The sequence below is a fragment of the Camelus ferus genome, chromosome 13 (assembly GCF_009834535.1).
Source record: "Camelus ferus isolate YT-003-E chromosome 13, BCGSAC_Cfer_1.0, whole genome shotgun sequence".
Taxonomy (NCBI): Eukaryota; Metazoa; Chordata; class Mammalia; order Artiodactyla; family Camelidae; genus Camelus; species Camelus ferus.
Genome location: NC_045708.1, coordinates 38,287,292 through 38,429,113, shown reverse-complemented (window position 1 = coordinate 38,429,113; position 141,822 = coordinate 38,287,292). Strand labels below are relative to the sequence as shown.

Here is a 141,822-nt window from a genome sequence, read left to right as displayed (position 1 = left end):
CCTCTTCCTATAAGGACACCAGTCGTTTTGGATTAGAGTCACTCCAGTGACCTCATTTTACCGTAATTACCTCTTTAATGACCCTATCACCAATACAGTCCATATTCTGAGGTCCTGGGAGTTAGAACTTCAACATACGAATTTTGAAGGGACAAAATTCAGCCTATAACAATTGTACTTATGTTTTTTTTTTAAGAATCCTTATCTTTTAATGCTTTATTCTGAAATTTTAATGTATTAAATGTTACACTAACTGCAGTTTGCTTTTAAATAATCCAGTTTGTGGGGGTAGGTGACAGTGGAGGTAAAAATGAAACAAACTTGGCCATGAGCAGATAATGCACATAGGAGTTAATTATCCTGTTCTCTTTACTCGTATATAGATTTGAAATTCATCTGTAACAAAACGTTTTGTAAAAAAACACTCAGCTTCGGTGGCTTCCCCTCATTCACTGAGTAAACTCCAAATTCTAGGCCTGGGGCTCTTTCATTCCACCTGTCTGCTTCCTCCTGCCCTGCTTTTCAACCTACACCTTCCACCAAACTCCTTGCAGTTCCCCAGATGTAACAGGCTGGTCCACATCTTTCTACCTTTGTTCCTGTTCTTCCCTTTGGCTGTGTTGCCCTTCCCCTACTTTTCTTCTCCTCCAGGGTCCCCTTCTCCAAGAAATCTTCCCTGATTTCCAGGCTGGGAAGGTTCCCTCCTTTGTGACTCCTCACCCCTGTGTTCGCTGGTGCTGATCCACCTATGTTGTCACTGTCAGTTTCTTTCCTTACTCTTCTCCTCCTCCTCTCCCTGGCCCCATCCACTCCCCAGCCTCATCCACACGCGTGCACATCACCTCCCCCCACCTGCCCTGCATGCATATGAACTCCTTGAGGACAGGGACTCATCTGATCACGTTTCTGGGGCCTGGTGAAGTGAGCTTAGCCAAGGGGAGCGGGGATGATTGGGAGGCACAGGTATTCATGTGGGGGTTGTTTTTCTATCTTGCGATAGAAAGGTTTTACTGAAGCCCAGGGGCAGCCACTGAGTGCTCGGGGTGACTTTTAAGGAGCACAGGTGTATACAGGAGGGAAAAGTCTGCTCCTTGCCTTTTCCCCAGGGACAGGGAGATTCTGGCCTGGTGCCGAGGCCTGGTGACATTGGAACCCTGTTTGTCTGGAGCTGGTTCTTTCAGACAAATGTGGAGAGATTTCTGAGCCCATCCTTTGGTCCTTGGGACCCTCTCACAGCCTGATGGCCCCTTGTACAGTTGAGGAAACTGAAGTTTGGCAAAGAAGTATCCTGCCCACTGTCTAGCTGTGTGCCCTTGGGCAGAGACCTTAGCCTCTCTGAGCTTGAATGTTACCCTAGTCAAGATGGATGATAATGCCTGCCCTGAAAGCCTCTGACATGTGCCTGCTCACGATGACTGTTCCTCTCCCCAAAGGGAATTGAAAGACCCATCATAGATCAATGTTCTTGGCCTGCCACTCCCCTCATTAGCTGCATAGACTGGGGTAAGTCCCTTCTCACTGCCAGCTTCAGTGTTCCTGTCTGCCAAGTGGGCATGCCTTGGGGACTTGCTGGTCACTGTCTTCCCTTCTGTAACTCAGTCCTGGGACCTAGGCAGTGTGAGGCGTCCAAGCAAGAGATGACAGACCCAAGGGCTTCTGGCTCTGCTCCCACCTGAAGCAGTGGGGGTGCTGACTGCTGGAAGTGAGATTTCTGCAGACCCTTGGGCCAAGGGCCAGGAGTTAGTTGGCAGGGCAAGCTCTGCAGAAACAGGTCCGTGATTATCTCCTTTGGGCATTCCTGGAAAACCTAAGTCTGGTTCCATGGCCTTTGAGCAGCTGAGCCGGTTCCTGCTTGTTGCAGCCCAGAGTGGAGGCTCCTGCCTGCTCCTGGCCTTCCCCAGGGTCTCCAGGCTGCCCCTGTCCAGAGCTCCCCTGGCCAAGATGATGGAGGCAGAACTCCCACCTGTTTGCTGCCTACTCGGGGGCCCTGCTAGGACCTCAGTTCCACCAGGCTCTGTGTCCACCATGTCTAGTCCTCCTCTACCTCTTTGCTCAGGCAGCTCTGCTCACAGCTGGCAGCTACCCTTGTCCTTGTCTGAAGAGAGTGGTGTTAAGCTTTGAAAGACAGCTCCTGCGTCTCTCCTCCACCACCTCTAGGAAGCCTCCCCTGACTACCTGAGCCCACAATGAGTTCTCTTTCCTCTGAATTTCTTCTGTGTCTCAATCACTAGATAGTAAGTGCCATGAAATGGGGAAAAGACCTGGCTCAGCTTGGGGTCCCAGTTCTCCTGGGAGGCAGTTTGGGCCAGAATTGGGTTTAAATGCACCTTAGCCACTTCTAAGAGTTTTGACCTCTCTAAGCCTCAGTTTCTCACCTGCACAATGGGAATAATATCAATTATCTGTTTCAGACTGACTGCGTGGAAGGAGTTGTACTTCTTAAACTCCTCGAATTAAAGCCAGCACTTATCAGCAAAGATTAGAGTCTGGAGCCAGGAGCCTGGCCCTGGATCTTAATCTGTTAATCCTCACCCCTGTCACTGAGTTTCATGTCTGCTCTCTGTGAAATCCCTTTATTACCTTAATCTTCCTTAGTCCTCACCTTTTTCCCAGAGAGGAAGGGGCCATCCCGCCCCACTGTGTGGAACCAGAGAGGGAGGGAGGCCTGGTGTAGGGTTCTGAGTGAGTGTGGAGGGAAGTGCTGGGTCTGGGGGCTCTCCCTGCTGGGTCCCAGGGACGCCAGAGTGGGAGGGGACTTCCAAGCCCTACCCCCAAATGTCCTAGCCAGAAGAAATGTACTCAGTCACTTACAAATACCCATAGGCCTGTGCAGGGAGCTGGGGATTCTGGGGTAGACCCGTTAGGAAGCTCACAGACTAGAGGTGATGGCCCCCACCTTCCGGTACCACTGAGGGACACCCGGCTGCAATCTCAAGGAACCCCTGACCCACCTGGAGCTGAGGAAAGCTTCCCTCTGAGGAAGGTGGGCGCTGGGGCTGAGACCTATGAGGAAGCAGGTCACCAGGTGGAGGGAGAGGACTAACAGCACTGAGCAGCACCGAACTGGGCTGGGTTGGCAGATTTCCCGCAGTCTGTGCACTCTTTGTGATATTAGCGGTCATCAATGACACTGACCAGACCCATCAGTTCATTAGGGCTTGCAGAATGGAGATACTCTGATTCTATTATCCCATGATCATTTTTCAGCTGGAATATTTCTATAAAGAGAAACTTCCTTTTACCAACTATTAGATTACCTTGAGGAACAGTCACCACAGGTGACTAAGCAGGGGTGTGATAGGATCAAATTTGCCTTTTTGGAAAGAAAATCTTGAAAAGACGAAATAGCCCAGAATAAACAAAGGACATTGTTAAAGATCTGTTCTCCAAAACCACCATACTCTAAAGGTTTTACAGGTGGTTTCTTTTAAGTCTTTAAGGAACAGATCAGTGCAATGCTAAGCAAACTGTTCTAGGGCAGAGAGGAAGGAAAGCTTCCCATTGTAACCATGAAGACTGTTTAACATGAATAACATAATACAGCAAAGCACAACCCAGAAAACAATAAATCAGTCTCACATAAATACTGGGGGAGTGACTATCCTAAGAAAAACAATAGTTATGAGTGATGGTTCATTTATTTGTCAACTTGACTGGGCCACAGGGTGCTGAGATATTTGGTCAAGCATTATTCTGAGTGATTCTGAATGAGATTAACATTTGAATCAGTAGACTGAGTAAAGCAGATTGCTCTCCCTTGTGTGGATGGGTCTTAGACAATCTACTGAGAGCCTGAATAGAACAAGGGGCTCAGGAAGGGGGAAGTCTTTGCTGGACTGTGAGTTGGGACACTGATATCCTCCTGCCTTCAGACTTGGACCAGAACTGGACCTTACACCATCAGCTCTCCTATTCTCAGGTCTTTGGACTCAGACTACACCATCTGCTTTTCTGGTTCTGGACTTCTCTGCCTCTGCAAATGCATGAACCAATTCCTTATAATAAATCTGTCTGTTGGTCTGTCTCACTCTTTCTGCACACATACACAACCCTATTGGTTCTGTTTCTCTGGAGAACCCTGGCTAATCAGGAATATCGAGAATCCAGAAGCACATTAAGAAAATAGCACTAATCTTTGCATGATTCAATTTTAGAAAACCTCCTACTGTAGATTAATATCAATAATGTAATATTACGTGTCATTAATAGATCAAAAGAGGAAGAAAATTGTTATTTTTTGTATAGATGTTGAAAAAGCATTTGCTAAAATTCAATGTTAATTCCTGATTTTTAAGAACTTCTTGATAAAAATAGATGGATACTTTGTAATAGCATCATATACATCAGGGCAAAATGCATCAGTATCTCTAACAATAAACGACTTGAAGCATTCCCAATAAATTCATGAGCAAGACAAAGATGTGCTAAAATAATAATATTTATAAAAATATAATAATTATTACAAATAAGATAATTTAGTAAGATAACTGGGTACAAAATTAAAATGTAAAATGTAGTAACTTTTCTATACATGAACAATGAGTTATAAAAGATAATTAAAGGAAAAATCCTATTTATGAAAATCGCAAAAAAGACAAAATATATTAGATAAAATATCTAGCAAAACATTTAATAAAAAAAATGCGAGATCTATATGAAAAAATTTAAATGCTACTGAACACCTAAAACAAAACAGGAATAAATGGAAAGAGATAATTTTTTCTTGTATAGGAAAATAGCAAAAAGAAATCAGTTTTCCCTGCATTAATATATACATTTAGAATGATTTCAGTAAAAATAAAAATAGGGTTCTTAGAGTGTATATTAATTAGTGTAGGCTAATTGCTTTAACAAACAAACCCTGAGTATATAATGGCTAGAACAAGATGGATGTTTATTTCTAGCTGACATAAAGCCCAAAATAGATGTTCCTGATTGGTGGGCATCTATGTGTGCGTCTTTCTCAATCAGACTTCTATTTTCAACACATGGTTTCCAAGGTTACTGAGCTCATCTGCCTGAAGCTGGCAGAGGAATATGAATGATTAAGCATGGGATGTTTTTGTAAGCCAGTCCCAGAAGTAATGCACATCACTTTCATTCACATTCCATTGGCTAGAACTCCATCACATAACCACATTTAATTATAAGAAAAGCTATGCTGTGTAGTCTGAGTGCTCGAGAAACAGAGGAACTGGGTTTGAAGCACTCTTTCTCATGGGAAAATTGACAGATTCTAAAGATTACATGAAAAACATACAAGAAAAGCTGGGGAACATTATAAATAATTTTTGACAACTTAGGTGCAATGGACAAAGTCCTTAAAAATGTAACTCTAGCAAAACTGACAAAAGAAGAAATAGAAAACCTAAATAGCCCATATCCATTTTTAAAATGAAATTTGTAATAAAAATCCTTCTGACAATGAAAAATACAGGCCCAGATGGGCTTCACTGGTTAATTTTATCAAACATTTAAGGAAGAAATAATACCAATTCTATGCAAACTCTTTCAGGAAATAGATCTTTTAAAAATCAGAAATGAATGTTGAATTTATCATCAATGAAGAAATTGTATGTGCACTTCCCAACTTGTTTTATGAAACCAGCATAATCCTAATATGAAAGCCTGATAAAGATACTAGAAGAAAAGAAAACACAGACAAATGAATATATATGTAAAAATCCTTAACAAAATATTACTGAATAGAATCCAACAATATATTAAAAGAATAACATATCATGACCAAGTGAGATTTATTCCAGGAATGCAAGGTTAGTTTAACATACAGAAATTGATTGTCATTCACCATATTAACAGAATAAAGGAGAAAACTCGCATGACCATTCCAACAGATGTAGAAAAATTGTATGACAAAATTCAAAAATCTATTCATGATAAAAACTGTCAGCAAACTAGGGAACTTCCTCAACATGATAGTGGACATCTTTTAAAAAAATCTATAGCTAACATCATACTTAATGGTGAAACAGTAAGTTTTTCCTAAGTTCAGAAATGAGATGCGAATGTCCACTCTCACCACTTTTATTTGATATTGGACTAGAAGTTTTAGATAGTGAAATAAAATAAGAAAAAGAAAGAAAATGTATAACGATTGGAAAGGAATAAGTTAAACTGTTGGAATTCGCAGATGATACATTGTTTACATAGAAAGCCCTATGGAATCTATAAAGAATTTCTGGACTAATAAGTAAATTTATCAAGGTTGCAGGAGATTAAGTGAGTTTATAAAAATCAGTTTTATATTTATACATTAGCACAAAAAATTAGAAAATGAAACAAAAAATACCACCTGCATTGTCATAAAAATTCAAATACTAGGAATATACCTAATAAAATATGTGTAAACCTGTATCTAAAAACTACAGAATATGGCTAAGAGAATTTAAAGAAGAACTGAATAAATGGAGAGATGCGCCCTGGATTAGAAGACCTGATATAATTAAGTTGTTCATTCTCCCCAAATTGACCCCTAGATTCAGCACAGTCGCTATCAGAGTCACAGTAGGCTATTATGCAGAAGTTGACAAACTGTTTCTAAACCTCATATGAGAATTTGAATCTAGAAAAGCCAAAGCAATCTTTAAAATGAAGAACAAGGTTGAAGAATTAACAGTGGCTGGCTTCAAGACTTACTTTAAAGGTATAGTAATTAAGACAATGTGGTTTCAGTGTAAGAATAGACAAATAGATTGAAGAAACAGAATAGAAAACCCAGAAGGCGACCTCACATATACGGTCATTTGAGTTTCCACCAAGGCACCAAAACAATTCATTGGAGAAGGAACTTCTTTCTAACACAGGGAACAACTGGATGTACATAACAGAAAATATTAAACCCAGCATTTATCCCATGTCATACACAAACATTAATTTGATATGGACCATAGACCTAAATGAAAATGCCAAAACCATAAAGCTTCTAGGAGAAAACATAGGAGAGTATTTTGGGGGACTTTAGAGGTAAGCAAAGATTTCTTGAATAGAACATAAAGTAACTATAAGATTAAGATTGATAAATTAGACTTGGAAATTAAAAGCTTCTGCCATCAAAGACATCATTGAGGAAATGAATAGGCAAGCCACAGATTGGTAGAAAATTCTTACATAACATGCATGCACATCTGACAAAGGATTGGTATCTAGGATATGTAAAGAACTCCTACAGGTCAATAATAAAAAGGACAAACAACCTAACTTTAAAACAAGCAAAGGATTTGAACAGATACTTCACAAAAGGAGATATGCAAATGGCCCAAAAGCAAATGAAGACATGTTTGACACTGTCAGTCATCATGGAAATACAAATTAAATCACAGTAAGATACAACTACACCCCCTCTGGAAGAGTTAAAATTAAAAAAAAAAAAATGACAACACCAAACTTAGAAAGGTTGTGGAGTAACTGGAAATCTCATACATTGTTAGTGGGGATGTAGTATGTAACTAACCATTTTTTAAAAAAAGTTTGGTAGCTTCTTATAAAACTAAACATACAGCTACCTTCTGACTTAGCAATTCCACCCAAGAGAAGCAAAAAAATATATTCACAAAAGATTTCTATAAGAATGTTCATAAGAGCTCTATTCACAGTGGTCCCAAACTGGAAACAGCCCAGGAGTCTATGGACACGAGACTGGCTAAACAAACTGTGGAATATTCACATAATGGGATGTTGTGCAGCAATCAAAAGGATGAAACAATTGATACAACTTGGATGAATTTTAAAAGCATTTTGCTGAGTGAAAGGAGCCTTATCTAAGCACATGCATACTTCTATGGGTGTAATTCCATTCATATGAAATTTTAGAACAAGCAAAACAAGTCTAAGAAGAAAAAACTTCAAGCTTCTGCCTCTGGGATGGTGGGGGTGGAGGTTGACTGGGAAGGGGCATGAGGGAATCTCTGGATGATAGAAATGTTCTCTCTTGTTTTGAGTGGTAGTTATACATTGTCTACGACAGCCAAAATTTAGGGAACTGAACACTTAAGATCTATGTATTTTATTATATGTAAATTGTATCCCCAAAAAATCACGAAAAGAATAGCTGGCAAGATGATAAAAAAGAATGCAGAATTAGTCACAAACACATAAACTTTAATTTGATATAGAAGTCATTTCAAATGAGTGGGTAAAAATTGATTACTTAATAAGTGATATTGTGGTAACTGGTAAAAAGTAGGTTGGAACCACATACCACTGTTTACACCAATATTAATTTTGGATGAATCTAAGATTTAAAGGTAAACAAATGAAACCATGAAAGTACTGAAGCAAACATGGATAATTATTTCATGGTTCTGAGTTTGAGGAAGGGAAAGACTTTCTCAAAATAATTCAAACCCAGAAGCCATAGAAGAAAATATGAATATGAGTAAAATTGAACATGTCTGATCAGAGGGACATATCACAAATAAAATGGAAAGAAAATGAATAAGCTATCATATACATATGAGAGACCAGATGTCAATTTTTTTTTAAACATCAATAATCCAAAAGAAAAATGGCCACAGGACATGGGCAGATGGTTCACAGAAAGTATATACAAGTGACTTCTAAATGTACAAAAAGATGTCCATGCCCAGTTGCAGTAAGAGAAATGCCAGCAAAAAGTACATCAAGTTACCATTTCCCCTATTAAGTGTCATAAACCAAAATTTGTGACAATGTGCTGTATTGGTGACAGCACAGGGCAGCAAGCACTCTCATGCAGTGTTGATGGGAGGATAAATTGCTACAGTTCTCTAGAAGACAACCTAGAGATATCTATCAAATATAAAACTGCATATACCCTGTGACCCAGACATTCAACTTCTAGAAATTAATTCAACAGATACATTTCCACATGTCCAGAAAGATGAACGACAGAGATATCCAGTGCTGCCTTGTTCACAGTGGCAAATAATGGCCATCAAGAGGAGGCTGGTTAAATAAATGACTGTGTCTGGATAGAATGGGATTCCATGACGCTGCTGGAAGTAGATCAATGTGGTCCCTTAGAGCATGGACTCTGGAGCCCAAATGCCTGCGTCCTAACACCAGCTCTGCCACTTACTGGCTGTGGGACTGACCTTGGGCCAGTTACCTAATCTAACCTCTCTGTGCTTCAGCTTTCTTATCTCTGAAATGGGATTAGTAGCAGTAATAATAATGTCACCTACTTCAAAATGTTGTGCTGAGCAATAAATGAGTTTAAAAAAAAAACTGGCCTTAAGGCATTTAGACCAGTGCATGGCACATGGTAAATGTACCATCTATGGGTAGGCTAGAATTATTACCAATATGAAACAATCTCCAAAATATGTGAAGTACGAAAAGAAAGATGTGGCTCCAATTGTATAAAACTGGGGTGTGCAGGGGCGTTAGTTCTACATATTTCTGCTTGCATAGCATAAAATATCTCTAGACAGAGGCACTAGAAACTCGAGGTTGCATGTCGGGGTGGGTGATGGGGGTAGGAGACTGTTCTCACTAAGTAACTTTTATACTTTTTAAATCTATTTTTTTTTTTACAAAGTACATGTATTAGCTATTCCAAAATTTTAAAATTAAAAAATATATATTTTGAAAAGAAAGTCCCTTGAAGTGGTGGAACTGTTCCATGTCCTGATTATGGGGATGGTTATACAAATCCATACATGTGCACATCAAAAGATAAAAGGTAATTTTTCTGTATGATAATTTAAAAAATTAAAATTAAAAAATGAATGTCCTTTTGGATCCCCCACCCCTATGCACAATACAGAGCAAGACTGATCCTCTGGAGGCCAGAGAGAAGCTGATAACATTTTAGGGGGAAAGAAATTCTTAGTGCCAGGGAAGGACCATCAGCTGTGGGGACAGAAAGGAGCGAATTCAGAAGTCTATAGGGAAAAAGCTTGTGCTCCATTCTTTCATGAAACACATCCAGACTTAGTACATACTGTCTGCTGGTCATTGTGCACACTCTCGTCATAACAATCCCAAAGGACTGTAGTTATCTTTTGTCATCCCAATTTTCCAGATGAAGTTAAAGTGACTTGCCCCAGGTATAAGTGGTACCAGGCCTGACTCCAAAACCAGTACTTTTTTTTGGTGCAAAGCCTCCTTTCCCCTAGTAAATTAGATCCAGGGGAGTATGGGAAGGCTTCACAGAGGAGGTGACATTTGAACTAGGGCCTTGAAGTTTATCTAGGGTTCTATCCCACACAAGTCCAAGTGCTGTCATTCACAAGGTAGTCTCTGTGACTGGCTCCTCCTGCAGTTATGCAGGGCACAGCCTGCACAGTCATGGGCAGCGACTCTGAGTTCTTCACACAAAGATGGAGATGATGCACCAGTTAGATTTTTACTGTGCAACAAATCACCTCCCAAATTTGGCAGTTGGTTTAAAACAATAAGCATTTACAGGTCAGCTGGCTAGTTCTTCTGATCTCAGGCAGGCTTATTCCTGCACCTGAGTCAGCTGCTGAAACAGCTATAGGGTGGCCAACCATCCTGGTTTGCTTGGGATTGTCCCAGTTATAGCACTGAAAGACCCACATCCCAGGTGGCCCCTCAATCCTGGACAAACTGGAACAGCTGCTCACCCTGGTAGATTGGAGCTGTTGGGTCTAGGTGGGCCTGGGTGAGGATGGCTGGGGTCTCTCCCTGTGGTGTTATCCATGCTCCAGCAGGCTAGCCCAGGTTGTTCTCATGGCAGCAGTGATGGGGGTCCAAGAGAGCGAGTGGACATGTGCAAGTCCTCTTAAGGCAGAGGCTAAGAACTGGCCCATCATCACTTCTGCCACATCTGGTGATCAAAGCAAGTCATGCAGCCAGGGGTAGGAAAATAGCCTCCCACTCTTTATGGGAGGGGCGCACTTTAAGGTACATGGGTATGGGGACAAGGGTGGAACACTAGGGCCAATTTCATAGTCAATCTGTCACAAAAGGCAAGTCCTGACTCAAGTGCAGCAGTAAGCCCAGCTGATCTGTAAATGGTTATTGTTTTAAACTGGCTACTGAATTGAGGTGGTTTGTTACACAGCAAAATCTAAGTGATACACCTCTATGTCAAGAAGTCTATTTGGGGAGTGGCAGGGAGTTCAGTGTGGCTGGAGCATGGTGGGCTGTCAGAGGTGGGAGAGAGACAGGAATGGCTGGGTCTGTGTGTTTCCTCATCTCCTGGACTGGCAGGATGAGGACAACAGGAGAGGGACCACAATTCCCTCATACAGATGAGAAAGACTGGGGCCCAGAGAGGGCAGGCATGCACCCAAGGCCACATAGCAGTCAGCATAGGTAGGGACTGGAACCAGGGCTTTCCCTGATGGGCCCAGGGAGGCTGTTGGAGGAAGGGGGAGCTTAATAGTACTTCTGTAACCTCTTACTTAAGACCAGGAGTCCATCAAGTATTCATAAATGAACGGGCAGGGTTGACTTGACGGAGATGGGTAGGTGTTGAAATCACTGAAACTCCCATGGCACCTACAATTCTGCAGGATTTTGTTTATTTATTCTTTCAATTTGAATGATTTGTTTTTTCCTCCAAATATTCCCCGGGGCTCCCTCTATATCATTAGTAGCAAATGGATTTGCAGGTGTTTAATTAGACTGGAAAATTATAGACAGCCGGAAACCTTGACCACGATTCCCCCACCTCCTGGGGAGGCCCCTCAGGCCAGAAAATTAGGTCAGTTCTGGGGAAAGGGCCTTCCTGTTGATGAACTGGCCATCCAGGCCCCAGTAAATCCACTGACCTGCCACTAACTTATTGTGTGGCTTGGGACTAGCTGCTCCCCTCTCTGAGCCTCAGGCTCCTGGTCTGTACCTCAAATGGGGTGGGTGAGGGGAGAAGCACTGTGGTGGGATTTGAGACAGCAAAGAGGCCTGGCAGTGGCAGGACAAACCATGAACTATGCTGAGGACATTACAGCCCCCAGAGCGGCTGTGAGGAGCGGGGTGGGCTGGTGGAGCAGGGGGGAGATGGGAGAGGCTCTGTCCTCTCTTGGAAGGGACAGAGGATATTCTGCTTTGACCAGCAAGCCTACTGTGTGCCTGACTTCCCTAGTCTGCACGGACCCACTTCAGCTTCTCTGCATTCCTGGAGGCGGCCTTCACTACTGCGATGGACAGAGGAAAGCGACTCTGGAGTATCACACAGTACGTGTGAATGAAGCACGGGCGGTCTGACCCCACCTCCCAGCTCTTTCCACAAATCTCCTGAAGGTCTAGAGCCACCGTCCTACCTCCACCTGCCCAGGACTGAACTGGATATGCTGTGTCTGCCCTGCAGACACATCCCTCTGCTCCACCAACTGCATCAGGTGAGCACCCTCGCCTCAGGTTTCTGGTTCCTTCAGCCCCTGGGAAGCAGCAGCAGGAGCTCAAGAAGACAGAAGAGGTGCCTTACATCTGTTAACTCCTCAGAGCCTCAGGACAACCTGATGAGGTAGTAGGTACTGTTATTATCTCAATTTTTAAATGGAGATACTGAGGCAGGTTATGGAACTGGTTCAAGGCCACAGGCTAGAGCCACGCAGAGGGACTCAGGCTCCTAAGCCTGCACTTTTAACAGCTGTGCTGTTACTGAGGACAAAGGAAACAAATTTGTCCCCCAGCCCCCTCCCTGCTGGGCCAGGTTGCACTCTCCCAGAGCCTCAGACCTCGATGGACTGAGCAGGGCACTATTGCTAGTCCCAGGGTGCTTCACCACTCCTGAACCTGCCATTAGACTCAGCGAGATTATGACACTGAAGGGACCCTGGCAGAGACCCACTCCCCTGGCAACAAGCCTGCCCCAAAGAGCTCTGTGCTCTGTCACCCATAATTCCTCCTCTCCCCTCTCCTGGCCCCCAAGGTCTTCCCCTGTGGACACAGTTGATCGGGGTTGGGAGGAAAGCAGGCTGATCAAACTGGTTCCCACCCATCAGTCCCGTCAAATCTCCAGAGCCAGTATTTAATATTTCCCTTTAATCAGCTTTCCTGTAAAAATGCTGAAAAAATTGAATCTGAGTTTTTAAAATAAATTTTTAATTTTAGAATAGTTTTAGATTCACTGAAATATTGTGAAGGTAGTTCAGAAAGCAACTGACTCTCCTCTTAAACTTTATTTTAAAAGGAAACTTTTCATTATTCCTGAGAATAAAACCAGCATGACTTGCCTAAAGTAGACTTTAATCTTAAAAATGAACCATGAAAACAAAACAATGTTATTAAATTTTAAAAATTAAAATAAAAAATTAACAGCCCAATGGAAGTACTACTAAATCTGATGGACTTATTAAATGCATTTTGTGCAGAATTGGCTGGGATCTGTGTGTGTGTGTATCTGTGGGCAAAACAGGAGGCAGGACGTGAAGCCCTCCCCAGTGCAGGCCCAACTCCAGACACCAAACAGTTGTCCACTGTGACCACGTCAGCGCCCTGCCTAGAGTCTTCTGAGGTGCGAGCATTTATGGAACGTGGCCTCGGGTGGGGCACCTTTCCGATGCCTTACATCTATTAACTCACCAGAGCCTCAGGACAACCTGATGAGGCAGTGGGTACTATTATTATCTCAGTTTTTAGATGAGACACTGAGGCAGGTTAAGGAACTTGTTGAAGGCCACAGACTAGAGCCACGCAGAAGCAGTCAGTTTCCTAAGCCTGCGCTTGTAACCACTGTGCTGTTACTGAGAACAAAGGAAACAGATCCTTTCCCCATCCCACTGCGAGTACCCTGGACCACTGCAGCAGCAGCAGTGACCTCACCTCTGTTCTTCTTCGGGTCCATTCTCCTCCCTGCAGCCACGTGGAGCTTGGCCAGGCCCTTGCTCAGCTCGCACAGTGACCCCCACTAATCCTCAGTTTTATTCTCACCCCACCAACCTTGCACTCTGAAATTCCTCCATGACATAGAAGAGGTGAAAGACTAGAAAATGAACACCTTATATCCTTCTCCAAGATTGAACAATTACTGACATTCTCTACATGTGTGTGCTCTTCTGTTTTGAATTGAAACAAACTTTTCTCCTTGAGTCCTTGGCAATAATAGAGGTTTGATGTGCTTGTTATTTCTCTTCTAAATATGTTTTAAAATAAATACACTACTGTGAAAAGAAGATGTTTGTCCATGTACCTCCTAAAATCACCCTGTGCATCCCTTCTGCTCTGACTGCCACACACTGGGGAAACCAGGTCCTAAAGTGGGAGGGCTCTCCATGGATCTCCATGGTTATTTTCAGCAAGGATGCCACCCAAACTTGCCAGCTTCCTCTGGTAGCAGGGCTGGGGGCTGTGTGGGGAGATTCTGTGGGGTCTGGGTAGGGAAGGCAGGGGCACTCTAGGGATCTTCTACCCAGGCTGGGATGGAGGCTGTGGGGAGGGAGTTGGGGCAGCACAGACATGGCTTTGCACTGGCTGTTCCCTGTGCCTGGACACTCTTCCCACGTATTTGGAGGCACCCTCCCTCCATTTAAGTGGGTGTCTGCTCAGATGTCCCTCTCAGAGAGGCCAGCTGACCACCCAGATACAGTGCCCCCACCCTGCTTAACCTGCCTCATTTTTCTTTGAATACTTCAAACCATGACACTGCTTTCTACTCCAGCCTGTCAGCTCCACGCGGGCAGGGACACACATCTCTCTCTACTTAGCACTACAGCCCTGTGCCTGGCACAGGGCCTGCCACTAGCAGGTGCTAAATAAATGATTGTTGAATGAGCAGATGAATGAATGAATCAGTGGCCTGGGGTTCAGATTCAGACTCTGGTGCCATCACTGGGGACAATCCAGCCTCTGCTTGCATGCCCTCTGTGATGGGGATCTCAGTCCCTATATTCCTGAAAGATGACCACATTTGAAGAGTTTCTTTCTAGACTTTTCCCACAGATACGATGTTTTATGTCATTCCCAAAACTGAGACTTATGCTTGTTTCCAACAGTAATGTAACTCCCTGAGGAAATAAGGGGGTTTGTGCCTCCTAAGGACTCAGGGAGGGCAAGGACTCTCTGCTTTTCTCCTGATCCCCATTATACATATTTCTGAGCAAAAGCCCAGTTCCCCATCAGGCTCTGGGTCTGTGGGATCCTTCCTACCCCCACAGTTTGCTCCTCCCTCTCCCTTTCCTGCTGGTGGACAGATGGGAACATTGTCCTCTCTCCTGGGAGGCCTTGTTGACAAAATCCTGAGCTGGAGCGGGCAGTGGAAAGTGCTCCAGCTGGGACGCAGAAGGCCTGGGTTCTCTACCACAGGTTCGCTATGGAACCGTGGGCCTTGCCTTCCATACCTGTAGAATGGGGACAGCGGGCTTGTTCTGAACCCAAGGATAAAAAACTGTTCTAGGTCAGATTTCCAAGCCCCAGGGGCCTTCTGCAAATAGCAACTGAACCACCCCATCCCCGGAGGCCTCAGGCACAAATTAGCAGCACAGAAGCACCACGAGGCCCGTTCTACCTAAGCACACAGGCAGAATTGCGGCGGAGGAAGCCAGCGAGCGGCCCCTGCAGCGGCCTAATTCTGAGCCCTCATGGTGATGCATGAGACTAATTAACTTAATAAATAAAGTCAGAGTGGGCTGTGGCAATTTGGGCGCAAACTGCACTCCTTGGCCAACTTGGCTTGCAGGGCTGGCAGGGTTGCCCCTTGGAAGGCCCAGCCTGGTGTCCGCCATGTCCATCTAACCCCCCACAGGCCATGCAAAGTCTGGGCTCCAGGCCTTTGCTCAGGCCATGTTCCTGCCAGACGTGCTCTCCCTGACCGGCTCAGTCCCACAGTTCCTGACCCAGAAGAACAGGGGTTGGTGGGGGTGAGGTGCCTGGGCCAGTAGTCTTGGTTCAAGGCCCAGTCTTGGGGAGAGGGTTGCCCGCTGCCTGGCATCCAATGGGTCAGGAGTGAATTAACTCCCAGGCTCCATCAGGAATCCCTCCTATTGGGACTCTCACATCCTGTGTAGTAAGCACCTGTCCTTCAAGGTCAGCATCAGGACACCTTCTCCAAGAGGCCCTGCTAGAATGGCTCAGATTCAGCCCCCTAAAAACTCCCAGGCACACACAGGCTTCTCCCAAGGTAGGAAGGTCCTGGGCTGGGCCCAGTGAGATCATCCTGGCCACCCTGTGTAATATGCCTGCATCCTCCTCGCCTCAGCACTTCCAGTCCCCAGTCTCTGCTTTGTTCTCTGAGCATCATCCTTATTGCCATCTGATGCATTTCCATTTGCTTATATGTTTATTTTCTTGGTCTCCCACTAGAATATAAGGTCTCTGAGGAGGAGGGTTTTGTCCTTTTTGTTTGTTTTTATATCTCTGTGCCTAAGCAGTGCCTGTGAGCAGTAGCCTCAAATATTTGTTAAACCAAGAATGAATAAAAGGAGGGGTGTCGCAGTATATGCAGAGGCTAGGAGGTGTGAAAGGGCCTGGGAGGTAAGCAGGCACCACAGAATGCGGGATTCCTAGAATGCGGTCTTGAGGTGAGGTGGGAAAAGGCAGTAAGGCTGAAGCTGAGACAGGTCTTGAATGCCAGGCCGAGGGCTAGAGCGGGTGGGAGCTCTGGCAGGATGCTAGGTGGAGAAGAAACAGGGTCACATCATCTGGGTTTAGAAAGACCCTTCTGGCTGGATGGGAGGAAGGACTGCAGGGGGAAGGGTGGGATCAGAGAGGACAGTGAGGAGGCCATAAAATTAGTCAGGCCAGGGAGGGCGGGCACTTGGCCCAGGCTGGACATTTGGGGGTGACTCCAGATCGGACTCAGAGGGTGAGCAGGAGGCCTGGGCCAGGCAGGGACTGACTGGCAGTGGGGAGCGGGAGGGATGGACATCCTCTGGGACCAGCTCTTCCTGGCCAGCCCCTAGGTCCAGTCAGTCAGCCTGGAAAGTCTCTCCCCACAGGTTGCCCCATGAGGGGTAGGGAGCTGGAGGACACTTTCAGTCCCAGTGGCGTTTTTCAGCTGGCCGATCCCCACTGGAGGGTTCACGAACTAAGTCCACTCCACCAACTCTACCTGTTCCAGACCTGCTGAGGGGGATACAGACTCCTGGGTCTGAATTCCAGCTCTTACCGCAACTGTGTGACCTTGGGCAGGCTCCCTCACATCTCTGGACCTCAGTTTCTTGGAGGGCTTGAACATTCCAAGGGCAGGACACAGGCTGTACTGTAGTTTCTTTTAATCAAATTAGTTGCCAGCATTTAAAAGATAAAAGATCAGGAAGTTTCCCACAAAAAATCAGATCTGGGCTCACTGGGTTCCCACCTTGCAGGGTAATAATCCACTAGGTTGAGTCACATTCTCCTGTCCTTTTAGGCTCTGTCGCTCCTGGAAGCCGGTGGGTCTTCTACCCCTGAGTCACATTGGGAGCCCACAGCCTCTTGCCTCAGGGTCCCCAGAGCTCCTGGCCCAGGTCTGATCATGGATGTGTGCTGGGTTGATGAGCGAATGGATGAACAGTAAAAATGATAACAATAATGACTGTTCCCTGTCCTCTGCTTTCCCAGAGGAGCATGAGGAGGTCCTGGCATTTTATAAACTTTGAAGTTCCAAGAAGAATAACAAATACGTATGTGGCAATGACCAGGTGCCCAGCCAGTCCACAGCAATCTTCTTCCTTATCTCACTTGTCCCTCACCATGGCCCTGTGACGTGGGACCTTCTCCATCCTGGGGACGAAGGGGTAGCAGGAACAGTATGCTGCTTACAGGGCTGGTGGGAGAATTAACTGGACTAATGAAGGTAAAGTGCCTGGAAAAGAACCTGGTGTGCAGCAGGTGCTCAGTCAACTGACTGTCGACTCGCAAGCCAGGCACTTTCACAGCAGTGATCTCGAGTGGTGAACATATGAACCCCTAAGCTGGGAGAGGTTAAGACTTGTCCCAGGTCACAGGGAGAGTGGCTTGGAGAGGATTTTTGGATGGGGAGACATGTGACTTCTTACAATGGGGGCTGCCACCATGAAGCTGGTTCTGAGTGGGATGGGTTCAGGAGAGGGTCTCTGGGTAGGGGAGGTGGGAGAGCAGAGGGCTGGGGACCTGGTTTGGTCCTCTGGGCTTCCTCCCTCCCCTCCCAGGTTTGCAGCTGGTGTCTGGAGGCTGCGACCCTGCAGCCTGAACCCAGTGCCCTCCATCCCACTGACCCACCCACAGGCCCCAATTCTCGCCTTTCAGATGGGGAAAACAAGGCCAAGTGAGAGGCAGCCTAGCAGGATTGGGGTGCCTGGGTTTCAGGTCATCCCAGCTCTGTCACTTATTGGCTCTGTGAGCCTGGCCAAGCCTCTTAACCTCTCTGAATCTCATTTGCTCATCTTTTATAACTTGTTAAAAGTGTTTGCCCTGCACCAGGCACCAGGCTCAGAGTTTTGAGTGCATCCTTCCATTTCCTCCTGATGAAGTCTTGTTTCATGGCTGCAGAGACCAAACCTCAATCTTTCCCCAGGTCACACAGCTGGGGGTTTCAGCAGGCATCAATGCTCCTATTATCGTCTCCCTGTTAGAGATCAGGAAACTGAGGCACAGGGAGGTTAAGTAACATGCCTGAGGCCACAAACTAGTGCGTGGGAGAGTCAGGATTTGAATTCAAGCCTCCTAGCTCCAGAGTCCTTGCCTTTTCCTACTACCCTATGAACACAGAGCGCATGCAGGATGGCACGTGCTGGTCTCCAAACCCACATGAGCTCCTCTCATAGTCGCCATCATTAGCATGTCAGCAGCAGAGCCAGTATGAGGATGCAGGTCCCAGGGATTCTTGTCCCAGACTCGGCCACACCCCCACCACTCCAGCCCTACCCCGGGTTCTAGTTGGGTACACAGGCCATAACCACCGGGACAGAGAATCAACAGTGTGAGAACAATGCTGGAGCTGCACTGTCCATCTCCCTAGAAACCTGAGGCAGGGCTGGCCCAGCTGATGCACGGAGGAAGGAGGTGTTTCTCTCCTGTTCTCCCCCCTCACCCAGGCCTCCCCCCGATCACCCAGGCCTCCCCCAGCTCCATCCTCACCCAGCCTAGACCTAGGACCCTGCAGCACATCCTGGGACCTGGGAGCTGGGACCATACTCTGCTTTCTCCTCTCCTGTATCCCACCCCTCCAGGTCCCTTAGCCCTACCCCTGCAGCAGGAGCAAGGAGACCCCAGGATGAGGTGGGGTCTTTTTCCGGGTCTGGGGAGGCAGTGAGGTAGATTTTGCTGAGGTGCAGCCCAGCCTTTCTGCCTCTGGGAGGTCATCTTGACATACCAGGAGAGGGGCGCCAGGCCCGAAAGCCATGGACATCAAGCAAACAGTGGTTATCTGTCCTCCCAGCCCCATTTCTGGGCCCTAGCTGGCTATGACCCAGCTACCAGCTAGAGGCAGCTGCCCTGGCAGCTTCCTGTGGGATCCCAGTCTCCTGAAGCACCTGACTGGAGCGGGATAGCGTCTCAGGCTATCTTGGGCACTGCAAGGGAACGGCTGAAGCTGGCGCCGAGGGTTTAAGAGATTACAACAGGAAAAGCTGATAGCTGAGAGACCTTCATGCTAGGCTGAGTGCCTTTAAGAAGTAGGCAAGACAGCCAGGAACAGACAGAGCTCGGGTTTAGAGGAAGCAGGAAACGGCCCCAGGCCTGGGCCCCCAGGGTTGCTAGACTGTAACGAAATTTTCAAATATGTTCCCCATTTGTGTGAGGGGTGTTGGGTAGAGTGCTGCCAGCTTTGGGGCTCTAGGGCTCCGCCCTCCAGTAAAAGCACTCAGTGTGACCACAGGCTTGCCAGTCTTATCTCTTCTTCCTGGACCCACAGCAAGACTGCATTTCTCACCTAACTTGCCAAGGTGTCAAAGGCTGGTAACTGGGAGTGTGGACAGAAGTGAAGTACACTGTTTCCTGGCCCAGCTTTAATTCCCTAATGTGACACTCTTTGCTCTTTGCTTCCCACAGTGACAGCATATGGAAGTTACGTTATATATAGCAGCACTGTGAGAGGGAAGGGTCGAGGATCCCTGAGTCATCAGGTGGAGGAGAGATACTCAAGGGAGCCACTAACCCACATTATACATGTGAGAGAGAGTAATAAACATTCACTGTGCTACCCATTGAGATTTCAGGGTTTATTTGTCACCTCAGCAGAGCCCAGAATTGCATGGCTGATATATTCCTCTTTGATGGATTTTATATCTTTAGGTTGTACATAGAGTTTTATTGAAGAAAGAACTCTGGCAATAAAATCCCACATCCAAGATGTCCTCTCCCAGGGTCTTCCAGCTCCAGCGTCCGGAGAGTCTGTATTCACACAGCTGTGGGCAGTGGAGGTTAGGCGGCTTGAGCTTGGTCATGTACCCTGACTCTGTGACTTTGGGCAGGCTTCACACTTTTCTAAGCCTCGGTGTCCTCACCTAGAAAGTAGAGGCAAAGGTTCTTCACCCACAGGGCTGCTGTGAGGATCAACCAGGAACTGTAAACTGTAAAGGGGGGAGATTTGCTTCAGGGAATGTGCTGTCATTTTGTCATTATGCTCATCCCACCCACCACAGGCAAGGGCAGGGGAAAGAGACTTCAAGGCTTTATTTATAAGGGCGACTGGAATCTCATTCATTCGGCGGAGGGACTCACCAGCCCTGGGTGGGGTCCTGAGCCACAAGGCCAGGCTGTGCCGAGAGACCTTCCCTCTTTGCAGCTGTATCTCCAGTCTTGGAGGGGGTGCTGTCTGCCCAAATCACAGGGATGCTCATTGACAGGTTACTAGTTCCTGTTCCTGGCCCTTTATGATTCAATTAAATCTCATTGAGGCAGGTACTTTCCTCATCTTCCTTTTACAGAGTGGGAAGCTGGAGGCACAGAGAGACTGAGACGCTTGCCCAAGGTTACACAGGTAGGATGCAGGGCAATGCTGGGATCTGAACCCAGGGAGTCCTACAGCAGCGCCTGGACACAAGACCCCTGAGCTCTTCCCGTCTCTTAGCAAGTGTGTGCATTGGCGTGTGGGTGGTGGATGCAGGATGGAGGAGAGAAGGCTGTCAGGGGAGTGGGCTTCCAACACTAAGCAGAAGAGCAAAATCTCTCTGTTGCTTTGGCCCCTTCTGTCTCTCTGACTCTCTCTCCCCAGTTTCCTTCTTAACCTCATTTGATACCACTCTTCCTGGCTTCACAGTTCTCTTTGCCCCACTCTGATTCTTACAGTGTCTCCTTGCTGCCCTCAGGGTACAGGCAAGATCCTGAGCTTGGCATTCAAGGATCCCAGGAGGTGCCCTTTCCAGTCTTGCTTCCTGTTGCTGCGTGGCCCTGTTGTCTGGTGTCCTGTACTCTACTTGGGCTGAAATATGTACTGCCTTCCCCGAGCCCAGCCTGCTCTTTTCCAGCCCACGGCTCTCTCCACATTCTTGCTGCCCCAAGCATTCCCCCCACTTCTCCACCCAGCTCACTCAGCTTCAGGCAGCCCGCCCTGGGTCTCCAGGTTGGGCCATGTTCTGTCTGTGGTGCCACAGCCTGGGACTGTCTCTCTGCTATGATCCTCTGGGTTGTCACAGTCTCCCTCTCCCACTAGGGCAGGGCCTAGGCTGAGTCCCCAATGTTGCCCAGTGCAGGGCCTGACACAGACGGGACGTCAGTGACCCTGGATTGCAGGTGAGGTTTCAGGGACTCTGGAGGGTGACCCCACACAGTGTGACATGTGGAGAGGAGGGTAGGGTGGGACCGAGGTAGGGTGGGCAGTGAGGACTAGGGTATTGGGAGATCACAGTGGCCAGAGGGGGTCATCTGAGGCCCTGAGGGCAGATACCCAGACTGCTTCAGAAGGATGCCAGGGCCAAACCACAAACATCCATTAGACCATGGCCAGGCCACGGCCCTGGTATGAAAAATTACATATATTATGTAATAATAGATTTATACAAAAGAGACATATGTTGCATTTTTATAAGAAATAAACAGTCTAGTCATATACTTTATTACATAAACCAGGACTTTCTGAGGAAAAAAAGAGATTGCAAGGAATAATTATGTGGAACCACAGGTATAAATCAGACCTGTCCTGGGAACACTGGATGTATGGCACCCTGGGTATGGACCACAATAGTGAACACCTTTGAACCCAACTTAAACAGGAGAGCATGACTAATACTGTGGGCTTCTTCCTTATTCCATTCCCCTGCCTTCTTTACTAAAGTAACCACTATCTTGAATTTTATGTGAATCATTTCCTCAGTAAAAAAACAAAAACAGAACACACACAGAAAAACCTCCAAAAATCTGTATCACATCTGAATGAAAACCTGAAGAATATAGTGTATTTTTGCTTGTTTCTGAGCCATCTGAATGTTGGATTATGTTGTACGGAGTCTTCTGCAATAAGCTTTTCTCACTCAGCGTTGTTTCTGATTCCCCTGCACAGCCAGCAGCTGCTATGTTGGTCTCATTTCCACTGCTGTATAGGATTTTGTTATATGGAGATGGCATTATTTATTAAGTCATCTTCCTTTTAAGGACATTAGCTTGGTTTCCAGGTTTTTGCCATTATAAATGGCTCTACGATGAACATTCTTGTATAGGTCTCCTGGTGCTTGTCTGCATGAGTTTCTCTAGCGTTTACATTCAGTGATGAAATCACGAGTTCCAAAGTGGTTGCAGCAATTTTCACTGCATTGGGAGCAGAGGAGAATTCCTGTTGCTTCGTATCCTCACCAATACTTGTCACTGTCAGATTCCTTTTCTGCAGAAAAATCTCATTGTGATGTTAATTTGCTTTTTCCTGATTACCATATAGTTGAGCATATTTTCTTCAGGTTTATTTTCCATTCATAATTCCTCCGCAGTGAATGCTTGTTCATATCTTTTGCTATTTTTTTTAATTGAGTTGTCTTTGTCTCATTGATTTGTAAGAGTTCATTATGTATTCTGGGTAGTAATACTTTGTTCATTATTTGTACTGTAATATATTCTCCCATTTTGTGACTAGCGTCTTCAACAATCAGAAAAAAAATTAGCTTGGAGCAAGCAGAGACTATGCACGGTGATAAACACCTTAACAGAAACAACAGCAAAACATTGTTAACATCCTCAATGAAGTCAGAGAAAATATTGCATCCATGAAAAAAGAACAAGGTACTAAAGAAAAGGAACAGTCAGCTAACAAACAGGAGTTCTTGGAAATATAAAAGGAATAAGCAAAAAAAAAAAAAAAAAAGGACTCAAAAAACTCTATAGAAGATTGAAGAAATTTTCCAGAGTGGAGAACAAAAAGAGGTGAAAAAATATATAGGAAATGTAGAAGACCAGTCCAGGAGGGCTAATATTGGAATAATTAAGGAGATCCCGAAAAGAAAAAAACAGAAAATGGAGGTGAGGAGATTGTTACAGCAGTAGTTTTAGAAAATCTCCAAACTGAAGATGAGTTTCCAGAACACAAGGGCCCAGTGTGTGCCTTGCGCAATGAATGGAAACAGACTTCCTCTAAGACACACTGAGATCACAAGCACCTAAACGCTTCCAGAGAGAAAGAACAGGGTTCTATAAATGATTAGAAAACAAAATGCCATTGGACTTTCCAACAGAAACTAGAAGACAGTGGAGCGAGCCTTCAAGATTCAGAAGGAAAATTATTTCCAACTTAGAATTCTATGTACCTCATCAAACTATCAATTAAATGAGAGACACTTTTAGAAATGCAAGGTCTCAAAAATGTTACCTCAAATACCTCCTTTGAGAAAGCTATGAGCAGATGTTCCTCCAAATGAAGTAGTGAGTATAGGGAAGACATGGGATGTAGGAAGCAAGAGACTCATCACAGGAAAAAATTGCAGAGAAGCCTCCAGATGATGGGGAAGGGAGACCCACAATGAGAGCCTTGCCACTGACCAGTCCAGAGCAGAGAGTCAGAAATCTGCAGTGACTTCTCAGACAAGCAAGTTGGTAGAACACTTAATATGGGTGATTGTATTAAGAGGAGATTTACACAAATGTGGGAGAGTTTGGGAATAAAGGATGAATACAAGAAATGAAGCAAAAAATAAAACAATAAATTTTAAAAATCCATCACTAATTCCAGGAAAAAACAGTTATGCAGGAAAAAATGCTAATCATGGCATAATGTGAATAGCATTTATTTTGTTATGATCACATAAAAATCCTTTCAAGATATGACATCAAAGCACAGGCAACAAAAGAAAAAATAAACTACATCAAAAAATAAAAACTCTGTGTCAAAGGACACAATCAACAAAGTGAAAAGGCTACCCACAGAATGGGAGAAAATGTTTGCAAATCATGTACTGCGTAAGGGCTTACCATTCAGAATACATAAAGAGCTCCTACAACCTACCACCAACAAAAAAGCAGACAACCTAATTTAAAAATGGGCAAAGACTTGAACAGACATTTCTCCTAAGAAGATATACAAATGGCCAATAAGTACATGAAATGATGCTCAGCATCACTATGGAGGAAATGCAAATCAAACCACAATGAGATACCTCATACCTGTTAGGATAGCTACTATAAAAAACAAAACAAAACAGAAAATAACAAGTGTTTGCAAGGTTGTGAACCCTTGTGCACTGTTGGTGAGATGTAAAATGGTGCAACTACTACAGAAAATTGTATGGCAGTTCCTCAAAAAAATTAAAATTGGAATTACCATAGGCTCCAGCAATTCCATTTCTGGGTATACACCCCAAAGAGTTGAAAGTAGGGACTTGAAGAGATATTTGTACACCTGTGTTCATAGCAGCACTATTCCCAATAGCCAAGAAGTGGATGCAACCCCCACGTCCATTAGCAGATGAATGGATGAACAAAATGTGGAATATATGTGTAATGGAATATTATTCACCCTTAAAAAGGAAAGAAATTCCACAATATGCTACAACAGGGATGAACATGGAAGACATTGTACTAAGTGAAGTAAGTCAATCATAAAAGGGCAAATACTGCATAATTCCCCTTACATGAGGTACCTAGAGTAATTAAATTCATGGAGACAGGAAGTAGAATGTGGTTGCTGAGGGCTGAGGACAAAGGAGAGTGAGAAGTTATTTAATGGGTACAGTGTTTCAGTTTGCAAGACGAAAAGAGTTCTAGAGACGGGTGGTGGTGATGGTTATGCAACCGTGTGAATGTATTTAATGCCACTGAACTGTACACTTAAAAATGGTTAAGATGGTAAATTTTCTATTATGTATATCTTACCACAATTAAAAATAATTTAAAAAATTTAAAAACCTCTTTTAAAATGAAATAATCACAACCATTTTGGAAGGATGGGTGCGTATTTACTCAGAGAGTGAGTGTGGAGGTGTCTGTGTGTGTACGTGTCTAGGCGGGCAGGGGGAGGGCGGTGAGGGAGCTAAATCCTCGTCTTCAAGGTGAGGGGTCAAAAGATACTGCCTGAAATGGAAAGATCAGGAAATAGAAATAGGTGTGTTATTTAATGATAGGGAAATCAATACCAAAAGAATTAGCTAAAAGAGTTGAAAGTGTTTGCTTCTGGGGAGAAGGAAATGGAGGTGGGGAGCGAATGACTTAAGTTTCTTATAACAAGCGTGCGGAACGATTTGATTTCTTTAAACTGTGTGAAGTAAAACTCTGATAAGAAAAAATAAAATAAAAACTAAACCAGAACAGAAGTAAATGGAAAATTGCGGAGCCTCCCCTAGAAGGCCCTGTGACTCAGGTGGCGGGCACCCAGGGCCTGGAGACCTCCAAGTCACCTTGAGGAGGCTGTTGTCCCACACAGAGCGGTCAGGGCTCCTGCCCTCCATCCTTTCACCCAGATTGCACGGAGGACACAGAGCTAGTGGCCCTGAGAGAAGCGAGACGCATCTGGATGGACCGAGGAGCATTGTTTATTGGAATAAGCACACATTTATTTTTGTGCGTATTGGAAAATACAATGAGCACATCAAGCCTTCGACTTCATGGAGATTATTGCTTGGGGTGAAGCGAAGTTTATTAAGTGAAAGGATTTAAAGGAAAATACTAGGATAAGAGTAGAGGAGGTAAGTGAAATGGAGACGGTCATTCCCGGGGTCATGGGAAATACTGACCTGATCCAAACCCTCTCTTAGGGATGGGGACCCCAGGCCCGGAGACGGAAAGGGACCTGGCCAGTGTCCCACAACAGGGCAGCGAAGGAGGCAGATATGGCTCTCCTGAGAGCATGTGGCCAGGAGGCAAGAAGCCAAGGCTGGGTTTGTCTTGCTCCGCTCTGAAACCCAGAAACACCTTCACCCTCTCGGTTCCTGGGTGTCTTCCTCTGCCTAATGAATGGGGCCCTGCAGCTAATAGAAATAATCTTCATGAAAACTGTAGATAATCCTTAAGGAGTGCTGACTATGTACCAGAAACAACAACAATAACCATAATAGCAAAGACATGTATAAGGTGTCCTATGTACAGATAACTCTTCTGAACAATTTATGTATGTTAACTTACTTCATCCTCATGAATCCTGTGAGATAGTAGGGCAGCCAGTCTCCCACAGTGACTTTTGCCTCCTGGCACCACACTCCTTTATAGAGCTTCCCACATGGAATAAGGCTGACTGGTGAGACCAACAGGATATTGCTGGAATGATGGAGTGTGCCCTCCCTAGTTAGGCCATAAAAGACACTGTGACTTCCTCCTTGCTTTCTCTTTCTCCCTCTTGGGTCGGGGAAGCTGGCTGCCCTGTTGTGAGGACAAACAAACAATTCTACAGAGAAATCTGTGTGATGAAAAACTGAGTTATGCTGCTGACGGCCGGGTGAGTGAGCCCACCCAGACCCTCTGGCCAGTCAAACCTTTGGAAGATCACAGCCTGGACAACATCGTGACCCAACTAAGTTGCTCCCAAATTCTTGACCCACAGACACTGCGAGGGATAATAAATGTTTGTTGTTGTTTTGAGTTTTTAAGTTTGGGGATACCTTGTTTATGCAGCACTAGATAATTGATACTAGGAGATGTGTCATTTCCATTTTATAGATGAGGAAATTCAGGCACAGAGAGTTCAAGGAACTTGCCTCAGGCCACACAGTTAACAAGTGATTTCAACCATGGCAGTTTGGATCTGTATAAAGTTCACGTAACTAATTAGAACTCCTCTTTTACAGGAATGAAGACACTGTGGAGAGAGAGAGAGGGAAAGAGAGGAATACAGAGGGATAGTGACAAAGAGAAACTGGCAGTTGGCTCACAGTACAACATATCTTCTGTAAAGTGAAGGTAGTGGACAGTGGGAGAGCTCTGCCGTCCTTGCAGCTCAGCTGTGATTAGATTGGGGCCACTGGTCTCTGATCCTGGCTAGGTGGGTAGTGCAGCCTTGGGTACCTGGGGATGGAATCTGATGCCCCTGGGCAGCCACTTCTCCGGGACTTTTATCAGCCTGCACCAGCACTGTCTGCCCCAAGACCAGAGATCCTCAAGGGGAGGGATGGAGGCTTGTTCATTTGTGCCCCTCACCTAGCACGAGAGCCAGAACAGGCTGGGGGAGGGTGTGTGCAGAATGCTCTCTGGCCCTGGCCCTGGAGAGAATGCACACTACTCTTTAACAAGTTATCACTGGGGACACAGCAAGGACCAGGATGACCCAGTTTCTGACTTGAGCATCTCCCATTGGATGGAGGATCCAACAAAGATAGCCCAGTGTGATTAGAGAGATTGGGACACACAGTATTGTGGAAGCCCAGAGGAGGAGGAAGGACCTTGCCAGAGGGGGCTGGAGGGCTTCCCAGAGGATGAGGAATGTGAGCTGAGGCCCAAAGGATGCACAGAAGTCAGTCAGCAGAGGCCTGAGGCTCTCTTAGGGGACAGGGTAGAGGGGTAGAATGTGCAAGGGGTGGGCCACTGGGCCCCTGATGGCTCTGAAGGCAGGACACAAAGACTTGGGAATGGCAAGGTGCCACGCTGACAGCAGATAGAATGTCACCTGTTTCTATCTCATGGGGAATTCATTGCACCTGTGGTTGGATTTGAGGGTTTTCTTTGGGAACACTGGTCTGGGCAGGGCCTGTATGCGTCAGTCAGCCAGGATAGAGAGAGAGGATGGGTGAGGGCAAGAATTCACTTGGGCAGCAGAAGTTGTACCAGGACTTTCAGTGTCCATTTGATGTCTGATGTGTGCCAAGGGCTTTCTCCATTCGCCCCTCCCTGGAATTTACCAACTTATGTGCCCTGAAAAATTCCCAGTTTTGACATCTGGGTGCAAACACTGGCCCTCCCATTTACTAGCAATACGACCTCCCCATTCCTTAGTTCATTTATCTGTAAGAAAGGATCAACATAAAACCTGTCTCATGGGGGTGTTGCAAGGACTAAATGAGTTAAAGCATTTAAAACACCTAGCTGGGGCCTGACCCCCTCCTCACTCCAGCAAGTGTAAACTAAATATTAGCTATTATTATTACTTGATATGGTTTTCCTTTTAATCTTTTCAAGTATTTACACATCGTTTATCTAATTCTTGTCATATTCCAAGCCTTGTATTTATCCTCTGAAAATAGGGCTGAATAAGACATAGTCCCTCTAGGTATAGAAAAGCTGAGTAAAGGCAACAAAAAACATTGATCAAATGTGTCCCATGCCAGGGACCCAGAAATGTAGGAGAGCTGGTTCCTGGCCTCAGGAAGGTCACATAGGCTGACTATGGAGTAAGGGGAGTGGCCCAGACTGGGTGGAGACTGAGAGGAGCCTGGGGAACCTTCAATGAGGCGGCTCTTGAGAGACAAGGAAGTGGCAGCTGGTCCTGTTTGGGACAGTATGAGCAAAGATTCCCACCTTGGCTTTGGAGGGAGGTCAAGGAATACCTGAGCTCAGTCTTTATTCTTTGAATATTAGGCAGTTATCAGGGGTTCTGAAGAGGGAATTATGTTTGAATAAAAGAACATGACTAATAGTTATTATGTACCTACTGTACACTGCGTGCTGTGCGTAAATAATCTCATCTAATGTAATCCTCACAACCCTGTGAGGTACTGTCATCATTCCCATTTTACAGATAAAGAAACTGAGCCACAGGGGTTAAGTGAGTTGTCCAAGTTCTCGTAGCCAGGAAGGGAAGGAACAGACTTAAACCCAGGCAGTCTAACCCAGGGCCCATTCTCTGAATCTCTCTACCTTGCCGCCTCTGAACTTCAAACTATACAATCTTAAAACTAGAATGAACCTTGGAAATTGCCCATCTCCCCCATTTTGCAGATGAGAAACTGAGGCTCACAGATGGGGATTGACTTTCCTGAGACTACAGAGCGAAGGAGGGGCTGAGCTGGAGAGGTCCGCTGCAGCTGCAGGCGGCGCTCCAGAGCGCCAGGTACTCTGCCGTCACAGCAGGCACCGTTGTGCTTGGAACAAAAACCCAAACTCCTTTCCCTCTTATGATCAGGACCTCGCTGACTCTCTTTGACCTCATGTGGTGCACCCACCTTCTCATCATCAAGCTGCAGCCCACCTCGAGGCCTCTGTCCTGCTGTTCCATTTGCCAAGAATGCCCTTCCAACTGATCTCTATCTTAGCCCATTTGGGCTGCCGTAACAAAATACCATAGACTGGGTGGCTTCTAGACACCAGAAATTTGTTGGGATGCTAAGAAGTCCAAAATCAAGGGACTAAAAGATCAAGATGCCATCAGATTTGGTGTCTGGTGAGAGCCCACTTCCTGGCTCATAGATGACTGTCTTCTTGCTGTGTCCTCGCATGGCAGAAGGAGCCAGAAATCTCTCTAGGGCCTCTTTCATAAGGGCACTAAGCCCATTCACATCCTAAATGCCTCCCAAAGGCCTCAACTGCAAATACCCTCACAATGGGGATTAGGTTTTAACATATGAATTTTGAAAGGACACAAACATTCAATCTGTAGCATGCTCCTTCCTGCCATTCAGTGAAATATCACCTCCTCAGACAGGCCTCCTCTGATCACCTCTCTAAAGTTATCTCTCATCACTCTCAAATCATCCTATTTTATTTTTTCTATAGCAGTTATGATGATCTGAAATTATTATTATTATTTTTGTTTATTTTCTTGCTTCTGTGTGTGTCTCTCTCAACTAAGATGTAAGATGCAGGAAAGTAAAGAGGGACTTCATCTATTTCTACACTGTATCCCTGGGCAATGCCCAGCACATAGGTGCTCTATAAGTTTTTCTTGAAAGCATATCTGCATTTCATTGTCTGTCTGCTGATGGTCTATCTCCCCACCAGTCAGGCTGGTACCATGTCTGATTCACCTTGGCACTCCTAGGCCCAGGGTTGGCACCAAGCAGGACTGGGATACGCTTGTTGGATGAATGAATGAATGAACAAAAGAAGAAGGGGTAATGGAAAGAGTAGCTGCTGGGTTATCTGGGGTCTGCAACCCTCTCCCATGGGGTGGCCACATACACGCCAAGGGGCTGCTCTTTGTGGGAAGAAATGAGTCTCAGTAATCGGACTGCTGATGAGACAGAGGGGCTTCTAGGCCTGGGACTAACAGCTCCTGAAGCCCCTTCTTCTGTCCCTCTGCCATGGAGGTGAAGGGGCAAGAAGGGAGAGGAAGGTGGATCTACACTGGGCCTAGCCACCTGCAAGTCTGTCTCTTTTAGTGGCCAGTGCCCTCAAAACTCAATGTCCAAAGAAGGCTGTGCTGGTTAGGCCTTGCTTACCAGCAGGCGACTAAAATCTAGTCCCAGACCCTAGGTCTGCTCTTTGCACCCTGCACCCTGGCACGGTTGGGATGGGGCTGAGACCTTCTGGAGGAGGGGGACTTCTCATTCATACCAGCGGTGGCGGACAGGAGCCCTGAGTGTGTGTTGTCTACTAATAGGGATGATGCATCCCTTCTGCAGGGCCCCACAGTCTCCACCCTTCTCCATCACAGCAAGGACTACCCTGTTGTCCCTGCAGGTCCCTCAGAGGATTGTTTGTCCCTCTGCGTGGCCCCATGGAGTTCAGAATGAGGATGAATGAGTCAAGTCTGTGCACCAGGCCCAGGCCACCTGCCTCACATCCTTCGTCGTGGTCACATGAGAGTACATGTATAGATAAACGTGGGCACATTAACCAGCTACACGGATGTGCAATACGTAGGTTGGAGCCCTGGAGCGGCCCAGAGGTCCATTCCCGCTCCCACAGCTTCTCTCTGATATGCAGTACCCCAGTTCCTATGCACTACCACCCCTGCGCCATATGCACATGCACAGGTCTGTGTACCGAGGAACATCTCCCTTCCCGTCCGGGTTCACTCTTAGGCACCCCTCGGCCTCCTATCTGCCAGTCACCTCCTCCAGGCAGCCTGTGCTGCTTCCCTTGGGCCATCTGCTACCTCTAGGGGTAGAGGCCTCCCCCGGTTCATCCCAGCGTCTGCAGAGCCCAGCGCGCAGCGGATCCTGAACAGGGTCACCCAGCGCAGGCTGAGGGAGGAGTGGACCACGGCCATGAGGGAGGAGGGACAGGAGGCGTCAGAGGGAGGAGCGTGGGGCGGAGGCGGCAGCGGGAGGGGGTGCGCGCTCCGGCGGTGGCTGCCCAGGGCCGGGGCCGCGCGCCCAGCCTGAGCCCGCCCCGCCGCCGAGCGTCACGGAACCTGCTTGAAATGCAGCCGAGGAGCCGGGGCGGGCGGCAGCGGCGGCGGCGGCGGCGGCGGGGGCAGCGGCAGCCCCGGCGCCGCGGCAAGGACTCGGCGGGCTGAGGCGCGGCGGCGGCACGGGGTGCACGGGGCGCGGCGGCCGGAGCCCGGGGCCCGCCATGGGCTGCCCCGAGCGGGGCGCGCTCCGGCCGCTGGCGCTGCTGCTTCTGCTTCTGCTGCGGCTCCAGCATCTCGCGGCGGCGGCGGATCCACTGCGCGACGGCCAAGGTGCGTGCGGCTGGTTCCGGCCCGGCTAGGCGCCGCCGGAGCCGCCAACAAAGCGTGGCACGGCGGCTGGCGGTGGGTTGTGCCGGAGCCCCCGAACCTGGGCCTGGCAGAGGGGCGCCCGGGTGGGATATGCTTCTTCGGACCCAGCTATCCCTTAGTTTACCCTGGACCCCGGGCCCCGTGGCTCCTTCAGTGGTGGGCTCTGCCCTCCGGCACCTGCTCCTGGGGGATGGGCGCAGTGGGGACCCGGGAGGGGGCGGGAACTTTGCTGGGGGTGGTCACTGATGGTTTCGAGTGGGCCGTGTTTTTCTCGCCGTTGGAATTTATTTGACACGCGCGCTCCACGGCGGCGATGAGCGGAGCCTGGCGACTTCCCCGCCTGACAATGCGTTTCCGGCGACCCCTGCGCTTTGCAGAGAAAGAGGGGGCTGCGTGCGAGGGGGATGTGCCTGCAGCGCCAGTGCGCGTGTCGCGGCGTGTTTGAGGACTCCCAATGGGCTGTGTCTGCGTGGATCTCTGACTATGGGCCGTGTGTGCGGTTGAGTGTTCTGAATGGGGTGTATGCCTAAGTCGTGTGACACAAACTGTGTGCCTGGCCTCGCCGTACCACGGGCATGCCATCCCAGGAACCCTTACCATCCTGCCCTCCCTCCGGATCGAGGGTGCCCGAGGCCCCGGGGTCGTTGGCTCCAGCATTGCTCCCTTTCCCTCATTCCAGTAGACCGGTCCCCGCGGCCAGGACCTCATTTTCCGGGGATTCTGCTCACGCCCCTTCTCCCCTATGCAGGACCGGTCAAGGAGTGCGAAGAGGACCAATTTCGGTGCCGGAACGAGCGCTGCATCCCCTCCGTGTGGAGATGCGACGAGGATAACGACTGCTCGGACAACAGCGACGAGGACGACTGCCGTGAGTGGTCGGCTGGGGCGGGAAGGAACAGTGGGGAGCCCCTTGCTCAACGCTTATGTGGGTGCAGCCTCCACCAGGCCACCTGCGTGGACCTTTACCTCTTAAGAACCAGCCCGGGATCCCCCAGCCTCCGGGCTGGGTGGCTCTTAGGGACCTGGCAGGGGATCTGGGCAGTCTCCGAGTCCTAATGGGGCCCGGGGCGGGGCCCGGCGCGGCTTGGCCCGGGAGGAAAACCCGCCACGCCCGGGTTGCTGGTTCGGAACTGTGGGTGGCGATGCGACCGTCCCTGCACGCGTCTAGCTTTCTGAGATCGAGCCCTTCGGGACTCCGGCTTTGGCCCCACGGAACGCGCGCGTGTTTCAAAGTTCCACACGACTCCGGGCCTAGCCTCGCTCCTCTTCCTGCTGGGTTTTGTGAATGACTGGGCTCCCGGGGGCCCCTGATTGGCTGGGCGAGGACCACCCCATAGGTCCCTGTGGCTGGAGCGGCCAATCATGCAGCGGGAAGGGGTGCAGTTTTCTGGCGCCTTGGGCACAGGGGCCCAGCCCTGGCCCCGCCTCAGTCACACCCGTGCGCGCATCCGGTGGGTAGTAGGTGCAGGGAGGGCGCTGGCGCTCGCTGCTTTTCTGCTTAGTCACAGTGAAGACTTTTTTTGTGGGCCACCTTGGTTAGCCAACCGTGTTCTCCTGCCAGCCTGGCTTGGGGATGAGTCATGGCACAGAGCAGGAAGGGCATCTTTCTTTGAAGCGTTTGTTTCCTGGAAGATGTGTGAGGATCCCGAGGCCAAGCGTGAACCCCTGGCAGTGCGCAGGTGGCCAGCTGCCTTTGCTGAGTGTGGTGTTTGTACACCCGGGTGCGACTGCCTTGGGAGTTCTTTCTTGAGGTGCGTGCGGTTTCAGATGTCTGTAGGACCTGCAGAGGTTAGCAGGCAGTTGCCATCGTGGAAGGAGTATAGTTTCCAGGAACAGAAAAACAAGACTCTAGAAAATATAGTCTCAGGTGGTCATTCATTCCTCCTTACTGAGTGCCTGCTGTATGCTAGGCACTGGGCACTTTGGAGGACAGACCCACCCAGGGCCAGGCAGCACAGGGTCTGTGGGATGAGGGCAACAGGTGGACAGGCCTACAGCTCCACACAGTGGCAAGAGAGGAAGAGGGACACCTGGACAGCCGTTGTCTTTTGAGTTCTGTTTTTTTCCTCCCTTTGGGTTTGCCAGTCAGACTTCAGGTTCATTCTCAGATGCAACCCAGATTTGGCTCTGTGATTGGGTGCATTTTTACCACCTATCTCAGTTTCCTCTCCTGATCACTTGGGATAATGAATCCTGTTGGGTTTTGAGGACTAGTTCTAGTAATGTAATTGAAAGTAATGAAACTAATAACTGCTGATTGTTAGCTGTGTGCCAAGCACTGTGGTAAGTGCTTATCTTACATAAAGTCCTTAAACCTTCAGAACAGTCCTATTTTACAGACTAAAAAAACTGAGGCACTGAGAATTTGTTACTGGCCCCACAACTGTTGAGCTGCTAAGTAGGGGCTTGAGTTTAAGCCTCTGACTGCAGAGTTCTTAGCCTAATTATTACCCTGACCATTTCCCAGTGCTATTGAAATTATGAAAATGTCTGGGCCAAGGTAAAATATAATGAGTCTCTTCCCTGGGAATTGTTCTTCTGTGGTTCCCATACAGTGGGGAGTGCTGACAATGAGGTAAGGAAGTGGAAACGGTGCATTTCTGGGCTGGTTTTACGTTATCTCCCTGGCTTTGTATAACAACAGTTTTGAGGGTGGCCATGAAGAGCAGAAGTTGTTTCTTGTCATCCTTGTTTGTAGATAAGGACACTGGCTCAGAGAAGTTGAGTAATTTGCCCAAGGTCACACAGCTGAGAGTGTCAGAATTCGGTCAGGATGTCTGCCTGCCTTCTACCTCAGTGGCACTGTCTGCTGTGATGGGGAGTGTGGCGTAGAAGGACCCAAAGAGAGTGACTCGGAAGCTTTTTTATCTCCATGCCAGGCTCTGGGCAAGATGGGGGAGTGAAGTAGCAGATGGCTGGGTGACCCCGGATGGGACCAGAACCATTCTGATGGCCACTCTGAGCTTCTGCTTTCATTCTGAGATAGATGAGGTAGAGTCACAGGCAAAGAGTTAGTGAATAAAAGCAACAGACACTGAGGGCTTGGAGTGGAAAGGCTGGTGGCCTTGCCCTTAATATTAAGTGTCAGGACTTTTCTGAGCTTGTTTCCTCATCTGCCAAATGGGGGGTAACTGTTCTTCTACCATAGATTATATATGTAAAAAATCTTCACGTGGGGCTGGTGAAGAGAAGGGAATTCATACCACCAAGATCTTTAGAAAGGGACCCCTCGGAGCCCCAGAGGGAAATCTTGAAGAAAGGGGTGGGAGCTTTGGGTGGCTATGTGGGGCTAGAAGTTGGAAAATGGTCTTTTGTCACTCCTTCCTTCCCTGTCTGGGGAGTTCCCTCCATTCTGGGCCACCAGCCCAAGCTGCATTTCTTTGAACCATCCTCCTTGAGCAGCCTCCATGCCTTATATTTGACCACTCCAACCATTCCACCCTGTGAGAGGGCCTGAGCCACCCCATCTCTGTACCTCTTGGTCTGCAAAGTGGGGATGACAATATGTAAGTAAGTCTTTGTGAGGCAAAATGAGTTCAAGCTTCCAAAGGGGCCAGAATGCAGACCATGAATTCTGACAGCTGATGGAGGTTGGGGGCGGGGAAGCTTGTATATGGAAGAAGCCAAGGAAGGCTTCCTGGAGGAAGCGACAGCTAAGCCAGGCCTAGAAAGATGGTAACTAATACCATTTCCTCAGGGCTTACCATTTAAAAGCAGGTGATGTGGTCCCCATATTATAGAGGAAGAGCTGGGGTTCAGAGAAGTGAAATGACTCCCCCAAAGTCATACAGCTCCTTGGGGTTGGAGCTGGAACTCAAACTAAGGCCTTGTAAGTCCTGATCCTTAGCCACAGCAGATGGGATGTGGCCCTTTGGAGACACGGAAAGACTGGCGAGATGGGGAAGGGAAAGACTCATGGGGCTTCAGTTCCCAGCTCAAAGGGCCTTCAAAGTGGAGGAAGGGGCTGGAAGCGGGAGGGCCAGGCCCAAGGAAGCCCAGGGACAGCCCAGCCAGGGGAAAGGGTGGGGTTCCTGGCCCTACCTGGGTCACGTAGGCAAGCTGGCGCCTTGGCCCCAGTTTCCTGTTGCTCCTTAGTGTCTGGGGGCGGAGAAAGGGGTTCTGGTCTCCAGCCAGCCCTTTGCTCCTAGCGTAGTAACAGCAACAACAGTGAACACTTACTTAGCACTTGCCGTGGAGCAGGAGTTGTGCTGAGATTTGACACACATCACCTCATATTCTTCTATAAAATTGGGCAACTCTATGAAGTGCCTGCATTATCCCCATTTTACAAAGGCACCGAGGGGTTAAGTTACCGGCCCGAAGGTGTATGATTTTTAAGTGAAACTGCTGGGGTGTGAAAGTAGGCACCCAGCTATGGAATGTGCGTTGTGTCAAGAGCTAGCCAGTGACCTCCAGCAAGTCCTCCTAGGCCTCTGTTTCCCCATCTTGAGGTGGCATTCCCCCTATACCCCTGCTCTGCTTCCAGCTCTGGGAAGACCTCTGTGTTTCTCTTTGTGGTTGGGCAGCTTAGACAGGTGGCCCAGTTTGTGCTTGGGTTCCTCTATCTTGTTCAAGTTTCTTTAAGCGGCCCTGTTCTCCCAGCCCCCCCCCCCCATTCCAGGTTTAATAAAGAGTGGCCGCAGCGAGGTCTCCCATGGCTGAGAGTTCATTAGCTGGGCGAGGCCAGGCTGCAGGAGTGCTGAGGCCTGCTGGGAAGAATCCTTGTACATAATTAAATCTTAGCCACAGCTCCCAGCTGAGGCTGCAGCCCGCTTCAGGTCTTCAGTATGCCACAGCCCGGTTCTCACACCCCTGACACCAGGCCCAGCCTCATTTTCTTTTTTGGTTGGAGTCAACTGACAGACAGGGCTGCTTTCCCTGAACCTCGGTTTCCTCATCTGACCAGGCAACTCCACCTTTCAGAGTCTTCCCAAAGCTCCCATGTACCCATGGCACAGAGTCAGCTTAGACTCCCCTGCATATGGCCCTTGATGACCAGCTTCTGCTGCCCACTGCCCTCCAGCCCCTTCCTGCTCTTCCTATGAGCCTGCAACACCAAACTCCTGTCACACTCTGACCTTCCTACTGCTTCTCACCACCAGATCTTTGCACGTGCCTTTCTGTCTGTCTGGAATGCTCTTTCTGCTCCCTCACCTGGCTACCTTCTTTTATCATCTCAGAATCTTCAATGCAAGTATTACCTCCTCCAGGAAGCCCTCTTTGCTATCCTCTGTCCCCAGGGCTGAGATACAGAAGTCAAGAGAGGGGACTTAGAGACCTGTGTTGAAATAACTCAGTGTGGCCTTGAATCAGACACTCCTGGTTTTCTGTCCCAGCTGTGATTTCATGCTAAATGGCCTTGGAGGTAGTAATAGTCTCTCCCTCCCAGAGATGCTGTGAGGGTTAAATGAGATAATGTGCCTGGTAAGCAGTAGGTGTTCAGTGAATGGCAATTGAGTTTCACTGGGTTCTCTAGGTACCTGGCTGCTGAGGACCTCTTCCCACTCCTGCCCAGATTTGCTTATCCAGAGGTCTGAAGGCTCCCACAGCTGGGACCTGCCTCAGCCAGAGGGTTGCCTGGGCACAGTGGAGGTGGCCCCAAGGCCATTTGACCCTGAGGTGGACTTGGGAGTGGAGATGGGTACCTAGGGGGGGCCTGAGGGAAGAAATGAATCAAACAGGCCTGGTTGGTCTCAGTGAATGAGTGGCCTAGGGCCCTGGGAGGGGCAGAGGAAGGCTCCTCTCCGGCCGTGTGCTTGTTCCAAGGCTGGTTTCCACCTGTCTGGCCTTGTACTTCTTTCTTCCTGGCTGTGCTTGGGATTGAGCCCCTGTGGGTCTGCCCAGAAGGCCCCAGGCTTCTCTTTCCTAGGCCCCAGTCAGTGCCTCTATGACTGGCCTCGGCAGGCCTTGGGAGTGTTTTGCTGAAGACTCTCGCATGGGCCTCCCCATGGGTTCTCCTGAGACCAAGTTCCCCTCCGGAAAGTCCTTGGGCTTTCTCAGGCCTGCTAGGGGTTCCAGGACAGTGGGCCTCAGGGCTGGTTGGTTTCCTCTCCTCAGTTGTCTGCAGGCAGCTGACTTGACAGTTTTCCTTCCTTGGGGAAATAGCAGCAGCGGGTGAAGCCAGAGAGACGCCCCCAGGGACAGGGTGAGGAGAGGGAGAACCCAGCGGGCTGAGGAGCAGGCTAGCGTGTACTTTTCTGTGCTGCCCTCCAGGGATCTAACCAAGTGGAGGTCTCCTGGCCCGGGGTCAGCAGTCATCCCCTCCGACCAGCACCACCCGCAGGAAGCCAGTCCTGGGCCTGGGGAGGTGTGGGGCCGAGTTGTGGGGGCTGTGCCACCAGGCCCTAGGGCCCTGGATCTAAGCAGCACCAGTGACACCTGCACCGCCGATGCCCACACACCCAGATCACCCAGTCCTTGAAGGCCTGGTGGAGATGCTGCCTCCCCCAGGTGGCCGTCCCTGACCTCTTGTCCTCTTGCGCCCCCAGTCCCTGAGCTCCCACAACATGTCCCTGTTCTTCCCTCGGTCTCGGGTCCTTCTCTGTATTATCTGCTCTGCCAACCTTGTGCTGAGCACGAGGGATTCCAAAATAAATAGCTCCCTCTAAGGAATTGCTACTAACAAGATATTGGCTACTTACCCTCATGCCTGGCACCATGTTGGACAATCTGCATTCATTAGCTTTGCTGCTCACAACCCTGTGAAGGCTGTTTTCTTACTATTTCCATTTTCAAGATGATGAAACTGAGGCTCAAAGAGAAGTGACTTGGCCAATATCATGATGCTTAAGTGCTGGAGCCAGGATTTGCTTCAAGTCTGTCAGCTCTGGATCCTGGACTCTTCCTCAAGTCTTCCTCTCCAAACTCTTTCTACCCTGTTGTGGTCAGAGGGCCTGGGGCTCAGAGGGCGTGGAGGAAGAGGGTGAGTGGCTGCAATATCCAGTAATGCCACCCTGGGCTACAAGTTTCTGTTGGAGGGGAACCCTCTTCTCTGGAGACCACACATAAGGCCCCACCTTGTCCAGCCTCCCTTGAGTGTAACCGTCCACAATTTCCAAGGGCCTCCTTTGGCCATTGCCTGTGGGGTGCTGATTTCTGTCCCCACTGTACAGATAGGGAAAATGAGGACCCAGTGATAATCTCTGATGCAGGTGACCTCAAGGAGTGTCATTCCCAATTTACCAACCTTCCTCCAGAAAGGTCTAAGAGCCCGAGTCATCCAAAGTCTGGGCTTCCTTTCTCAGACCACCATGCAATTTCCTGGCCCTAGGTCTTCACACATACCTTCCCTCTGCTTGGATTGTCCTTCTCTGTTCCCACCCATCCTTCAAAACCCAGGGCATTGCCACTTCCTTGAAGCCCACCCTGTCTTCCTGGTGTGACTTAACCTCTCCTGTGTCTGGATGCCCGTGGCTTTGTGCACCCTTGTCATAGCCCATTGTGGGAGCTCCTGGTTGCTGGGGAGTGTCTGAGCACTTTGAGGTGGGGGACCACATGACCACAGGACTGGGCACAGAGGAGGCATTTGGGGATGGCATGTGAATGAATGAATGGACCCTGCTTTTGAGGGAGAGAATCTGATATTGATCAGATGTGGGGGACCCAGGGGCTTCTGAGAAGGCCCTTGAGGGGTTCATTAGTCTGGAGAAGGGAACTGGGTATCCCTTAGGGACCTTAGGCCACCTCTCATGAGCTGGGTCACCTGAAACCCAGAGGGCACTGGTGACATCCACAGTCACACAGGGCCTGGGCTGTCCCCACGCACGCAGGCTTCTCAGTGCTCTCCTTGCAAACTTGGGAGCTTTTCTGGCCCCGGGCTTCAGAAGGTGAAACGGAGGCCCTAATGGCTGGACATTAGCTCCAGGTGTCAGCAGGGACCCTTTCTCAGAATTAGGGTATCCTTGGTTCCTGGGGAGATCATAACAGTATGCCTCCCACCTGCTGCCTCACCAATCCGCCATGCCCACTCACACTTCCCTGCGGGACCAGGGAACAAGGTGTTCTCAGGCTGAGGGCGGGCACAGGCTTTTTGCACAGAAAGGGCTCGGGGCTCCCACATGGGGACCCCTGCCTGGGCCCTGCTGCCCACCCCCGGATTGCTGGGCACTCATCTAAAATAATATTGTTAACTGTAGTAAGAGTTCATGAGCGTGCTCGCTGCTGCGGGCTTTCTCACGCGAGACCTCCCTCAGCCCGTGCCTGGAAGTGTCATCACTGTACACCACCAAGAGCTGAGGCTCTGAGGGGTGAAGTCACTTGCCCCAGGCAGCCCTGTGATCAGCGGCAGGATGGGGCCACGCCTGTCTGGTTGCAGTCTGACATGGCTGAAAGGAAGAGATACACATTCACACATCCCAGTCACAACTAGAGAGTGGGTGACACAAGGGCTGTGCTACGGCCTCCCTTCCTTTCCAGGTGTCCCTCTTTGCCAGCCCCTGTCAGTGGGTGTACTGGCTCCCTCCTGAGTATCTCTGGCCCCTGGGTGCCCCCAAGCATGCCCCCCCCCCCGGGTGGCAGTTTTAATCACCAGCCGTGCTCACCCTGGGTCCTCTCACAAGCTGCTGTATGCCACAGGCCCCAGGAATAGCTCCTCAGCTGGAGTAGTTCTGGGGGGGCCCTGACTGTGAGCTCCATGCCTCCACCCTCGACCTCCATGTGGTCTGACCTCTGTGTCCCTGGCAGGACCCAGGCCAGGTGCCCACAAGCTGGCTGCTTTGGGGGTATGTAACCCAGTTTACTATCAGGCTGCTTAGAACACCCTCTGGTGACTGGGAGAGTCACCCAGACAGGCAGTGCCCTGGGGCTCCTAGGTCCACGCAGTTCCCATGACCTTTCGTGGCCTTCACACATCTGCCTCTTGGAAATGATAGGACAGTCAGCCGAAAGCCTCCCTGGGGTCTGCCAGTCTGGGAGTCCACGGGAGTGCTCATGTGGCCACTGCCCTCCCCTGGTCACTGGCCTTGAGGCGCCACAAAGGACTTTTTCCCCACCCCTCTGGAGACTGTTTCAGTTCCCTGCCCTCTCAGCCTGTTAGAACCACAGTATGGCCTTTTCTTGTTTATGCATCACAGCCATTCGGGGAGGGAGGTGGTGCAAGAGTTCATTATCATCCCCATTTTCCTGATGAGGAAAGTGAGGTTCAGGGAGGGCATGGGGCTGAAACTCACTGCAATTGATTTCATTTATTTTTCCACTTTTTCTGATTATACAAAAGTGATTTCACCCCTGTAATTAAAAACAAAACAAAACACACAGACAAAACAGAAAAGAGGAAGATAGCAGTCGCTCTTGGTTACCTTGCCATGTGAGCTGCACATCCTCCCGGGAATGTCCTCACATTCTCTGCATGCGAGCTGCTGTACACGAACACGTGCATTTTTCTTTAAAACAAAACTGAACATGATACCAGTTGTTTTCTCCCCACATCATGCATGTTTTTCCATGTCAGTAACAGTAGATTCACATCATTGTTTTAAAGGGCTGGGTAGTATTCTATTGCATGAATCTTCCATAATTTAATGACAGTCTCCTATTAATAGATTGTTGAGTTGGTTCTGTTTTTATCCTGTTCTGCACAGTGCTGGGGTCAACATCCATACTATGCCTTTGTGCATTTGTTTGATTCTTTCCTGAAGGCAAATTCCCAGGAAAAGCATGGCTGAGAGTGTGTGTTTTCTTCCTTGCCTTGCTGCTCTTCCTCAAGGAGACGTGTTCCGGCCTCACAGCTCCCCTATCTCCCCGTGGCCCTTCCCAGCAGGTGGGCAGCTTGCAGGACCTCTCTCTTCCTTGAGCACAGGGCCACCTCATCCCTGGCCCCATGGGGCAGACAAAGTAGCCAGATCCAGGCCGCACAAAGCAAACAATGAGCAAGAACAACTGTGTTCTGGCCCCAAGGACTCCCCACCCCCACTGAAGAAAACAAAGGAGAACAAAACCTATCATCATTCTTCTCAAGATATTTGTAGAATCCATCTCCTCCACAGCATTATAAACATTCTGCCTCTGCCTCTAACTTGCTGTGTGACCCTGGGTGAGTAGCTCTCCCTCTCTGAACTTCATTTCTCTTTTACCCATTGATCCTTGCTCCACCTGCACTACAACCAGCACTCTGAGCAGATATTTTCTTCCTGGTGCTGGGCTCAGGGTCAGTCCTAGCCTGTGGACCCCGAGTTCCTTACTGCCTGGTGAGTGTTGGTGGGAACGTAGTTGGCCTTGTGGGTGGATTCTGGGTAGACCGATGGAGGGTAGCTGGACTTCTTAAGGTCCACTTCCAGAACTCAGCCCTAAAGCCCAGGTTCCTTGGGCCACTTTCCCTCCTTCCTATGTCGGTGATGAGGTTGGATGCAGTAGAGTGATGGAGAACAATTAAGTCAGGCCACCAGCCCTGTGACCCACTAGCCGGGGTCCCTCGTGTGGGTCTTGTATTCTGAGCTTTAGATCCTTGGTCTCTGAAATGGGAATAATGAGCCCACCTCTGGGAGATGTGTTGGCTGATGTAAAGTGTCCTGCCCAGAACCTGGCCCTGAAAATGAGCATCTCCATCCCCCTTCCCAAGCCCATAATCCCTGCAGAGGGAACAGCCAAGTAGAAGGGACCGTCAATAGCTTTCTTCCTCCTTCACCAAGGACACAGCAAGAGGGCAGCTGCTGAAATAGCAGGAGGAGAGATGTGGGTCAACTGGCCAGTTGGGAGGACTTGGCTGCCTGGGAGAACAGCAGCTTCTCAGGTTAGGAGGGACCGTAGGAATCATTTCATCCTGCTGCCATCTGCACTGGGGGCCCCGGGGTGGCTGCTTCCTAGGTGGTCTGGGAGAGCTGGTTAAGCAGAGAGAAAGAAGGAGAGCTGGTTAACCAACTGGGCCTGGCATAGTTATCTAGGAGGGGCCTTGGTTCACCCGTTTAACATCAGAGAGTTGGCAGCTGATGAGAGACAGGAAGGGCCCGCCAGGCCCAGGTTAAGCTGCTGGAGTGAATAGCTGGAGGCCAAGGGTGGGCTTTCCTAGTGGCATGAATCCAGGGATATTCAGGGCAGTGTTCCTGCCTCCCTCCCACTCCACTTCCTGGACCCTGAGCTGCCATCTGCTGCCCCCGTCACCCTCAGAGACATCTCTCAGCCACGTGTACCAGCACACGTGTGTGTGCACAGAGTGTGCATGCTCAGAGAGGGGGTGTGTACGAGGAGGGAGGTGACTGTTCTGGATGCACAGAGGCTGCAGGGACAGGGTGACGCTCTTCCTCCCACACCAGCCAAGCCAAAGCCAAAGTCTCCCACTGGGCTGTTTGTGGCGGGGAATTATTTGTAGCTGGAGAAGTGCCAGCAATCTCTGTTCCCAGCCTGCGCCCTGCCATGGCAGCCTCTTCCCCACCCTGAAGCCTCAGCCTACAGCCCACTGCCTGCACCCACTCACCCCCACCTAGAGGTTGATATAAATGCCTGCAGCCCAGAGACCAGGCCCACCTCCGCTTTACCACTGCTCCTTCCTTGCCAAGAGGCCATCAGTAGGTCCCTGCCCGTCTTGGGGTCTCTGCTTATTGGGAGCCAGGCATCTCCAGGCCCCTCTCAGACCAATTCTCTGGGGTTCTTTTGTTTCCCCCTGAGAACCGGGGCTTTGACAGGAGCTCTGCCAGGGCCAGGCCCCAGGTACGGGGATCCAAGGAGCTGCCCCTGTTCCCTGAGGCCCAGGAGGCTCAGAGCAAGGAACGGGGGCTGTGAAATCCACCTCCTCACACAGGGGACAAGGCCTAAACCATATATGCAGGGCAGGAACCAACTGTTTATTAGCAGAACCTCCATCCACTTGGAGGTTTCCTCCTGTTAATTTTTTTGCTGCATCTGACCAGTCTGATTCTTTAATATCTATAGTCACTGGCTTTATATCTGCTGCGTCTGTGGCACTCTCATGTCTCCCCCCATCTCCTTCCCCAACATGCACAACTACCTGCTTCTCAGGGGTGCAGGGACAAGGGACATGTTTAGCCTCCCAGTGTCAGCCGGACTCGGGTTTCCACTGCAGTCCTTCCACGTCCTAGTTGGGGGCCTAGTGCAAGACCCTTGAACCTGAACCCCAGACTCCTGCTCTGTGCATGTGGGTAGTAAGCAATTCCTGTCCTGTGTACAGTATCTGAAGCCTCATTGGGTCCCACGGAGCCAGTTGGTACTTCCTACACCGGGAACTGAGCTACACCAGGGCACAGCAGTCTGCCAGCCATGTGCTCGGAGCCCCTGCTCTCTCTGCCACCCCTTCTCCAAGACCTCTCGCCCTCCCTCTCCCTGGCCTTTGGCCTCTCCCACACTTGCAGATTCTGCACTGAGTTCTGCTCCTGGGAACAGAGGCCTAAGGCCTTGTCGCTCTTGGTTAACTGAACCCTGTTGAGAGCCAGGCCCGCCCCCCACCGCAGGCTCTCAGCCCCATCACACCAGGAACCAGGTAGCCTTACCTTGTCACTGACTTGCTGAGGGACCTGGGCAAGTCTCTGCCCCTCCCTGGGCCTCAATTTTGTCACCTATGAGGACTGGATCAGGAATTTGAGTCATTTTGGATTGGTTTTGAAATTCAGATTCCCTGACCCCTGTCCTTGTCTGACTCCAAACCTCTGCTTGCTGTGTGGCCAGGTAGGAGCCATAGACATGGAGGAACCCCCCACCCCCAGGTTCCCTACCTCTGACTGCTCCTGCGTGTGTCCCCTCATCCATGAGAGAATCTGCTGTGACACAGGCCTCTATCCAGGCTGCCTGGGGTCAAGTCCACACTTCACCGCTTCCTAGCTGTGGGACCCTAGGCAAGTTACTTCACCGCTCTGAGCACTTGCCTCATCTGTAAAATGGAGCTGTCAATACCTAATCCTCTAGGTGGTTGGAAGATGATGTGAGTTAATTTATGAAAAGCACTGAGAACAGTGCCTGGCCATGATCAGTGCTCAATTCAAGGTTTGCTGGACTTTTTTTGACCGCTTTCTCTGAACCTCCATCTCCCATCTGTCCTTCAGGAACCCCCTCCCATGTGGGGCTGCTGCACTGCTGGGTGGGATGGGAGGGGCTCAGGGGTCCCCCAGAAGTCTCTTTTGTCCTTGTATCTTCCCTGCGGTCCCAGGCCATAACTTACTGTCCTAATTTAATTAGGAAGAGTCCTTCCAGGGACCTCATTAGGAAATGAGCCCAGAGCCTTGGGGACCTTCAGGAGGGGTGGGTACAGGAGGAGGTTGCATTGTGTCTGACCCTGCCCAGCCCTTGGCCTTGTGCCCCAAATGTGCTCAGGAAGATAAAGGAACTTGGTCCCTTAGAAGTGAGGCTACAGAACTGCGACACAGAGTGTGGGCAGCCAGGGCCTCCATCCTCTCTCCTTGCCCAGCTTTGGCCTCACCCCCCTGGATGGAGGTGGAGAAGTTTGAGAGAGAAAGTTTCTCTTCTTCTGCTTCACCTGCCCTTAGTGCTTGATGTGCCCGGCCTGGCACAGAGCAAGCCTTTGTGACTGTGTATTGAGGGAATGAACGAATGAGTGAGCTGTGGCTCTGGGGGCGGGAGCAGCATCCTCGTTTGGCCAAAGCAAGGTCCTCACCCCCATCCCAATGCAGGAATTTCCTCAGCAGCCCCAGAAACTGGAGTTGGTGGGAGGGGAGGGGGAGAGGGTCTGCTTAAATACCTCCAGGGACAGGGAGCTCATTAACCAACCTGATAGCTTATTCTGTCCTTAGGACAGCTCTTCCTGTTAGAAAATCTGTCTTCTTTTCAATCTCAAATCTGCCTCCTGTGACTCTCCAGCCCTATCCTGGTCCCAGCTCTGTTTCGGGGGCCTCTGCTCATGGACACTGGCCCCTAGCTTCACCCCAAGCCTGCTCAGCATCCCTTCCTGGCCTGTGATGGCTGATGTGCTGTGTGGCCTTGGGTAAGGCCTATCCCTTCTTGGGGCCTGGTGGGCTGCACTCTCTTGGGCTCTGTAAACACTGGCTGCCTCCAGTATCTGCAGTCTACCTCCTAGGGAAGTAGGGGCTGGAGACAGATGTGCCATGCCCAGAGGTAAAGGTGACACCTTTGCAGGCAGTTTGTCTCCTGGTCAGCAGGGTGGCAGTGTCCAGACCCTGTGATGACCTGCAGTCCAGCACATGGGCACTGGGGGGCTGTCCGTGGACCTCTTCTGCCTGCAAGACTAGTCCAAAGCGTGGACATCTCCTGGGCCTTAGTTAGGAACCTGGGAGTCATCGCAGCCCCCGTCTCCCTTACCACTAATGGCTGCCAAGGCCTGATCCTCCCTTCCCACCTGCTAGTCCAGGCCCCTTCCCCGTCCCACTACAGCCTCCCTGGACCACAGCAGCAGCTCTGACCTCATCTCTGTTTTTTCCCTCCAGTCTGTTCTCCACTCTGCAGCTGAGTGCTTCCAAACACACGGAGCTTGCTGTCAACCACTCACAGGATAGTCTGCTTGACTGACATTCAGGGCCCTTCAAGACCTAACACTCCTGGCAACTCTCCCGCTCCAGACCTCACCATCCACTTGCCCCCCAAACCCCACGGCTCTGTGCTCCGGCCACACCCCACATGAGGGTGATGTCATGTGGTTCCCTCTGCCTGGAAGCTGCTTGTCCAACCCAACTTTGTCTCAAGAGTCTCCATTTCCAGGGAGTCGTCCCAACCCAGCTGGACCAGGCCTCCTCTGGGCTTCCCCTTCCCTGTGTTTCCCTCCATCTCTGTCCTTGTCACTTTGCACTGGGATGGTCTGATTAAGAGACTGCTGGTCACACTGGACCACAGGCCTCAGGGGTGTGGAGCAGAGGGACCTCGCCAGGGCCTGCAAGGGAGGGGTGTGGGAGGGAGAGCGGATGGGGCTTTCTGGCTGTTCATACAGCCAGCACCCCTCCCACCCCGTACTGTGTTTTTCCTGCACCACGTGCCAGCCAGGCATGGGTGTTTCTGTGAGCCCCAGAGAAGTGCCTGGTGTGGACTGGAGCCTTCAGTCTGAGCTCCAACATTCACTGAAGGCCTGCTCGGTGCCAGTGCCCTGCCGGGACCTGGAGAGGATGTGAAGATGGAAAAGCAGGCCTTGGCCACTTTACTCGAAGTATGACCTTGGGCAGTTGGCTTCTCTGAACCTCAAGCTTCCTTGGCTGTGAAGAGGGTGGAGGACCCAAGTCCCCTTCCCCTTTTCCTCGGGCACATCTGTGCTGCAGTTAGGGTCAGACATGGCCCCAACGGGGCCCCTAGACCACAGCCAGACAAGAACATCCTCTCCCTTGGGCCAAGCTTCACCGGTGTCAAGGATGATGGGGTTTTGCTCTCTGTTGTGAAATGGCCCACTCCGAGTTTGCCAGCACTTTGGCGTTACCAAGTGCCTACTCCCACGCAGGGTGACCAGCTCGTCCTGGTTTGCTTGGAACCGCCCTAGTTTTAAAATGCAAGTCCCACATCCAGTGAGACACTTGGCCTGTGAGCCCGCACCCTGCCCACCCCTGCCGCTGCTCCCCCCGCTCTGCAACAGGGCCTCCTCGTTACTTGTGGGTTCTGCTGCCAGCTGGGCAGGGCTTACTCTAAAAAAAGAAAAAGCTGATTTCTTCCACACATTTTGGGAGACTTCAAGGAGACACAGAACCCCTTGGAAGTTCTAGAGGAGCGAGGGCTGAGCGTCCTGGTTGGTTTGCCGGTGTGGACATGGCCAGGAGGCCTGGCCTATGTTCCGATCCTGCCTCTGACAGAGCTGTGTGACAGCTCTCTCTGGGCCTTGGTTTCCCAGCTCTGCCCTGCTCACCTCATGTTCATATGGTGAGCATCCTTCCCTCGACGGCCCTGCCTGTGCATTCCTGCAGCCCTTTGTAATCTCAAGGCACTGTCTGTCTGTTCTTGTCCCATGCTGGCCTCACTGCTCCAAGGAAGAAGGCGGCAGTGGGATCTTCATTCCCACATCAGACAGGAGAAGCTGGGGACACCAGCCATTTGCCTCATACAAAGCTCTACAGTTTACAGAGCCCTTTCCACTTACTGCCACCCGGCTCCTAGTATCCTTTGGGAGGCGAGTTTGGCAGGGTTTGCTGTACCAGTTGTACAGATGGTGACACTGAGCCCACAGTCCCACAGTCTTCCAACTCCTTAGTGTATGGGAAGAAGGTAAGGGATGGAGACTGATGGGTGGCTGTGCTGTGGCCGTGCTGTGTGGTGATGACCAGTAAGTGGGGGTCACAGGCTAGCTGGTCCTCTTCCCCTCCCTACTCCCACTTGGTCAGTGTCTTCATCAGTAGGAAAAGATGGAGACAGACAGAAGGGAAAGGAAGACACAGGGGGCAGTGGGGAGAGAGAGGACGTGGGGTTAGGGGGAGTGCTGGGGAGGCAGGGGGAGGGGGTCCAAGCAGCGTCGCTACTTCCTCTTGTGGTTCTCACAGTCTGTCTGCACCGATTCCTGACAGATGGAGGGAAGGGGAGAGCTGGTGCCAAGAGGCTGTCACCGCAGGCGGGCAGAGCTGGGGGGAGGCTGCTTTGTGGCTAGGGTTTGTATGGGGAGGGGGTAGCAGCTGGTGGCCTGGCTGCTGGGCCTCCTTGGAGCCTGCTCCCCAGGAACTGTAGAGGAGGTGGTTGTGGATGCTGGCAGGCAGGAAAGTGGGCAAGGGTTGAGCCCAGTACCTCCCTGGGACTGGCCGTGCCCTTGCCCCTGTCCAGGTGGAGACAGCCACCCCTCTCTCCTCCACTCCCTCCTTCCAGCAGGGCCCTCCCTCCCTCCAAGGACACCTCTTACCTACCCCTCAATGGATGTTGGGGTGGGTGGGGGTGGTGGGTCTGGCACTGAGCTGTGGTCAAGGTGGACCAGGGCCAGGAGGGCACGGGCACTGGGAGGCCCTCGAGATCATGGGGCTAGGGGGGACTCAGAGCAGTGGGGCCCGGCCTCATGCCTGCAGGAGCCATTCATTGAGCTGCCCTGGGTGTTCCCCAAGCCCCCTTCATAGCAAAGGGCCTCTTGCTTTTTCTCTAGGCTCTGACACATTTGCAGGGGTCGGCAGACCTGGCCTGGGGTGGGTTTGGCACCTTCAGTATCTCTTGCTGTTTTAGACTGGGTTTCTCTAGGCAGGGTTGGGTCTTGTGCTCTTTCCCAACCCCTAGAGCCCAACACAGGGTCCAACACAGAGGAGGTGCCCAGTGAATGCTTGCTGAATAAATGGATGGATCTCTTGCTTGCACACTTCCTGGGACGGAGACCTCACTTCTTTATAAAGCAGTTCTTTCTATTTCTGGAAACAGTTCATTCTGATTCTGTTCTGAGAGGCCCTGTGGGTCCCAGGCCTGTTTTAGGGACTGTCCGGATTCCCCTGCTGATCCTCCTGCCATAGAGCAGCCCTGTAGGGACCAGAGAACCCCGAACCCACCCGGCTCCTCAGTGGCCCCTGACAAGGCTGGTCTCCACTAACCTCTGGGCAGTCAGTAACCGCGGCCAGCACTGACTGAGCTGCTACTCAGTGCTAGGTGGTATCTCACTCGAGAGTCACATCAGCCCCATAAGATAGATACTGTTTTTATCCCCGTCATGCAGAGAGAAAGTAGGTAGAGGTGATGAGAGGCTTACCCAAGGTCAGGTGGCCAGTGTCTGAGTCAAGAGTCGTGGGTGGGCTGGCGGGGGGCAGGAAGGCCCCCTGGAACAGGACATTGGGGCAGGACGTGGGGGGAAGTGGGGCTTGGCAGGGCTGAGGAGGGGTCATGCTCTGGTGGTAGATCTGACCCTGTACCACCCTCTGTCCTCCCTGTCCCCTACACTATTCCCAGACACATTCTTGACACCAAGACTCCAATTGGGTAGTCTCTCAGGTGAGCCCTGGGGCCCTGAGCCCCTCCTGTCCCCCTGCAGGTGCTCCAAGGAGGAGCCTCAGGACCTTAACACGGCCTGTCCTGTTCAGTGATCTAAGATGTGTGCAGGGTGATGGCTGGGGGCCCGAAGTGTTGGGATAGGTGTGTGGGAGTTGGCCTCCTTCCTGCTGCTCCTTAAAGTTGGTTCTGGTCAGAGGTGTCCTCCCATTCATATTACTAATGGCAATCATTAATGATAAATTACCACATCCCCGCCCCGTGCCAGGGCTGGGCTGGGTGCCAGTAGCAGGGGGAATGGAGAAGAGTAGAAGGTGGGACCAAACCTGAGAGCAGGGGGTGCACCTGCCACTGCATTTATCTCTTCCCCAGGGCCTGACACAGGCCGGGCCCTTGTGGGGCAGCTTAATAAAGTCTTAGTGCTTGAAAATCAAGTACCTCTCTAATGGGACACCTACTGCCAAAGGGCACATGTCTCCCCTTCCTCCATCATTCACAGATTGATTCCACCAACGTTACTGCCCACTCAGCATGGCCCCCACTGCCTGGCCTTTCCCCTCACCTTGGCTGTTTAGACCCTTCCAGGGGCTCTCCTGTGAACATAGTGGGTGACTGTGGTCCCTTCACCTCCGCTGACTATCTGTGTGACCTTGGGCAAATCACCTCCCCTTTCAGGACCTCGGTTTCCTCATCTGTACAATGGGGTTAGAGTAGTTTCTTCCTCGAAGGACTATTAGGAGGATTAAATGAGACGATGAGCATGGTGCACAGTAATCACTTAGTGACGTTTGCTCTTATGCTCATGATGAGATGGAGATCTCGGAGCACCTCTGCTCTCCCCGCATGACCTCGGGAACCCTCTGACAGTCCTGTTTGAGGGGGTGGTGGTGGTTTGTCTTGTCCCTCTTCTGATGGGGATGGTGAGGCATAGAGAGGTAGGTGACACACCCAAGGCCCATCAGAGAACCCTGGTCTCTCAGACTCAGGGGCCCATGCCTTTGTCACTGAGCCAGGCAGGGACGAAGGGCTTAGCCTGAAAGCTCCTTTGGAATTGGTGTTGCAGAGGCTCCTGGCTTCCTGTGCTGATCTGCAAACCTCCAGCCCCCAGATCCCAAATCCCTCCTAATCCTGGGAAGGAGGCAGCCCCCAGTCACGTCCGTCAGCAGCTCTGCGCACTCTCCCTGGACCTGCCACCTCCCCCACAAGCTGGGAAGCGGCAGGCAAGGGCCTGGGCAGGCGAGGATGAGGGATTTCCCGACTCTAGTTGAGATCTGTCACAACATTAATGTTAATTAAGCCTCGTTAATTCAGCCCTCTGCTTACGTTGAGCTCCTGACAGCAAATTACTCATAAGTGAGGCGGTAAATTTATTGCTGTACTTTCCCAAACACTCAGCAGCAAAGAACGTGCCCCCAGGAAAGGCAAAGCCAAGGCCTGGAGGGCAAGTGCTGTGTGGCTCCTGCCAGCCTGAAGTGCCAGGGACCATGGCCCAGAGAACGGCCGGGGTTCACCAGGAGACCTGGGTGGGAATGAGCCCTGGTCCAGTCAGAGCAGGTTGCCTGGAGACGTAGTGAGCTCCCCCTCACTGGAGGTGTGTAAGCGGGAAGCAGAGAGCACTGCAGATCCCTCTGGGCCAGCCCATCATCTTCCTTCCTCATTCATCTCATGCAGTGGACTATTCTGGCTCTGCCTGTTGTTTCTTCCCAGTGCCTTGGAGCCACACAGTAGGGCTCATAAAGGGTGAGTTTTGATCTGAACATGGGCCCTGGAACCCACCCTGGTGTCTGTAAACACCTTCCCCTGCAGTGCAGTCTGACAGGAGCCCCCGCGGCCTCTGCAGGGACCAAAATGTGCAGGCAGGGCCAGGCATCCCTGCCAGGGATGCTGTCATTGTGGGGGAGGGGTTGTCTCCCTGTCCTGGGCCGTGGGGTGCTTTTAGAGCCAGGATCAGGACCACATCTGGGCAGTTGACCCTTGAGCCCAGACCCCTCCGTTGCTAGGCTAGGTGTCAAGCCCTCGAGGTGAGAGTACAGCCTCTCCTGGGGGCAGTGGGAGGCCCTCCCTCTCCCTGGCCCTATAACCCCTCCCCCTAGGATCTGCTCACCTCCTGGTTTTGGACTGGGCTATGGTGGGGACATTTGGAACAAACCCAGGCTCTGGGCACCTAGAATTTTAAAAAATTAATTAGAGCATTAAATGGTAGCCCTCTGGGAGAAGCCCACCATCTGGCTGTCACAGGAGAAGCAGGAAAATCTATGCATATCTGTCTGTGGTGTGTGAGCGGCGTAAGAAGCCACCTGTGCATGTGTGGCTGTGTGGCCCATGTGCAGTGGTATGTGCACGGTATGACATGTGTGTCTGAGTATGTTCAGTATGTGGTACACATCTGAGTGTGCAAGCAGGCAGTGTGTTTGTGTGTATGTGTGCCCATCTGCATGTGCATGCGCTGTGTGTGCCCGAAGGTCTGCATGTCTGCCTGAGCACATTTCTGTGCCCAGGCCTGGCTTTTTTGGGGCAGTGAGTCAAACTGGGCTGTGTGCAGAGTTGGGGCAGCCTCTCCACCCCTCCTGGCTGAGGTGATGCTCACAGATGAGTGGGCCTTGCACAAGTGGGATGGGGTAAGTTTGGCAAGTGCGCAGCTGGCCTGCAGTGGGTGGGCAGGGCAGGAGTCTTGTCCCCTGTTTGACAGATGGGGAAACCCCCACCTGCCCAAGCACAGAGCCAGTATGTGGAGAGGCTGGGGCTGGAGCCTCTGCTCTGGGGCTCCCTGTGTGCTGCTTCTTCTGCTCCAGTGGCTCTTGCCCTGGCTTTGTGCCTTAGGCATCTTTTATGCTGTTGGATTTTTGTGGCAGAGGCTCTTGAGAGGGTACCATCCCCATTTCTCAGGGTTGCTCAGGGGGCAGGGGCAGGGGCAGGATTGCACTGCACATCCTGCACCCTTCCATTGTGTGGAGGAGGCAGCCGGGCTGCTAGCCTGGCCCAGGGTGATGGTGTCAGGGCAGAACACTGGGCCAATGGAGGGTCCACTGACTTGCTGTGTGGCCTGGGCCCATCCTGTCTCCCTCTGAGTCTCATGGATGTTGCAAGAACTAGATGAGGAGGTTCATGCTAAGGGCTTTGTAAACCTCAAGGTTCAGTGGACAGATGAGGGCCTGGCCCAGGGATGGCCATCACACTATGATCAGGGTTCCCTCAGGAGCAGGCAGGAGATGGCAGGCAGCCTCTTCTGAAAGAGGCTGGTACCCTCTCGAGCCTGGCAGACTGTGAATCTTTCTCCAGAACCGTCTGCCCGGGTGCTGGGCACTGGCATTGTCTTCTAGCTCCAGTCTCCTACATGTGGCTCATGGTGATGAACTAGAGCAACAAGGGAGCTCAGAGAGCAGGGGGACCCACCTCTCATCCAATAGGTGGTGCCACTAAGGCCCAGAGAGGGTGAGTGGCTTGCTTAAGGCCACATAGCAGCTCAGGGGTACACCTGGGACCAGAACCCAGGCCTCCTGGCCCCTGGCTCTGTTCTCCTTGGTATTGCACTGCTATGTCCTTGGAAAAAGAGAAAGGGGACAGAGAAAGGTTCCTGTACCTGGAGGGAAGGAGGTAGGGGTGCCAACCAACTGGAGAGAACTTGGGATCCCCTGAGGCTCCAGGCATTATGTATGAATGAAGGATTTTTAAAGCAGTGTTTTAATTATTGTTTTTACTATGTATGCAGAATGCTAGATGGTAAATATAGTTTGTATCTTGGGCTATAAATTCTTTATAGATAGAAAAGACCCAGGCCTCCAGATTGCATGTGTTCTTTCATTTATTCATTCATCATTCATACATCCAGCACCCATTCCCTAAGCATCCCCTTGGTGCCCGCCATGCAGATCTTATCCTGCCTCCAGTGAGCTGCTAGGCTGATGGGGAAAGATATGATGAGGCTATGGCCAGAACAGGCCTCAGATCCCATGTAGGGTTATGGACAGCTTCCCAGTAGAGTGGGGGAACCCCCAAAGAATGAGGAAGATGTGCCCACCAGGCACCCTGGCCTCCCAGCTTCACATGGACTTGACCTTGGACAGGCTTATCATTCATCCAGAAATGGGCCAGCATCCCTCCCCTCCCCCATGCAGCTGTCCCTGAGCTCAGGCCCACGCTTAAGGGTGGAGCACGGATGGAGGTGGCAGGGAATGCTGGTGGCTGGATCTCCTTGTAACCTCCCCTCTGCCTGTATGTCTAGGTGGTCCAGTCTTGGCTCTGACCTGCTCAGGGTTATAATCATGGGGGGATTAGCTGGGGAGACTGCTTCTGAAATAGCTTGTCCTGTGAGCCTGGCTGGCTGCCTAGAGATAACTCCACCTGGACCTTTTTCTCCAAGGAACAGCCCTTCTACTTTATACACGGAGAAACCAAGTTCAGAAGAACCAGGAGGCCCAGGACAACAGAGGCCAGGCCTCCTGATGCCCTTTAACAATTGTAATAGAAACTTCCTGAGGGCCTACAAGGTACAGAGCCTGGGGGTTGGGGAGCAACAAAGAAAAGTTGGGAGGAACTTGTATCACAATGTCGGGCACTGATATATTAGTTATCTTACAGCCAGCTACCCTGCAAGTCATGATTCAGCATCACAGTTTTAGAGGCTCTGAGAGGTCAAGTAACCTGCCTGAGGTCACACAGCAGCAAGGGGCAAATCCAGGATGTGAGCATTGGTTCCCAGCCTGCTCCTCGTGGGAGGAGGGCCACAGTGGGCAGCGGACTAGCATCTTCCAAATGTCTGTGCTGGGTGAAATGTCTGCTTGAAGAAAAGGTGGAGGAGGGTGGAATTGTCGTGGGGCAGTAGGCGTACTCATGGAGCAGGCTGTTTCAGAGATGGCTTCCCTTTCATTCAAGCTGTGGTGGGACCTGTCTTGTTGGGGGAACTCTGCTGGCTCAGAGCCCTAGAGTGACGGCACCCTGTTTGAGAGGCTCTGAGAAGTGGCAGGAGTCTCGGCCAGAATGCCGGCAGGATGTGAGGCTCTGCTGGGCACCTGCCCTACTCCCTCACTCTGCTCACCTCCCACAGCCACGACTGCTTCTGCCCAGTTCTGGCTCACAGCCCTCATAGCAGTCCCTGGCCCCATGGCCATTAACTCTCCCCACGCTGTCGGCCCCATGGCTGGCTGCAGAGAGGTGGGCGGTCCAGGACAGAGCTCTGGGCTCCGGGTCAGCAGGACTAGCAGCTGAGAAATGGGCCCCCCTGAAGATCTTACCTAGTGGCAGGGCTTGCCAGCATTTAGTGGGGCTCTTGGCACACAGTAGGCCCTCTACTTGAGTCTTTAGGCTTCCAGCAGCAGAGACCTGAGACTTTGCAGTTGGAATAGGGGTCATCAGAAGCGTGGTCCTCCCAGGTTCCCTCCCCAAACCCAGGACTAAGGGGAGGCCCTATCAGCGCCTGCACAAAGCTCTCCCATAAGTGGGCTGGGGACCCCTCCGCCCTGAGCACTTGCCAAGCAGTCCAGTGGCAACACGTGGGCCTGCCTTTTCTCCCCCACTCTGGGTAGCCATCTCCCAGGAAACAGGGAATTTTCCCTCATTCCCATCATTAGGGTGCCAGGGCAAACAAACAGCCTAATCCAGAGGAGCTCTGGGCCACAATCACATTCTCTTTGGGGGTTTTCTCTCTATTTCCAGCAATTCTGAGAAGCCTGAAGTAATTGGTATTCCACACAGGTTAATGGAACTGCTGCCTCCTCTGTATTATGCCTTAATTTCCTTTATCGCATAGCAAGTTGGAATTAATCGCCCCTCTCCTTCTTTTTTCCCACCGAAACCCATTACCAGCCTGTCTGCCGGTTAAAGTCATTCGGTGGCAGCTCTTGGCTCCTTTCCACTTCCCTAGGAATCTTTCCGACCAGAGCCAAAGAACAAGGAGGGGTGAAAAATCCATTTGTACGAAGTGAGGATCTCCTGTTGAGAACTTATTTCCCTCCCTGTTCAAGAGGAAGGAACGTGTCCAGCCTCCAGCCGTCACAGCTGACTGAGTCCCCTGTCGCTGAGAGCGTTCAAGAGGGCGGAATGGCCATATGTCAGTGGTGGGAACAGAGGATTCCTGCACTGATTGGGGGAAGGGACAGGCCTTGGCCACTCCTGGTGCCTGGATCAGATTCTGTGATTTGAAGTTTCTAGGGTTCTGTTGTCTGTAAGTTTAAGATTTTCTCTGTAATTTCACAGTTGGAAAGAATCTGTGAACCTGTGGTCCTAACATTGAGCCATCTGGGTCTAAATATTTCATATTGTGTGTTTTAAGATTCTAAGATACTCTTCTGGAACTGGAGATTCTGTTCTGTGATTCTAAGGCTATTTTATGAGCCTCTTAAGCTGCAATTCTGCTCCATGACTGGGTCTTAGGAGGGAGTGAAATTGCTTCGCTGAGGCTGCCTAGAGAATGTGGCCTCAAGCCGGCCCAGGCCTTCTCTGGCCTCAGTTTCCTCATTTATGAAATGCCAAGGGTTAGACCAGATGGCCTGCTCCTGACTTCCCAGTGTGTTCTGCCTGCAGCCCCCCTTTGGCTCTTTCTGAGCCTCCTCCACACAGAGCCCCACCTGCATTGGCCACCCCACCCCACCTCAGGGAACCCAGAAGCTTTCCCATCTGAGCCACATCCCTTGTCCATTTGCCCGCAGTCCTCTCTCATTCCACCAGAAAGCAACCCAGCTCTCCTCCAGAGTCCCAGCAGGAAAGCTCCCTAGTTCCCACCTCCGAGCTGCTGCTCCTCTGTGGCCCCTGCTGTCCTCACCCTCTCTCCATGGAGCGCCCATGCTAAGTGCCACACACGTGCTCTACTGTCCTCAGCACAGCTGCACACCTGCCTGCCCTCCTAAAAGTGGGTGCCGACCCTTCAGCTCGCAGCACGCAGCCCTGCCCGCACACCTGGAGTGACCCCCCGTCTGTCCCTTCTGCCCTCCACCTGGTGGGGCTCCCAAGGCAGGCCCATGAATGGTACATGTGGAAAACCTGACTTCTTTCTCCTCTGATATCCAGATGAGGACACTGAGGCATGGGGAGGGCAAGGGACTGGCCCAAGGTCACTCCAGAGGCCAGGGGCAACCTGCAGTAGTGCCCAGGGCTCTGAGACCCAGACCAAACCTTCTGGTTCCCCCAAGCCGAGCCTGGAAGGGCCTTTCCACAGCCAAGGGCCCAGCTACAATGGGAAGGGAAGGTTTGCCTCTCCCTGAGTCTGGCTCCGCGGGCCGGCTGAGCCGTTGGAATGACTCGCTGAGCTTGCTCTGGTCTGGTGGAGCCTCCCAGAGCCGCCCCAGGCTGTCAGCAGGGAGATGAATGCTATCCAGCAGGGCTTCGGACCTTCAGCTCGGCAGTGACAGCCAGGGTGGGCGCAGCCTAGAAGGGCTTGCTGCAGGCACTGCCCAGGTCTGGCCTGCCAAAAATATGGCAGCAGAATAAGCATCCTGTGGAGAATTGAGTTTGCTAATGTTCTGCCCTCGGTGCTCTGGGCCCTGGTGGGCCTCGGCAGCAGCTCCGCTCCTTTGGGCCTTGTTGGAGGTGGAGGGCGTTGTCTTACACCATCTACAGCTGATGCTTGGGCTGGCCTTGAGGAGTGGGGAGAGTTTTGCCAGATGGAGCTGGGAGAAGCACCTCCTGCATAAGTGAAGACACCAGGTGAGCAAGCCTATGGTTTGTCCATGACTGCTGGGTGGATGTGAGGGGTGGGGGTAGCCGGGGGTGGGTGAGAGCAGTTAGCTGGAAGTGTTCCTGAGCTCCCTGCTGAGACACTTGCACATATTCTAGGGGAGATGGGAATTCAGCAGTACAAGGAAAGATGGCTTCCTGATGATGGAGAGGCCGTCAGCAGGACAGTGGCTGCTGGCTGTGGGTTTCCAGCCCCCACCTGGAGCCAGAGGGGTAGACTGGGAGGGCCTGGGGACCAAGCCATGGATCCCTTCCTCTGCCAGCCTAACTCTGGACCTTGTGATGGTAGCACCAAACCTAAAAAGGAAAGGAACTTAGAGATCATCTCGTCCAATCCAGTCCTGTCGTGGAGGAGGAACCAGGCACAGAGAAGGCAGGGGATTTATATAACGTCACACAGTAGAGCCAGGACCCCAGGCCAGGGGTGGGAGAGAGCCCAATGCTAACCCAATTCATAGTGAAATAGTCTTAGTCTCTCTCCAAATAAAAGCCAGCAGCCTTCCGGGCACAGGCCTCAGCCACTTCACAGAGCAATGCCCTAACCTTCAGGCCTTCTGCTGGGCACACGGAGGCTCCCTGGATGGCCAGCGAGGGGCTGGGGGTGGCAGAGAGCTGGTACCAGCCTCCGGGGCAAGAAGCCCAGGACCAGCACACAGAGAGTGCCCAAGAGGGGCTGCAGACCCACCCAGCCCCAGGTGATGGATTTCCCAATAACAGGGTGTCACTGCCCATTTATCACCAGGATGGCTCCATGGAGCTCCTCTCGGAAATGCTTCTCCTACCAGCCTAATTGGTGGAAGCAGCCGGGTCCAGCCACTGCCTCGTAGGCAGAGGGTGCTGCATGAACATTACTGCAGGGGCCAGTGCCCTGACTGCCTGGGGAGGGTGGGGGACTGGCCCTTCCCCAGACAAGTGAGGGTCGTCACTCCATCATTCACGCCCTTGTGCCACCAGGCTGCTGGGTGGGAAAGACTGACCACCTGTCTCCTACTCCTTTAGCAAACCCGATGCAGGCTGCTGACGGAGGCAGCGTCTGCACCTCATGGGTTCTCAGGCCCCTCTGGCCTGGTCTCCTTGTCCCCCGACTGCAGAGTTCTGCCCAGGGAGCCCTGGGTTTCTCACTCAAGTGCGGTGGAAGCAACAGAGCCCAGAGAGTCCTGCCTGGTATCACCCGGCTTGTTGGTGGCAGAGCCCAACTAGAATGAGACCTGGAGCCTTTCCCTCAGCTGCAGAAGTGGAGGCAGAAAAGCTATCCTTCTTCCCATCAGGGCTGGTGATGGGAGAACAGGGCCTGGCGGGCCGCAGTGTGGGGGGGGGGTCCTGGTATGCTCTGAGGTCTGCCTGTGAGATGCAGAGTTGTGGGCCCCCTGTCCCCCTCTGCTCAGGTGGCCTGACTGGGGTTAGACAGGAATGTCCCCAGGTCAGAGGAGGCTGAGTCCCCACTTGGGCCAACCGACTGCTCTTGCCTGAGTGGAGAGACAGCGTGAGGCAGGGAACCAGGCAGGGCTCTGGCTGGAGGTCATGGAGGGTTTCCCAGCCACGCTTTCTGCCTTCTAGAGGCTTCTACTCTGAGGATACCATGAGTTTCTCTCTAGCTGTTTCCTTGGGACCTAAAATCCGAGCACCAAGTGGGGGTCCCAGGTCCGGGGTGGGCAGTCCTGAGCCTGGAAGATGGGCGGGGGATGGGCTGTGTTCTCTGTGCTGCTGCTTCTCTGAGCAGCACCCCTTGCATTTGCTTGTCCTTTTACAGGCACCAGCCCGGGACCCCTGCTGATCCCGTCCACCTCTCCCCAGCCCCATCCCCCTACTCCTCACAGCTGTCACTTGGTCAATACCCCTGCATCCACAAATCACTGCGACAGGAAGACCCCTTTGTCGCCTGTCCCTCGGAGACACGCATCTTCCCTGTGGCTACAGGGAGTCCCACATACCCCAGTGAGGGCTTGGACCTTCCTTGGTGACAGCAGGGCCGGAGTCGGTCAGTGTCTGAGAGCAGCTGAGATATGCTGGGGACTGGAAGAGGGATTCGGCTTGGGAAGCCCCAGGTGACCCTCTGGAGCATGAAGCATGGCCCAGTGGGAAGAGGTCACATGCTCTGTCAGAGGTGTGAGGCCACAGGTATTCTTTGAGCACCTGCTTGGTGTCAGACCCTGTGTGAGGCGGTGTGAGGGGACCCTGAGATGAAGCAAATGTTGGCAGGCACGGGGGCAGGTGCACCCCCGGGCTGAGGACATTGAGGAAAGAGCCATGAACCAGGGGAAAGGGGGCCTGGGTTCAAATTTGAGGGGGCCACGAAATCTCTCTCAAGTCGCTCCCCCTTTCTGGGGCTCCCTCCCTGTCCTCATAGAGCTGTCTCTGAGGGCCCCCAGCTGAGGTCAGCTGAAGATCACGTGGAGACCCCGTCTCTTCATCTGGGACAAGGTGGTATGGGCAGCTCATGGGGCAACATCCATGTCTTCTGCCATGGCCACATGACACCGTGCTGACCCTGACGCTCTCCGTGTCGTCCTGCAGCTGCCACCTGAGCGCCTGCCCCTCCTCTGGGAAGAAGCTTGGTGACTGCCTCCCATCCAGCCCCCCTCACCAGAGTGCTCCTCCCACGCTCCCCCTTCATTCTTTCCTCTTCTCCCTCAAACCCTTCACATCCCCCCTCCCCCCAGCATCTGCTGCTTGTTTCCTCTTTCTCCCCAGGTGGGATGAGAGGGTGGAAGCGAAAGCGGACTCAGATGTCACCTGCTGATGGATGGTGGTGGCCTGAGCCCCGGAGCCCGCTGGGCAGCACAAAGCCGGGAGCTGAGCCCCTCCCACCACGTTCCGGGGGTGTCAGGACACTGTGGGAACGGGTTGCCTTTCTGGCACCACCCAGAGCCTTGAGTCTGACTATCAGCGTGGGCTCAGAGACATAGTCCCTTGCAGGATGGAATCGGGGTTGGGGGCCGTCCGTAGCTTGTCAACATGCGTGGCTCACGTAGTACCTGTCCTGGAGGTCCGTCATGAGGCCGACAGCGAGCAGAGCAGCATGGTGCAGTCTTGGAACCTTGGGTCCTTAGAGAGTTAGAACCATAAACCCATGGAAGCTGTTCTAAATGTTCTGTTAGACTCACGGGATCTTTAAACTGAGGGTTCTTAGGAACATCATGTATCTGGGGAGGGGTCAGGGTCGGAGTTTAACCTAGAGCAGCTGGTGATGGGCTGTGAGTTTCACGGCTCCACCAGGGCTGTTAAGGGAATATCAGGGAAAGAGCTGATGGGCTCCCCCCCCTTGCCCTGCTTCCAGTAGTGCAGCTCCATTTTAATCTATTTTATCTGTTGGGGTTTCAGTTAGAAAAAACATTCCTCTGCTTAAAAATAAAGACTACGGTTTTCTGGGCCCTGTGCTGTGCAGCTCTGTGCCAGGACCTGCCGCCCCCGAGAGGGTGGCTCTGGCCGCGGGTGAACAGGCAGGCACATGGGGCCTCCTGGGAGGGGGTGCAAGTTGCTCTGGGCCACCGTCTCCTCCCCCTCTCACTCCTGCTGTGTTGTTGCTGCCGCCAGAGAACACTCCGGGTCTGTCGTCCCGTTGACTGGGGTGACAGTTTAATAGTAGCTTCCTGGGCTGTCATTTAAATCTGCCTGCCAGGTTAGTAGGCCAGGGGCGGGCTGGCACGCCCCCTGCCCCCACCCCGGATCTTCCTTCTGCTGGTAGCGGTCGTCTTGGCAACGCCAGGGCCTGGTGAGCTCTGCAGAAGGGTAACTGAGCGGGGAGCAGCCCTTTCATCTCCCCAGCCCGGCTACAAGTGGCCCAGCTGCCTTAGGGCTGGGCTGCAGGGCCAGAGCCAGGCCGCTCAGTGCTGGTCCAGGCCTGGGAGAGGGAGTGGGAACGGATGAGTCCCCTCTGTGCGCTGGTTCCAAGGTGGGGGCTTTACATCTTTGCTCTCTCAGATTCTCAACTGCCCTGGGAGGGAAGAGACCTGCCCCAGGTGGTTGAGCTGGAATCATCTTGCCTGTGGGTCTCTGCTCTACCCTCAGAGAGGGTTCCCTGGAGCCCATGACTTGTCTGCAGAAACCTGAGGGCAGACAGAGTCTGCATCTCTCTCATCTCCTTGTCCCACGTGGCCTGGTATCAATCCCCCCTCCCCCCTCCTGAGCTTGCCTCTGGACACGTCCCTGCTCTTAGTACTGGTGTCTCGCCACTGGAGCCCCCTCAGCTTTGTTCTGGGCCAAGTGCTCTGTGAACGCCTTCTCCTGTTTTTCACGGCTTAGTGGAGCTGGCCTAGAGACAAGATTGGGTGCCAGCCTCTGCTGTGTGACCATAGGCCAGTCCTTCCCCTCTCTGGGCCTTGTCTTCTGAGCTATAGGATGACAGGCTCACACAACAGCAGTGTTTCATTGAGTGTGGCTCATTGGACACTTGTTTCTTGGGAAATTAATAGACATGGCATCCAAAAAAGGAGTTCCTTGGCTAAATAAGTCTGGAAAGGGCTGGAGGGAACAAAATCAATCTGATACCTTTACTGTAGGCCTTCTCAGGGCCCTTAGTATGCCAGTAGGCCTCATCTCCAAGGAGGAAATATTTATCCCAGACATCGGGGTGGATGGTCCCCCTGCTCTCTGTCCTGCCTTCTGCCTCTCTCTTCCTCTGCTAGGACCTCTTCACCCATGTGCGTGGCCCCACCAAATACTGGAGGAGGCCTGGGCAGCTTGGAGCAGTGGGTTTTGTTGGCTGCCCTGTGCTTAGCAGAGGCTGGGTGAGTCCCAGGGTGAGCTCAGGGAAAGCCAGGCCCCTGCACTGGGCCTCTGAGGGCAGCCTGGTGCCAGGCGGGGCAAGTTGGCCCCTGGCCTTGTGGAGCTCCCAGGTCCGTTGTCCCTTGCCTCCTCCCAGCCCCAAGTGGCCATTCCACTGGCTCCTCTACACCCTGCACCCTGTTACCCCTCACCCTGGAAGGCCCTTCATTGTTCTCCTCACTCCCACGGCTTGGCTGACCTCTCTTCCCTGAACATGGTCCCCTCCTCCAAGAAGCCTTCCCTGACCCCTGGGCTGGTCAGGTGGCCCTCCCCTGGCTTTCTGGCCACGCAGTGGGACCTAGGTTCAGGTGCAGCCCTCCCGCTGACATGTGCTGTGCCTTTGAGCAGCCACTTCTCCCTGAGCCTGACTTCTGGCTTATGGAACAGGAGGGTGGCAGAGGAGACTTCAAGGCCCTGGGCGCTGACATGATGGAGCATTGTGGTTGCCAAGAAGAAGCCACACCGAGCAGCTCCACCTGGCAGCCCTGACTAATCTTTGTTTTGAAGCCTCCTGTCAGCACTGGGGCTGCGGGATGAGCGTGGGTGGGGAACAGCAGCAGGAAGGATGCACATTGTCTCGGGGTAGGACGCCTCTGGGGGTGGAGAAGCTGGGAGGTGCTGAGTGATCATAACAATTTCACAAGAACATAGACTATGGGCACAAAGAGGGGCTGAGGATGCACCACACCTCCACATCCAGATGAGAAGGGAGGCCCAGGTGACTGATGAGCCCAATGTCACACACACAGCAGCTGGAGCTGCTGAGTCCACATGCCTCAGATTTGCACTTTTCTGCTTTTTAGTTCATAAAGCCCTGGCACCACCCTTAGCCCATTTGCTCCTACAACAACCCTGTGTGGTAAAGCAGGGATATTACCCCTGAATGTAGATTTAAAAAGAGATTCAGAGACGTTGTGTAACTTGCAAAAGGTCACACAGCCCACAAGTGGCAGAGCAGAGTTGCATCAACTGTGAACATCTGACGCTATCCTCGGCCAGCGTTCTCGTTAGAAATAGCAGCTCCCACTTCCTTTGTCCTGGTTTTCCCATTCTCTCCCAGTCTGCCACAGGATTGGCCCCTCCCCACTACCCTTGGGAACCCCACGTCCTTTGTGGCAGCCCATCTGTTGCCATAGCACCAGATTATGATGTCGCAGACCTTGTAGACTACTGCTCCTGGGCTGTGGAGTACAGAGAATCACAGAGGTGGGCATTGTCCAAAGGGCAACTGGCATTGAGGGACATAAATCCCTGGAAACAGAGAGCCACGGCCTCGAGCCCAGCTTGGGGATCACCCTGGGAGCTGGAGCCAAGGCTGCCAAGGCCAGGAGAGTAGGGGTCTGGCATGGTTTGCTCTGACAGCCTCAAAAGACTGCCCAGCCCTCGTCTCTTGGCAGGGTGGAGGTAGCCTCTTGACGAGGGGCTATTGGGCTCTTTGCACTGAACAACCTGATGCCAGGATGCTCGCTCAGATCCTTTTTTGCCTTTTGACCTTGTGGCAGTGCTGCCTCAGAAAGCAACCATCCCTGCTTGCCCAGAGAGGAAGGCACTTGCCCAGGGTCACCTAGGGAAGATGTGGCCATGCCAGGATTCAGGCTCAGCTCTACTTCCAAATCCTTCCACATGGTTACACTTCAGACAGGGCCCACAAAGGTGGTTTAGTCTAGTCCCTAACCTGAAAATGACCATGCTGCCTCAGTTTCCCCATTCGCAAAGCACAGGTTGTCATAGGCCCAGGTTTATTCTAATATATGCTTCTAGGCATGTTCCAGGGGAGCCCTTCATGCCTGCACCTCTGGGCTGGGGCTGATCTGCCACACTGCTTTGACCTGCAGCCCCTGGGATGTAGTCACACCCATTTGCCTCCCTGAGGTCCTCATTCATAGCTTGACAATGCTGAGGTGGCTATGGGACTTAGTACGAAGAGCCCAAGCTCTGGCAACTGCTGCAGGGAATTGAAATCCTGTTTCTGCCACCTACCACCTTCACCCCTTTGCGCCTCAATTTCCTCTTCTGTAAAGTGGGATTAACACCAGCTGCCAGGATAGCTGTGAGGAGTCACTGGGATATTGGGGGAAAGGTCCCAGGGCAGAGCCAGGGTGGAAAATGTCCAAACTGGTCATGACAGTGAGCAAATCTGTTCCCCAAAACACCATCAAGGGACATGCGTCCCTGAGGCTGCCATTTCCTGGCCTCAGGGCTGCCCTCCAGGATGGTGATGGGGCTTGTGGTTGCTCTGGCCTCCTTGCCCGGTGCCTGCCAGGACTTGGCACACTTGGGAGGCCAAGCTTGTTCCCAGTATCCCAGAATACCAGGGAGGAAATGGTCCCTGGAGAGGGGCTGGCTGGCTCCAGCCCGGCGACGGAGCCCCTCCGTCACCTTTGTCAAACCTGCCTTTTTCTCCTGGGGTTTGCTGGTTGTGCGCTTGTACTGACTGCCGGGCTGGTTTCTCTTGGGTGTGCTCAGGGCACAGATGCAAGCTTGCTGAGGGCCAAACTGAAGCTTCCATGGACTTTCCCACTTACTCTAGGCCTTTTTCTTCCACATCTGATGCCCCTGGGCATTTTGTTTGGGCATTCCCATGGTGGGGAAGAGGGATGCCTGCCTGTGAGGTCAAATTATGGCCCTGCTCCCACCTAGATGTGACCTTGGGCATGTAACTAATGCCCTGGGGCTGAATTTCCCCATGTGTCAAGTGAGGATGTAATAGGCCCTTTGTTGTGGGATTTCCTGGTAAAGTGCTTAGCACAGAGACTGGCACGCAGAATGCACTTGGAGAATGTTAGAACAGGGAAAAGATAGCATTGGAATATTTGTTTCTTTTTCGGATGCCGAGCTTCTTGTGGAAGGAGAACTCTGGTGTTCGTGTTAGGAAGTGCCCTAGGTGCCGTGGTTCATAACTACTTACTTTCCCATAATCACAGTCCGTGATTTACCAAAAGGTGGTACCGTATTGGTATCTGTTCCCATGTCGAACGATGACCCCTCAGTGCAGGGCTCAGGGAGGGCTGCCTGGTGGTCCTGGGCTGGGAGGCCAGCCAGCTGGTTCTGATCCCTGCCTTTCTGAGTGTCCCTGGGCCACCCCTAAACTTTCTCTGGGCCTCAGGCTCCCATCTGTAGGTAGACTCTGATTACTCTGGTCTCTCCTAGCCTACACGGGCAGAGGTGTTCTTCTAAGGAAAGTGTGACGAAAACTCAGCATAGAATGCAGATGTGCTGCAAGGATTCCACTGAAAAGAAAGGCAGAAATGAAATGGATTCTAGAGGCCTAGTGTCTGTCCCCAGATCCCTGTCAGGCTGCTCAGGGTCAGGAGCAGTCAGGTGGCTCCAGAGGGGAACAGAGGGCCTGTGGGAGGATTTACATAGTCCCAGGCTGGCCAGTGGGAAGGACTTTCCGGGAGAAGGTGAGCCTGGTCCTGGAGGTGTGGGAGCAGAGGCTGGGTGGCTGCGTTTCCATTGGATTCAATGCCCCCACTGAACGCTACCCCGAGTTGGGTCCTGTGCTGAATCTGACGCAGTCTCTGCACTGGAGGAGCACCAGGCCAGTGCAGGGACAGGGAGAAAAGCAAACCACGTTGGCTCTGCGTTCTTGTTCCATTCTGCTCCCAGCTGTGAGAGCCTAGCCTGCTACGTACGTCCCCTGTGAGGGCACAGAACACCCCATTTCCTTTGCTTCTAATTAAGACTCAAGGAGGGAGGGTATAGCTCAAGTGGTGGAGCACATGCTTAGAATGCATGAGGTCCTGGGTTCAATCCCCAGTACCTCCTCCAAGAATAAATAAATCTAATTACCTCCCCCAACCAAATAAATAAATAAAATTCATGGGAAAAAAAAGACTCATCAAACTATAAAAACAGCAATACTTACTGCTGTGTGCCTCTGTTGCCTGTTTTTCATATATTGTAACTTCTTGTTACTCTTCCTCCGAGCGCTTTGTTTCCTTCTCATTATATAGATAAGAAAACAGAGGCTCAGAGGTTAAGTAACAAAAGAGGCAGAGCTAGGATTCAAACCCCCTGTGTGGAGGCCTCCCCTCCAGGCTGTAAGCGCCTTGGGGCAGATTGATTTGGGTGTCTTGCCTGTAGATCCTCTGTCCCTCACTCTAAACAGAACACACCTCATTAATCTTGGCACACAGTGATCATTTGCTTTTATGGTTTATTATCCGCAGCTCCCCGGTGCTTACAGAAGGGGCCTTGAATTCACCCTGGTTGAGGGCTGCAAGAAAGGCAGGTCAAGAGACTGAGAACTGACTGATGAGGCTAAGGCAGCTACTGTAAATGATCAGGGAGGGCTTCCTGGAGGCTGTGACAGCGGAACTGGACTTGAGGGAAGAGAGAGGTGTGACAGGGGAAGGGATCCTGTCACCCTTGTTGGACTTGAACACCTGAACTTGCAAAGCAGGACCAGGTGTCACCTGTCCCCACCTGGTGTGACATAAATAAGCCTTTCTCTCCTGTCCTCGCCTCTTGGTCAGCGAGGCACTCATGGCCTGCTGGGGCTGTGGGAGGTCACGTGGTCCAGCTTGCAGCCTGAGCACATTCTGGTCACCTGGTAGCCACCTGACTGTACATCCTAGAAAAGCCTCCTGTGCCCACCCAGCCCCTCACTCTTCTCCTTGCCCTGCAGCCAAGAAGACCTGTGCGGACAGTGACTTCACCTGTGACAATGGCCACTGCATCCACGAGCAGTGGAAGTGCGACGGCGAGGAGGAGTGTCCCGACGGCTCCGACGAGTCCGAGGCCACTTGCAGTGAGTCCTGCCCCTTGGTCTCGGGTCGGGGAGGCTATGCTCGGGGTCTCAGTTTCCTCATCAGATCTTCCTTGTTGGGAGGTTAGGAGGCTCGGGTGAGTGATCTGTGGAACACAGCCTGAGACTCACTTCTGCTGAGCCCTCGGGAGCTCCTGGCCAACCGTCAGGTGCCTCTAGTTGCTGGTGTCTGGTGACCTGTTTCTGGGCTTTCTTCCCAGCCCTCCTGCAGGTTGGGCCCTGCCCCTGTAGTACCAGGAGCTCCAAACAGCCCCTCTGAGCCCTTCTCCCCAGAAGTTGCCAGAGCGCACCCTCCAGGCCTCCCTGACACATTTTTTTTTGAGGACTCTTATCATAATACTAATAGCACTGATGGCAACTGGCACTTATTAAGCATTCACTGTGCACCAGGCACTGTGCTGAGTGCTTTGTATGCATTAATTCATCTTATCCCCACAGCAGCTGTACGAGGCATGTACTGTCACTTTCTGAATTTTGCAAAGGACACTGAGGGTTAGAGAGGTTGAGTGACTTGCCCAAGGCCACCCAGCTGGGACTTTGAGGCTGCAGCTTTTTCCTCTCCCTGGGCGGGCAGAGCCTAGGAACCTGGCCTCCACAGCAGGCCAGATGGCAGCAGAGGCAGCCTGGGGCCAGGCAAAGGCCAGGCCAGCCCCAGGCCCATCTCCCACACTCAGGCTCTGTCTCTCTGAGATTTCTTTTCCAGGCCCTAATCCTCAAAGCAAACTTACATCCGGCAGGTCATTCCGTGGCATTTGTTAAATTAAAAAGGAGATGAGAAGGGGGCGGGGAAGGACCCGGTGGTCCCGGAGGCTGACCTTCAGCTGAATGAGCCTGAGACAAAAGGCTGAAGGGGTCTGGGGGAGGGCGCAGCACGTGGAGGACAGTGGGGCTGGAAGATCCTGTGGGTCACAGTCCCGGGTCCTCCTTAGGGGTCACAGTCACCCCAGAGGCAGAGGCAGGGACAGTGGAGGCCAGTGTCCCACCTAGGGTTGTGGCTGGTGATAACTCGGTTTCCTTGTCTCCTAGCAACAGAGCTACCAGTCTCTGTGTGAGAGAAAGAGAAAGGGAGAGAGAAAGGAGAGCAGGAACCACCCCCACTGGAGGCAGGGGGCCCCTTGGTTTCCTTGCACAGCTGCCCTGCACTCCCAGCCGTGCCACAGACCCTATCCTTTCCTCACCCCATCGAGTAGCCAAACCCGGTGCTGTCCTGGAGGAGTCTGGGCAGGAGGCAGCCCAGCGCTTTGTCCTGATCTTCTGGAGGAACAAAGCCCAGCCACGCCCACTTGCTGCTCTCATCCTCATGGCAACCTTGGGAGGGGGTGGATCCCGTTTTAAGAAAAGGAAACTGAGGCTGGGACAGATTTGGCCACTTGCCCAAGGCTGCCCAGCTAACACGGGGCAGAGCTATGTGCAGCCCCGAGTGCATGTTTGGGGAGGGGGCTGTGGCCACCATGGCAGTCAGCCAGCTCTGCCATCCGGATCCCATGCCAGCAGTTACCCTGGACACTGGGGGCAGGGGGAGGGGGTGCCTCATCATGGCTACTGGGGCCTGTCCTGCTGCCTGAGCTGTGCTCCCCTTCTCCCCACATCTGCGTCTCTTTGCACTGATGCTGCTTTTCATCTTCCTCCTGCCCAGCCCTGCTCTCGGGCTTTCCTGCCTGCCCCTTCCTCCTCCTCCCTCTTGCCATCTCTCTCTTGCCCTGACCGTGTTTCCCTCTATCTTCCTCACTCTCGCTCGTCCCAGCACTGGCTGCCTGCACATCCTCTGGGCTGTGCAGGGGCCTTCCAGCCTCACGCCTCCTGACTCCTAGGCCCACTTCATGCCCAGTTGTAAAGCACAGTTATTTGACAGTTGAGTAACTGGAGGCCTAGAGGAGCAGGGGGCCTTGCTTCCAAGACACACAGGTCGTTCGTGGCTGGTCTGCCTTCCGTGACAAAGGCAGGCTCTCTGAGGCTTGTCAGCGCCCCGTGGGCACCACTGCTGCACCCCAGGAGTCGGGAGGCCCAGCTCTCCTCTGGGCCCTGGTTTCTAATATTCTAGAATTCCAAAGACCATGATTCTAAGATTCCTGGACTCTTAGGATTCTGAGACCCTCTTTCTCCCTTGCCTGTCCCAGCTAGGGCCCAAGGCCCAGGATCTCACTTTGTGTGCTCAGTTACATTGGTCACACATGCGCAAGGCCTGTGGATGGGGAGGGCTGCCTGGAGGAGGTCAGCCAGAATGGGACCTTGAGGATCAGTCAGAATTTGGGGCAGCAGGACCTGGTAGCTAGCTTGCTCAGAGCTTCCCGACCGAATGGGAACCTGGCAGCCAACCCGCTGCCCATTTAATTGGCGTTGTCGTAGCAACCTCCACAGTCTACCAGGTTCCTGGGGACAGTGCCAGCTCCTGGGATAGAGCCCCCTCCCCACCTGCAAAGAAGCATTATAGGCAATGGTAAAGTGCAGTGGGTTTTGGGTCTGATATATTTGGGTTCAGGTCCTTTAACCTGTGAGACCTGAGGCAGATTGCCCAGTCATCTCCCTCAGTTTATTCATCTGTAAAATGGAGTAATGGTACTCAACCTTACAGGGGTGGTGAAGATTAAGTGAAAAAAAATGCACACAGAGTGTCAGTACTGCAGTAAATGACAGTGTTATTTTTACTATGACATTTTGACTCCAGACCCTCTCCCCAACATACACCAATTTAAAATCTTAGTCTAAGTGAGGGGGGTTTGCATGAAGAAGGAAAGGGATTTGGGGGTGGGTCCCCATTCTTATGTTCTTCCTCTAAGTCATCTGCCCCTAGCTGGCTGGGATTTCTTCCAGCTCTGTTTCCTTCTGGTTCTGGAGTCTGTGTCTATCATATTGGGCCAGGAGTCACAGTGGGAGAGCCCAGACATTTGCCTAATGAAAGTAGCATTTCAGCTCTAATTATAGCTCACTTGATTGGGGATGTTTGTGACCCACCTTCAGGCATTTGTTGAGAGGGGTGTGGGGTGGAGGTGGGGAGGTTGGTTCTAGGTGAATGAGTTACAAATCTGGGTGCTGCTTATTGAAAATGAGGTTCTATTCATGCATCTTGGAGCCTTTCCACCTGGAGGGGGACCTCACTGATTAACCAAGTACCCCTTCCTATTAGAGACCAGAGACAGTTTCTGAGATCACCCCACGAGTTAGGGGCTGACCCAGCTGGATGTGCTGTACCTGAGCCCATGAGAAGGAGCTTGTTGTATCTGCCCCCTTCTGCACGGTGGGATGCGCCCATGCCGTGCTTCCTGGGGCAGCAGCTGGACACCGGTAGTTCCCACTGCCTGAGTCTCTAGTCCCCTCGGAGCTGGTGGCCCCCATTTGGAGGTTGTCTGCCCCTAAAGCCTCATGTGACCAACACTGCAGATACACTCACTCAATAAATAGCTGTCAAGCACTTTCATTCTTTTATTCAACAGACATTTCCCTTTTTATTAATTGGTGAACTTATGAATTAGAGAAAGTACCAGTGGATTTGGATTTCTGGGGCAGGATTCTCTGGGAATTTATAAATGCCTCCAGCCACTCCAGGATGCCGTTGCAGGTGCTTGGTGATTTTGGAGGATTCCTGATGTCTGAAAGACAGTGGGGCTCACTCCTGCGTCTGGGGACTTTGGCATACTTTGGAGAGCAGGCCAGAGGCATCCTTTGGGGCATCTGTTTCCATGAGAGGGAGAGAGGGGGTGAGATGGAAGGAGAGAGAGATGTGTTCAGTCCGGGGGGGGGGGGGGCTGCATCGTGGTGGGCAGTGTGGACCCTGATACTGTGTAATGTGTATCCCTAGGGGTGAGTCCAGGGCCCTCCCATCCCTTTGCATCTGCATTTCATGAAAGAAAACAAGAGCAGTGGTTTTCTGAGTTCCGAGTTTATTCCAGGCTCTGAGTGTAGGGACTTCCACGTTTCCCCACTTAAACTACTCTCCAACTCTGGGAGATTATGTAATCCCATTCTCAGATGGGGTGAGCCAGGGTGCAGAGAGGTTAAGTGACTTGCCAAAGTACGGATTCCTTCATGTTAGTAAATGAGTTTTGGATCCAGGCCTGTCCAACTCCAAAACCCATGCTCTGTCTCCTGCCTTGTGCTGCCTGGGGCCTTTGGCTTCAGTTATCCTGAAATTGAACATCAGACAGCCATCTACCATCTTGCAGACTCTGCCTGAGCAAAGGCCCAGTGAGCCTCCTGCCTCCGGTGACCCCTCTCCAGCCAGAGACACCAGGAGACTGACGGGCCTACTTTTCTCATGTGCAGTGATAAATGCAGTAAGTTAAGAAGGACGTTTGGAGTTGAGGAAGCTGGAGTGGAAATCTTCGAGCAAATGACTTACCCTCTCTGGGCTTTGCTCTCCTCATCCGTAAAATGGAGGTAATAACAGTACCCGCCTCATAAGGAGACACTGCACGTCAACACTCCCCAGACCAACCTCCCGGGGCTGGGCAGTGGGACGCCTGACCCGGGAGCCCGGAGGGCGAGGTCCATGACCTGCTGTGGGGAGGAGCTGCATCACAATGGAGACGGTGAGGTTCCCAGAGAGACAGCAGTTGGAACACCCAGCACCCAGTAGCCCAGGCAGGTCACCTCCTCTCTCTGGGCCTGTCTCCTGTCACTCCAGTGGCTGCTCTTCAATGTGACCTCCAAGGCCCCTCGTGTCCCGGCACTCCCAGAAGGTGCCGTGGCTCTTTGAGGGTAGGAGGGCTGGTGTCAGGCACTGCTGAATCCTTGAGAGCCTGTAATTAGAGCTGTCTATTTAGGGACGCAGCCAATGTCTTATTAATTATAAAGAAAGGAAGCAGACGGATTGTTTAATCATTGTCCTTGCTGAAAGGTTATGCAATTAACTGTATAAATATTCATTAAAAGTTCAAGCAGCTGCCTGCTGCACTGGGGTATGCAGAACCAGGCCCCCTGGAGATGGTGTGGACAGTTCAAGGGCCATTTCAGTCACCTGGGCTTTCGAGCGGAGAGCTTGGGGCTGGTTCTGGGCCACCTCTCTACCCAGAGGAGCGTGAGGGGCTTGACGGAAAGGGCAGAGTTTACTCAAGGAAACCTGAACTCTGCCTCCTCTCACTGCTGTGCATTTTGGGCCAGTTACTTGATCTCTCTGAACCTCAGTTTCCTCATTTGTAAAATGGAGTGTTTACCTGAAGAATCACTGCCCTGCTCCCTTCCAGAGGTGCCAGTGACATGATAATCTTTGTGAATGGTGCCCTTGGAGTTTGCACTCACAAGGCCTGCTTACCTGGCAGTGAGGGTCAGACTGACATGGGAAGTTATCAGCTCAACAGCACAGCGCAGCCTGACCCAGTGCAGTGCTCTGTAAGTGGCTCCCTGCCAGCTCCCCATGAGGTTCCGTTTCCTGAGGCCTGGCTTAGGGACTTAGGGTTGCCTTGTCCCTCTAGCCCATCACAAACATACAGAATGCCTCTATTACTTTCCTGGGTGTGAATTTAAGAGATGAAATATCCTACATGTTTTGGACTTGCAGAATGATAACTTGGGGGTTCTCAAATTGGGTGTGTGAGAATCACCAGGGGACTGGGGCTGTGGGGAGTTACTAAAGTACAGATTCCTGAGCTCTGCCCTCAGAGTCTGGATTTAGTCTAGTGTGAGCTCGGGCCCAGGAACCTGCACTTGTAACAGCCCTCACATGCCCACCCCTTGGTCAGGACTCTGGGACACACTGGTCGCTGAGCCCCCTCGTGTTCTAGTGGACCCAGAGTGGGAAGTGTTCATTCAGGTCCTGCAGTGTGTTGGTGATGGAGGTGCTCTGGGCCCCCCTCCTGACTCGCAGTCCCCTCACCACCCTGCACTACTGCTCCAAGAAGCCCTTTGTAAAGGGTCTTTGGGTATCAGTGCTTTCCAGGGCTCTACCTGACAGTTATTTGTAAAGGGAAATTTCTGTAAAATGACTGCTATGAATCCCATATTCCCAACAGTTTGCCCTATATTTATGAACTGTATTCCTATGGATAATTCTGGGGTCCACACTTGGGGGTCCCTGGTACTCCTCTTCCATGGCATCATGTTGTCTGGGGGTCTTGACTCAGATACCCACCCCCAACCCTATCTTGTCTGTGTCCTTTTCTCCATCTGTGGCCTCTCATCCCAGCTGTGGAAGTAAGAGGAGGGGAAACTGGTCTGAGATCAGAGAGAAAAACTGAGGGTGAGATACAGTATCCCACTGCCTCTGGGGTGCAGTGGCCTGTGCCCAGTCTCGGGATCAGATACAGCTGACTGCACCCTTCCTCCGCTCTTCACAGCTGTGTGACTAGGACCCAGTGCTCTGTGCCCTGTCTGGTACACAGCAGTGCTCAGTGGTTACTCACTGAGCGAATAAACAAGTCTTCATCTGCTACATGTGGAGAAAAATAGTAGGTACCATTAGTGAGCACTGGCTGGGCATTCTCAGTGCTTTACAGACACTAACATGGTCATCATTACAATCCTGGGAGGTAGGGAATAGTATTATCCCCATTTTATTGGCACAGAGCTAAGGATTGTTGGCCAAGGTAGATAGGCATTGAGTGACCTGTGCTTGGATTTGAACCCAGGCAGCCAGGTTCCAGAGTCCACTCCCTCGAGGCCTCGACATAATCCTCACCCTGCTGGGTTATTGTAAAGATAAAATGGGAGCGTCTAGCACTGTGCCTGACACATCCTAGAGACACTGAGTTCAGCCTCATATACACCCTGAAAGGCAGAGGGAGCCAGCCACGGAGATCTGAGATGCGTCTGCTCGGCTGGGTCTGTCACATGGGTCATCTTGGGATGCTCAGGATGGGAGCTATCTCCAGCCATGATCAGGGTTCTCATTCTTTCTCCCAAATTGAGAATCAGCCCTGGGGCTTCGGGCCCCTGATTGAGTCAGCCTCTGATTGCAGCTGCAGTAATTATAGCTGTGTGGTCCCGCTGGGCCCGGTCTCATGGCGACTGCTCTCAGCAGCGGGCTCAGCGCCATTGCCAGGGGAGGGGCCTTGGAGGGAGCTGTCGAGGCCTCGGAGGGATCTGTCGGGGCCTCTGTGAGCCCTTCAAATCTACAGGTTCGGAACATGGAGTCACTGATCTGGAAGGCAAGCTGAAACCCAGATGGGGCACATCGTGCTCAAGGGCACACAGCTGTGAAATGGCAGAGACACACATAGGACCTGGTGACTCCATGCTGCTGGATCTTAAAGGGGAGGCTTGGAAAGGTGGGAGGTAGGGCCAGTGAGGCAGGCAGGGGTTGGCTGGATCAAGGAGGGGCTTGAGAGCTGGGGACCAGGGGGCCATGAATGGGTGTCAGGCAGGGTAGTGGTGGGGTCAGGTCTAGGATTCAGAAAGTCTTAATGGCAAACAGTGGCTTCTTCTCAGATGAAGAAACTGAGACATGGGGCAGGAAAGTCCTGATGAATTCCCAGGGCCTCGGGCCAGGTGGCTGGAGCCGGGCGGTAGGACTGGTTGGCGCCATGCCCTGTGTCCCCCTTGGCTAAGCCATGCATGTTGTCTGTCTCCACAGCTAAGCAGGTGTGTCCCGCAGAGAAGCTGAGCTGTGGGCCCACCAGCCACAAGTGTGTGCCCGCCTCATGGCGCTGCGACGGGGAGAAGGACTGTGAGAGTGGAGCGGACGAGGCCGGCTGTGTCACCCGTGAGTCGGGAGTCAGGGCCCAGGGTCTGCCAAGCACGGTCAGGCTGCCTTCTGGGGAAGGGTGGGCACTCCAGGGGCTTGGTGGGTGGAGAGGAAGGAGAATGGTCAGGACACTAGTCGTGGCCGGCACTTTGGAGAGACACGTTCTTTTTCATCCTCACAACCACCTCACAAGCAGCCATTGTCATCCCCATTTGTGGGTGAGGAAACTGAGGCTCAGACAAGCGAGGAAAAGTGCCCACGGCTGAGTGATGGAACTGAGATTCAAATTCAGGTCTGGACAGCAAAATCCATGAGTTTTTTTTTTTTTACCATGCCTGACATCTGCTCATCCATTCCATAAGTCTGTACTGATCTCCAAGCAAGGGCAGGGAGACCAGGGTGGGGGCCCTGATGAGCAATGGTGGTGACCTGGGCCAGGGCTCTGGCAGTGTCGGGGGGAGGGGGCAGATTCCTGAAGGGGGAAGGACGACCGTTGCTGAACTCTCAGATGCAAGCACAAATGTCAGTAGGGCAGGAAGACGTTCCCGGCAGCCTCAGCAGGGACAGATGGAAGTGGTCACTGGGGCAGTTCCACATCACTGAGCTTCAAACACGGGATTATCTCCTTCCCAGGGAACAGGCCAGCAAGGCCTGGGCCAGTGGGGAGCATGGCCCGAACATGCATGTTTCATATCTGATTGGGCACCTACTGTGTGCCAGGCCCGGAGCCAGGCTCTGGAAGGGATTATAAGGTGAATCCTACACATTCTTCCTTCTGGGAGCTCATGATTAATTCAGGAGACAGCCTGGCTGTCGTAAGTAGGCTGTGGGGCTGGGCTGAGATCCAGGTGGGCGCTCGGGGGACTTTTGCCAAGCACTTGCCCACCACTGTCTCCCACCCTGCTCCCTGCACCAGCCTCTGTATTTGCACCCTAGCCATCCTTCCTGGCCCAGGGGAAATGCCGTCTCCTCTGGGGGGTTCTGAGTCACAACACTCAGATTCTAAGCCTGGAGTTTGGATGTGTCAAAGCAGGAGCCCTCTGGGGATGGGGGGAGATCCTGGTTGGGGCCAGCATTTTCAAAGCCTGAGTGGTGGTACTGGCTCATTTCTCCAGCTGTGATAATTTTGTGAGGCCTCACTGGCCAGTGAGAATCCTCCTCCCTCTGTAACTCCAGAAAATCCAATGTTTCCTCAGTCATCAAGGCTATCACCACCGTTGCAGGGGGTAGGAATAGCTCTAACTAGGCGTGTTGCGGCAGGAATGTTCCCAGTTAACTATTGGAGATGGGAGTGTTCAGAGGTCCTGTTGGGCTTCTCTGCTCCAGCTCCCAACCACCAGGGCAAAGGAAAAAGAATTCTCCTTTTTTTTGTCCCTCAGAGCTTCTTCCATCCATGAATGCTGGGAGTGGGGTCTCTTGGCATAGGCCTGAGGATATAGATCTTAAAGTTGCTGTCAGCTTTGAAATCTTGGAGAAGGAAGTGCTTCCTCCCAGAACTCTCATCGTAGTGAGTCCTCCCTCCCTGTCTGGACAGGAGGAGGGGAGCTAATCTAGGTGTCAGCTTAATCTAGAGGGACAGACATCACAAGGTAGGGTGTGCTTTTCCCACTGATGCCCCAGCATCCCAGAAGCCCAGAAGGGGGAAGAAATGCATCTGTCAGAAACTTGATAGAGCTGTCAGCAACACGTGACATGAGCTGCCTACATTGTGAAACTGAAGACATCGTCTACTTTATGTTCAATAACAATGAAAAATGACATTTTTCTGCCAGAAAATAAAAACACAGACTTTTGGCGCCCCCAAATGGAGAGATATGGTGCTGCCATCACCAGGTTAACTGGCCACAGCCCCTGCATACACATCCCACCTGGTCCCCCAGACCTGTTCTTGGCCTCTATGTAAGCAATGAAGGAGGGAAAGAGGCGGGGTCGCTGCTCTTATAATAGTTTGTACTCCAGGATGGAAGGAGAAAACCAGAAAGAAAGCCGAGAGGAGTCAGACTGGGAAGTAAGAGCACCAAACCTGAGCTGTGGTTCCCTCATCACCATGGATGGACTATGTGACCCTGGGCAAATCTTCCCTCAGGGCCTCAGTTTCCCCATCTGTAAACTGGCAGTTGGGCTGGTGGTTCCTAAGGCTCTCCCAGCCTCTGAACTCAGAGTAGCCCACCAGAGAGTGGAAACCCAGGGTCCCAGGCAGGGCCATTGACCTATGCCCTGAACTACAGATCCCTAACTCACTCCTCATAGCTGTGCTGGTGCAGCCTCCATGCACACCATATCCACTCACTGCAGGGAGCTCTGTGCTTGGCCTTCAGGACAAAAGTGGGTCAGTCTCAGAGCCCATCCCTGTGCAGTTTGTGGTCATGGGGCAGATAGAGAAGGACATGAGACCCAGACACCTGAGCAGGCTGTGAAGGGCACCCTATAGGAGAGCAGAGGTAGGGGGAACTTCCCAAGCAGAGGAGCACAAAGTGTGTTTTGAAAGAGGTAGAATAGAACTTTGGACTCTCGAAGGATAAGGACTCATCCTTGTGATATACACAGACAGTGGTGGGCAAGAGATGGGTGCCCAGGAGATGGAAGAGCATGGGCAAAGGCCGGGAGGTGGGACCATGTACAAATGGTCTAGTGTGTGATGTGAAGCCAGGATGTGTGTGGAAGTGAGGCGATGGAGCAGAGCAGTAGCTCCATGCTAGTGGCCTTGGATGCCAAGCAAAGGGACTTAGATGGGATAACGCAAGGAAACTGGGGGTGGGGAGGGGCCTGAGCTGTGTTGTAAGGAAACAGGTCCAGACCTTGTTCCCTAGAAGGGTCAGCATTGTGTTACATATCATTTCCCAGAACATCCCAGAGTCCTTTGAGATAGGCTGCACTATGCAGCTTTACAGACCCTCCTCGTCCCACCGTCCTGCTGGCAGCAGGATAGGAAGTCCCACTTTCAGTGACGCTGGGGAGACTCAGGGAGGGCAAATGTGTTGCCCAATCATGACCCTGGCAGGACCCAGATTGGACACTGTTCGGCCTCGGGCAGGGCTCATTCTGGCCCGTAGGTGAGGGTCCGGGCCCCTGTAGCGGGACCAGTGGCCCGGGGCGCGGGGGATGGGATCCAGCGGGCCGACCGGCTCTCTGTCCCGCGCAGTGTGCGCCCCGCACGAGTTCCAGTGCAGCAACCGCTCTTGCCTGGCCGCCGTGTTCGTGTGTGACGGCGACGACGACTGCGGCGACGGCAGCGACGAGCGCGGCTGTGCCGACCCGGCCTGCGGGCCCCGCGAGTTCCGCTGTGGCGGCGGCGGCGGCGCCTGCATCCCCGAGCGCTGGGTCTGTGACCGCCAGTTCGACTGCGAGGACCGCTCGGACGAGGCGGCCGAGCTCTGCGGCCGCGCGGGCCCCGGGGCCACGTCCGCGCCCGCCGCCTGCGCCGCCGCCGGCCAGTTCGCCTGCCGCAGCGGCGAGTGCGTGCGCCTGAGCTGGCGCTGCGACGGCGACCGCGACTGCAAGGACAAGTCGGACGAGGCCGACTGCCGTAAGCCCCCGCCCCTCCGGATCGCGCAGCCCCGCGCTCCCCGCCCAGGGCCGCGGAGGCGCCACCGTCCGCCGGCGGGGCCGCCTCTTCCCGCCCTACTCTGATCAAAGTAATGTTTTAACGGTGGCTACGGAGCTTGGAAAAAGTGAAATGAGTTGTGTGAGGTCACATGGCAGGTCTAATTCCAGAGGCCAGGGTCTTCACCAGTACCTGCGACCTTCAGTGATGCCCTCCCTGTCATACCTCCCACCCTTGCACTTCTATGTCCTAGGCAGTCACCCGCTGGTTCCAATGCTGGAGACCCTGGTACACTCAGGAAGCCCTACACCTCCCCTCTGCTGGGCCTGCTTATCCTTCAAGGCCTCGCCCAGATGGGCCCAGCTGCGTCAGGTCCCTGAGCTGCCCTCTCTTACAGCACATCCCACACTATGGTGCCGTCATTGTTTGCCCCTCAGCCTGGCTCTGCACTCTTGAGCTCCTAGAAGATGAGAAGGCTCTTAGTAGTCTCTGTGTCCCCCGACCCACCACCACCCGCACAGTGGGTGCTCAGGAAAGGTTTGCTGAAAGGATGAAACCATTAAACAATGAACACCAAGACTCAAAAGAGGGCTACCTGTCTGTTCCGGAGGGGTGGCCCTGGGGAGAGACGGTAGATGGGGAAACAGGAGACCTGAGTTTTAGTCCTGGCTTTCCCAGCCAGAGTGCTGTGTGACCCTGGGTGAAGCATTCCCCCTCTCTGAGCTTCAGTCTCCTTGTCTGTACACTGAAAGTGCCTTGGCCAGGTGTCCTCTGCAGACTCCCAAGCTCAGCGACTGGTTGTGTTCTTGCCAGGGGTGGAAATGAGGTGTGGGTGTGGGTGGAGGGGGGAAGAGAGCTGTCCCAGCACCTCTTTGGCCCTGACCCTCTCCCCTTCCCTCTCCTGCCAGCACTGGGCACCTGCCGTGGAGACGAGTTCCAGTGTGGGGATGGGACTTGTGTCCCTGCAATCAAGCGCTGCAACCAGGAACAGGACTGTCCAGACAGAAGTGACGAAGCTGGCTGCCTGCAGGGTGCGTGTGGCCAGAGGCAAAGGGGCAGCATCCTGTGTGAGGAGAAGCCCTGAGGTCTCCCCTGACTTTGGAGAGAGCAGAGTTGGGAGAGGTCGCCGCTTGGTCCCTGAGACACATCATCTCCCGGAGCATCATTTGCCCCCTAAGTCACCCTGCTCCCCTCCTGGGGGTCCTGGCAGCACCAGAACTAGTGTTTTTGTGACAGCTGAAAGAGGCTCAGGGGACTGGGGACATGAAAGATACTGCAGCAAGTCCAGCCCCCACCATTTGTCCACATCTAAGCCTCCAAGCAGCTTCCTTCACTAGTTCCTAGACTGAGCAGAGGCTGAGTCATGCTCCCCAAAGAGCTCCCTTAATTCTCAGATGGCCCCTCTGGTCATCACCTTGTAGAAGCAGGGACACTGATTATCTGGGGAAATGGATAAAGAAGGTGGCCTCCCGTATCCAGGGCCCCTGGAGCATAGGTCCCCTGCCCACCTAGATGATCCTTGGGCATCCTGATTATCCCTGGGGTCCTGTCCTTCCGTGGACAGAGCTCCCACCAGTCCTGTATTCAGCTATCTGTCCTGGGGCACCCTCTGGAGACCAGGAGGGGCTGGGGCTGGAGCTCTCCTCACCTCCCACTGGCCCGGCTCGGCCCAGCCTTCCCTGCCCAAGGTCTCACAGGTGCTGTCCACTGTCTTGTCCGGCCCAGCAGAGTCAACATGTGAGGGTCCCCGCAGATTTCAGTGTAAGAGTGGCGAGTGCGTGGACGGCGGGAAAGTGTGTGATGCTCAGAGGGACTGCCGGGACTGGTCGGATGAGCCTCTGAAAGAGTGTGGTACGGTACCTGTCTCCGACCAACTGCTGGACTAACCCTCCCTGCCACGCCCCCTCCCCGGCCCTGCCTGCCCCTCTGCACACGTTCTGCTCTGACCCTCTCTCTGGACTCACGTACAGTCCTGTGGCCTCAGACAGGGCTGTTTGCCTTTGGGGCCTCTTGTTCTGCATCTCTGCAAATCTAAGGGCCTTTCCTTTCCAGTCCAGATGCTCAAAAATTATGCTTCCTCTCACAAACGCGGCCTCTCCTCATTTCTTCCACATTCAGACCTGAGTGTGTGCTCACTCTGGAACTTTCTCTCTTCCTCAGTGTTTCCCTTCTGACCTAACCAGGGCCCTGGCCTCTGAGGCCTTTCAACCCCCCTGCAGGAGTCCCTGCAGAGGGAGAGATAGGGGAACAGCAGGTGGGTGGCCAGATGAGGCACATCCAAAGGCCACTTGGCTCAGGCCAGGCCCAGGTGAGGGTAGGGCAGACCCAACAGCAGAGGGTGGCACCATCCTGAACTGTGAGGAGCTTTCTAGGAGATCAGACTCACAGGCTGGACATGAGTGAGGAGCAGAATGAGGCAGCTATCCTGATGGCCAGAGCTGTCGGCGTGGGTTCCAGGCTAAAAAGAACAGGAGAGTCTAGACTGTAGGTGGGTGGGCATCCCAGAGAACACACAGGAAACCCAGGGAAGCTCCGGGAAGGTTCATTTCTGAGGTCAGGGGTTTGTCCTGGGGGCAGAGCCTAGGTCAGACCCTCTGTCACCTACCTTCCTGGCATTCCTGGTTTCTCCCAGTACCTCCCCTCCTGGGGACTCAGAGGAGCTTCATTCCCCAGAGCTCCCTGGAATAGCACATTTCTGTCCTTGTGGAAGATTAAGAAATTGATTTTGAAGATTAAGAAATAGCTCAGCCTCCACCTGAGTTTGCAGGTGACAGACTTCCCCCAGGCCCTGCCAAGAAAAGGCCCAAAAGAAGGGAGCTGTGGAAAGAGGCTAGGGAAGCAGGAGCAGCTGAGCCTAGACCCCTGCCCTACCTGCTCCACCCCAAGACTACTAACCTGCTAAACTCTCTTCTCTCTTGTCTTTTGCATGACACACCAAAGAGACGTATGTACGCATGTGTTTGTGTCTCTGTGCTGGTGAGAGGCCAGTGTCTGTGTCCATGGCTCCTTCTCTGCGTAAGGCAAGAGAATTGCATCACATGTCTCTGTGGCTCCCACGTCTGTGTGAATGTGTTTGTGGAGCCCGTGGGCCTGGCCTGTCTGTGCTTTTGCACGTCAGCTGGTGTGTGTGTTTGTACGCGGGTGTGTGCATGCAGGCGGGCGCGCATGCTGGGGGAAGTGACACTGCCCCTTCCCTTCATGGCGGACCTCAGATGCTCCGCAGGCTTCTCTGGACCGCCTGCCCCTCTCCTCTCCTGCAGTCCCCCTAGCAGAATCACCTCCTGGCGAGACAGACTTGGGAAGGCCCAGAGACTCCCCTTCAGCCTCGGCCTCGGTGCTGGCCTTCCAGGGCAGGGTTGACAGGGATGGCAGGTCCGGACCCACTACCCATTCTCTTGCCCTGACTCACCTCTGCTCTGGAGGACTCTGTGCCTTCCTCTTTTATAAAAGCCTAAGTCACGTGGGGCTCTCCCCTTCCCCCTTCAGAGCCATCCTACACGAGCCACTCCATCCAGGGCTTGGTAAATGCAATGGTTGAGTTGCTGCTCCTGCAGAAGAGGGAGGAAGTGAGTGATGCGTGATTGAGGCTTTGAGTGAGTGGGTGGACAAGTGAATGGATGGCGCTGAGGGAACAGAATGGTATAGGAGAGGTCAGGGAGGGCTTCAGTGACAGAAAGATTCAGGGAGGTGGTGCCCCACAGAGACCACCCCAAAGCTACCATGGCTCAGCCCACCTCAAGGAGCTGGGGCTTCCCAGCTGGGCTCGGCTGAGTCACCCCAATCCCCCAGTCATGGGGTTGCTGTGGTTTTGTTGTTTCAGTTCTGCCAACATCCTGGGGAAACAGGAGGCGGCCCAGGGGTAAAGGGGAATATTCCCTAAGCATGGCTCGGGCTGGGGGTGGGGCACCCAGCTGTGCATGGCGGGGTGGGCAGCTCAGACCAGCCGTGTGCATGGCCATGGCTGGTTCGGTGCAGCTCTGCTTGGCTTGGCTGGAGTGGTCGTGCGCGGGCCTGGTGGGCAGAGGGTGGCACAGCACCTTCCCTTGGCTTGTGGAATTAACTCTCTGTGATTCTGAAGCCCAGAAGATGCTGTGAGAACTTGGTGAGCCTTTGTCCTGGCCTCCCTGACCTCCACTAGTACCCTGCCAAAATGTGTTGAGGGAGTGGAGGATAGGGGAACCAGGTGACCTCCTGACATCACTTCATCCTTTGCAGCAGTTGGTAATACTGGGACCAGACCTGTGACTGAGTGTAGGACAGGAACAAGGGCTGAGAGGAGAGGAGATGAAAAAAATCCACTGTAGTTCATGGTGGGAGAGAACTGACTTAGCAACAGCTCCGTGTAGAAAGAGTCCTAGCAGACCAGAAGATCAGGAGCGGGCAGCCTTCGCTGTTCAGACCCCTCTGGGTGGCAGACTAGCCCTGCGCCCTGTCCAGAGAGGGACACAGACAGATGGAGTATATCCAAGAAAAGCACCTGAATGGTGGGGAACCAGAAGTCAACACTTTAAGGAGATTCTGAGGGCGCCCTTGGACTCTGGCCAACCTGATATGGCAGCGCCGGGTGGGGAGCAGGAGCCACAGGGCGGCCCATCCTGTGGGGGAGCCAGCCGCCTCAGGAGGGAAATGGGCTTTCCGAGGCTGTAGGTGTTTCAGCAACGGCATTTCAGAATGGATTCGTCGGGTACCTGAGGGTAGGACATGGCCCCTTTGACCCCGAGGTCATGAGGAAGGAGGAGCCATAAGAAACGTGTTTGTGAAAGGAAAGACCTTATATTGCCTAGCTGCCTCCAGCCTGGTGGTGGATGGAGGTCTGGCCTGGGAGGCAAAGGACCTGAGTTCTGGTTCCACTCTGCCCTGTCTGTGTGTCCAGCTTTGAGCAGGGACCTGCTCTCTGAGCCTCCTCTCGCCCAAGCCACCTGGCCAATGAGGCAGAGGCTTGATGAGGCTCTAGGGGAGGCCCGCTGCCCTGAATCTCTGCTTCAGCTCTAGGCCCCATCCCTGTCCTGCCCCCACCCCCAGTGCTGCCTGCACCCCAGCCTGGGCTCCTGGGCCCTCAGGAGCCCACATCCCTCCCCAGGGCTGAACGAGTGTCTGCACAACAATGGTGGCTGTTCCCATATCTGCACTGACCTCAAGATCGGCTTTGAGTGCGCGTGCCCAGCGGGCTACCAGCTCCTGGACCAGAAGACCTGTGGCGGTGAGACCCTTCCCCTCGCCCCCCCAAGCGAGGCAGCTCCTCCTGCCAATTCTGACCTCTGCTCCTCCCCACAGACATCGACGAGTGCGAGGACCCAGACGCTTGCAGCCAGATCTGTGTCAATTACAAGGGCTACTTTAAGTGCGAGTGCCACCCTGGCTATGAGATGGACACCCTGACCAAGAACTGCAAGGCTGTTGGTATGGGCACCCTGAGGTGGGGGGCAAGGGAGCGGCTCTGAGGGACTGCAGGAAGCAGTGTGCTTCACGGGTATGTGGGCTGGACGTGGACACCCTCACACACACACACACACACACACACACACACACACAGGAAGCAGGTTGCACACAGTGCTCAACGTGTAAATACACAGCACTGCACACAGACACCCACTAGAACACCCATTAGAAATGATCTCTCAGCCTTCCACTCTTCTTCAATCAACAAGGGTTCAGTGACCAAGATCCTGCGTAAAGCCGCCTGGTACAGCCCACAGAGACGGCACAGTGCCAGACACAGGCTTGACTGCACAGCATAGGCAGCCCACACAGAGCAGGCCATGTGCAGACCTAACTAACGTCCATCAGCCAACAGAATGCACTCCTTTTACTCTGTTCTTTACACCTAACATTGTTGTAGGCACTAGGGATTCAGCAGTAAGCAAAACAGACATGAATCTTTGTCCTCATGGGACTTATACACTGTGGGTAAGACAGATAAGACATCAGAAAAATAAATAAAATACAGTGCATGGCAGGTGGTGATGAGGGTTCAGGAGAAATATAAAGGGAGAAGTCCAAGAGGGCAGTGGCTTTCAGCTTTAGATCAAGTGTTCAGGCATGCCCTCCCTGAGAAGGTGACATTTGAGTAAAGACGTGAAGGAGTGAGCCATGCCTCACCTGCAGGAACCACAGAAAGCAGAGGCCGGAAGGCAGCAGCATCCCTACTGTGTTCAGATGACGAGGAAGCTGGGGCAGCTGGAGCAAGGAGAAAAGGAGGAGATGAAGTCAGCGAGGTGACTCTCAGGGGGAAGGGAGCCCTTGCAGGTTCTGAGTAGAGCGACTTGGTGCGCCTTACATTTCAGTGGGCTCCCCCTGGCGGCTGTGTTGAGAATAGACAGTCGGGGTCACGGGAGGAAGTCAGGAAACCGCTGAAGAGGAAGAGGTTGTTGCTGTAATTAATCCAGGAGAGAAGAGTTGGTGGCTTGGACCAGGGCGTTGAAGTGGAAATGATGAGAAGTGGACGGTATGAATATATTTCAAAGGTCAGGATTTATTCTGAAGCAAGAGGTTTGCTTATGAATTGAATGTGGAATGTGAAAGAAAAAAAGGAATCAAAGATGATTCCAAGGTTTTTGGCCAACTAGCTAGAAAAATAGGATTGCTGTTTATGGAGTTGGGAAAGATGGTGAGAAAAGCAGGCTTGGAGAAATATTAGATTGATTGGACATGTTAAATTTAAGGAAACTGTTTAGACATCTAAGCAGAAGGATTGAGTAGGCTGTTGGATATGTGAACCTGGAATTCAGATGCACAAATACAGTATCACTCTATAAGTTATAACATTACAGTGGCTACAGTAATTGACATGTAGCCCATAAACCCAAAACATGCACCACCCAAACTGTACAGCGTACAGCACATATATTAGCACATCACATGTAGCATGCACCTGTTCTTCCCCCACACAGGACACGTGTGACACATGACATGAATTATATACGTGCAGTGGAGACAACACACAACTGCCTGTGTATACACAAACCCCCACAGACGAATATCTAAAGTGCAGTTACACAAAAACTCAAATCACAAACACACGGGCTCTGAGGGCTCTCGTCACAGTCACAGCCCCCAGTAAAAGTCACCTCATATCTGGAACCCAGCTCCTGCCCTTGGGAAAATGAAGTGTCTTTGCTCTCACTTTGGGGTGAGGAAAACCAGTTTGTCAGTGACAGAGTCGGGCCTTGACCCCAGCTTTCTTCTTTTCTCCTTCCTGTGCTTGGAGCCCTGTTTTTCTGTGCCCTCTGTTCGTACCACACCCTCCCTGCCACCCGCCCTGCTTTGCAATAGTCTCTTTGTGTCCCACAGGTCACATACCCAGCCCCAGGCCCCACATAGCTCTGTGCTGGTCCCACTCTGCCCTGAGGGGGCACATTAACCTGGCACAAATGCACAGTGACAGGGAACAGGTGGCCTGCAGAAGTGTCAGCTGGAAAACAAGACAGGAAGGAGGCACAGGCAGCTCTAGGGATAGACGCTGCCACTCAGACAGTGCTGGTGCTGCAGAGTGGCCGTTACGTCTAAAACAGACTGGAGCAATGGCGGCCTGTGCTATGTGCTAGGCCCTCATAGGCCTGTGGGACAGTGACCCTCCACATGGAGTAGCCAGGATCATCCAAATCTGATCCTAAATCTGAAAATGGGTTTGTGTATACACAATGTGTGTTGCCCTATTGCACATATAATCTGTTATATTACACACATCCCACCCCTACTTCTAGCTCAGAATAAAGTGCAAACTCTTCACCCTGTTCACAGGATCCTTTGTCACCTGGTCCCTAATAGCATCTGCAGCTTCATCTCTTACCATGTCCCCAGATACACTCTGTATAAACTAGAGACTCACAGTGGCCTCCTTGACTCTCATCCCTCAAGTCTCACCCCCAGCTCTGACATCTGTGCTCCATCCCGCAGCCTCAGCCATCTTTCTGATGCACTTAATGCTCACATTGTCCCTTCTTGAGCATGGCAGCGGGGCCCTAGGCAGAGGAGGTAGCAGCCTCTGGGAGAAATGCGTTCTAGGTAGAGGGACAACCTGAGCAAAGACCCCAAGGCAGCAAGGCTCTGCCGCTGGGAGGCAATGACAGGTAGTCTGGTGGCTGGAATCATGGTGTTAGAGGGGTGAGGGATGAGCAGGACAGGGAGCTGGGGGGTCACACTGCGGAAGGCCTTCTGTGCAGGCCAGAGGAAACAGGGAGTCATAAAAGACTTGGGGGAAATTTATGTCTAATAAAAAGAATAAAGATCTCTCTGTAACGCCTGGCGCTTTGCATCTTATCCTTCTAGTACCTATTATTTCATCTGCTTCTCTAACCTACGAGGTAGGCATTGTCACTGCTTTTTACAGGAAGTGAGGCGTCCCCCCAGCAAACCAGTGGCAGAGCCGCGATCCCCTGCTGCTTGCACTGACCCTTTCTCTCTCGACCTCCCTGCATGGCAGCTGGCAGAAGCCCGTCCCTAATTTTCACCAACCGGCATGAAGTGCGGAGGATAGACCTGGTGAAGCGGGACTACTCGCGTCTCATCCCCATGCTCAAGAATGTCGTGGCGCTGGACGTCGAAGTTGCCACCAATCGCATCTACTGGTGTGACCTCTCCTACCGCAAGATCTATAGGTGAGCCGAGGCCGGGGTCCTGCCCCCAGGCCTGGGCTGGGGCGGGGCTGACAGAGGAGGAGATGAAGGGTGGCCTTCCCACCCTCTCTGCCTCTAGGATTCCCCAGGAGGGAGCCGGGGCTTAGGAAGGGATGCAGGATCACAGTGGATAAGGAACTGCCAGGACTTCTCCACCTGCTGGGTGGGCTGATGCTGAGGGCTTCGTTGAACAGCTTTGAGCCCCACACACTGGGGCTTTGACTGACCTCTGGTGGCCTAATGGGGCTGTGCAAGACATAGGAACTGTTCAGCCAGGGCAGAAAGGAAGAAATCTCTGGGTTTGGTGAGGACTTTCAGAGCAGCTCACATATCTGTGTGTTGCATCCTGGGGACTCAAAGATGACTCAGACCTGGTCCTGCCTGGAGGATCCCCACTCAGAACATAGTGACATCCATTGTGATGATCATGAGGGAAAAGTATAGAGGAGGCCTCTGACCCAATCAGGGGGGTGGAGGATCTTCCTGGGTGGCACTGCCCCCAGTCCAGCCCCTCACAGCACAGCCAGTGGAAGGCTCTTCACACACACAAGGAGGATCTGTCCTAGGTGCTTCTGCATGTGCTCAGGCCCCCTTTTAGTAGTCATGTCCTTTCTTTGTCCTGAGATCCGCTAGGCAGGACTGGGTAAACTGTTGAACAAATGGTGGGCTGGCTGGCTGGACGGAAGCAATGCCAAGTGCTGCTCAGTGACACCTTGATGCCTGCCACACCCCCATCATGCACAGACACACTCAGTCATACTTGCACACCCAGAGACAGCTAGAGCAGTGCCTGTCTGACAGTTGTGACTGGAGAGTCAGGATTTGACGACGGACTGAGTATGGGGCTGCTGGAGAAAGAGTTCCCAGGTTCATTTTGGGAGCTTTAATTTCTGGCTTGGGAGGTTTTGTGGACGGTGGTACTGTTCTCTGAGATGGGAGCAGTGGAGGGGGACGTGGGGGCAGGTGGGCAGTTTGGCTGAGAGGAGAGGAATTGAGAGGAGCAGGTTGGGACGTGTTGGGTTCAAGGTGTCCAGGGGACATCAGAGGGGGGCCAGTTGGCCTTATAGTCTGGAATTTAGGAGAGTGCTCAGAATCAGAGAGTCAGTTATGGATGGCGGGGGACAATGTGGAACTCATCACCCAAAGAGAGGGTATGGGGAGAAGAAAAGCTTGGGGAAAATGGCATTTGGGAGACCGAGAGCCCTGCTCATGTTGCCTCCTGAGTGTCTGCTGTACTATGGCCCCTTCTCTCCATTCTCACCGCCACGGCCCTCCTGCAGACCCTCTTCGTCTCTCACCTGGATGAGGTCACAGCCTCCTAACTGGTCTCTCTGCCTTCATCCCCTCCCCTTCCAATCCATCCCATATTCCTCAGGTGCCTCAGTGATCTAACATGCCTATCTGACCATGCCCTCGGACGTGTTCAGTTACCCCTCCAGGATGAAACCCTGACCCCTCAGCATGGCATGCAGAGCCCGTCGGGATGTGGCCCCTGCATGCACTTACTTCCAGTCTTACATCCCATGTACCCGGTTCCACCCCCTCTGGGTATCTCACTGTTCCAGAACACACACCATGGCATCTGCACATGCTGTTCCCTCTGCCTTCTGTTCTTTGTGTTCCTGGTGAATTGGTCCTCCAGGGCCAACTACAAAGCCTTCTCCAACCCTCCAGGATGATGTAGTCTCCACTCTCCTGCTTCTGTAGCCTCTGATACTTTCTGTAATCACATTGCACTGTTGTAATTATCTGGCTGTAAACTTCTGTCCCTACTAAACTGAGCTCCTCCAGGCCGGACACTGTGGCTGACTCAAGCCTGTATCCTTACCCTAGTGGCCCAGAGAACATGTTGAATGGAAATTAGCCAAGTTCCTTTCAAACCCACTGCTATGGCCCAGAGGGAAAAGAGAGGGGGAAGGGCAGCTCCAGATGGGCCCCAGGGCTGGAACGCCCACCCCATGCCAGCCCTGGTTGCTCCTAGCGCCTACATGGACAAAGCCAGCGACCCAGCAGAGCAGGAGGTCCTCATTGACGAGCAGCTGCACTCTCCAGAGGGCCTGGCAGTGGACTGGGTCCACAAGCACATCTACTGGACTGACTCGGGCAATAAGACCATCTCAGTGGCCACAGTCGATGGTGGCCGCCGACGCACTCTCTTCAGCCGTGACCTCAGTGAACCCCGGGCCATTGCCGTCGACCCCCTGCGAGGGTGAGTGTCCCCACCCCGAACTGCCCATTCTCCTCCCAAAGGCGCTCAGTCCTCGTGTGTCTGTCCCAAGAGATATCTTGAGGGCTTTGGAGGCCCTGGGCCACTCAGACACAGACCATGGGGAAGAAAGGCCACATGGGCCTCCCAGGCTGTTAACCCCTGACCAAGGTTTCCCTGGGTACTGGTCGCCAGGGCTCTCCCAGGGCTCTGCTACTCACTCATCATAATATAAAACCAGGGCTCTAGAGATGGCCTGGTAGACACTGCTGGGGCAGGAAGTCTTCCCTCAGGCTGCTACACGCTACAGGTGGGCATCTGGCGGCCCCCACACTTTCAGAGACAGGAGCTTACTACTTCTCACACAGCCTGTTTCATCTGGGGGCAGCCCTGCCCATTAGAAAGTGTTCTTTTGCTTGTTTGTTTCTCGTATTCCCAAGTCTGCCTCTCTCTGACTTCCTCCACTGGCCTCTGGAATTACATCAAACATGTTTACTCCCTGCCCTGCAGGACAGCCAGCAAGATTTGAGGGCCGAAATCACTGGGTCTGCTCTGCTCCAGGCTGCCCTGCTCTGGCCACGCCTCTATATCGGGGGTAGGGATTCTGAACAGAGCAGGGCCCCCTCCCTCTGTCTAGGGATGTCCTGAGATGGTGTGGTTTTTAAGCAGCTGCATCATAATAAGTTTGCCAGACTCACCAGCTTCTTCCTACTGCTGTTTCCTTAATTGTTAAGCAGGCATAAGAAAACCCTCTTCCAGTGAGGGCAGCTGGGGGCGGGGCTGGCCCCCTGAGAGGGTGTGCATGGCTGTGGGAACTGACTGATAGTTGCTGTTTAATAAGCGTGCACAGGTGCATCCAGGACAGTACCAGGCACTCTGCAGACACCAAGTCATCTCATTTAGTGCCCACCTCAACCCTGTTCCCTGTCTACTGTCACACAGACCTGGGCTGCACCTGCCACATCCTCCGAACCATATAATTACACCCAGCCCATCCCTTGTCCACTGGGGATCTGGCAGGGGTACCAGCAGGGAACCCACTGCATACTCAAGATAAAATTTAAGGCCAGTTTAATAAAGGGACTATGTACAAAGGAGCAGGTAAGGTCTAATGCACCATCCTGGACTAAGAACAGGGAGCAGGGAGGGTTATCTGAGTTTGGGAAGGACAGAGGGGTAGAGAGGGTCACCTTTAGGACATCAGCCAGCCAACTTTGTAGGGGGCGGTCAGGGGAATAGACATCCTGACCTCAGTCTCTTTCCTTCCCCCTCCAGGATTTTGCTGAACACAGCTGGAGGCCAGAAGGCTAGGGAGCCATGCCCACTGATGTGGTTCCCACATGAGTCAGCTTTTCGGTGTTCAAAGCAGAATGGAGATGGGGAGAGAGTAGATTCAAAGTGGCAAATGGAAGGTGTCCAGAACAAGCACTCAGCCCCCTAGTCTTGAGCTAGCCTTGGCTTGATGCCAGGTTTCAGCAGAGGCATTTTGGAGAGGATTAAGCACACAAGCTTTAGACTCCAGCTTGAATTTGAACTTGAATTTGAAGCCTGGCTTCAATACTTTTTCACATTGTAATCTTAGGGAAGTCAGCCCCTCTGAGTCACAATTTACTCATCTGTAAAGTGGGACTAATGATTATACCCTTCTGGGGGTGGTTGTAAGGCCAGAATGAAAATATTACTTTGTTCAGCAAGTGGTAAATAAGGCCTCTGCCACACATGAGCTACCTGCCAGGTATAAAATGAGGAATAAGGCAGATGAGGAGCCTGCCCTCAATGGAGCTTATAAACTAGTGGGGAGAACAGACAGTAAACAAACACACTGCACTGCATGTGTAAATAACCAATGCTGTAGAGCTACAGAAGGGAAAAATGGGGTACTTTAAGAGTTGATAACAGGGAGAAGTTACTTACGCTGAGAGGTCAGAGGAAGTTTATCTACTCGAAAGACATTTATTCTAAATAGCAAGAGAAGGGGAGGAAAAAGGCTCTGTGAAGCTTTGGTGCCCTGAAGGACCTAAGAGGAGCCCTGCAGGGTAGGTGTGGGGTGTGTGAGGGAGGCGGGCAGTGGCTGCAGAAGAGACACGCAGAGCCCTGTCAGCTGTGATAAGGATTTGGGATCTTATTTTAAGGTCAATAGGAGAAGCCACCATAAAGTTTAAAAGCAGGAGAGTAATAGATCTTAAAAGTTCTCGTCACACATAGAGTTTGTTAGCTACGTGTGGTGCTGGATGTTAACTACCTTATTGCGGTGATCATTTTGCAATATGTATAAGTATCATTATGCTGTACACATGAAATTCATGTAATGTTATATGTCTTATATCTCAGTTTAAAAAAACAGGAGAATGACAACTTCTACTTTTAGAAGCTCATTTTGCCTGCTCTGTAGGGACTGGATTAGAGAGTGCAGTGAACACTACATTAGTAAGTAAATGAGGTGGGACTATTCACCTAGTAAATACTCAAGAAATGTTCAGGACAAAAAAGAGAGGAGCCCTGGACAGAGTTCTAACACTGTGACCCTGGGTAGGTCGTCCGTGTTCTCCTCTGTTGACCAGGAAGGTAAGAAAGGGTTGGCAGGCCCTTGCCTTCCCACTCCGGTGCTCTGGGGCTCTGGTTCAGCTGCTGGAAGTGGGAGAGATGGGCTCACAGGGCTGTTTGGCTGAGGTCAGGTGTACTCTCGGGGAATACAGTCTCCAGGCACTCAGGTGAGATGAAGGCTGAAGTGCCAGCCAGTTCTTAAGATTTGCTGGTTCCGGTGACCTGCACAAGTCTTGCCAATCCCCACTAAGCATCGTCTTCAACATTCCGAAGGCCATTGAGCCTTTGTGATCCAGACCACTCCAGTTGTGTCCCCTGACAAGAAACCTAGTTGGGTTCTTCTCTCTTCTAGGTTCATGTATTGGTCTGACTGGGGATACCAGGCCAAGATCGAGAAGTCTGGGCTCAACGGTGTGGACCGGCAAACGCTGGTGTCAGATGGTATTGAGTGGCCCAACGGAATCACCCTGGGTGAGCCCTGCCTTCCCTGGACTGGGGGCCTGTTCTGGCACCTGGTCCTGACCACTGCCTGGAGCTCCTTGGGCCTTGTTTCTGTTTCCCCTCATCGTGCCAGTGCCTGTGTTTCCTGATGGTTGCCCGGGGCTGGCCTCCTTCTGAGGCCTAGCCTGGAGATGTGGGCAGGGGAGGGGCACAGAGGAGCAGAGATCCAGGCTGCCGTCCCAGGCTCACAACCTGACCCACCATCCCCTTTCCCTCCCCAAGATTTGCTGAACCAGCGCCTGTACTGGGTGGACTCCAAGCTGCACCAGCTGTCCAGCACTGACTTCAGTGGAGGCAATAGGAAGATGCTGATTTCCTCCCCTGACTTCCTGAGCCACCCTTTTGGGATAGCCGTGTTTGAGGTGAGACCCGTGAGGGGAGGCATGGCCTCATCAGGAAGCCGGAGACTGGAAAAGGCTGTTCAAATAGGACGACTCCCTGAGACTCATCCAAGTGGAAACAAAGGGACAGGGAAGCCACCTGACTTGTTTGTACACAACCTGTGTGCTGCCTGCAGACAGAGGCTTTGCAGCCTGTTGTCCACTTGGCAGCCTTTCCTATGCTCCTTCCCCAAGGCCCCTCCCTCAGAGCACTTCTCATAGGTAAGTTTCTAGACCATGTATGTTTCCTCTCTGTACCCCCAGCACCCCCACTGTACCCACATATACAGAAGGTACCCGATAAAGGGAGGGAAGGAAGAAGGAATACACATTTTCTTAGTATCATTTACTGTTGGAAATGGCCTGAGAGATGCTATTTAGCTCAGCACACTTACTGACCTTTGCTGGACCGTGGGATCATAGAAGTGATTCAGACATCATCCCCATTATCAAGGCGCTCACAGGAGGGTGCAGAGTCAAGATCTTCCTGTGTTCTGATCCTAACAACCTTTCTTCTTGGGGAATGAGGAAGCCAGAACCAACCAGGTTCTCACACACATGTACCTCTTCCCCAAAACTAACTCTACCACCGAGGGGAGGGAAAGCAAGGGGACACTGATCTATGGAGGGCACTGGCAATATTTGCTTGGAGTGGCATCACCCAACACAGCTCTGAAATTGTGGGCAAAGCCCCACCTCCCAAGTCCAGCCCCTGCTTCAAAAGACAGGTGTGTTCAGACATGTGTATGAGTTTGTGCATATATGTGGCATGTATGTGTATGTGCATGTGTACACATAAATGCATTAGTTTTAAAATGTGCATTCCTGTGTGTGCTAGTGCTTGTGGGTATAAATACGTATACCAGTACTTAGATGTTCATTTAGGTACCAGTGTGCCTTTGGGTACGTAGATGAGCATGAGGTTACGTGTCTGCATCTGTACATGAGGCTGCACGGTTGCACCTGTAAATGTGGATTTGCCTACAGAGGCACATCCAGGCTTGTATGACTAACCATTGCATGCGTATGTGTGTATGCCCAGAGGCTGTAGGAAGCCCAGTAGGGATCATGCTCACTGGATCACACATCCTCTTCAATCTTGGTCCCAGACCCTAGTAATGGTGACAGCTATAGAAACCCCACCCTGGGTTTTTGCTGAACTCCAGGAAGCAGGCCTAGCTCAGCATTAATGAGCAGGCTTCAGGCCAAAGCACAGAATCACTGAGTAACCCTCTGAGACAGAAGGGAACCAGAGCATATGCCACAGATCAAAGCTGAGAATCCCACAATGAATCTGGACAGGAGAGCTCAGGGCAGTTCTTGTGGCTGTATTTTCGGGCCGAGCCCTCAGACTGAGGTCATGGCTTTAGGCTCTAGGCCTCTCGTCCTCTGCCTCTGTACTCCACAGGACAAGGTGTTCTGGACAGACCTGGAGAATGAGGCCATTTTCAGTGCAAATCGGCTCAATGGCCTGGAAATCTCTGTCTTAGCTGAGAACCTCAATAACCCACATGACATTGTCATCTTCCATGAGCTGAAGCAGCCAAGAGGTGAGCCTTCCCTGCCCTTGTACCCTCCCTCCACGAGGCAGGCTGCATTCACGTTCAATGCAGCACCCCCAGAAGTAGTGGCAACAACCCCTCATTCTAACTATAACGGGAAGGGTGGGAAAGCAAAAAGGGGTAAAGAAATAAGATTGACGCCTGATTCTAGATCTAGAAATTTAAATAAGAGAGATATATGGCATGTGACAGAGAAAAAATCATGGACTTTGGAGTACAACAGACGTCAGTTCAAATTGTCTCTAAAGTTACTAGAGGTGTAGCTTTGACAAGCATTAAATGAAACTGTGGGGGTAAAACACCAGGCACAGTGCTGGAAGGTGCCCAGTAAAAGTAGTAGCGAAACTGTTTTGAGTAAGCCCAGTGGGGAGGGCCCGGCCCTCAGAGGAGGGAGAGCCTGGTAGGCCCTGTCTGCGCCCCAGCTCCCTCTCTCGCTCCGTCTCTCTGTGCCACTAGCTGCAGACGCCTGCGAGCTGAGTGCCCAGCCCAAAGGAGGCTGTGAGTACCTGTGCCTTCCTGCTCCTCAGATCTCCAGCCACTCTCCCAAGTACACGTGTGCCTGTCCTGACACCATGTGGCTGGGCCCTGACATGAAGAGGTGCTACCGAGGTGAGCAGAGCGACCAGGAGGGGTGGCCCCTGGCAAAGCCAGATCCCATCCGCTGAAGCCTTCCATGGCTTCTGGAAAAGCACGTGCTCCTGGTTTTCCTCCACCTTCTCTGGCTGGCTCCTTGTTGCCTCTCAGGCTCCTCTTCTTTACCTACCTTGAATGCTGGTGTCCCCTGGGGTCCCGCCAAGGCTTTCTCTTCTCCCTTTCTCACCCAGAAAAACACACATACACGTACAACATTTCAAATTCAGTTTCAGGGGAATCTGGAACCCCTTGAAGACCTTGAATTAAAAAGCCTTGATCCCCATGGCTTCAGTTACTATTTATATGCAGGTGATTATGAACTTGCCCAGAACTTAACACACTGCCCAGATGCCCTTTTGTGTTGTGATTGGAACTAACAGTCAGTTAATGCTTCAACCATATAAATTTATATCCATCCCCCAGTCCTGATGAAGGGACACAGCCTTTTGAGCGTAAGTCTGCTGCACCATGTATGATTTCCAGGTTCCAGTGTTTAAAGTGAGGTGAGAATTTAAACCTTACAGTGTAACAATGTAAAATCCTTCTAGATTTATATGGTTTCCACTCTTCCCAGTCTTTTTTAGTGGTCTTGCCCACACCTAATTCTCCAGCACTGTTTTAATGACTCATCTTTATCAAGTCAAAGTGCAGTATGCTTGGCACCCAGCTAAGGAGGATCAGGGAAGGAGTTTCAGCTGAGCCATGAGGTTGAGTTCACAAGTGAACCTCCCAGGGGCAAAAATTTAAGCACTGAAACCAAAATTCTCTATCCAAGTGACCTTCATGATATTTCCCCTTCAGCGCCTCAGTCTACCTCAACTACGACGTTAGCCTCTACCACAACGAGGACAGTAGCCGACACCAGAGCCCCTGGGACCACCGTCCACAGCACCACCTACCAGAACCACAGCACAGAGACACCGAGCCTGGCAGCAGCGGTCCCAAGCTCAGTTAGTGTCCCCAGAGCTCCCAGCACCAGCCCGTCTGCCCCAAGCCCTGCAACCAGCAACCACTCCCAGCACTGTAAGGAAATGAGTTCTGCCTTCTTTCATGACATGGGCGGGTCCTAGGGAAGCCAGGATGGGGGGAGCTGTGGGAAGAAGAGGCCATAGCAGCGCTGAATACTGGATGTCTGCACAGGGGGAGCAGGGGGAGGTGAACGCCAACCTGCGCTTTAGGAGTCCGTAGGTGCTCTACTGTGTAGAGGGCCTTGAGGGAAGCCACTTCCTGTCTCTGAGCCGTAGTTTCCTCACCTGCACGGTGGGATAATAATAACCCTTACCCTGCCTGCTTCGCAAGATTGCCATGCGACGCGGAGAAGGCTGTGTAAACAGGAGTACCTGCGGGCACTGGTAGTGTGTCCATGTCACACGTTACTGACTGTATATGAGGGAGCGTCCCTCAGATTTGGAAACTTCAAAAGCTCTGCTCTTCGTTCTCAGCACCCTTAGTAGGTTCCCCAGACAGTCATATCCATAACTATGGTTCGTTCATAACTCTCTGCAAACCATGAGATAGAAATGATTAAGTTCACCACTTACGACATCACTGGGCCCTGGAGGCAGAGGACAGTGGCTTTTCCACAGTAAACTTTGTAAGCATTGCAGCTCCTTTCTCCCCCTAATAATTAGGTTCCCTGAGAGTAACCCGGGGAAACAGACACAGGGAGAGGATAGCATTTGGGCCATTGCCAGAGGACAGTCATCTCCTCTCTTGGAGCAAATGTAGACGTTAGCCCTTCTTCACGCCTCAGAGGGCTGTCCTGAGGATCCAAGGGAAAGCTGCTATTTAAACTAAAAAGGTCCATACAGATGTTACAATGAAGATGAGTGTAAGCGTGAAAAAGAGGACACAACTTCCTTTTAAAAATATATAGTACACTTTCCCAGCACTTGTCAGTTTAGAGTGTGTTTTATAGACCCTATTCGGACTTCACAGCAACCCCTACCCCATCCCCAGCCCTCTCTGAACTAGGCAAGGCTGTGCCGGGCACTGTGCTGGGGAGGCATTTTGCATGAATTATCTCATGTAATCGTCACAATATCCCTAGGAAGGAGGTATACCATTATTCTCATTTTAAAGATAAATAGGCTATTTTACATACATATAACAACTTGTCCAAGGTCACACAAGTAGTAAGTAGTAGAGCCGAGATTTGAACCCAAGAAGTCTGACCCAGGGGCTTGTGCTCTGGATTCTATTTATACTATTATACTGTGTCCCATTTTAATTACTTAAAATGGACAAGAAACAAGACAGGCTAAGCATCAGATCCTGGCTGAAAAAGGCAACTGCCCCAAGCAGTCAGCCACATAAAGATGTAAGGGCTACTCTGCCACACCAGCCCCCAGCTTCCTACCACCCTCATACTATGGAAAGGCTGAGGAACTTAGGCTTAAGTCCTGGATGTGAGTACCCGCTCTGCCACTTGTCCGTGAGTCCCCCAAACCCCAGTGAGACTCAGTTTCCTCATCTGTGAAATGGAGATGACTTCTGTCCTGATGGGATCTGGAAAGACTAAATGATTAGACATTAGCCAGGATCATCATTTTGGAATGAGGGCAAGAAGCAGTTGGGTAGTTCTTCCTGCTTGAGGCCAACAAGGACATGGACTCGGTCAGCAAACATGTGTGTTTTGCAGATGGGAATGAAGGTGGCAGGATGGGCTCAACAGTCACCGCTGCTGTCATTGGGATCGTCGTGCCCATGGGTGAGTGTGGCCCCGAGCCACTGGGGAAAAGAAAGAGACCCTGCCCAGGGTCTAGGAAAAAGCACTAGAAGGACAAAGTACTTAGTGCCCTGACCTGTCTCATTGACTTTTTCTGCCCTGGCAGCCTTCCTGCTCACCTCCCAGTCCTGATTTAGTTTGATTTCTCAGCTTGGCACACAAGGCTCTCCAGACCTGGCCCCAGGCAACCGTCCAGATGTTTCCCCCATTGCCCCTCATTGACACTCTACACACCAGCCATGTGAAGCCAGACTATAGGCTCCACGGGGACAGGGCTGTGTCCCTCTTTTCACCACTCTCCCCAGCTCCCTGCAGTATCTGGCACACGGGAGGAAATATTTGTTGAATTAATAAGTAGAGCGACTTGCACCTCCTTTAATAAATCATGCTATCTTGCTTTCTTCCTGTTTGGTTTTTCAACAAACATTTATTAAGCAGCTACCATGTACTAGACTCTGTGATAAGGGGAGGGAAAGTGGTTAAAAATGAGTAAGACATGGTTCCTGTCCTCTGAAAGTTTATAGACTTGTCAGAGAGACACACATAACAGATACTTGATTCTGACATGGTAATTCCTAAAATGAAGCAATATGCAGTTCAGTCAAAGTGCCAGGAGGCACTTAACTTGGACTTGGGAGAGAAGAGAAGCGGGCAGGGGAGGGTTCCTAGTGGAAATGATATTTGAGCCAGTGGAAAGGATATCAAGAGAAACCTGAGCAAGTGAAGACAGCATGAGCAAAGCCAGGAATGGGAAATGGTGTGTGAGGGCAGGAGCAGGTGGATTTGGAATACGGCCAGAATATGACATTTGGTTAAACCTCAGAGACAGCCCCCGGGGCTGATTCACTCTCTCTCACCTGATGTTCCCATAATATCCTGCACGTCTTGTCTCTCATGCCAGTCTCTTCTCTTGGTGGGATCTTTGAATTGTGATTGTCCATTCATGGTTTATCTCCCTTCCTTACCCATGAGTACCTCAAGGACGAGGACTTTGCCCTTTTATCCTGGGAGTCGCCAGTATGGTGGTGAGTTAGTGAGTGAAAGTTTAAAAAACTCTTAACTATGCAAGGGACTGTCCCAGGCACCAAGAGTCCAGGGAAGAAAAAGATAAAAGACTTTAAGAGCTTTCAGTCTTTAATCATAGAAAAGTGATACAAGAAAGGTGTGAATACATATTATTATGGCCTGTAATAGAGGCACGATGCCCTGTGGAGGAGAGGAGGTGGCTCTTCCAGAGAAGGTGGCTTTTGAATTGGCCTTGAAAGGCTTTCGTCACTACAGGTGATGGTGAGACCATTCCAGGCTCACTTTGAGTGGAGCGATTGGAAAATACTCAGCATTGTTTAATGAAAGAGAAATCTGCTCTTTTGCTGCCATCCTCTGCTCTATAGAAAGGCATGTGTATGTTGTTTTCCCTGATATAACCTGCCCTTTCACCCCTCAGATTAGCAGAAATTTGTGTCTTGCTTAGGAAGGTCTGCCTCATTCTAAATTATTAAAATATCTCCCTATATATTTACTTTAAGCGTTTTTTTAGTATTTAGATATTAGTCCATTTGGAATTTAGAGGGTAGGGTGAGGTTGAGCTTTAACTGGCTTTTTGGACACGCCTTCCTAGTTTTCACAAGACCATTATTAAGTAGTCCATCCTTTCCTTCTGACTTGACTTGTCATCTTTATTATGAACTACATGCCTAATACGTACTTTGATCTGCTCCTTCACCAGTTGTCTCTCTATTCCCATTTACTAGAAGCACAACTTTGAGATATATTTTAATGTCTAATAGGTCATTATTATTCTTGAAACATTTTCTTAGCTATTTCTATTCAATTTTTCTTCTAGGTGAACCTTAGAATCATCTTGTTAATTCTATAAAAGTTACAATGGAATCTTATGCTTTGAATGTACAAATTGATGAGGGGAGAATTTACATTTTTACAATATTGAATCTTCCCAGCAAGGAAGATGACATATCTTTCTGTTTATTTCAGCCTCCTTTTGTGTCCTTCAGTAGCATTTTGTATATCACATAGAACTTGTACGTTCCCTGCTGGGTAATCCCAAGTATTTTACAGGTTTTTGTTGGGTTGTTATGCATGTGTTCTTATTCCATTCCACTTTCTATTTGATTATTGCTGATTAATAAGAAAGCTGTTGATTTTTTTATGTTATTCTTGATGGACTAAAATTATTTCTAATAGTTTTTCATCCGCTTTTCTAAGATTATCCAAACATACAATATCTATTAATAATGACAGTTTGGTTTCTCCTTTCCCATGTGTGCCCTTCAGTTTTTCATCTGGTCTTACTGCATAGCTAGATCTCTGGGACAACAAATAGTAGCAGCAATAACAGGCATCCTTGCCTTGTTCCCATCTTTAAAGGGCACCAATTACTGTTCATTATTACAGTCTTACCAAAGTAGAAACCCCCTCTATAGCATCCGGGATAGCTGCCACCCAGCCTCCACTTGATTGGCTCACTGTCTTATGAAGCTGCTTGCTCCGTTTTTGCCCAGCTCTATTTAAGAATGTCCTCCTTTACTCATTAATATATTCATTTATATATATTTTATAACTCATAGCCTAGGTTCCCTGCTGTGTCCGCTTCTAGAGATGTGCCTCTCCTTGTAGAGTCCCAGCTTTGAAAGAAGCACCCCTCCCCACCCTCTACCCTCTGATTTTAGGAGAGAATGGTTTTCTTAGAGAAATCCAGGGAAGCAGCAGCATTAGGGCAGAAGTGTGGTGAAGAAATTCACTCATTCAGTCAGCACGTTAGTGAGCTCCAGTGCTAGGCACTGGGCATAGAGAGATAAAAAAGACACAGTCCCTGCCCTCAAAGAGCTCAGTCTCCTTGGGGGTACACATATATAAGGTATGACACTGTGGACTGGGACACACGTGAGGGAATAAATGACCATACTGCGAGAGGTTGAGAAAGGCTTCACATTTGAGCTGGATTTTGAAGGATGAGTAAGTAGTTAATGAAGGACGAGCTAGGAAAAGGCGTTCTCAACAGCAGAAAAGAAACCTGCAGAAACAGAGCCTGAGGAACATTGTCACGTTGTAGTGGTGGCAAGAAACGCACTACTGTTTGAGCAATGGGTGGGAGCCTGCTGGATGTTCAGTGTCACGTGTCTTCCTCCAGCGGTAATAGCCCTGCTGTGCATGAGTGGCTACCTGATCTGGAGAAACTGGAAGCGGAAGAATACCAAAAGCATGAATTTCGACAACCCAGTATACAGGAAAACAACAGAAGAGGAGGATGAAGATGAGCTCCACATAGGGAGGAGTGCTCAGATTGGCCATGTCTACCCAGCAGTAAGTACTCCTTGCCGGAAGAATGCCTTCCTTCCTTTCCTCCCTTCTTCCTTCCCTCCCTTCCTTCTTCCTTCAAACATTTACCAAGAACGTACCATGTGCTAGGGGGACACAGAAATGCTAAGGCAGGTAGTTGGGGTAGAAGGGTATCGGGACCACCCTAAACCTAGAGGCTCTTCCTGGTGTAAAGAAGCCAAATGTCTGTCTATGTGCTGAGTATGTTTTCAGAACCTTTGGCCTAGAAAGGTAACTGGCCATTCATTTCAGTAAACACTGTATGCCAGTATGTGCCAAGTACCGCACTAGATACCAAGTGTTTAAGAATAAAGAAGGGATGTACTTGCTCTAAGGAGTTGGAGGGGGAGTTATAGAGAGTCACTTGCTATTGTATAGCGGTGCGCTGAATGCCATGGGGGGAGCTCAGGAGTCCCCTCTTCTAGGAAGCTTTCTCTGGTTTCTTTGTCCTACCACCTCCTCTCTCCATCACAGCACCTGTCACACTATAGTCTACTTGTCTTTTTACTCAGTGGTTTCCCCACTAGACCGTGAGCTCCTTGAGGTAGGACTGTCTAATTAATCTGTTTCCCTGGTGCCTAGCACAGCAGAGTTGGCTCCCAGTAAATAGTTGTTGAACAAATGCTATGGAAACATCAACAAGGGAGTTGTTAATTCTGTTTGGAAAATCAGGCAGGGAGTGCCTCACAGAGGAGGTGACAGATGAACAGTATCCTTGAAAGATTAATAGCAGTTTTCCACATAGAGAGGAGGAAAATGGCATTCCAGAAAGAAGCATGTGCAAAGGCTGAGAGGCACAACAGGCATGGCTTGGGGGAGCAAGGACCACAAAGTGGCTGGAGCAGATGTCATGGTTGTATAGCAGAGTCGGGCTGAGTGTGACCTCATAGGTCATCCAGTCCATCCCCCTGTCAGGCAATCAGCAGCTTTGATCACCCACTGTGGGCAGAGCCCTGCCTTGGGGAGACCAGAGAACTGGAAGACCCAGCCCCTGCCCTCAAGGAGCTTTTTGTCTTGCCGGGGGAACCAAGGTCACAGCTGCACCAACTCCCGAAGAACCCTCTTTCCGAGCTGCCTGTCGTCAAGTGCAAGGTAGGGCAGTGCCACTCTGAGTCTGAGGGGCTGATGAGTGAGGGTGTGAACCAGGCAGGTGCAGCCAACCCTAGAAGGCTCTCTGGTTCTGAAAGGCTGCAAATTGTGAGCTGGGTGTTGGGGCAAAGAGGGAAAATGGGTTAGCTGCAGACAGAGGAAATGGCATGTGGGAGAAATGATTGAGTATGGGGCAGGGCGGACAGAACTGCTGCCGAAGCTAATTGTGAAGGGGAGACGTGAGAAATGAGGTTGAGCAAGTGGGGAGGATTAGTGGATGGCCCTGAGGATCCTTAACCTTGGCCAACCCAAGCAAACAGTTCTTAACCAATTTTTAAAGATCAGAGAGGGCACAGTGGAAGAAATGCTGAGCCTGGAGTAAGGAAATGACTCCCAGGTCCACTGTTCCACAGCCCTGTGATCTCAGTCATTTCTCTGCTCACTTTTATTCATAAAATGGAAATAACATCCCCATTCTCTCTGCCTCCTAAGTTTATGAAGTTCAAGCAAGACAGCACATGTGAGAGTGCTTTGCGAGCTGTGAAGCACTCTGTACATGTAAAGTGTCACTGTTTCCAGAGAAGGAAACAACCCCTCAGGGGGAGCAATTCCTGGTGAATCTAAGGCCTGAAGAATAAGCTCCTGCCAGTCGCAGAGAAAGAGAGGAGGAGAGGGAGGAAGTTGACATTTAGTAAGAACCTACTGTGGATCAGACACTACTGTTTTATGTACATTTTCTTGTTTAGTCTTTACAGTAACCTATATAGTTGATATTATTAGCCCCATTTTGCAGATGAGGAAACTGAAACTCAGAGAAATTGAGTAACTTCCCTAGGATCACAACTAGGAAGTGGCAGAACCAGCATTCAAACTCCTGTCTGTAGGTACACAAAAGCCCATGCTCTTTCCACTGTATCATAGGGTAAATAGCCTTGAAGCTCTGGAAATCAGTATTCTTGACAACCTGTTCTCTCCCCTGTCCTTTCTCTGGTCTCACTGCTGGGGCCTGCTTTTGGCCTAGAGATCTGTCTTGGGGAGGGTGGGAGGGTAACTGGACTAGAAGAAGATAGTCTCAAATACCTGTGCTGCTGGAGCAAGGCCATGGCATTCATGCAAAAACACAAATAATCCAAAGATGATTCAAAAGGCAGTGGAGTTACTTTTTATTGTTTGAAGACTGTCCAGAGATGGAAAACTAGTCTGGGTCTGTTTTATGCTGGTTAGGTTGATTTAGAACCCTAAGCCCTGAGTGTGTGTTAGGTACTATATTAAGCACTCTCCATACATGATCTCATTTGATTTCCCAACAACCCTGTGAGGTCGGTCCTATTATTATTCCCATTTAACAGATGATGAAACCAAGGCTCAGAGAGGTGAAGTGGTTAGTCCAAATTCATACAGCTGAGACAAATCTTGAAACACTAGGGTCTGTTCAAAGGAGGGTATCCAGGAAATGGAAGAGTGGGACACGGGATTACATCAGGACCAATTGGAGAAAACTAGAGATATAGCCTGGAGATGAAAACACTCAGAAAGAAGGAAAGAACTCAACTACTGTCTAAAACTTTTCACGGGTCGTCTGTATAGAGCTCTTTGAATCTAAGAGATAGAATCAAGGAACATCAGAAGATATAAAGAAACAGATTTCATGTCAGTACAGGAAAGAATGGAAGTCCACTGTCCACAGTGGAATAGACTGGCTCAGGGGTTAGTGGGCCTACCATCTAGTGGTCAGCTGTTTGTGGCAGAGAAAAGTCTAGTATCTAATGACTAGAAAGTAGGGGTGAGGGAAACAGTGATTGAATTTCATTCACCTGCATTGCCTTCCAATTCTGGGTAAGTAGTTGAGAGGGGTGCAGCCGATTACCTTTCTGCTTGTGATTAGCATGCTAGAGACAAGAGGCTAATGACCTGGGATTAAACATTTGCCAAAGCGAACCCACTGAAGTTGAGCAAACCTAAAATCCTGTAAGGGGAGATGGAGAAAGTTTAGATCTCTGCAGCCCTCCTCTTTACAAAGAGGCAGAACAGAATGGTGAAATAAGCCACAGCTCTGGATTCACATACATCTGGATTCAAATTCTAGTTCACCTGCTTGCTGTGTGATCCAGGACAAATGCTGCTTAAGCTCATTGAGTCTCAGTTTTCTCATCTGTAAAATAAATATGACAAACCTGTCTCTTGAGGTAGTTTGAAGAGTATGAGCTAATGCCTATAAAGTGATAGAATATCTGGTATCTTGTCGGTACCCAATACATAGCTCCAGAGGGTCTAATGATGATTTCTTTGCTCTGTCTCCCCTAGCGAGTGGCATTAAGCCTGGAAGATGATGGACTGCCCTGAGGATGGGACCACTCCCTTCGTGCCTCATGGAATTCAGTCCTATGCACTACACTCTGGATGGTGTATGCCTGGATGGAAGGGTTTATATATATATGAGTCTGTGTGTCTGTGTGTATGTGTGTATGTGCGTAATTTTTTTTTAATTTATGTTGCGGAAAGGTAACCACAAAGTTATGATGATCTGCAAACATCCAAAGGATGTGAGAGTTTTTATATGTATAATGTTTTATACACTTTTTAACTGGTTGCACTACCCATGAGGAATTCATGGACTAGCTACTGCTGAGTGACTAACATGATGTACATAACCAAAAGGGGCCAATGGTACAGTAGCTTACTCATCATTTAAAAATTATATTTACAGAGGGTATTTGGTTTGGGGGGCTTCTTTAGGTTTGGGAGTTTTGTTTTTTTGTAAATAAAATGATTATGCTTTGTGGCTATCCATCAACATAAGTGAAAAAAAAAAGAAAAAAAACACTTCAACTCCCTCTTCCATTTAGATTATTTATTAACATATTTCAAAAACAAGGTTAGTTCTATAAGTAATTTAGAGACATATGAGAGTATTTATTTTTGGTATGACTGGCCCACTGCGCAGACTCTGTGTGCATTTATGTTTATGTGTGCGTGTATGAGAGAAAAATCTGTAGAGAAGAGGCACATCTATGGCTGTTGTTCCAATACATAAAGATAAATATATTTTAAAACAGTCCACAAGAGGGGTGTCTGTGGTTTTCAGAAAAGCCTTTGTAAATCTGGCTCAGAAAACAGGTACCATGGTTTGTGCAAACATGCAGTGGACAAGGCAGGTCTTTTCTACCCCTGGAGCCCCCGTCAGTCAGGAGAAGCCCCTCAGCTCACCCGTGGCTGCTGTGACTCTCACCTGGGCTTTCTCTCCGTGGCCAAGGCCAGTGTACAGACTTCACAGAGCACCAGGAGTTCTCGGGAGCGCAGGTGAGACCGAGCCTGAACCTCGGCTACTCCTTGTTTTAAAGTTCAGCATTTCGAGTAGTTTCGTTTTCCTTTAGGACAATGTGGGTTGAATTCATTAGGTTTCCTCTAAGCACCCCAAGGGTGCCATCCTTACTTTTACAGAGAGCTAAGTGGAGATGTTTCTAGAACAGCCCATGTTTACTCTAGGGACTGGCTCAGGCACTGACCTCTGAGTATGCATGGGTGAGGATAAGGACGGTGGGACAGGTGTCATTACATCTCTACTTCTCCCTGCCCCTTACTCTACCATTTCCTTTAGGTGGGGAAAACAATTTAAAGTAATACATCGGTTTGTTACCATCACGTATTCATATAGATGAAACTAATTTTTGGCTTAAGTCAGAAAAAGTGGCCAAACCTAAAGTCCTATTTGAGGGGGAAATGGCATATGCAATACTATAGTCTATTGATAACATATGTTCACATAGGGATTTGGTTTACTGCTTTGTGAATAAAAGGAAAAACTCTGGGTATATGTATAGATTTTTTTTTTTCATGGTGGACACTTACTTTGCTTTTCCTGGGCCTTGGGGAGGTGGGAAAAAGTGAGCTTTTCTCTTTGTGGGGGTCTCCCATTGAAAACATAATCCTACAGTCGCAGAAGGAATTCAGTCCCCACTGGCTCTTATCCAAGGTGTGGTCTTTTCTTAACTCTACTGTTCTGCCACTTCACTCCCACTGGACAACCAGGGACAAGGTGTGACATGGAAGTGTTTGGCTTACGTAGGAACAGAGGACTTGTATCTAACCTTAGCATACCTGGAGCTTGACACTTTTAAGCAAATTCCTCCCCTCCACTCCCCAGCTGCCCCCAACTCAGAGAAGCTTGGATGTCTTACCAGCTTGATGTCCTCTGAATTTCCAGGCAGATGTTCTGGAGTTCTGTCACCCGTTTTGTTCCTCGGACCTTTCTCTACGTCACTCATGGTCTTCTAACTTCTGAGAAAACAACTATGTTCTGGAGCCTGGGCACTGTGCTTTGCATAAACAAGCAATTTCTTCATGTGTTGATTGTCCTGAAGCATTCGTCAAGAGGCTAAATGCAGTTGACCTAGAATGACTAATACCGAACAGAATTTTAAGAACAGGTGGCTAACTCCTATTGAACTCAGTCACTACTATTCTTTCAAGGATGGAAAGTGAAATTATTTTTTTGACTGATGAAATTATAAGAAAAATGATGAAATTTATACAAAGCAAGCAACTTTTTCTGTAACCTGCCTCCAAAGAAATTGAATTTCCTGGAGGAAATGATAACTGACTCATGCAGAGTCTCTAAACTTTCAGTCAGATCCTGGCTTTCACAGGATCTCATCCTGAGACCTCAAAATGATGGTGAAACACAACTTTCTGAGCTATTATCCATGTTTCCTGCATACGCTACAACTACAGTTTGAAAGAGGCAGCTATGGGAACAACTTACCAAAAAAAAATCTGTGGAATACTCACGTGTTGAACGTTGAATGGCAGTAAATTAGATGAAATCTGAGGGGTCAGGTCCATCCTCCCCTATTCTTGGAGGCATTCTGAGGTGCAGTTGCAACTCTGTTGCCTTTTCCCCCTGTGCCATCATCTGTCTACAGCCAATAATGGATCATAGAGTCACTGGACTACAGGGCTGGAAGGAAGCTTAGAGATAAGATCAGGAGGGCAGAAATTTTATCAGACTTTTTTTTTTTATTTTAAAAGAAACTAGTCCCAGTCCTTTTCCTCCCTTTCCTTTCCAGGAGACTACTTTGGGCTGCCCAAACATTGTATCAGACCTGCTACCAATCTTAGAGCCTATCTTTCCAGTGGAATTATGAAGGCATTGGCAGAAATGCCTTCCAGAAACGGAGAAAACTAAAATTTTATTTATTTACTCTTGATAGCATGATTATTTATAAAACAGATTGAGGTAACCTGTAACCTCAGACTGAGATTGGATTTAAACTCAGCAGTAACTACTGTCTCTCCCTCCAGATCTATGTGATTGCAAAATGTATGTTTATTCACTGAAACCATTTGCTAGCTACCAGCTAAGTGCCAGGGACTGCAGGTGTACAGGTCAGTCATGTTTTCTGTCATTACGAACTCACAATAGCAGTAGAAGAAGACATATGTGCAAATAAAGAAGGAATAGGTTCTCTTGAGAGTACTGTCTGGGCACAAAGAGAGAGGTCGTTTCTGCCTGAGGAGATGAGGTCAAGAAAGGCATCATAGGAAAAGTGACCTTAAACTAAGTCTTAAAAATGAAGTAGGGGTGTTCAAGCTGCTTCAGGCAGAGGAGACACTGAGTTAGGACACAGAAGCGTGAACCAGCATGGCAACCTTAAGGAACTGTGTGGAATTCATTGCAGTGAGCAAAAGGCTCAAGGGGGACTTAGCCAGAAATGAGGCTGGATGGAAAGACAGGTTCAATATAAGCACTTTATAGAATATTTCTATTTAATTTCTGACACAAATAATCAAACATTTCTTGGTCATTTATTGTGTACAAGGCACCAAGTGCATCACAGAAAATGGATCAGCACTTTGCAGGCATGACAGTCTTCAGCCTCAAGCCTACCAGTGGCCAAAGTGAAACTGACTGCTTTTCATATATTTGAGTCGAAGCTTTTTGATATGGTCAGTGAAGACTAATAAAGGCAAAGGGATTTTCATAAGCATTCCATGTTGTCAGGAGCCTCTGAGATTTTCTAACAGTGAAAAAGAAAACTGGAAATTTTGAAGACATGGAGAGGGGACCACAAGCACTGTCCAGTCTGGTGCTGGTGGGCCTGGGGAGAGGACACAGGAATGTGAACCTCTCCACCCCACTCCCTCACCGCAGCCATACATTCATCATTTCACAGAATATACATGAGTTATCAGTTAAACGCTTCAGAGTAAATACTTTTTTCCTGGCAATGCATGAAGATAAGAGTATCGGAGTCTTCTCACACTATTTTTAGGGTATTGGGGATTTTCAGGGTATGGAGAACTTAGAGGTGGAGGAATTACAGCTTCAAAATTTCAGTTAATATAAGAAATCAGGAAGTTTGTTCATTCAGGCTATGCACCATGTGCATAGTCAAGAATCAGCAGAAATCCTCTGCGTTTGCAAACACTTTGTGCTATAAAAAGTAATTTTAAAAAGCCACCTGTATATGTATATATATATTTAAATACATGAAGGTTTTGATACTTTTTTACAAAAATTACAAGAGAAAACAAGTATCTGTACAAACCATGTGTTTTAAAATAGCATTTTGTTCTCTACAAGCTGTTGTGGCAATGAAGGACTGGTTTGCAAACTCCATCACATTGTACCCAAACAAATTTCCCTTGTTTGTCTCCCCCTTCCTCTGACACCCCCACATGACCATATGTGATGTAACAGGCATGTTAGGATGTTGGGTCACGCTAACCATTTCTGCTTTTGTCTTGTCTTTCCGAGTTCTGTTAGTTTCTATGCTCAGTGCCCCTTGCAGTCTGGTTTCTCTTCCAGCGGCAAAGGGTGGTGTGCTGCATCTTACTAGCTGTACTGACGTCTTCTTGGTGAACTAAAAGCCAAATGTGGACATTTGTAAAATCAGTGCACTGTTTCTAGAGAGACATTAAACTCATTTTTTAAAAATCCGAAAGTACTGTTTGTGATGCTTTAATGAAGGCGGAGTGAACGATCTTGCAAGATAAAGACTATAGGTATTATCATTCCCATTTTAGAGATGAGGAAATGAGTGAAGGAACTGCCCAAGGTCACAGTTATGTTTAGTGCCCCCAAAGTACATGTAGTGCATGCAGTGCTCATGCACATGTGGTGCCTAGATTTTCCTTCTCTGCTTCATCTAGGTAACTCCTATTTGTCCTTGAGTACTCCACCTAGAAAGCCGTCTCTGTTCTCTCATTCTCAGACCTAACTCACAGGGTTAGGTAACTACACTTCTATGCCAGGTTTTGCCTACCTGTATCCCAGTACTTCTGCCCTGCCTCTGACTCCCATGCCACTGAGGTTGCTTGGTCACCCAGGGTCTCCTTGATTATAAATCTCATAAATACTTTCAGTCCTTATCTTCCTTGACCTGGAAGCAGTATGTAACAATGTTGGCGCTCCTTTCTTGAAATATTCTTATTTTGGCTTATATGACACAATACTCCTGGTTTTTCCCCTACCTCTCTGGCCACATCTTAATCTCCTTTACCTACCCCTTTGTTATGGCATTCCATCTTAGATCCATCCACTTTTATATCTCCATTGCCACTATCCGAGTACAGGCCACCATCATCTTGGATTATCACCACCATAGATTACTTTAACAACTACTTATCTGAGTTTCACACTTCTAAACTTTCCATTTTCCAATCTAGTCTACAACATTGCAGCCAGAGTGGTCTTTCTAGAATGCAATAGATCATGTCACCACCACCCCTTTCCACTTTTCTGCTTAAAGCCCTTCATCCATTTTCCTTGCATTAAAATCCAGTACCCTTGGGTTTTAGCCCAAACTCCTTAATATGGATGGTAAGGTCTTCATGATTTGGCTTCTGCCCCTTCTCCAACCTCATTACTATTTTCACAACCTTATTCTGTATTTGAACCACACAGTTCTGGGCCCTCTGTCTGAAACATTTCCTTCAGGAAGACTTCCCTTAGGCCCATAGACTGGATTAGGAGCCACTCCATGTGCTTCCAATAGTGTTCTGTGCTTTCCCTATTTGTAAATTTTAACTAAATTGATTATTTGCATGCTCCTTAATTGCCTCCTCTGCAAGTTCTATAAAGGTCTGTCTTACTCACCATTGTATTCCCAGCACATGACACTTAGTAGATGCTCAGTAAATTATGCTGAATTTAGGCACATCAAACACACAGATCACGCATGTTCTTTCAGCTATGCTACGTTGTCTCATACTCCAAAACCTGAAATCACCTTATAGCATGATTGGAGTTGAGCGTCCTTTAAATTTTCTCAGCATTTTTGATATTTGCCACATCTGCAGATGCCCAGATTCACCAATTACATTATAATTTTTATAATTTCACTCTTGGAAAATAACCTTATGGTCATTATCCAATGTCTCTAAATACTTAACTCCAATTACCACCTCAAGATTGTTGTGAGGATTCAAAAAACAAGCACTTGTAAACATACTCAGCCTATGGGCTGACCTATTAGTGGCCTAATACCTTGTTTCCTTCTCTTTTATACAAGTCCCTTGTTACCACCTACATCTGGTTTTGTTTTGTTTTTTTTTAATAAAATGCCTTATAGCAATTTAGTTTGCAAAGCATTTTCCAAGACATTATTTCTTATCTTTACAACAGTTCTGCCAGATGTATAATATTATTATGCTCATTTTAAAGAAAAGAAACATGAGGTCTAAAAAGTTCAATCAGTTCAGCTTTGGTCACAGTAACTCACTGTCACAAATGGGGTTAACACAAATCTCCAGCGGCTTTTTCCGCCATCACACCCGTTCTACTACCAATGCTTTTTCAGGGAGAAAAGTAGTAATGGCAAGACTGCGAATGAGAATCAGAGACCACTAGCCTGAATACAGAATGGTATAGTTAGAGCTGCCAGGCCACAAGAATACCATCTCAGCACCAAGAACCAATTCCATTTCCCCTTTGGCTGGAACTTAGATGAACTAAAGCAGGCTTCTAATAATTAGCAGTTTGGTTGCCCTTGGCCTAATCAAGGAATAAAAATTTTCCACAGCCAGAAGGCCTTCACAGATGTCAATCACTTCAGCCTGAAAAAGGCAAGGACCTCTTGGGCAATTCTCAATCTTGACTCAACTGGGGAGCTCTGCAAAAATAAGTATCAACGCACAGATCCACCATGGGGGATTTTGATTGAATTGGTTTGGGGTGGGGCCCAGGCACGTTTATTTTTTAGGTCCTCCGAGGCGATTCAATTGCACTGCCAGGACTAAGAATCACTGCTGGGTAAGCAGTGCATAGATGACTGAGCGGGAGATCAGATATTCAACTTAACTCCTACTCACAGCACCTCATCTAGAGTGCAGTGAGGTAGAAAGGGGAAGAAATAAAAGGTAGAGATAAAATGGGGGATAAGTGTGGGCGAGTTAGTTGCAGGAAAATGGCAACCTCCACTGTGGAGTCAGGGAAAGCATCAATGACAATGGTTTCTAGAACTGATCCTAAAAGGGCAGAGTTCAGTCGGAGTCAACATTGGACACAAGCACCCTCGTGTGCTGCGCCCTCCCGTTAGGTAGGGTGCTTTAACTTCATTTTTCTGTTGAGAAGACCTAGGTCTCAAGACGGTGAAGGGCCCTGTCCAACTCACATAGTCGGGTGTCCTAAATGGAGGTGGAACCTGGAGGGACACAGTACTCAGGGTATTCAGCCCAAGGTCTCCAAGTGCGCCTCCAGACACACCACGAGGCCCACACGCCCTCAGGAGGCTTCCGGCCTCAAGACCAGGAGGACGCAAGTCTATCAGCCTCAGCTCCGTTCCCGCCTTGGACTAGCGAGGCGGGGCTGCACCCAAACCGCATCCGGCGGAAGAGACTCCGTTCCCGCCCGGAGGGGCGGAGCCACCTTGTCCCCGTCGCCGGACGGGGCAGAAAGGGATCTGGCCACGACCAGCTGCAGCGTCGTCTGACGTCACTTCCGCGCGCCGCCGTAAACGTCAGTATCGGGCGCGTACGGCGGTGGTGAGGTTTGCTGTTAAAGTTGCCTTTCGCGAGCCATGGAGAGTGACTTCTATCTACGTTACTACGTGGGTCACAAGGGCAAGTTCGGCCACGAATTCCTGGAGTTTGAGTTCCGACCCGACGGTGAGAGAAGCCTCGCGTCCCTGGGGAGGACTAGTCCTGGGGGCGGGCGAGTGAAGGAGGCCGGGAGTCCGGAATGTGCGAGGAACTGCAGGAGGAAGGGACTGGTAGCCGAGAGGCGCTGATTTGGAAGGAACGATCCTGTGTCTGCCCCACTGGTTTTTTCTTTGAGCGTCCAGGGACTCCTGTTTAGTGACGTTTTGACCATAATGCTTTATTTAACAAACATTACTTGAACGCTTGCCTTGTGGCAGGCACAATCTAGGGTACAGGACTGAACGATAGGCAAGCTTCCTCTCTCGTGGAACTTGTATTCGAGTTCTGGGAGAGAGATCGTAAACAAAAAAGAAGATTCGAGATAATGAGGAATGGTCACAAAATAAAACAAAATGATAAATAAAATAAAACAAAACATAATAATGCTGGTGGGCTGCTTTTAGAAAGGGTGGCTATTGGAGAACTCTGGAAAGGAGATGTTTGAACTGAACTCTGATAAGGAGCCAGCCTTGTTACGATCGGGAAGAAGAGTATTGTAGATAGAGGGAGTAACAAGTGACAAGGCTGTAGAGCAGGAATGAGCTAGGCGCATTTCAGGTGGCCAGTGTAGCTTAAGAGTAGTGAACTCCAAGGAGAATAGTAGGAGATGATGTCGGTTAAGTAGGGAGGGGTTACACCACGTAGGTCTTCATAGGCCATGGTAGCGTTTGGATTTTATTCTAAGTGCAGCAGGAAACAGTTGGGAAATTTTAAGCCGAGAAGAGTTGTAACCTGTTCTTGAAAAAGTATTTTAATTATTAGGCGCAGAATGGGCAAGGATGGAAACAGGGCTACTTATTAGGAGACAGTTAACAACTGTCAAGACAAAAGGGATGTTGATTGTGACTAGAGTGTTAGTAGAGAGAAGGATTTAGAATACTGTTGGAGGCAGAACCAATAGGACTTTGTTGGTTGATAGGATCTGGGGAGGGGCCAGTATGGTGAAGGAAAGGGAATCAAAGATGACAGAAAACCTTCACTAAATGCGGGCACAAAGATGAATCTGACAAGCCCCCGTTGTAAAGGAGATAGAGCTGTTGACAGTGACAAAACAGTGTATTAGGTGCTGTAAGAAAGAAATAGAAAGGACTCTAGGAGCAGAAAGAAGGCACTTAGCCTGAGGGTCAGAAAAGGCCTCCTGCATAAAATGACATGGGGAAGGGTGTGTGTGTGTGTGTGAGTGAGTCTTTAGTAATGTGTAGAAGTTGGTTAGGCAGATGAAAGTCAAGAAGGCATTTTGAACAGCATTAACAATAAAGAGGCTGAAAACCAAAAAGTGCATGGGATGTTTCAGGCAGAGACCAAGTACATTTGACCCTTAAACAATATAGATTTGAACTGTGTGGGTCCACTTATATATGAGTTTTTTCTAACAATAAACACTATAGTACTGCGTGATCCACAGTTGGTTGAATCCTAGACTGCAGAACTGTAGATGCAGGAGGAACTGCAGATTCAGAGGGCTGACTCTGTTACACCCGGATTTTTGACTGCAGAGTAGGCTCCCCTAATTCCCATGTTGTTTAAGGGTCAACTGTAGTTTGATTAACTCCAGCTATGTGAGAGAGGACTATTGTAAGAGTGAGCCTGGAAAGGAGCTTAGCTTAGCAGTAAGCCATGTTGAGGAAGTTGGATTTTATCAAGAAGGCAGTGGGAAGCCATTGTCTGTGTCAAAATACTAGAGTAATCTAATCAGATCCATTTGTTACTACATCGCTTTGTCTACTGTATGGAGAATGAACTGAAAGGAGAGAGATGTGGCAGAGAGGCAGAGTAGTGAGGCATCAGTTGATTTGGCTCTTTTTAGTGTGTCTTATATTCTACAGGGAAAAAAAATATCTCTTCCCTTTTATCTTCTCTTTTGTATCCACCATATATACCCAGATTAGCCTGTGGAATGCCAATATGCACAAAGGGCCTTGTATACCAGATGTGCTTTATAACAAAACCACAACTTTTCCATCACAGGAATAGATCAGAGTTTTGCACAGTCACATGATAATATATGTAAACAGCATTTTACAGTTTTCAGAAATGCTTTCATAACTCATTTGAGCCTCTGGAGGCCATGTGTGTGTTAAGTTACCAATTACTAGTCCTGTTTTCAGCTGAGGACATTAACCTGCAGAGATATGATTTGCTGGTGACAAGAGTCTGTTGTTTTATCACACCTGAGCTGCCTTTTGCAGGCACTCTAATTCAGTGTCAGCTGTATTTTTTTATTGGAAGTCTATTTAATAAGCTAAAGTGAAAAACTGAGAAGACTAATATTGTTGGAATACCAAAGGTGTAAATAGTAAATCTGTTAGATACTTTGAAGGGAAAGTTAGGATACATTTTAAGCAACAGTTGATAGTCTTGCTAATGATGCTTTATTCATGTTTTTATTATACACTGAACTTGTTTTTTGCCTCTCACAGGGAAATTGAGATATGCCAACAACAGCAATTATAAAAATGATGTCATGATCAGAAAAGAGGTAATGAGCCTTCTGAGAGCCTTTCATTTACTACCATTTAGCCTTTTGTCTTGTTTTTGTTCTTTCTGGGAGTAGTATTGAAAGATAAAGACTAGAGAAGTATAGACATGTTGGTAGACAGCTTCTAAGGTTTTTGTCAGATCTTTTTTTTTAGTTTCTACGTTCTTTCACAATGCTGAATCAGTTACTGGTAATCATTTGAAGTCTTGCAGATTTGGGGTTGAACCCTGAATATGCTACTTACTAACCATGTGACCTTGGACAAATTTCCTGGTTGAACTTGATAAGTCTCAGTTTCTTCATCTGCAAAAACAGGAACCACCCTCACCCCTCAAAAGTTTGCTGTATTCCCTGGAACCCAGCACTCAATAGAGGTCTTTTAATTTTTATTTGAATGGGGGAAAGCGAGCGTGAAAAAGCAGTTAGCATCATTGAATGCATGTCAGATGCCAGGCATGGCATCTGTGGTCTTATTTAACCTTTATTGTAAGCCTTTGTGAATATTATATACCCTTTACAGACAAGACAGTGAAGGCCCAGATATTAATTATGGAGCTTGTTCATAGTTATCCCTGCTAGTAAGAGAGCCTGCCTCTGTCAAGCCCATGTACTCCATTTTGGCATGATTTCTACCACACCATTAAGGCTTTTTCCTTTTAACCGCTTTGTCACATTTGAAAATGTCTCAACAGCCAGTATATTTTCGTGCTATTTAATTAGCAGTCAGTTTTATGCTTACCCACACATGTCAGCATACTTGCTTTTTTTTTTTAAACAGTGGACTAGTATGTAAAGTGTATTGTAAAAGAAATGTCTACTCTTCAGAAGCATGTCATTTAGTTAAGTATAACCAGGGTTTCTCACAGATTTTTGTTTGGGGCTCAGGGATGAGTTGGGTAGGTGGGCAAGGAGTAGGTCCACGTGAACAGTATGTGTGGGACTGCGGTGCTGTCACTGGGCACTTCTGACCCTGCCCTCTTGGCATGCTGAGGTCAAGCCAGAATGTCTTCCCACTTGCAAAGCTGCCAAAAACGTGTTCAGGAGTAGTCTTCTTTATCTTTCATTACTGAGTCAGGATGCTTCTTAGGGATACAACTTAAATTCTGCTTTATAACTTGCTTTCAGGCTTATGTACATAAAAGCGTGATGGAGGAACTGAAGAGAATAATTGATGACAGTGAAATTACCAAAGAGGATGATGCTCTGTGGCCTCCTCCTGACCGAGTGGGCCGGCAGGTGAGTGTTTTGGCAACTACCCACAGTGCAGAAATCTTACAAATAAGGTTTACTGCTCTGCATATGACATTGAATACACACAGGTATGTGTGTGTGTGTTGTGGAGCCCCGCACAGAGCAGATTGCCAGTACCTTGGTCTAAGGAAGCAGTAATCCCACGGGGAGGATCAGGGAGAGCAAGTGGTGCTGCTGACCACCTAGAGCCCAGCTCTGAATTTTTTCTTATGACCCCTTCCCAGCTTTTCAGAGTTTTTGCTGCCCACGTCACTTGCTAAGTAACTACTATGGACAAAGTAGAGTGAGGATACAAAGATAAATAAAACATAGTTATTTTAACAATCTAATGGGAAATCATGCAAGCAACTGAGTACATGTGTTTAAATTTGTGGCTTACATGTTTGTTCTGAAGACCATTATGGTGATTAAAAAATAAAAGCCAGTCATGTTTGACTGAATTCACAGGGAAGAGTCTTCTCACCACTTCAGTGCTACCTTTATAATCTAGACTTCTGATTGATTTCATTGTTTCTCGTCTTGTCCCTTACAGCCCATTTTTCCATCCTGAAGCCAGAGTAACCTTTAAAATTTAAATTTGCTTATATATTCCACTGATTTTAAACTCTCCAGTGGCTTCCCACCGCATTTAAAATAAAATCCAAACTCCCACCTTATCTTATCATTCTCATGATCTCTCACGGTTCAAACCTCACTGGCCTTACTTCTGTTCCTCCTAGGTTGTTCTTCATTTAGGACCTTTGCATTTGCTACATGCTGCCTGGGATATTCTGTCCAAGCCTGTCTTTTATTGAGGTTTTCAGATGTCACTTCCTCAGTGATGTCTTGACTGTCTATCTGATCTAAAATGCCTTCCCCATCATTTTTTTTAAAAATAAGATCTGATTCTTATCGTCATAGCATTTATCATTGTCTGAAATTTTGTTTGGTTTTCTTTATGTATCCCTCTTCCTCCGCCACTACAACAGACATACATATACACATAAAAACTTCAAAACGAGGATTTTATATTTTTTTTTTGCTGCTGTATCTGTAGCGACTAAGATAGTGCCAGTGTATAGTAAAAGCTCAGTGATAAATTCATGTGAGAACTCATGTAAGTTTATTCTAATCAACTCAAAATGATGGACCAGCTCTTGAGGAAGAGTGAAAAAAATCCCATCCTCAGTACTTACTCGAGTTAATTTTTAAATATATGTCCATGAGATCTTAGTAATACCTCTTAGTGATACTGTGTGTGTGTGTGTATGGCTTTAGAATTGATAAACGTTTCAGGTCCATTAAGTCATTTAACATTTACAATAGTCCTTTGAAGACTCCTGTGCACTAAAAAGTCCTGTGCATACTCCTGTGCACTAGCAACAACCTATTGGATAGTGTAATTAAAAATAAAATCCCATTCATATTAGCAACAAAAGCTATAAAGAACTTGGAAATAAATTTAACAAGATGTACAAAATTTACAGGAAGGGGCTTTATAGAAGGACATAGAAATATCTGTCATTTTTATAGATGGGAAAACTCAGTATTATTATTGATTTTCACCAAGGTAATTTATAAATTCATTCCAATTGAAATCAAAATCACAACAGGATTTTTCGTAGAACCTAGGAACATGGGATTAAATTCATGGAAGATCAAAGGAGCAAGAGTAGCCAAGATAATTTTGAAGATTTCTTATAAAGCTATAGTCATTTATATAGTGATAGTGCCTCAGGAATTGACCACTAAACCATTGGAACAGAATAGAGAGCCCAGAAACATCAACCTATGAAAATATGTGAACTTGGAACAGTATATGACAGATGGGGACTTTCAAATTAGTAGGAAACGGATGGACTGTTTAACAAATTATACCAAGATGATTGGCAATATATTTATGAAGTATTTTTAGTTAGATCATTTATAGAAATAAAGCAAGACTTTAAAATATAGAAGAAAATATTGACTAGAAGAAAATACTATCTTTTATTTCTGGATAGAGAAGTTTTTTAAGCTCCTTAAGGGAAAAGATTGGTAAATTTGACTTCTTTAAATTTAAAACTTCTTTTTACCTAAAGACATTCAAAGATAAATTTGAAAAATAAGCCACAGCCTAGAGGAAGACATTTGAAAACATGTAACTGGCAAAGGGTTTCTTCAGAATGTATAAAGAACTATAAATTAATAATGAAAAGATAAGCCAGTGGCAGAATATGTAAAGGGTAGGAATAGACAATTTATAGAACTGGAAAAACAAGTGGCTAATAAATTTATGAAAATATTTAGTTTCATTTGAAATGTGAAATTAGGATAACAGTGAAATACCATTTCAGCTCCATTAGAATAGCAAAAAAAGGCACCAAGTTTTTAAAAGGATATGAGAAAGAAAAGGGGGATTCACATATACTGGTGGGAATAATATTGGTACAGCCATTTTAGGGAACAATTTGGTAGTATCTAACAGAGTTGAAAATACTTTTATCCTACTTGTAGGAATTTCCTAGAGAGATTTTCACATACGTACAGGGGATGCATGGAAGACTGTTCTTGCTGTGTTGTTTATAGAAACAAAAGTTGGCAACTTAAGTCTACTTTCAATAGGGGAATGAATGGAATGTTCTAAAGCATTTAAAACTAATCAACTTGATCTATTTACAAAAAAATTTTGTTGAAAACAAACAAAAAAATAAATGAACAAACCAAAGAAAACATAGATACAGAGAACAGAGCAGTGGTTACCAGAGGGGAGGGGCTGGGAGAGGATACGGGGGAGGTGCAAAATGGGTAAAGGGGATCAACTGTATGGTGACAGATGGAAACTGAATTTTTGGTGGTGAGCATGCTATATTATATACAGAAGTAGAAATATAATACTGTACAGATGAAACTTACATAACGTTATAAACCAACGTTAACTCAATAGAAACAAGTTTTAAAAAATCTTTGTTGAATGGAAAAAGCAAAAAGATATAGTATGATTATGTAAAATCTTAAAAACATACTACCAAAACCATGAGTGGAAAGAATACACCTCAACTTCTGGGGATGCAGGAAGGAGAGTGGAACAGGAGCTGGGCGTAAACTCTATCTATAATATTTTATTTCTTTTAAAGAAAAATCTGACACAGGTATGACTAGATATTAACATTTTCAAATCTGAGCGTTGAGAACATTGGTCTTAAGAATTTTCTCTATTTTCTGTTTGAATTCTTTTCATACTGAAAAACTGAAAAACAGAAAGAATGGGGAGGGAAAAAAGAAAAGAAGTAGGGCTCAGAAGTCCCAGAAAGGCAGAGATCTTTGTTTTTGCTGATCTGTCCCATAGCACCCCTTCTTCCCCACCCAACTGATTGATCAATTGAAGATTTATAGTACTTGTTTCACTCTAGAAATGGAGGCCTAAGGGCATACAGCTAGTAAGTGACAAAGCTGGGATCAAACCCAGGATCTAGAATTTTTTTCCTTGTCCCACGTTGTCCAAAAAGTTAGATTCTTATTATTTGTAAAACATTTAGACACGTTACTCCACATTGTTAACAATGAAAGCTCGTATACAGAACATGATGTAAATTCTTCCAAGGGTGGAGCCTCACAGACATAACTTCATCTAAGAGTGTAAGCTACTCAAGGGCTAACCCAGTATTTAATTTATCTCTTTGTTTTAGTCCCCAGCATGATTTAGTGCTAAGATTGAACTGGTCGTGTTCATGTGGCCATCTGTATTAGAGTTTGTGTGATTTGACAGATGATGAACCCTTCTTCTGTGTGATTGATGAAAAAATCTAATTCAGCTTGTCTTCTTCTAATGTTTCTAGGAGCTTGAAATCGTCATTGGAGATGAACACATTTCTTTCACAACATCAAAAATTGGTTCCCTTATTGATGTCAATCAATCCAAGTAGGTACACGATCCTTATAACCAGATATGTCTGTTTTAGAGCAGATTGATATGAAACCTTTAACCAAATTGGGACCATTGTGGTAACATCTGGTATAAGTGCAACAGAAGGGGCCAGCTTTGTCCCCTCCATATTATTTTCAACGGCTTGTTCCTATTGCTTTTGGTATAGTATTCAAACATTGCTAATCAGAACTTCTCAGTGTTTTCAAAGATTTAATTCTGTAAATACCTTTATGCATAGGAGCAGCCAAAGTGGGTAAGAATCTAGCCAGAACAGAAAATGAAATACACCAAAACAAGTGAAAGTCTGACTTTGGTGAAACTTTAAATGACTTAGAATATCAGTTTAAAAGTCATTTTGTTAATAGGATAAATTATAAAGTTGAGACATGAACCTATATGCCACAAAGAGTCTTAGAATTTGGCAACCTCTTTGGCACTTGTGCATTGAGGATTTAGGATTAGATACAGGTCACTTTTAGTACCTTTTGGGCATGATTGTCTTCCTTTGGACAGTCTACTTGTTCTTAGCCAGTTATGCCATAATAATCTTCGGCCTCTGGGTCCAACTTAGTACTACATCTTAAAAAAGAAGTTTTCCTAATTCTGAAAGTAATGCATGCTCATAGTAGAAAATACAGGAAATGTAGAAAAGTAGAAAGGGGAAAATCACCCATAAACTGCAATTAGATAACCATTAATCTTTATTTCTTGTCTTTTTTCTGTGCTTTAAAAAAAATGTAGTCTTTTAAAAGCACAAAAAAAATGTAATTGAGATCAACAGTCTATTATTTTAATCATGATTTTTTTCCACTTAAAATGATATGAGCATTTCCTCATTAAAAAAAAACCTTAACATTTCAAATGACCTCATAATATTCCATTTTAATATATAGCATATAGCCTTTTTCTTCTTTTTGGACACTTGATTGTTTTGAAAGATTTAATTCTGTAAATACCTTTATGAGGAATATTGGTATGTAAATAATCTGGGTTATTAAATGGTATTTTTTTCCTCAGCTTTTAAAGTATTTTTTTCCTCTTACATTTTAGGGATCCAGAAGGCTTACGAGTATTTTATTATCTTGTCCAGGACCTGAAGTGTTTGGTCTTCAGTCTTATTGGATTACACTTCAAGATTAAGCCAATCTAAATTGAATATTGGTGTGTGGACACAAGGGGGGGTGGGAGTAGCTGCTTTTAATTACCATTATGAGGACATTTTTGTGTATATCAGGGCAATTTTTTAATGAACTATAAGTGAATATCTTTAATAAAAACATAACAAAAGCAGTTTTTATTGTATTTAAAGACCTGAACATGTACTCTTTTCAATTACTTTTTAACACTAACATCCTATGTGAGGTATTGCCAAAAATTGAATCAACTCCGTACACATAACCAGTTTATAGGAAATAAGAAAATAGAGAAACATGCTAAAAAATACAGTGGAAATTCAATCAGTATCCAGAGGAAACTCCAGAACAACGAATCTGATTTCTTCAATAAATAAGCTGCAAACATAAAATAAATGGAGGTGGAGTGGAAACCTGTACATTAAAGGAGATTTGAGAGACATAATCAGTACAATGTTTGGACCCTATTTGGATCATGATTTAGGAAATGTAAAATGACATCATTAAGGAAATTTGAACACTGGATGTTTGGTATTAATGAAGTATTGTTAATTTTTTAGATGTGAAATGGTATTGTGGTTAGTGTCTTTTTCATCCAGTTTTATAGAGATATAATTGAGGTTGGGTTTTTTAATCACCTTTATAGCTACATCTGTAGCTACTTCTGTATGGGGGAAAATACTTTGGTTTATTACACTGTAAGCAATAAAATGCCTGGTCTCAGAAAATTTTTCCAATAACTCATTTTAAAATCAGCTTGCCAACAGCCATTAAGAAGTGAGACATAGTTTGTACAGAGTGGGAATTTGTTCAGCAGGTGGATCTGTAGGAACTTTTTCTTGTTGCTAAATTGCATGGCTTCCTTAGTGAGGCAGATTGCTGAACACATTGTGGGTGCTGAAATGAACTGGATCTTGATAAGTCTCATTTGACTGAGGGGAAGTGATCAAGCTAAGCTCACATCCTGCAAGACCAACTTGGGACAGGTCCTAAATCATGACTCCTAGGCCAGTGCTCTACTTTGCCTCCCTCAAAGATTATAGGGCAGTAAGTTAGGTGTGCCAACTAAAAATTGGCACTTGCTATCTACCTCTGGATAAAATCATGAGCCGCTGCAGCCGCTGACCTTCACTCCCTAAAAGTTCAGGGTGGAGATCAGGAATGAGGCACTCTGCTCTGGGAAAACTGGCAGAATAGGCCTTCAGATAGATATTTTCAAAATATTTTATGAGCCCAAATTCTTACGTCTCCTCAAATCTAGAAAAGCACTAAAATCATTAATGGCGACACCTGCTCCTCATGACTAGCAGCAAGGCTCTGCCTAAGTGTGTGCTGCTTGACTGTATGTAACCACTGTCCACTAAAATCATATATGATACTGAGCTCCCCCTGCCTCTTCAGAGCAGTTACTCAGAGCTATCTGAAATGCTGTCTCCCGGGCTGTTGTCCTTATTTTACCCCAAATAAAACTTAACTCACAACTCTCAGTTGTGTGATTTTATTTTGGTCAAAAGGTGCAAATCTGGGACCTGAGATGTCAAGGTTCCTGACTCCAGTGTCCCCTCTGCTACAGAAAGGTACTTGGGGGGCAACGAAGTAAGTTTGTGGTAAATTAGACATCCTAAGGAGTCACTCCAAATTTCACAGAAAGTAGATCTCACCAGGCTATAAAAGACTCAAATACGCTGTTCCTTGTAACATGCTCACAGCTTCTGTATGCTCTCAAATGTGCCCTGGACAAGACCACAGGTAAAACAAGGCTCAGTAAATGTGTAAGAATAAGCCAAGAACCCAGAAAAAAGCCTGCTGAAGGGAAGTGTTCAGTCTTGGGGACCACAGTGAGGACTTGCACACGGGGCGACCGTCTGAAAGGTCTCAGGGAGGAAAGAGTAAGGAGCAGTTTAAAAAAGAAAAAGGTCCCATCTCCCAAATTTGTGAAGCCGACCCTGGGCAAGCTGAACGGACGTGGTCTAAGCCGCAGAGGGCAGGCAGGGATCAACCGCGAGGTTGGGTGAGGGAAGGCAGAGTAGTGAGGGGCCAGGAAAGAACTGAAAGGCAGGAAGAAGTCCTGGCAGAGGTTTCCGGCAGGGACTGTCTTCTTCGCTGAGGTATCCCTCAGACTAGCTTAGTGCTGGCACGAGATCGGTGTTCAGTATCTGGAATTACCGATTGCTGGGGGCAGCCTTCCGCGGGTCTGAGCATCGAGTAATTGCGGACCCCGCGACCTCCACAGGTTCACTTTGCCCAAAACAAAAAGCCAGGTGCGCGGGAGAGGGAACAGCTCGCGGAGACCCCCCACCCCAAACTCCGCCCCGAACCCGCACCGAGGGTGCGCAGGCGGCGCCCGCCGTTTACGACAGGCCGGAAAGCAGCGGCCACAGACAACGCCGCCGGCCCGGGCCACTATGGGGGTAAGGCAGTGGCGAACCGCCTCCAAGGCAGGGGCTGGGAGGTGGCGAGGACCTGGAAGGCAGGCAGGGGCTCGCGCCAGGAGGAAATTAGGGGAGTGGGCTCGCGCTGAGAAGTAGCGGGGAGGCAGAGCTCGAAAGGGGAGGGTAGGGGCGGGGCAGGGGCTAGGCCTGGGGCTGCGCAGGCGCTGTTTGATGCAGTCGCCCTGGCATTCCTCCTCAGAAAATCGCGCTGCAGCTCAAAGCCACGCTGGAGAATGTCACCAACCTCCGGCCGGTGGGCGAGGACTTCCGGTGGTACCTGAGGGTAAGGCTGGAGGGGCGGGGCTCTAGACGTCTAAGCTGTAGACGCTTGGAGGCTCCGGGTGGGGGCGGGCCAGGTGAGGTTTTCCCATCCTGATCTAGTAGTGAAGGGGAGGTTTCTCTCCTGCAGGACCAGATGTGTTTGATTATTAAATGTTCTCTTTTCTTCTGGGTAGAATTTTATGTTTGCTTTATTAAGCTTGTTGGCTAATTCTTAACTGGCAGTGTCTTGGGATTCCTTTTGTAATTTTTCCCTCCGTTAAATATTTCATGATATGTAAACACACTATAGGAGAGGCAACTTGAAAGAGATCTTGTGATTATTTAGTAAAAATAATTTCACCTTCTTTTTTACTTGTTGATTAGGTTTTATTATTGTGAGGTGGTTTAATTGTGTACATGGCTCCACCCTTACTTCCCCATCCAGTATTGGAAATCTGTGTCCATTGAAGAAAATACACAACCTTCAAGTTGAGAATTGTTTTATTCGGTGGACTTTCTGAGGATTTCAAGCCAGGGAGGCAGCTTCTCAAATAGCTCTGAGGGACTACTCCCACGAGGTAAAGGAGGAGCCAGGATATGTAGGAGTTTTGCAACAAAGACCAGATAGTTGGAACATCAAAAGTTTACTGTTAATTAAGGAAAAACAGATATCTCAAGATAATGAATTTAGTGCTTTTCTGTGTATAGGAAGATGCAAGAGTCTGGGCTTATTGGTTTTTTTCTTTTTCTTTTGTTATATTTATTTTTATTGAAGTATAGTCAGTTTACAATGTGTTAATTTCTGGTATACAGCACAGTGATTCAGTTATACATACACATATTCTTTTTCATGTTCTTTTTCATTAGAGGCTATTACAAGATATAAATATAGTTCCCTGTGCGGTACAGTAGAAACTTATTGTTTGCTTATTTTATATATAGTAGTTAGTATCTGCAAATCCCAAACTCACAATTTATCCCTCCACCCCTCCACTTACCCTCTGGTAACCATAAGTTTGTTTTCTATTTCTGTAAGTCTTTTTCTATTTTGTAAGTTCATTTGTGTCATTTTTTTTAGATTCCACATATAAGTGATATGGTATTTTTCTTTCTCTTTCTGGCTTACTTCACTTAGTATGACAGTCTCCATGTCCATCCATGTTGCTGTAAATGGCATTATTTTATTCTTTTTTATGGCTGAGTAGTACTCCATTTATCCAGTCGTCTGTTGATGGACAGTTAGGTTGCTTCCATGTATTGACTATTGTAAATCATGCTGCTATGAACATTACGGTGCATGTGTCTTTTTGAATTAGCGTTTCCTCTGGATGTATGCCCCAGAGTGGGATTGTTGGATCATAGAGTAAGGCTATTTTAGTTTTTTAAGGAATCTCCATACTGTCCTCCATAATGGCTGCACCAAACTACATTTTCACCAGCTGTGTAGGAGGGTTCCCTTTTGTCCCCACACTCTCCAGCATTCATCATTTGTGGACTTTTTAGTGATGGCCATTCTGACTGGTGCGAGGTGATACCTCATTGAAGTTTTTGATTTGCGTTTCTCTTGTAATTAGTGTTATTGAGCATTTTTTCATATGCCTATTGACCATTTGTAAGTCTTCATCAGAGAAACGCTTGTTTAGGTCTTCTGCCTATTTATTGATCGGGTTGTTGGTTTTTTTGTTGTTGAGTTGTGTGAGCTGTTTGTATATTCTGGAAATTAAGCTTTGTCAGTTGCATCATTTTACAAATATTTTCTTCCATCCCGTAGGTTGTCTTTTTGTTTCATTTATAGTTTTCTTTGCTGTGCAAAAGCTTGTAAGTTTAGTTAGGTCCCATTTGTTTATTTTTGCTTTTATTTCTATTGCCTGGGTAGGTTGCCCTAGGAGAACATTGCTAAGATTTATGTCAGAATGTTTTGCCTATGTTTTCTTCTAGGAGGTTTATAGTGACTTGTCTTATGTGGGCTCACTGAAATCATTCCTTTGATATGCACCTTAGCTATCTAGAGCCAGTGTCTTGTTCTTTCCCATCCTGATTCCACCCACGGTTGAGGGCGGCTGCAGTGCCTGAGGGCTTGGCACCAGACAGCCTATTTGTCTCCATCCTCAGTTCCCTTGGGCTCACTGCTGGGGCGGTGGTAGTGGCTGTTGGCTTGATGGCTGCAGCAGCCTTTGTTTGCTGATATGGCAGGCAGTGTTTTTCTTTCACATCTGGTATGCTGGTGGCATGGTCTACAGAGGTCCTCATCGTAACAGAGCAGTTTGAGGCCCTTCACTCTCCCAGATCCCAGAGCTTCTCTGTTTTCCTTTTAGTCTAAATCCCAGCATTCAGTACCTGACAAAAGCCTTATCTTTTTTAGGAAGCCTTCTGCCCACCTTTATTGCCAAATATTTTGAAGCCCGAGTGCCTGGGCTTTTTTGAGGAATTGATATTATTTGGCTTAAAAAAGCCCAGTCTAGAGAAGAAGACAAAGAAATAGAGTAGCAACAGAGTGATAAATACTTTCACAGCAAACCTACAGGGCCTGTGAGAACAGAGAGGAAGCTCCTAACCCAACAGGGATGGGGGGCTTTGAGGCCATTTCTGTACTGCATGAGCACTTGAACCCCTAGCCAGACTGGGCACTTCTTACAGGAGGGCGAGCACGCCAATGTAAGAAACATTTTGACCTGTTCTTTGCCCAAAGATAAGTCTGGTTATGTCCTTAGTGGAGCTGGTTGTAAGGATGAGGTAAGACTGCTGACAAGGTTATAAGCTTGCCCACCTCACACTGTTCTTACCCTTCCCTCGGCATCTGCCCAACTGAGCCAACTACTTTACTAATACTGCTTTTCCTCCCCTAAGATGAAATGTGGCAACTGTGGCGAGATTTCTGAGAAGTGGCAATATATTCGGCTGATGGTAATTGCTCTCCCCACCACTATACCCACACCCAAACACACACATGCTTCTGGGGAGGGATTTGTGGCCCTAACCTCTCTGATCTCTGCCTCTTGCTTTTTGTGGTTTGGGAGGGCAAGCATTGGTGTGTTCAACACTGGGAAGTGAGGCAGAATTCACAATCAAGGGGATGTCCTTTCCTCAGCCTCAAGAAGCCTCCCTAGGATTCTTATCCTAGCAAGTTGCTCACCCCTCTCTAGGTCTTGGTCTCTTCAACTGGATAATAGGTGGTAGGATTGGGTCTCCTGAGGATCCTTGTATGTAACTGACATGTGACTAGAGGTCCTGTTTACTCCTTGCCAGGATAGCGTGGCATTGAAGGGAGGCCGTGGCAGCGCCTCTATGGTCCAGAAGTGCAAGCTGTGTTCAAGGGAAAACTCCATCGGTAGGTAGGCCATGGATACTGGGCTCTGCCAGGCTGCCCCACAGCTTCCTGGTATCAGAGCAAAAGCAGGCTCATGTTACCTATGGTAGACCCAGACCTGAGGTACTCAAGCTTCTGCGGCAGACTCTTTCTTACCCAGAGCCACACTTGGGCACCTGGATGGGGCCAGGGTATGAACCCAAATCAACTTTGTCTTCTCTTTTACCTTTCAGACATTTTGAGCAGCACCATCAAATCTTACAATGTAAGTTTCCGGCTGCAGTGGCAGGCACAGTGGGATTAGATCGAGGCTGGGATCTAGGAAGCCTGGGTTCTAGAATTATATTTGCACCAGACCGACCTGCCATGGGACTGACTTATATCAAGTACTTTTTCATTCATTCACTCTATCAGTCATTTATTCACCTTACACTGACTGAGTGATTGGGTAGGAAAAGGACTCATAAACAGGCTATAGTAGTGCCTTCTTATAATTGCTGGGCGGTGGGAGCTCGAGGGACTTCTGACCCAACCTGGCCACTCAGGCTCCAACACTGGAAGCACTCACCTTATCTATGTCTTGGGGGACTAGTAAGCCTTCTCTGAAACCATGGGTGGGACAGTGCTTTGAATGGTGCATGCCATCCTTGATATTGTTGATGTTATTAGGTATTTATATGTTACAGCATAATAGATTAGTCCAGAGGTGAGGGAGGGAGTGTATGCTTTGGGTCTCTGTGTTTAAAGAAAGGCAGTTACTTGTATTCATCCATTCCTTATATGGTATTTTTGAAAAATGTCTGATTTATGCCAAATCCTCAGCTTTGTCCTGAAGTTAAAGGGAGAAATCACATAAGGACTTGCCCTCAAGGAAATCATAATCTACTGTAGAGATAGACTAGCAAACAGAAAGCAAACCAGGACCAACAGAGAAGTGCCCCCACCCCAGCCAGGCGCATGGTTGGTATGCAGGAAGCATGACAGAAGGGGAATGAAAGTGTGGGTGCGGTCCTTGGCATCTCTGGGCCCAGGGCTCAGGCAGGTGTGAATTTCCTAGCTGTACCACCCTGCTCAGAGGTGAGCACCCTCCATGAACAAATCCCATTTCAAAGGCTTTAAGTCAGCCCCTGCCTTGACAGCCTGGCAGATGGTTAGCCAAAGGCCACAGCTAAGTGTACTGGGACCCTTTGGATGATCTTTGTAGCTTAATGTTAAAGTTACATAATGGTAATTTTATCTACCATTCATTGAGCATAGTGTCGGGTCCTTTACACCTAGTTCAGATTCTCACAATAAACCTGTAGGAAACAGAGCTTCCTCAGCTCTGTTTGACGATCTTAGGCCCAGGGAGGAAGAGCGACAGAACTCTGTCTGAGGTCACATCCAGGCATCCCGACCCTAGAGCCCACACTCTGTTCTCCAGCATCCATGTCTCGTGGTGAGCAGGTGCCAAGGCAGGTTTCTTCCAGAAGGGGATGAGTTGCTCCTGAGTCCCATTCTGGGCTTGCAGGGGCATTGGGATCACCCTGACGGCCTGGTTGGGCCTACCTCCTCAACACATTTCCTTTCTAGGCTGAAGACAATGAGAAATTCAAGACGATAGTAGAGTTTGAGTGCCGAGGACTTGAACCGGTTGATTTCCAGCCCCAGGTGTGTGTCTTCCTGGGGAACCTGTGTTATTGGGGAGGGCATATACGAAGTGACAGCAGAACTTTGCTTCCTTCATAGACCACAGACTAATAGTTCTCCTTTCTAAGAATAATTATTATTTTTTAAGCATTTAACATATGTTTGGCACCAGGCTCGTTACTTTAAACGTTACCTCACTTATACTCACAGTATGCCTGTGAAGTTAGTTATTCATCCTATTTTTCAGATGAGGAAAGAACTTTAGAGATTTTGCACCTTGCCTAGGGTAACACAGTTAGTAAGTGGGGAGCTGTAATTTGAATCCAGTTCTGTCTGTCTGACTGCAGAGCCAGTGCTCCTGCCCTCGTGCCACTTTATTTGTGTAGCGTTTTCACCTCGCAGCTCTGTGAGGTAGGCAGAGGAGACAGTATTGTCAGCCCCATTTCATAAGTAAGAAAACTGAGATCCAGAGTGGGAGGTGACATGCCCAGGGTCATTCAGAAAATCAAGGGTAGTAGAAGGATTTACCCTACATCTCCTGCCTTCTAGTCCAGGGTTCTAATTTGGAGAAACCACTCTAGCCTCAGGGCAGCTCAGCCTGCCGGGTCCTGGAAGCTCAAGTCATTATTCCAGAACAGCGGCTCACACTGCGTCTCTGTCCCCCATCCCACAGGTGTTGTGAGAAGGACCAGTTCCCTGGCCAGGTCTGGCATGCCAGACCCTCCTTTCCCTCAGATTAACTGCTGCCTTCCTGTCGCCTGCAGGCCGGGTTTGCTGCCGAGGGTGTGGAATCGGGGACAGTCTTCAGTGACATTAATCTGCAGGAGAAGGTAGGGGACTTGGGGGCCTTACAGGGATCTATAGGGTACCTGGTGGAAATTGCCTTTTAGGTGAACAAGGCTCTTCAGTGGGAAGCTGACTCTGCACTTCTGTGCCTTTTGTTGGTGGTTTTGGCGTCCAAGATAACCCCAGGTGTAGTGCTGAAGTGCTACCTAGCGTCCCCACGCAGGAAGGCCAGGACTTGCCTTATAGAGAAAATATATATTCGATGAGCATTGTTTAGGCATAAGATACAGTACTGTTGGCCATGAATTTAGTATTAATGAATCAATGCATGTATTAAATAAGGTGTTTTTAAACAGAAACATACATGAAACAAAGTTATGTATTGATCAGTTGAAGAAAATATGATCAGATGCTCCCAGGAACCTAACCCTATATTTCTCCGGGAGCAGTGTTCACTGATTCAGTGTTTGTGGGGACTTTGTAGAACAAAACTACCGTGAATAACAAGAATCTACTGTATTCCTGGACATGTTACTGCCTTGCAGATAAGGAAAGCTGTGGTCAGGCCTCAAAGGAAGGAAGGATAAAAACATTTGATTTGCATAGCACCTAGGAGTAACCTAACTGGCTTTACTGAGCTCTCATAGGCGCCTGGCACTGTGCTGAGTACTCTTACATGTGTTACTTCATTTGATTCTTTCAATATTCAACATAAAACATATTGTTGTCCCTTTTTTTTTTTTTTTTAAATAGAGGACAGACTGAGGCTCAGAGAAATTAGTGACTTGCCCAAAATCAGAAAGCTAGAAGAACAGGAATTTAGGCCTGTGCAGTCTGGCTCTGCCCTGGGTCAGACATGCTCGTGAAGTCTGAGTCAGAGCCTGAGCTGGGCCTTAACAGTCCCAGTTCCCCACTCTCTGTGCTGTCCCAGGCTGCCTCTTGAGGCTAACGTTTTTTTTTCCCCCATAGGACTGGACTGACTATGACGAAAAGGCTCAGGAGTCTGTGGGAATCTACGAAGTCACCCACCAGTTTGTGAAGTGCTGAACCCTCCTCCCGTACACTTGCCTCTAGGAACTGAAAAGGGACAATGTGCCCCAAGTAGCAGAGGCTGGTCCCTTCAACCCTCATCCCCTGGCAGCTGTCCAGGCCCTCACAGCCTGCAGGCTGGGCTCTGCCACAGCTTCCCGATCCCTACCAATAAAGCTCCTGTTTGTGCTACACTGGTGCCTGAACAGCCACCCCCTTCACAAGTTAGAATGCATGTTGGAGGTCTCTGACGGCTTCGTGGCACCTTCCCACAATACAGGATCTTAGCCTGATCTAATTTGCAAAGTATGCAGGTGCACAAAGCCCCTAAGGGCTCTCCAGCACTTGAGTGCACAGGCCAACCCAGGGGACCAAGGGTGTCAAGGCCATTGGTACAAAGGGCAGCTGAGCCTGGGACGATGCTATGAGCCCGTAGTCCTGAGCCAAAAGGTCGCATTGACCATCTTGGCTCTCACGTAATCCCAGGCATCTCTGTTAGCTGGTGTCACTTCATACTCCAGGGCTAGAAGGGACTTTGGAGGTCAGCAGTTCCGTCCTGGTATTAATCTATACAATCCCTGCCAGATGCACATCAGGTCTTTGCTCACTTGTTGTGGTGGGGGCAATCCTCTACTGTTAGGAGAATCCCTATGAAAATTCTTCCTTGTGCCAGATCAGTCTCTGTGCTCCCTGTAGCTCCTCCTGATGGTCCTGGTTTGTCCCCTCTGTGGTCACACTTCCGTGTTCTGCCCCTGGACAGCCCTGTAGAGATGTGAAGACAGTGGCCTCTGTGTCTCATGGGCCTAGTTCCCTGGGTCTTAAGATCCCCCTACACAGTGGACAGAGTTGTTTAGTGCACAGTTAGTCATGAGGGCAAGCCATGTCTTCACACCAGTGACTCCACCATGTGGAAAACCTGTTACAGGAGATCTTGTTCCTCCAGTGTTTTGCTGGAGTCTGGAATTCTTTGGAAGTAAAAATTACTCTCTTCATTTTCTGAATGGCCCACTGGGAACGGTCTACCTGCTTTAAGGTTTGTTGTGGGGCTCCAGGAAGGGGACCCTCAGATTGCAGGTAAAGCTGGACATGTCCAGGGATGGGGAAGAGGTGCCTACCTTGTCCCCTCTGCAGTCTGGCAGCTAAGTCACATGTCTTCTGGGTTCCCTGTGTTCCTGGCCCCTTGGCCTGTGCTTTCTGCACCTGACAGCCAGGCCTCTTTGGCCTCCCTCGGCCAGCAGCTCTGCCAACCCCCACCTGCTGGGAATGGTCCACTGCCCAGCCTGAAAGCAAACGAGGGGCCATGAGGCTGGGTAAGCAGCCTTTCTGGGTTTTAGTCTCCATACCAGCCAGTGTGTGTTACAAAAACAAGCACTAAAAGGATCAAGTTTTCTTTATATTGTAAATTATTTTCTCATCTTTCAGGAGGTAGAGGAACCCAAATAATCAGTAACAGATGGAAAACTAGGTTATGTCAATAAATGTAGAAAAAGTATTCAACAACAAACCATAGAAACCCTTAGCAAACTAGGAATAGAAAGGAACTACCCTTACCTCACAACGGATATCTACAGGAGGTTCAGAGCAAATGAAATATTTGAAGTATTCCATTCAAGATTGGGGTGAGATGAGGATAGCTGGATCACTCCCTTCATCATTGTGCTTGAGCTCCCCCTGTCCCCAGCACAATAAGACTGAAAAGAAAGAAGGTGAAAGGACTAGGAAGAAACAATTCACTTTTCACAGATTGTGATTTTTCCAAATTACCAACTCCAAAAGCACTAACAGGCATGGGATTTAGGGTTGATAAACAGAAATCAAATGCATTTCAGTACACTGGCAACACACAATGAAGAAAAAATACCATTTGCAATAGGAACAGCAACAAAATTACCCCCAAAAGTAACGTAATTAACTATATCAAAGATGTTCCTGACCGATCGATAGATTGGCCAAGATGGCAGGGTTAGAAGGACCCTGCTGTTAACCTCCTCTCATGAGTACACCAAAATCACAACTTTGTAAAACTATCATCCATGAAAAAGATTGAAACCTACCAGAAACGATCTATAAAAACATAAAGAAGGAACCACGGAAACTGGTAGTAGGGGTGGGCCCACAATATAGTCAAGGTGGGCGGCCCACAAACGGGAATAATTACATTGCAGAGGTTCTTCCCACAGGAGTTCCTGCACTGGGAAGACACGCCTGGGAGCATTTGGCCTTAAAGGCCAGAGGGGCTTGATTCTGGGACTCCTATAAGACAGGGGGAAATAGAGAAGTAGCTCTTATTAAAGGGCACACACAAAAAACCTAGGCAAAAGCAGTAATTTGGTAGGAGCCTGGGCCAGACCTATCTGCTGGTTTTGGAGAATTTTCTGGAGAAGTGGAGGGCAGCTGTGGCTCATCCTGGGACATAGATATTGGCAGCAGCCATTCTTGGGAGATCTTTCTACTGTATGGATGCTGGTACTGTTGGATACCAGTATAGAATCCTCCTTCTAGCTCTTCAGCACCAAGAGCTGGCCCTACCCACCAGCCTGTAGGCAACAGTGCTGGGATCTGCCCACCCCCACCCCCATCTCAGACCAAGCAACTAACTGGCAAGGACAGCCTCACTCATCAGAAGACAGGCTGCCTAAAGACCTTATGAGCCCACAGCTGCCCCTGGGCAGCCCTGTCCACCAGAGAGCCTAGGGCCCAGCTGCACACACCAGTGGGCAGGCATCAGTGCCAGAATTCCATGGGCCCCAATTCTGTCCTCCATGAAGCCTGCTCTAGCCTCTGGACCAGCCTCACACATCAGGGGGCAGACATTAGGTGCAAGAAAACTACAATCCCACAGTCTGCAGATCCAGTCTTCCCACAGCAGGCCAGACCTTTAACCCTGGGACCAGGTGGGTGGTGGGCCATGCCCATTAGCAGGCCAACAAAAACTTCAGGACACCCTGGACTTTATACCCAACTGTGTCAGGAACCCCTTCCCCCAGCAACCTGACACCAGTTCTGGGATCCCTGGGCCCTGCAACCAGACTCCAGGACACTTCTCTGCCTGATAGGCTGGCCCTAACCTCAGGACCTGGCTTCACCCACCTGTGGGCTGGCAACAGCCCCAGAGTCTTCTAGACCCTGACTCTGCCTACCAGTGAGCCAGCACTGGCCCTGGGGTGTCCTGGGGTTCTGCAGTCAGCAACCTCATGATCCAGCCTCGCCAAGCAGCAGCCAACACCCTCCATGCAAGGCAGGGTCTGGCAACCAACTGTACTGGGAGCTAACCAAGCCTACCAGACCACCTACATAGTCTGCTGCCAAACAGAAGGACCCTGCACAGCCTGCATAGTGGGTACCCCTGGAGTATGTGGCTCTGGTGACAAGAAGGGAGTGCACTGCTGGGATGCAAAGGATGTCTCCTACAGAAGGCCACTTCTCCAAGGTTGGGAAACATAACCAACCTACCAGACACATAGAAATAAAAACAGCAAGTTAGGCAAATGGGGCAACAGAGGAACATGTTCTGAATAAAGGATCCCCTAGAAGAACTAAGTGAAGTGGAGATAGGCAGTCTACCCAGTGAAGAGTTCAGAGTAATGATTGTAAAGATGATCAAAGAACTCAACAAAAGAATGGATGCACAGAGAGAGAAGTTAGAAGTTGTTAACAAAGAGTTAGGAAACATAAAGAACAACCAAACAGAGATAAAGAATACAATAGCTGAAAGGAAAAGTACACTAAAGGGAAGCAACAGTGGACTAAATGATACAGAGGAACGGATCAGCGAGCTGGAAGGCAGAGTAGTGGAAATCATTGGTGCTGAACAGAAAAAAAAAGAAATGAAAAGAAATGAGAATGGCTTAAGAGACCTCTGGAACAACATCAAGCATACTTACATTCACATTATAGGAATCCCAGAGAGAAAAAGAAAGGGTCAAAGAACATATCTGAAGACATAATAGCTGAAAACTTCCCTAATATGGGAAAGGAAACAGTCATCCAAGTCCAGGAAGCAGAGGGAGTCCCATCCAGGATTAACCCAGAGGGACACACCAAAATAAACTATAATTAAAATGCCAAAAATTAAAGAGAGAATATTAAAAAGCAAAAAGCAACAAATAACATGTAAGGGAGCTCCCATAAGCCTATAGTTGATTTTTCAGCAGAAACTTAGCAGGCCAGAAAGGAGTGGCATGATATATTTAAAGTGATTAAAGGGAAAAACTTACAACAAAGAATACTCTACCCAGCAAGGCTCTCATTCAGATTTGATGGAGAGATCAAAAGCTTTATTGACAAGCAAAAGCTAAAATTTTGAGTTCAACACCACCAAGCCAGCTTTACAAGAAATGTCGAAGGAACTTCTCTAAGCAAAAAAGAACTAGAAACATGAAAATTATGAAAGAAAAAGCTCACTAGTAAAGGTAAACATACATTAAAGATAGGAAATCATCCACACACAAAGCTAGTAGGAAGGTTAAAAGAGAAAAGTCGTAAAATTGTCTCTATCCACAACAAGCAGTTAAGGGATATACATTAAAACAATTAGATATAAAATATGATCTCAAAAACAGTCATTGTGATGGGAGGAGAGTACAAATGCAGGGTTGTTAAAATGCATTTGAAATGAAGAGATCAGCAACAATCATGGATAGATAGATAGCATTATATAAACCTCATGGTAACCACAAACCAAAAGTCTATAATACACACATAAGATACACACATGAAAAAGGAATCCAAATATAGCACTAAAGATCATCATCAATCACAAGAGAAGAGAACAAAAGAAGGGGGGAAAAGACCTACAAAAAAAAAAAAAAACAATTAACAAAATAACAAGAACATACATATCAGTAATTACTTTAAATGTAAGTGGACTAAATGCTCCAATCAAAGACACAGAGTGGCTGAATGGATACAAAAACAAAACCTGTATATATGCTGCCTACAAGAGACTTATGTCAGATCTAAAGACCTACACTGACTGAAAGTGAGGGGATGGAAAAAGTTATTCCATGCACATAGAAATCAAAAGAAAGCTGAGGTAGCAATACTTGTATCAGACAAAATAGACTTTAAAATAAAGACTGTTACAGGAGACAAAGAAAGACACTACACAATGATCAAGGGTTCAAGCCAAGAATAAGAAATAACAATTTTAAATATATATGCACCCAATTAGGAGCACCTAAAAACATAAAGCAAATATTAATGGACATAAAGAAAGAATTCATCAGTAACACAGTAACAGTAGAAGAAATTAACACCCCACTCACATCAATGGACAGATCATCCAGTCAGAAAATCAATAAACAAACACTGGCCTTAAATGACACATTAGATCAGATGAAATTAACTGATATATATAGAGCATTCCATCTGAAAGCAGCAGAATACACATTCTTTTCCAGTGCACATGAAACATTCTCCAGGATAGATCACCTGCTAGGTCACCAAAAATGTCTCAATGAATTTAAGAAAACTGAACTCATATCAAGCATCTTTTCTAACCACAATGCTATGAGACCAGAAATCAACTAGAGGGAAAAAAATGCAAAAAACACAAACACATAGAGGCTAAAAAATATGCTATTAAACAACCAATGGATCACTGAAGAAAACAAAAAGGAGATAAAAAAATACCTAGAGACAAGTGCAGACAAAACATGACTATTCAAAACCTGTAGCACACTGCAAAAGCAATTTTAAGAAGGAAGTTTATAGTAATACATGTTTACCTCAGGAAATAATAAAAATCTAAAACAACCTAACTTTTCGCCTAAAGGAACAAGAAAAAGAAGAAAAAACAAAACCCAAAGTTAGTAGAAGAAAGGAAATCATAAAGATCAGAGCAGAAATAAATGAAGTAGAAACTTAAAAAAATAGAAAAGATCAATGAAACTAAGAGCTAGTTCTTTCAAAAGATAAACAAAATTGATAAACCTTTAGCCAGACTCATCGAGAAAAAAAGCGAGAGGGTCCAAATCAATAAAACCAGAAATGAAAAAAGGAGAAGTTACAACTGACACCACAGAAATACAAAAGATCATAAGAGAGTACTACAAACAACTATATGCCAATAAAATGGACAACCTAGAAGAAATGGACAATTCTAATTCTTAGAAATATACAACCTCTCAAGACCAAACCAGGAAGAAATAGAAAATGTGAATAGACCAATTACCAATACTAAAATTTAATCAGTAATTTTAAAACTCCCAACAAAAGTCCAAGACCAAATGGTTTCCCAGGTGAATTCCAACAAATATTTAAAGAATTAACACCCATCCTTCTCAAACTATTCCCAAGAACTGCAGAGGAAGAAACATTCCTGAACTCATTCTATGAGGCCAGCATCACCTTAATACCAAAACCAGACAAAGCTATCACACACACACAAAAAGAAACTGTCCAATATTACTAATGAGCATAGATGCAAAATTACATACCAATTATTAATCTTCATTTGGCTGGAATAGGGAAACAGCACCCCCTAAATCCATGGGTCTAGTCTTTATTGCACAGGATTATCAGAATCAAGCAGAAGTTTATGCCTTAAAAAAATGAAGAGGATTTTTAAAGAAAGGACACCACAGGAGAGAGAAGCAAGTCTGCAGAAAAGATGAAAGAGCATTTCCGACCATCACCTGAAGAGCCAGGAGCCAGTGGGAACTTACTATTACCTGAACTTACTGAACTTAATGCTGGAAAGTTCTTTGGGATGAGGCAATTAGGTTAAAACAAAATAAACAAAAAAACCTACGAGGAACCACCTCCAAGCAAAAATGAAATTTTATTTCTGCTTCAACAATAAATATACCTAAGTTGTTTTCCAAATCTTACCTCCTGATCAAATGTCTTTAAAAGTGAAATTTCGTATTATCTTTAGTTGTGATCTGTCCCACTTGGAAATTAAATATTTATCTTTAAAACGAGTTTTAAAGCTCAAATCTTATAGCACTGAGCACTGGTGCTCAGGCACCTCATGATCAGTTTCATTAGTCACAGAATAGCACCCACTGGTTACAGAGGCCCCACTTTTCACGATGATGAAGCAGTGGAGGCTTTTCACCCACCCAGAAGCTAAGTTTTGATGGCTTTGCCTTCTAAGGCATCAAACATGTCTTCTAAGGCCTTCTCCACACACTGGAGAAACTCCCGGGCATTGCGGCCTGGGTAGGAGGAGACGTTGCAGCCTATCCAGTTGTCATGAACAGCATACCCAATGCCAAAACCATCAGAGACCACAGGCGCAAAGCCGCCGAGGTTCACTGCTGGGCTGTTCAGCGTGCTCGTGGACAAGATGTTGTGGTTTATCCGTCCGTATGCAGGGTCCAGGTACAGCTCCGGCAGTTTGATCCCTTTGGCTGTTGCCAAGTACCGCAGAGCAAACAAGTGTCGATCAAAGCCCTGGCCTGTCAGAGACAAGATGGAAAATCAGAGTCTCAGAATTTCAGAACTGAAAAGGACCTTAGTAAAATCTCCCACCCATGGTAGGAATACCCTTCACAGCATCCTTGAGAGTGGAAGAGGGGTCTGCCTCCCTCTGTATGCACACCTTCAGCTTACTAACCTCTGGAGTTCATTCTAGAATATTCCTTTTAAAAAAAGCCATGAACAGCTGAGCTAAAAATCATCCTAAAATGAAAATGATTTTTAAATTTCTGAAACTGAATCAGTTTAGTCAGTTAAGAAAAGTAGGCGGACAGCACACTACGGACTCAAACCCCAAGTCCAAGTCAAGTGTAAAAAACAAGATTGAGTCAACGGAACAAAATGGAAAGGGTATTTGACCAGGGTTCTGATCTCAGCTTTACTGCTAATTTGCTGTGTGAGCCTGGGCCAGTGGCTTCAGTTTCCTAGGGGCCACAGGCTTAGAAATCCTACATTGTCAAAAGTGAGTTTGATGACCAGTAAATGATAGACAGCATGTGCCACAGCTGAAAGTGACCTTAAATGAGGGTGAAGTTGGATGCACTTCCCCATCCCTGCTTCAGAGCAGAGAATATTCTGATCTCTAGTGGCTAGTCTGGCTGTTCAGACTGCTTAAGGTAGAAAAAAATAATCATCAGTTGGCCAAAGGATTAAACCTAGTGAAGGGGTGGAAATCTGACGTGGAGCAGAATATTACTGAGGCTTACCCCCAGCTCTGAGGGCAACAAAGCCCAAGGGCATGCTCCCCACCCCCGCCTCACCCATCGCTGCTTCCTTGGTCAGCTGGCTGTGGTACTTGGCGCACTGGGCCATCATCTGCTGAAGCTCTCCAGTGCTGTGCTTGGAGGGCTCCCTGACAAAGGCCTCAGAGCATCTCTTTGTGAAGGTGGAGGCCGGGCGGATGGTCTCGGTGCGGCCATGCTTGAATGCTGCTGTGCTACAGGACTCATAGGTGGCCACTGTCTGCCCATACTGCCGCAGAAAGGCCATCTGGAAGGCCAGCTGAGCTACTGAGTCAGGGCTCAGCTTCTGCTTTTTCAAGAATTCTTTGCCTCCTCTCTGAAACTGGATGCAGTCAATGGTGAGAGTTTTCATGGTGGCATCAAACTTTTCCTTAGCAACACTAATGCCAGACTTTAAAGCATCATTCAGCTTGAAGTGGAGTTTCTGTACGGCAACAGAAGAATCAGTGCTGGCCGGCTGGCTCTGTGGAGTGACAGCAGGGGCCTGAGTGCTGTCTTTAAATACTTCATTAAAAAACCTGAGCACTGCAACTCCATCGCCCCAAGCATGCTCAAAGTGGACCGCGGCAGTGCCGTCCTTGGCTATAATGAGGTTAAAGGATTTATCAAACCAACGGTTTGTGCCGTCACCATGCAGCATGTTGTGGGACAAGTGGACAAGGTCCTTAATGGGGAAGTCATCCAGGCAGAGACAGAACACAGCAGAGTCCACTTTCCTCAGGGTCTCCTCATTGCCACTACTCACCAGCTTCTGCCTGAGCTCTGCCCAGATGTCCCGATTCTCAGTGGTCAGGTACGCCAGTGGGAACTCAGGGGCCAGGCTGTCGTCTGAGAGAATGTACTTCAGATGAGCCTGGATTTCAGAGGCGCTCACAATGTTCTCATCTTGATCTAGGACATCAAAGACATAGAAATGTCCTTTTCTTAGGACCAGGAGGTGCCTGGCCTTGTCATCGGTGAAGAGCTCATCTTGACTGGGTCTGGGTAAACGAGTTGAATTGAAAAGCCGAAAATACTGGGACATATCCAGGGGATATGCATTGACCAAGTAGGCACCGTACCAGGACAGAGAGGAAGGCACAAAGCGTATGAGTCTCTTGAAGGTATCAGTGTCACTTTTGACAGGGTTCAAGTGGAATATTTCTGGCTCCTAAAAGGTTCGCTCGAAGAGTCTTCAGAAACCGCATGGCAGAAACAGTCATGTTGGTTGCCCGGGTGAGCTGGTCATTGTACTCAGACTTTGGGTCAGGGTTGAACGCCACAAATGGGTTAAAGTTTAGGACAATGGGGTCTCGAGCAGCTAAGTACATATCAAACCAGGGGCCTAAAAAATAAAAATTTTAAAAGAAAAACATAAAGAGTTAATGTAGTCCCTAAAAATAAAATTTGAGAAAGAAAAAAAAGAAATCAAGCATATGCAAAAGAAATGGCATTAACCTCCAGAGGGTGGAATTTTCTGATTATTTTTTGCTCTGCAATAACTCACGCAATATAAATGGTGAACGGGATCATACAATATGTGGTCTTTTACATCTGATTTCTATCACAATAATGTTTTTGAGGTTCATCCATGTTATAGCATGTATTAGTTCTTCATTTCTTTATTTGCTGAATAACATTCCATTATACAGCTATACCACATTTTGTTTACCCATTCATCTGTAGATGAACATCTGGGTTGTTTCCACTTTTTGGTTATTATGAATGATGCTGGGTCGCACAAGTTTTTGTATGGACGTAAGTTCTCAGTTCTCTTGGGGATAGAGTTAGGAGTGGAATTGCTAGGTCATGTGGTAAGCCTACATTTAACCTTTTAGGGAACTGCCAGGGTGTCTTCCACAGTGGCTGCACCATTACCAGCAGCAGTGTACAAGAGCTCCAATTTCTCCACATCCTCGGCAACATCTGTGATTGTTACTGTCTTATTTGGTTGGAGCCATTCTGGTGGGTAACCATCATTGTGGGTTTAATTTGCATTTCCCTAATGTTTATTAATTGTTTTTTTTCCCTCATTCTATTTCCTTTCTTGACACTTAAAGGAATAAAAAACAGTAACACTTCACTTGCATTCATGCTTTAACAGAGTAATTGTTAATTTCTACCCCATCTGCTTAGGTTTCTCTTGCTTCATCTCCTTTCAGGGACGACATTCGTACAGAACTGTCTCCATAATATGGGGAAGTCTTCACCATCATTCTGTGTACCATGCACATTCCTGCACTCCCTCTTTTAGGAAATGCTTGAAAAGCAATTAGAAATAACTATCAGTGTGTGGGAACCACTCAAACTAGCCCTCTGTATTCCTGTGGACATTTTGCTTGTCAAAATTCCAGAAATTTTATCAGAAAATGTGCCTTCAAGAGAAGTTCCTGCTATGGTTAGCAAGCATGGGTGAACTCTATAAATTAGGGCTACTTTCCATGGAGGAAATATTTTTTACACGCAAAGTGTTGAGGAAAGGATTAATGGACACAAACTTATCTACAATTCATTTGTTGGTCCATTCATTCCACTTCATTCCTTGATCACTGCTGTGCTGGGCCCCTGGTCCAGGGGATACAGAGAGGAATAGCACATGGACTTTGACTCAGAAGAACTCTCGTGAAGGAGACAAAGAGAATCAAAACATAATACACAGCACTAAAATGGGGGTAAGATATATCTGATGAAAGAAGGCATGAATTTATGCTTCTGATCCCTTCAGTAAAAGAACTTTAAAGAGACATAAACCAATAAGGCAAAGAGAATGAGAAAGGAGGAAAAAGCGAATACTGGAAACTGGAAAGCATCCAGGCAACTGGTAATGACTAAAGCCAACTCAAGAAAGCCGACCCTAAGATGGCAGCAGAGAAAGCCAAGAAATAATATGAGTTACACAGCAGAACCCCCGGAGGGCTCAGGAATTGGCAGCCTAGATATATCTAAATAAAGGGCTGTTTAATTAGACGCCCCACCCTCATCTGACAGATTCCCTCCCCACTCCAGTAGAAGACTTGCTATTCACTAGAAAAAGTAAATTGGGGGACACAAGTCACAGATCTCAAGCTTTCTTCCCTTACCCAACTCCTACCACAGCAGCAACCAGGAAAATACCTTTTGGCAGTTTACAGGGAGTCTAACCCAAAGACACTAACATTAGGGGCACCCGAGGACATGGTTTAGCCAGGTCACATTACGGCGAAGCTGTGACTGACAAGCCCACCCTCATCCACAGAGCTTCCCACAGCTTTTTAATCTCATTCATCTCTGAGACAACAAAGAAAGATTATGAAACATCTGAAGAAAGAAGAGGCAAAACAAACAGGAAAAAAGCAACTTGGAGAGTCTATGAAGATGAGAACTTAAAAGAAAGTTCCCAGATAAATTATCAAGCATATAGGAAGCAACAGAAGGTATAAGATAATTATTAACTTCAGAGAATATAAAGTTTGTATGGGAAAGAAAAAACAATCCCACTGTGCTGCATGACTCAGCTGACAGTAGTGTTTACATGATCATAACTGTAAATAAATACTGGGTATTGAGCTAACTCAAGTTACAAATAACTATACTGTGACAATGAGGGGATAGGAAGTGTGCATGACACCAGGTATGTGGTGAGGACGTAAGAGACTGCTAAATCCTTATCTTCTATAGTGAGAGGTCAATAGATAATGCCTAAAACTAAAAAAGTTAAGATGTATCAATATAAGCAAGTAATATAGAGAATGGAGGGAAATGAGAAGTGAGAAATTAGGGAAAGATCAGGAAATTGCTGTTTCTCCAAACAAGTCTGAGAGAACTATTTGATTCTTTAAACTATATGCATGCATAACCTTATTAAAATATAAACTAAGTTAAAAG

The 141,822-nt window shown here is 49.0% G+C and overlaps 4 protein-coding genes and 1 non-coding gene across 15 annotated transcripts in view; 4 read left to right on the top strand and 1 right to left on the bottom strand.

Moving 5' to 3' along the window:
• Positions 1-31,051: 31,051 nt before the first annotated feature.
• LRP8 (LDL receptor related protein 8) lies at positions 31,052-108,417 on the top strand. 11 transcript variants are annotated; one of them, XM_032494303.1, is made up of 21 exons: positions 31,384-31,711; positions 32,499-32,618; positions 66,585-66,707; positions 74,230-74,358; positions 77,483-77,866; positions 78,793-78,915; positions 79,613-79,735; positions 81,705-81,743; positions 82,965-83,084; positions 83,159-83,284; positions 86,307-86,481; positions 88,481-88,708; positions 91,602-91,720; positions 91,973-92,112; positions 93,539-93,680; positions 94,149-94,301; positions 95,127-95,348; positions 96,967-97,035; positions 100,202-100,374; positions 101,305-101,481; positions 103,783-108,417. In XM_032494303.1, the coding sequence occupies exons 1-21, from the start codon at positions 31,603-31,605 to the stop codon at positions 103,819-103,821; spliced, it is 3,033 nt and encodes a 1,010-aa protein (XP_032350194.1). In that variant the 5' UTR covers positions 31,384-31,602; the 3' UTR covers positions 103,822-108,417. The 11 variants fall into 11 exon arrangements, with proteins under 11 accessions (XP_032350204.1, XP_032350194.1, XP_032350195.1 ...); XM_032494304.1 differs by lacking the exon at positions 81,705-81,743; XM_032494305.1 differs by lacking the exon at positions 79,613-79,735 and having other exon boundaries at positions 31,388-31,711.
• TRNAS-AGA lies at positions 65,650-65,722 on the top strand. Its single transcript has one exon. It is a non-coding gene; the product is annotated as a tRNA-Ser (tRNA).
• A 3,002-nt stretch (positions 108,418-111,419) lies between the features above and the next one.
• MAGOH (mago homolog, exon junction complex subunit) lies at positions 111,420-120,538 on the top strand. The gene is made up of 5 exons (XM_006180144.3): positions 111,420-111,585; positions 114,039-114,097; positions 115,223-115,333; positions 119,146-119,228; positions 120,285-120,538. Exons 1-5 carry the CDS (start codon positions 111,498-111,500, stop codon positions 120,382-120,384), a joined length of 441 nt encoding a protein of 146 aa, XP_006180206.1. The 5' UTR covers positions 111,420-111,497; the 3' UTR covers positions 120,385-120,538.
• A 2,102-nt stretch (positions 120,539-122,640) lies between these two features.
• On the top strand, positions 122,641-130,005 carry CZIB (CXXC motif containing zinc binding protein). The gene is made up of 8 exons (XM_032494302.1): positions 122,641-122,778; positions 122,999-123,082; positions 125,908-125,964; positions 126,307-126,388; positions 126,601-126,632; positions 127,940-128,017; positions 128,761-128,826; positions 129,752-130,005. Exons 1-8 carry the CDS (start codon positions 122,773-122,775, stop codon positions 129,827-129,829), a joined length of 483 nt encoding a protein of 160 aa, XP_032350193.1. The 5' UTR covers positions 122,641-122,772; the 3' UTR covers positions 129,830-130,005.
• A 6,571-nt stretch (positions 130,006-136,576) lies between these two features.
• CPT2 (carnitine palmitoyltransferase 2) overlaps positions 136,577-141,822 on the bottom strand; it is a 15,089-nt gene continuing 9,843 nt past the window's right edge. Inside the window, 3 exon segments of the mRNA XM_006180145.3 lie at positions 136,577-137,217; positions 137,998-139,129; positions 139,131-139,303. Coding sequence (XP_006180207.2) covers positions 136,886-137,217; positions 137,998-139,129; positions 139,131-139,303 — 1,637 coding nt within the window. The 3' untranslated portion in view covers positions 136,577-136,885.

Coding starts and splice junctions, on each gene's coding strand:
- LRP8 (XM_032494303.1), top strand. CDS start 31,603: ATGGGCTGCCCCGAGCGGGGCGCGCTCCGGCCGCTGGCGCTGCTGCTT. Junction 31,712..32,498: donor TCCACTGCGCGACGGCCAAG/GTGCGTGCGGCT, acceptor TCCCCTATGCAG/GACCGGTCAAGGAGTGCGAA. Junction 74,359..77,482: donor CGAGGCCGGCTGTGTCACCC/GTGAGTCGGGAG, acceptor TGTCCCGCGCAG/TGTGCGCCCCGCACGAGTTC.
- MAGOH (XM_006180144.3), top strand. CDS start 111,498: ATGGAGAGTGACTTCTATCTACGTTACTACGTGGGTCACAAGGGCAAG. Junction 111,586..114,038: donor GTTTGAGTTCCGACCCGACG/GTGAGAGAAGCC, acceptor TGCCTCTCACAG/GGAAATTGAGATATGCCAAC. Junction 114,098..115,222: donor ATGTCATGATCAGAAAAGAG/GTAATGAGCCTT, acceptor ACTTGCTTTCAG/GCTTATGTACATAAAAGCGT.
- CZIB (XM_032494302.1), top strand. Junction 123,083..125,907: donor ACTTCCGGTGGTACCTGAGG/GTAAGGCTGGAG, acceptor TCCTCCCCTAAG/ATGAAATGTGGCAACTGTGG. Junction 128,827..129,751: donor ACATTAATCTGCAGGAGAAG/GTAGGGGACTTG, acceptor TTTCCCCCATAG/GACTGGACTGACTATGACGA.